This window comes from Clupea harengus, chromosome 5 (assembly GCF_900700415.2).
Source record: "Clupea harengus chromosome 5, Ch_v2.0.2, whole genome shotgun sequence".
NCBI classification, from domain to species: domain Eukaryota; kingdom Metazoa; phylum Chordata; class Actinopteri; order Clupeiformes; family Clupeidae; genus Clupea; species Clupea harengus.
This window is the reverse complement of record NC_045156.1, coordinates 1,117,295-1,260,507: the sequence shown is the minus strand read 5'-3', so window position 1 is coordinate 1,260,507 and position 143,213 is coordinate 1,117,295. Positions and strand designations below refer to the sequence as shown.

The 143,213-nt window shown below is 46.3% G+C and overlaps 5 protein-coding genes and 1 long non-coding RNA gene across 9 annotated transcripts in view; 4 read left to right on the top strand and 2 right to left on the bottom strand.

Moving 5' to 3' along the window:
• pdzrn3b (PDZ domain containing RING finger 3b) overlaps nucleotides 1-5,849 on the top strand; it is a 94,274-nt gene extending 88,425 nt beyond the window's left edge. For all 3 annotated transcript variants that reach the window (XM_031567243.2, XM_012838632.3, XM_031567244.2), the window contains 5 exons: nucleotides 1,765-1,863; nucleotides 2,336-2,398; nucleotides 2,526-2,627; nucleotides 3,111-3,227; nucleotides 3,603-5,849. In XM_031567243.2, coding sequence (XP_031423103.1) covers nucleotides 1,765-1,863; nucleotides 2,336-2,398; nucleotides 2,526-2,627; nucleotides 3,111-3,227; nucleotides 3,603-5,240 — 2,019 coding nt within the window. In that variant the 3' untranslated portion in view covers nucleotides 5,241-5,849. The remainder of the gene's footprint in view (nucleotides 1-1,764; nucleotides 1,864-2,335; nucleotides 2,399-2,525; nucleotides 2,628-3,110; nucleotides 3,228-3,602) is intronic.
• A 16,214-nt stretch (nucleotides 5,850-22,063) lies between these two features.
• ppp4r2b (protein phosphatase 4, regulatory subunit 2b) lies at nucleotides 22,064-29,196 on the bottom strand. The gene is made up of 9 exons (XM_031567241.2): nucleotides 29,037-29,196; nucleotides 27,653-27,734; nucleotides 27,195-27,365; nucleotides 26,779-26,872; nucleotides 25,781-25,818; nucleotides 25,607-25,681; nucleotides 25,357-25,497; nucleotides 24,891-25,240; nucleotides 22,064-24,122 (listed from the first exon to the last, which is right to left on the bottom strand). Exons 1-9 carry the CDS (start codon nucleotides 29,068-29,070, stop codon nucleotides 23,752-23,754), a joined length of 1,356 nt encoding a protein of 451 aa, XP_031423101.1. The 5' UTR covers nucleotides 29,071-29,196; the 3' UTR covers nucleotides 22,064-23,751.
• A 1,769-nt stretch (nucleotides 29,197-30,965) lies between these two features.
• Nucleotides 30,966-41,532, bottom strand: gxylt2 (glucoside xylosyltransferase 2). Its single transcript, XM_012838647.2, has 7 exons — nucleotides 41,105-41,532; nucleotides 36,253-36,457; nucleotides 34,249-34,380; nucleotides 33,881-34,132; nucleotides 32,763-32,886; nucleotides 31,686-31,858; nucleotides 30,966-31,166 (listed from the first exon to the last, which is right to left on the bottom strand). Exons 1-7 carry the CDS (start codon nucleotides 41,377-41,379, stop codon nucleotides 30,987-30,989), a joined length of 1,341 nt encoding a protein of 446 aa, XP_012694101.1. The 5' UTR covers nucleotides 41,380-41,532; the 3' UTR covers nucleotides 30,966-30,986.
• A 9,126-nt stretch (nucleotides 41,533-50,658) lies between these two features.
• On the top strand, nucleotides 50,659-89,627 carry shq1 (SHQ1, H/ACA ribonucleoprotein assembly factor). Of its 2 annotated transcripts, none has more exons than XM_031567240.2 (12): nucleotides 50,659-50,839; nucleotides 51,513-51,685; nucleotides 52,419-52,483; nucleotides 54,333-54,455; nucleotides 54,636-54,823; nucleotides 55,754-55,866; nucleotides 56,047-56,135; nucleotides 66,757-66,908; nucleotides 68,135-68,188; nucleotides 70,609-70,732; nucleotides 73,755-73,875; nucleotides 88,695-89,627. In XM_031567240.2, the coding sequence occupies exons 2-12, from the start codon at nucleotides 51,543-51,545 to the stop codon at nucleotides 89,395-89,397; spliced, it is 1,875 nt and encodes a 624-aa protein (XP_031423100.1). In that variant the 5' UTR covers nucleotides 50,659-50,839; nucleotides 51,513-51,542; the 3' UTR covers nucleotides 89,398-89,627. The 2 variants fall into 2 exon arrangements, with proteins under 2 accessions (XP_031423100.1, XP_031423099.1); XM_031567239.2 differs by having other exon boundaries at nucleotides 50,660-50,839; nucleotides 66,751-66,908.
• A 15,687-nt stretch (nucleotides 89,628-105,314) lies between these two features.
• On the top strand, nucleotides 105,315-131,947 carry rybpb (RING1 and YY1 binding protein b). Its single transcript, XM_012838602.3, has 5 exons — nucleotides 105,315-105,514; nucleotides 106,143-106,268; nucleotides 127,787-128,146; nucleotides 128,314-128,409; nucleotides 129,135-131,947. The coding sequence occupies exons 1-5, from the start codon at nucleotides 105,489-105,491 to the stop codon at nucleotides 129,382-129,384; spliced, it is 858 nt and encodes a 285-aa protein (XP_012694056.2). The 5' UTR covers nucleotides 105,315-105,488; the 3' UTR covers nucleotides 129,385-131,947.
• Nucleotides 131,948-135,115: 3,168 nt separating this feature from the next.
• On the top strand, nucleotides 135,116-142,607 carry LOC116220424. Its single transcript, XR_004163651.2, has 3 exons — nucleotides 135,116-135,246; nucleotides 137,365-137,563; nucleotides 141,897-142,607. It is a non-coding gene; the product is annotated as an uncharacterized LOC116220424 (long non-coding RNA).
• Nucleotides 142,608-143,213: the final 606 nt, after the last annotated feature.

Sequence of the window (143,213 nt, the reverse complement as noted above, 5' to 3'; positions counted from 1 at the left end):
TTCAGGCCTCGTGTACCCGAGACGCCAGAACAAGACGCCCCCAGTCCAGAGCTCTCTGCTCGCTTCAACGCTCCCCCGGTCCACTCAGAACAGGGCTAGCCAGGCCCAGAACAGAACACGTAATAACGTTATGCAATGCTCTTAAGGAGCTTTCAGCATAGTTCCAAAACAGAGGCGTGAATTAGCCAGGATGGAGAAGGTCAGCCTTTGTGTTGCAGGACTTTTTTTTTTTTTATCTGAGCGAGGGTTGGGGGTGTAGCGTGAGAGCAGGTGTGGTCGGTTACAGATTAACCAGGCGTGTGTGTGTGTGTGTGTGTGTGTGTGTGTGTGTATATGCGTGAATCAGACTAGGCTGTGAGTACGTACGTAATGATTTGGCGGTGGCTTTGGGTGCATTCCTGGGAAGCTCATCAGGCCTGGAGTGCGTGTTTGGGGTTTGGGGAGATTACGGGAGATTTCAGCACTCAGCTGCAGAAGAGAGCAGGGCTCAGGAGTCTTAACTCTCCTTGCTCAGTCAGCCTACCCCTGTTCTCCCTCCCCCATACACCTGCACACACACACACACACACACACACACACACACGCATGCACAGAGAGAGAGAGAGAGATACAGAGCATTGTATTACTTGTACACACACACACACACAGATAGAAAGGGATATACACAGCATTGTATTCATTGTACACACACACACACACGCATCCACAGAGAGAGAGATATACACAGCATTGTATTCATTGTACACACACACATGGACGCACAGAGAAAGAGATATACACAACATTCTATTTCTTGTACACACACAGAGAGAGAGAGAGAGAGAGAGAGATAGAGGGATATACACAGCATTGTATTCATTGTACACACACACATGGACGCACAGAGAAAGAGATATACACAACATTCTATTTCTTGTACACACACAGAGAGAGAGAGAGAGAGAGAGAGATAGAGGGATATACACAGCATTGTATTCATTGTACACACACACATGGACGCACAGAGAAAGAGATATACACAACATTCTATTTCTTGTACACACACAGAGAGAGAGAGAGAGAGAGAGAGAGAGAGAGAGATAGAGGGATATACACAGCATTGTATTCATTGTACACACACACATGGACGCACAGAGAAAGAGATATACACAACATTCTATTTCTTGTACACACACAGAGAGAGAGAGAGAGAGAGAGATAGAGGGATATACACAGCATTGTATTCATTGTACACACATACACACACAAACACGCATGCACAGAGAGAGAGAGATATAAACAGCATTGTATTCATTGTACACACACACACACACACACACACACCACGCATGCAGGGAATTATATGAGTGCACCCTCATATTAATATGCAGTCACACACACAAACACATACACAGAGAGTGAGAGAAGTCCGCTCACACAGACGTACACACACTTTGAGTCCCTTGAGAAAGGGTGTTTGTTTCTGTTTGGCCCAGATTACAGTGGTAATGACAGGACGATGAATGATGCAATTCTTCATCGGAAATGAGCTTGTCTGAATTCTCCCTCACTCAAACGGCAAGCAGGCCACAATGCAAATGAACTCCGGCGCGCATGCCTCAGCCCAGTGCAGCAGCCTCAAGATAAAGTTGTGGATTTTCAGCAGGATTAGCTTTATGTTTAACACTGCTTAGCATAAAGCCGTTTTTAAACAAGTTACACATTGAAAATTCTTTCCCTCTTTTTTTTCCCCCCCTCGATGCTCTTGTTTTATGTTTAATCTAGGAAGTGGATTTATACCGATCGAACATGCAGGAAAAGCTGGGGCTGACCGTGTGCTACAGAACCGACGACGAAGACGAGACCGGGATCTACGTCAGCGAAGTATGTGAAATAAATAGACGTCGTTTTGGCAGTCAGTTGTTTGGTCGATTGAATTTGCCAGAATCTTCACGCTGCATCATACATTTCGTTTCACAGAGTATAACAGGCCAGCCCCTGTGAGTGTGATATTGTTCCTGTGACAGGAATCTGAGCTAATAATAGATTACTGTAGCATATCGTCGTTTGTCACGATAGCATCTCTGTCCCTTCAAGGCATAAAATGTTACTGTGAAGGGTGTGTATATTTTACTGGGATAAGACGTTTTCTTCAACCTCAGTCAGAAATCATTCTACTCTGCTTCAAAATTGTTTGCACTGCTGACTAAATGGATGTTAGATAATGGTCTGATTTAGGAGATCTGGATTAGGAGTATATGTTTATAAAAATGATCTGTGATCTTAAAAAAAAAATAGATATCGGTTGGTGGGTGTCTGGTTGTCAGTGAGTAAACTTGTTTTTTGTTTTTTGTAGATTGATCCAAACAGCATTGCAGCGAGGGATGGACGAATCAGAGAAGGTGATCGGATCATTCAGGTAACGTTCTCCTCAGATGCCAAAACAAAACACACAGACTGGCAGAAAAAGGAGCCTTCTGATGCTGGATGTAGCATCTTGCGTCGCTGCTCACGGTCTCACTTTCTGCCCCGTTCTCTGTGTCCAGATCAATGGCATAGAGATCCAGAACCGGGAGGACGCGGTAGCCCTGCTCACCAGCGAGGAGAACCAGAATGTCTGTCTGCTCGTGGCTCGACCCGAGATCCAGGTAGGGGAACTCAAACTCCCTCAGAGCAGCAGCAGGGAGCCTTGGGCTCTGACTGGGGGGCATCGCTTCAGGCCTCCTCTCAGCTTTGATGTTCACGACAGCGCTGTGGAAATAAACAAGAAGACTCCATGCTGACAATATTGTCATGCGGATGCATGGATAGATAATATGAATAATGTAAAGCTTCTCCAAACATGACTGTGGGTGTCAGTTTGCAGGGTTTCCATAGTCATGGAATTTTAAAATCCCTGGAAAAGTCATGGAAGAGCTTTGAAATGTTGTCAATAACAACTGGTGGGAACCCTGTGTGTGTTCAAAATGTTACAGTGTGAATAATGCTCTCCTGAAAATGCGTGTGCGTGCGTGCGTGCGTGCGTGCGAGACACAGAAGGTTCCTCTTCAGACGAGTGTGTGAGTAATCATGTGAGATTGATAGCCTGTTCCCTCTTTTCCTCCTCTTGCTCTTCCTCCTGTTTCTGGCAGCTGGATGAGGGCTGGATGGATGACGACAGGAACGACTTCCTGGACGACCTGCACCTCGACATGCTGGAGCAGCAGCACCACCAGGCCATGCAGTTCACTGCCAGCATGCTCCAGCAGGTAATGTCAGTCAGCCAGCCAGTCAGCCAGTCAGTCAGTCAGTCAGTCACAGTCAGTCAGTCAGTCAGTCAGTCAGTCAGTCAGTCAGTCAGTCAGTCAGTCAGTCAGTCAGTCAGTCAGTCAGTCAGTCAGTCAGTCAGTCAGACTGACGCATTTGACACTCAGAGACGGTTCACCACAAGCAGTCACAGAGGGCTCAGCCAAACACAACAAGAACAGGAACATAAGGTTACTAGTCCTTTTAAATTGAGTTGACATTTTTGTATAGTGCCTGGATTAAACAAATCCCCTTTTCCCTTGCTCTGTCGCTCTCTGTTTTCCTCTCTATTTGCTTCTTTCTTCCTCTCTCACTTTCTTTCTCTCTCTCTTTTTCAGAAAAAGCATGAGGAGGACGGCGGCACGACCGACACGGCCACGCTGCTCTCACAGCGGCACGAGAAGGACAGCGGTGTGGGCCGCACGGACGAGAGCACACGCAACGACGAGAGCTCGGAGCAGGAGAACCTGGGCGACGAGCAGGCCACCGGCACCTTCCTGGGCACCACGCTGGGCAGCCGGCGGCGGCTGGCCTACAGCCAGGACACGCTGGGCAGCGGCGACCTGCCCTTCAGCAGCGAGTCGCTCATCAGCGAGTCCGACTTCCTGGGCATCCCTGCGGACGAATGTGAGCGCTTCCGTGAACTCCTGGAGCTCAAGTGCCAGGTGCGCAGCGCGGCCGGCAGTGGCGCCCTCTACTGCCCTGGAATGGCAGCGGCGGCGGCGGCGGCAGCAGGTGGAGGAGGTTTAGGAGGAGGTGGAGAGGAGGGAGTGGACAAGGAGCTGGAGCTGCTGAACGAGGAGCTGCGCACCATCGAGCTGGAGTGCCTGAGCATCGTGCGGGCGCACAAGATGCAGCAGCTGCGGGAGCAGTACCGCGAGTCCTGGATGCTGCACAACAGCGGCTTCCGCAACTACAACACCAGTGTGGACGCGCCGCACCGCCACGAGCTGGCCGACATCACCGAGCTGCCCGAGAAGTCAGACAAAGACAGCTCGAGCGCCTACAACACGGGCGAGAGCTGCCGCAGCACGCCGCTCACGCTCGAGCTCTCCCCGGACAACTCGCTCCGCCGTGCCAACGAGAGCCTGCCCGAGGGCGTCACGGCGAACCCCAGCGGGAGGGTCCTCAAGCCCCTGCTGTCACCCGTCCAGGAGGTCTGTGGAGGTCCCAGCCGAGGGCGAGCCACGTCCTCCTCGTCCTCGTCGTCCTCCAAGGAGCCGGAGAACGGGACTCAAGCCGAGGGTCAGCAGCAGCAGCAGCAGCAGCGAAAGGGGGACGCCCCCGCCGGGGGCAAGGGGGGCCGCTCGCCCTACAAGCACGCCCACATCCCAGCCCACGCACAGCACTACCAGAGCTACATGCAGCTCATCCAGCAGAAGTCGGCCGTGGAGTACGCCCAGAGCCAAATGAGCCTCGTCAGCATGTGCCCGCTCGCCCCGTCTTCAGGCAGGGCCGCGACCGGCGACGGCCCCAACGGCAGCTCGGAGCTGGGTCCCAAGATGGAGTGGAAGGTGAAGATCCGCAGCGACGGCACGCGCTACATCACCAAGCGCCCGGTGCGCGACCGCCTGCTGAAGGAGCGCGCGCTGCGCATCCGCGAGGAGCGCAGCGGCATGACCACGGACGACGACGCCGCCAGCGAGCTCAAGATGGGCCGCTACTGGAGCAAGGAGGAGCGCAAGCAGCACGCCGTGCGGTCCCGCGAGCAGCGGCAGCGCCGCGAGTTCATGAAGCAGAGCCGCATGGACAGCCTCAAGGAGCAGGGCGGCGAAACCGGCGCCGGCGGGACGGGCGCCGACGAGCCGCGCAAAGAGCTCAACATCATCGAACTGAGCCACAAGAAGATGACGAAGAAGCGCAACAAGAAAATCTTCGACAACTGGATGACCATCCAGGAGCTGCTGACACACGGCACGCGTGAGCCCGACGGCTCGCGCGTCTACAACTCCCTGCTCTCGGTCACTACCGTCTAGACCAGGAGCAGGTAGGGCCCTCACCGGCCCAATGAGCTGTACATAAGACACTACCGATTGGGGTAGAGATTCCTGCCTCGTTCAATGTGGCAACATTTGTAAATATGACACTAAAAAGAGAGAGAGAGAAGGAGAGAACGTGAGAGAGAAATGGAGAGAAAGAGAGAGATGGCAAAGTCATGTCTGATAGGAACTGTACTGAGAGTGTGTATCTGTGTGTGAGTGTGTGTGTCTGAGAGTGTGTCTGAGTGTGTGTGTGTGTGTCTGAGTGTGTGTGTCTGAGAGTGTGTGTCTGAGAGTGTGTGTCTGAGTGTGTGTGTCTGAGTGCGTGTGTCTGAGAGTGTGTGTCAATAGGTGCCCCAGAGGTGGACTTGGGATGGGGGAATTTATTAAAAGTAAAAAAAAAAAAAAAACACTTTTCTCAAACGCTCTCTATAACTTTCTTCCTTTTTGTGCTTGCTGTTTTACACAATGAAAATGCATTTTCATAAATTGAACTTTGTGATGATATTTGGGTTTTAAAGGCTTTGGAACTCTTAAAAGACTGTGTGCCGTAAGAAAAGAACTGCCAACATTTAGCATTTGTTGTCTGTTTTTTTTTTTTTTTTTAAAGCAAGTAACAATTATCAGTATTTTACTGTTTATGCATATGTTTTGCATATTAAAAGGAAATACAAAAATATTTAGCTTCATGGTGAACACAGAATTGTTTTTTTATGTAAAATTCCTAAAGTGTGGTTTTTAGTTGAAAGCGAACACTTTCACTGAAAAGCAAATCGTCCACACAAGGTGCTGATATTTGACTCTGAGTTTCACACAATGCTGTTCACTCTCCTTCAAAACCAATGTGAGACCGTAATGTGTCTGTGGCTAGAGGAGATGATGTCGCCTTTTTGTTGACTAAATCAAAACCTCTCTGTTGTTGTTTAAGTCCATTGTAGTCGGCAAGCCTTTGTAGGAATCCATGTATCAGGCAAAGAATAACACAAAGCTTAATAACTCTTTAGTTAGAAACACAATTTGATGTCTTGTACAATGAGAGAAATAATAAATTATTGTTTTATATTTGATGAGCTTTCAAAAAAATAATGTTGTGGAAGTTTTTCATTGGCTCTTCGGTTTTAAACAGACTTGGGGTCTTGACTCACCTAAACGTATCTGTAGTTTGTAAAAGAGAAGAAACTTGAAATGAACTTGTATTAACCTCCCAGGATTTGGTGAAAATCTTAATCCCTCCTTTGTGACAGCTCCAGCATTCTCAGTTTTGGCCATTGTGCTCCACCTCACCCAGTTAGTTTTATGCAAGAGGAATTGCATAGTACCCTGGTCCTCTGAAGAAGAAAAAAAACCCAATGAAAGCCTTGTTTTCCTTCACTATGTTTCAATCTGTGTCAAAGGTAAGAAAGGTTTCTAGGATTTCAGAGTTGGTTTCAGAAAACTCTAACCCATTTGCGCACAGAAACCCATGCCGTCTCTGTGGGCCATTTATATAATTGTACAATTCTGCTAAATACTGACTAATCCCAGCTGAGGGGGTTCAGAAAGCTCCCCTAACCCCTCACATCCCCTCTCAAAAAAGCACTGTTTTGGAATCGCACAGAAAATGGTTGCTCAGTCGTTCGGCTGCTCATTGTGTATTCTTCATGAGAGTTGTTCCAGTTTTTCTCCTCTCTGAAGTCACTCTACTTTGCTAACTTTGATGAAGCTGTGCTTACGACACAATACATACAGAGGAGTGTGTAAGCAGATTAGCTTTGGCCTAAAGTACTGCAGTGACAGAAACAGGCCTCCCATTTTCTCTGCTATTCCGCAGTTTCGGATTTCACCTACAGCTCTGCAGCCAGTTGCGCTGAAAGTACTTGCCTGTCGGGCTGTCACCAGATCACTAATGACCACGTCAATGTTTAGGCTTATTGCCAATCTAGTTGTGGACCTCATGAAAAATCAGAGCCCCAATTGGCTAATTGTCACTCCCCAGGAAGCATTTGGATCTGGTGCACCTGTGCCAGGCGTGGTTCAGACCCATTCCAAAGTTAGGAGCTATTTGGGTCAGAAACCAATACCAGAGTTAGATGTACCTGAGGCACAATATCTTTCACAATTTATGTTCTCCTAATGCAGCCGCATTACCTAACCGTGAGATGGATTTGCATAATAACAAGGCTTCTGAGTTTTTTTTTATTAAACTCGGGTAAAAAAAGCAGGCAAAGCCTCCAAAAGAGCCGTGTCTTTGTGTGTGTGAAGTTTAAGTAAATTTTGCCGTCCCTCAGGCAGAAAACACAAAAATGACTCCACTGCAGTCCCAGAAATGAGCTGTTGATTAGTGTACCGAGTGCACATAAGAGAGTCTTTGCCCGAATCGCAAACGATTCCTTGCCAAATCTGGGCCACATCCATTCCAGACTCTAGTGCTATCTGGTTGCTGTTTGTCTGTGTGAAGATGAGAGCTGCAGGGGGGAGGTTGACTGCTGTCCACACACTCCACTGACCACTCGACCCTGAGGTCACTCGCTCAAACCCCCTGCAACTCTCCCCCCTCCCCCACCCGCTCAGCCTCCCAAAGTCGAGCGAGACTGCAGGGAAGGTCATGGAGGTCAGCTCTGCGCCTTCCACCCCAGCGCGCTCCATCTCATAAGCGAATCACACAGCGCCAAGCCCAATCATGCCACCGCAGGCTTCCTCATCTGCCACCCGTCACCCCGGCCAGCCACGATGGGATGACTGCCTTTTGATGTGCAGCACTCAATTAGTTGCTGGAGGTAGAAGAAGAGGAAAACTCATTGCTATACGGAGATACTCAGACTTGGGCGACGAAAGGAAAAAAAAAAAGGGAGTCTGGGAGAAGCAGCAACTGCACCAGCATCTCTGGTTTGTTACCATAGAGACACTGAAAGGGTTAATGCTGGTATGGTGCCCGCCTGGCCGCTGTCTTCTCCCCAGGCTGCCGTGTTCATTGCCTCCTAGGCTCTGTTAACACAGCTCTTGCCTGGCAGTTTTAATCAGTGCTACTTAGTGGGAATAATTATGAGGAGAGGGTAGGGACAAGAGCACTCACTTTCACTTTCTTTCATTCTCTCTCTCTCTCTCTCTCTCTCTCTCTCTCTCTCTCACTCTGTCCATTAGGAGGTAATTGATTGCCTCTTGCAGGGCTGACTGGGCTCGGTGCTGTGTGATTTATGTCTGTGCTGAGGGCTTCCTACACTCCCTTAGTGCTAGATAACGCAGAGGCATGCAAGTCAAACCAGAGAAAAACCTCCTGCAATCCATCCTGGGATGTCCCTGCTCCTGATGCCGGCAGATTAGGCCGATGGTGGAGTTGGCTCTCGCCCCCCAGTCACCTCTTGTGTCGCCATATACTTTGGGATTTTGCTTCCCCTTCTGTTTGCCTTATCATCAAACTGAATTGAAATGAAGGCTGTCTTTGTGCTCTTAGCTGTCCTGGAGAGCCCATCCAGGAGAGACTATAGAGGTGCTGCCGGAGCTGAAGGAGATGGATGTTGTGGTGGTGGAGGCACGCATTGAGTGATTAAAGCTGCCTCTCCCAGGCTTTATGCTATCCAGTTTATGTGGAGAGGGTTTGCTGGAGTTGTTTACAGCAGACTGACATAGAGGGAGTCGGGGGTGGGGGTTGGGTGGGGGTGACTGGGGGTCATTTCAGGCAAAGGCAGTTGGTTCAGAGCTTTGAGCTGCACTAGGTGCTGTTTTAAAGGAAGAGCCAGTTATGGGTATTTTGAGATGGCACATGTTCGGGCTGCATTCCTTTAAAAACATTTTTTATATATATAATTGTGATATATGTCAGTGTATTTTTCATCTAATAAAAATCTCGACCCCTCCACTGCATCAGCACAATAATCCAAAATAAGAGGTGTTAAAAGTGATTGGGATTATTAACATAGCAACTGTAAGAATAGCAGCTGTGGCCAATCCAGTCCAAACTGGCCTTGTTAATACCAAAGAGAGTTCACTCTCTACATGTACACAAGGTTACATTGACTACTGCTATGGTACAACCCAGGTATTTGAACAAGAGTAGCCCAGATTTCGACTGAAATAATTCTATTGTGTCCCTTGTCCTCATCTTCATCCTCTTCATGGTTGTCTTCCACCACTGCCCTGATGTCCTGCAACTTCTTGTTCAAATCAATTGTTCCAAAGTACATAAGCACGCTAATGACCCTATATAGTCATTAGTGTGCTAATAACGTTGTGGCCTAGTGTTTGAGGGTGTGCTCATTGAATTATATTGATTGCATGTGTTTGCTAAAAGAGCACATTGTGCTTAAAGAATGATTCATTTCACCAGTTTTGTGAAGAAATTTGCAAACAAGGCTTTAAATCTAAGAAACGTGCGAAACAGTAATGGGAAATGTGTGATCTTTTAAGAACTGAGGTAAGGGTTTGAGTTTTCTTGCTGAGGGAACTGCTTCTGGTGCGCTACCAGTGGGGGAAAAACCACTGTACTCGGTTGGAGTAGATATCGGCAACACCTGTAATTTAGAACTTGTGAATGGTTAAGTTCTAAAAAGTTTATCTCTCAAGCATATTAGCATCCAAAGGGGACTTGGGGAGTGTGAAGTTTGGATTTGGCCCAGATATACTGTATAAAAGGGTATATAATAATGACTGGACTGACAGATATACTGTATAAAAAGAGTATATAATAATGACTAGACTGACAGAATAGTAACTCCCTTCCAGAGGAGCCTTCAGCAAGCTGCCAAATATCAAGCTTGGGGATTAAATGAGCCATGACTATAAACACCACTTCACTAATGGAGAAATTACCCTGATTGCTTTGCTGTAAAAGCAGTGACTAATTGCAGTCTACAGTTCAATATCAAAATCTTTGCGGGAGGATCCCACTGGAGACTTCTAAAAGCTGTGCATACAACTCCCATGAAAATAAACTTACATCTTATATTTATTGTTCAAAATCTATTTTCTGATGTCATTAGAAGTACTGATATGAATTAAACATCCAGGTGTTCACTTAAGTGAACACAAAAAAACCCACATGAAGTATTTATTCACAGATGCATTTATGCAGCATCAGTTCATGATTTCTAAACCTTATACGGCTTTTATCACTCCTGCAGCCAAAATGTGACTTTCAACTAAAGGTGTCTTTTTCTCATTGCTCTGTGAGTCTACTGCCTCAGCCCATGTGACATTTTTCACACACCAGCTGTTAATTTGTAAAGTTCTATTAAATAATAGATTTCTCCGAGCAGCAGGGAATGGATGTGTCTTCCAGCGACAAATTGAATTTTGTTTTGCTGGGCGAGTGAACAGAATTAAATTAATTGATTTTTACACCTTTCACAGTCCCCTGAGGTATACACAGGATATAAGGCTGCTGATTGCTGCTTTATTTGTAAATGTAAAGTGGAGCCAGGGGTATGAATATTTTATTGTATTAAAAATGTAAAGATTATAACACACATATTGGCTCTGGGTGTTTCAGAACGCCACCTTGTCCTGATGTGTGGAAGAAAGTGTGAGAGAGAAGTTAACAGCACATCCCCATAGAAAGTCTACCAACTGGATCTGTGGAACCAAACTTAGTTTTTCTCCAGTTCTTCAAATACCCCCAATATGCTAAATCAATGGCTGCTCTCTTTAGCAAACATTTTTCTCCGTTCAGAGTATACACGCAATCATGTAAAACACATCAGGGCCCTACAATCACGTTCCATGGGAAATGAAGCCATCAGCATTTGCCTGCGTTTCCAACTCTAATGTCTAATTTTGCAGAAAGGCAGCTGATAGTCAGAGCTATTCTGGTTGCTATGGCGCAATCAAGAAGACAAACCAACACAAGTCAGTCTGCATATATCAGGGTCTCCTGCAAGTAAACAAGAAGCAAATGAATGATGGAACAATGCGAATGAACATTTTCCCTTTAGAACAAAATGCTGTTTTAACGCAAGGGATGGCCGTCTTCGCTATGTTCTGACACGTAAACCCTGCTTCTTTAGAAGAAAATGTCAAAGTCACAGAAGAGTCACCTTCACCAGCTCATCCAGCTTTCACCAAAGGGTGGAGAGAGCAGTCAACCCTTCAGCAGCACAGCTCAGCGTTTCACTCCAGTTTGGCACCACAGTCCTGCAATCCCTCTGCAGATTTCAAAAACATCACCATCTGTCAGCACTTATTCAGGCGATAAATGTACGATGACAAGACAAGCGAACGGATCCTTTTAAGAAAGCTTTGCTTATTCATAGAAACAGTAAATATAATGTATGTGAATTACACTATAAATCTGTCTCTGTGAGGATAGCTCTCTGTAAATGTGTGCTGTCTCAGGGACTAAAAACAGATGTAATTGCTAGCTGTACTCCCTGGAGGGACTCTATTCTATTTTATGGTCATATTTTACACACAAGAAAAATATCCACTGGAGCGACAGCAGACATCATAAAGTGTCATCAAAACTGATAACCAAAAGCTCTCATACTTGATTAAACATGATTAAAAAAATACATCAAAATATCAGCGGATTATGTGGACAAGATGCAAGGTGGTGTAATTCACTCCAAGACGGCACTGTCCATCACCACACGGCCATAAATAACTGGTAGCTCTGGCATTTCAATACACTTAAATGGCACCGTTTATTAGGGATGCCCACTGCTCCGTTCAGCCTCTCAATCATGTTAAAAGTCGACAAGACTGACAGACTAACCTCGGGCTCATTTGCTGGTGTCTTTCATCAGGATGTGAGAGTGCCAGGGAAAATCAAATGGTTTTCCTCATTTGGGAGGAAGAGCTAAATTAAATGCTAGAGGGCAATACGAGCCTTAATGAGCATTTTATAAATAAACAGGCTTGGTGGTGCTGAGAGAGTGTCTCAGGTTGTTTTCCTGTTGTTTCGTTTGCCTCTGCGCTCGTTTGCGTTTGCTCGCTTGCTGTGTGTTTGTTTGTTTGTTTGTTGGCAGATGATGGAAGTGTAATGTGATGGACAAAAATTGCAACTGCGAAGTAAGACAAATCAGCTTCGAAAACGTTATCCTATTTGTGTTGGCTGTTTTCCCTGCTCCCAGTTGCTTCGCTCCCCCCCGTGCAATTCCACCAGAAATGATTGCACCACAGAGGCAAAGGCAATTGATGAGCTGCTAGTTTGGCACGACTTGTAAAGGCCGTGGTCATTGCAAAGAAAAACAAAATAAGGCCCGTTCACAGTGGCTCAACCCCTTTCTTTCAAATTAACTGTGAGGTCGTGTTGGAGACGTAACTGATGTCAAAGAGAGATGGAGCGTTTCCCTCTTCCAACAACAAGCCAAGATCAACGCTCCATTTTCACTGACCCCTAGCATTCCCAAACAGCTATGCCTCTGGTTACCAGAAGACCTCAACCCCACACCACACCACTCAGCACACTCTGCAGGCAGGCGGAGGGCCGGACGGGGGGAACACAGCTGAAGTGGAACTAGAAGAGGCAGAGAGAGGAGGAGTTGAAGGGAAATCCGAAGGATAGATCATTAGACAGTTGCCACTAAGCCCTGCTGTAGTGTCTCTCTCTCTCTCTCTCTCTCTCTCTCTCTCTCTCTCTCTCTCTCTCTCTCTCTCTCTCTCTCTCTCTTTCTCTCTCTGCCATCAGAAAATGCAGTGGCTACATTAAACTGTGTCAGAGTTTGCTAGGGATGACAGGAGGAGGAGTGGAGTCCTGAGTGACAGTGCATGATAAATACCATCATTAGCCGGAGAGGTGAACTGCAGTTCAAGCCTACATTAAATGAATAAAGAATAAACAACAGCCCACGTACTATCATCATCAGTGTAGATTAGCATTAGGAATCACAGGAGTCCATTTGATTACTGGGAGATGGCTTCTTGGGATCTAATGAGAAATGACATTAAGGGACTAAAGGGAAGCAAGGGGTTCTTCAAAACAAGGTACGAAATATGTTGATTCTTTTGAATGTTTACCTGCACATTAAGCACATATAAACCCAACTATTCTACAGGCAAGCAAGTGTGGTCGAGAAGAGACAGATTGGGTTTTGATACTCACTAAATTAACTTACATTTGCAAACACATAGCAGCCTGCTAAGCTAAAGTATGTATACTGTGTGTTTTTCTCGCATCAGATATTTGTTGCAATTTCAAATTGACTTTCTTAAGCTATGCTTTTAGCCTAGTGTGGTGGTTTCATGGATTGGAATATGGTATTGTTTCTGCTAGTCACAATAGCAGCAACACTCTCATTTAGCATGCTTGTTTCCTGGGCTGTGCTGTATGAGCGTAACACGACATGACTATGGCCTTAAAATGGAGCAGGTAAAAGCCCACAACACATTTGTTCCCTTCATACAAGAGGACATCCAATACCAATCCACTGAACTCTGCCTCAATCAATGTTGTTCTGCAGCAGTTTTAGTATGTGTGGCCTTTCATGTATGAAGTAACAGTATACTTTGCCTTTTTAAAACATTTCCTGAGGAATGGTATTCAATTACATTGACACATCAATCACACGAAATAAAACATGCAGTAATACGCTTCAATTAACACTGAATAGCCTAAAGAAACAGTCCTCCCAAACGGTCCCTCTGAGATTCATCGCTCTCTGCGGTGATCTGACCCTTGAACTTCACATGGACTTGTTAAGTTCAGAGGTCTGCTGTGCTGGCGTGGTTTATGGCCTGGCAGCGCAGTAACTCATGGCAGGGAAGTCCTCCTCTGGTTTCATCTGGAGGAATTTTCCTGTTCCCACCATGGAGGTCGGGCCCTCGCCACTCAACCCATCCCCAGCCCCCTCTCCACGGATCCTCTCCAGGCCCTCCTCATGGGTGTTGTGGGTTTCAGCTCATTTGCTCTCCCTAATATGTTCTGGATAACAGGCACAAGTGCACTTCATAAAAGCCACAGAACCTGACCCAATTGTAGTCATTATTGTACTCTTCAGTGTAATGCAGTGTAGTGCTAGCCTACGACCGAAATGTATATTATTCATTATTCAGTATATTATGCATCTTTAATTGGCACTGATTTTCGTATTACCGAGCTCAGCATCTCAGAGACACAGGGAGCATGTTTGTCCTGCTGTTTTCGCCTAGCAGAGCCCTCAGCATGCTCAGGGGTGCTGGGAACATGGCTCTTCTTGGTGCCATTACAACTCCAATTAGATGGCTCTCATTCAGCCATGCTCTTGTGGAATTTACATGCCTGAAAGGGGACAAGAAAAGTTTTTGTGTTTCCTCAAAAAGATACTATGTCCCTCCGTGTCAGGCCCTGAATGGTCTTTTAACAATGTGACAATGGACGATTTAACATCCTGTAAAATTTATTGCAACCCCTCTTCTCAAGCAAGGCCTCTAGCTGAAAGACATGTAGCTTCCCTTTGACTGCGGCAGCCAAGACAGGATTCAAATGTTAATCTGAGAGTTCAACCAAAGGGTGTTATTCCACCACAGGGTGTCTCGCTCATGCCACTTTTTGCACATTTTTGTTTGCGCCATCTTCCTGTTGTGAGACATACGTACGTGCTACAACAAAGCATGTCTGCACCTAGATGGGAAATCACCGTGAAACTAGATGAACATGTTGTCTTAAAGAACACCTCTGCCTGAAGCGAGATAAGATTATGGCAGGAAATCGCCCCACTCAGTCTGCAAGAGCCTAGAGAGACTCTCACAGCATGGGGCAAAAAAAGCTTGCATTAAATATGCATAAATCGAATCATTTAATCATCACACTTGATTGCACTCCACCAGAACATCATCTCAATGGAAGAAATCACAGCCATGCCGTGTGACGTGTATGTAAACTTTACCACAGTCGATATTTTACCTCATACACATTGCACATTATTTCACTTCAATGGAAAGGCAGTAAACCAGGATTTGTGGGTCTGGAGCCCAGTGTGATTATCATCCAGTCAATCTCCTCACATCCCCCCATGGGAGATGATGGAGAGCCGCGCACTGGCCCCAGTGAGGGAGTGAAACGGTTAAAAAACGCTGAGGGAGAGTATTACAGTGATCTTTAAATCTGGCTACTCTGTCACAATCCATCACAGCCCACTCAATTTAGTCCTAATCGATGGAGCATTTACCTGCCTCCCTCTTAAACACCACTCACACACACACACACACACACACACACACACACACACACACACACCACACACACACACACTACTATGAGTGTCTGGCATCCTCTATCCCTCGTGATTATGAGGATGGTGGATCCGACTGATGATGTGCTGATGAGACACAGTATGGGGCGAGATACTGTGTGGTCATGGCAAACAGCGTGATTACCTCTTCCAGAGACTGGCTGGATTTACACATCTAAGAAAGATCCATAACAAGCTAATTTCTCATTGGCCAGATCTTTATATGTTATTTTTGGTGTCTATATATCTATAGATAGATAGATATATAGATAGATAGAGATAGAGATAGAGATAGAGATATAGATATCCTATTTTCTCCAACCATTTCTGCATTAGGTTGGACTCCACTGGTTCAGCTGCAGAGACTGATAATGAAAAGTCTGGGGATTGCAGATGGACAACTATTACATCATCAGACCATAAATAGTAGCCATATTGTTATTACAAGGGATGTTTTCATTACATTCAAATCAAATAAATGCAACTAAATTATGTTGGTTGTAGTATGTCTGTGTTCTGTCACTCAGCACTGATTTCAGTGATCAGAGCCCCAGGGTGGCATTAACCTGACTTCCTGCATCGTGTGTGACAGTGTGACACTGCCTGTGTGTGTGTGTCTGTGTGTGTGTTTGTGTACTCCTGTTATTATTGCCATTTTCACCCAGCAGGACACAGACACATGGCTCTGATCTTTTTACCCTGTTCGGTCTGCTCCTCTCTCTCTCTCTCTCTCTCTCTCTCTCTCTCTCTCTCTCTCTCTCTCTCTCTGTCTCTCGTCTCGCTCACCTAACAAGCTCCGCTCACAACAGCACTCCCTGCGCCGGTGTTAAATGGACAAAATGGCACAAATTGGGTCTTTATTAGGCCCTCCATTCACACATTTTACAGCCCCATCGCAAAGAGCAGCACGCCTCTGACAAAATGTTCGCTAAAAGCCCTTAGCACTGTAACAAAGCCACCTTCCCCTCAGCCTCTCTCTCTTTCTCACACTCTCTCTATCCCTCTCTCTGTCACTCTCTCTGCTATTAGCCTGAGAGCCCGTAGGAAAAGAGCATAAAGAGCCAGAGTACTCCACTGCCTCCAGCCGAGTCAATTAAGAGCACTTCATCAGGCTGAAATACTCCAATCGGACACCACAACCTTCAGACCCGCAGAATTCCTCCTAATCAATATACACATTACTTAAAACTAGAACCGCCGGTCTCCTCTATGCCAGCCTCGGTTAGCATGTAGAACAACAAAGAGACAGGTGCCTTGGGATGCTAAACGGCATATTATGCACGAGGGCTCAGCCCAACAGAGCAATTTTATAAATAACCCATTTGGGTATTTGGCTGGCTTGGGGCCTGTGGGGAATAGTAATAGGGTATAAAGGGTGGGTAATGTTTTTCAAATCTGTATTGTTTCAGCCACTTTGGATTAACATGTGTTAATTCTTCCATATTGTCTTTTTTTTCTCGTGCTACGATTCAAATTTGTGTTTGGTCTCCTCTCTATTCTCACACAACGGAATGGTGTCCACACGCATCTGTCAGTATATCTGCCAAATATTCTTTGATCAAATCTCCAATGTGTGCTTACTCTCCACACAATCTACAGGTGTGGAACAACAGCTCTCCAGATAACACCACAGGAGACGTTCCAGAGATGTTTACCTTTTGATTTGACAGCCACGTTCCCACCTGTAGATACACACCCAACGATTACATAAGCCCTGCGGGTGATATCTGCCTAATGTGGATGTCTCGTAAAATTCTTGCACGTTTGAAAACAGATGTGTTGCAGACAAGAGCCTAATGCCTAATAACTTCCACCGAGTTCCCCACTTGAAAGATCAAATAGCCCCAAACAAAAACTCATAAAAGGATGACAGGTTGAAGTGCTGCCTGGGAGTCAAAAGCTTTAGTTGTTGTTTAAGCTCTTATCCCGGTTCTTGTTTCAGGCTCTCTGCACAAGTCAATGTCATCTTATCAGATCCAAATAAGATTGTTTTTCCAGTGGCAAAAAATAAATTAGATAAAATGTACTTTTGATAGGGTTAGGGTTAAGACTAGTGATACAGAGTGACACCATCTAAAGCAGTGCTCAATGTATGAACAGATCATACATTCAATATGCTATACTCTAGCCATTACATTTCCACAATGGAGCAAAGAACAACTTGTGTCAGTAATGGCAGAATTATCCCTTTATAGCACAGACTAGATGACCAACTATTGACACTGAGATCAACAATAAACGCCAATTGCTATTTTGCTCAAAACACTTCCATTCCTAGTCAAAAATCTTGCTCTGGATGTCTTGAATGTGACCTGACCTTGAGACTCATGGGTACAGGTCAGTAAACCTGCTACCCTGTGGCTCTGTATGTACACCCCTGTGCTGGGATTCATCTTGCATCTCCATTTAGTCAACAAAGATTATTCCACGCAAAAAATAATTCACCTGTTTTTATAGGCTGAGATTCTTTCAGCGTGTCGGTGGGACCAGCATTGCTGTAGGCATTACTAGAAGTATGCATGTAAAACATCAGACAATCCATGATTTGTGGCTACCACATCCCTGCAGCACGGACTTCACTGTGAAATCAAAGTGTGCGAGGAATGGAGCCAATGAACTAGAGTTCCCTGGCAGCGCTCAACACGCCGTCTACACACCGTCTGTACACAGCACCAGACTGAGAGGCACAGGTGTCATCCATGCATAGGATACGAACACTATAATTTTCCCATCACTCAGTCTGGTACCAAAGCCATTTTCTGTCTCTAAAGTTTGAAAGGGAGTACAAAATGCACAGTGAAAGATTTATAGTGTGAATACCCTCCTTACAACTGTTCTGTCTTGCTGAGCCATCTCGCGTGTGTGATGCAGACACAGTCGAGGCTCAGAGAGCTTTTTTTCATTCCCTCTCATTTGATGCCAGTCTGACAGGTAAGTGGCAGTTTAAACAACAGGTACCTGAGAATGGCATCTTTTCTTGGGTCTTGACCCTGTAGTGATCTGTCCATGCCAAACCTCAGGCCCCTTCCATAGAGCAAGATGTCTACTTCACTCACAGTGTATTAATGAATACTTTTTTATATTTCAGCATGTCTCTCTACTCCCGCTATAATGCGCTGTTGTTGTTAAATCATAAAGGTCTGCTAATTGCTGTCTAGGGTTCAAAGAGCTGTCCCTTTGCAAGGTCCTCCATTAAACGGAAGCTATTTGCCCGCTGTCTGTTCCCTCTTTCTCCTCTCGTTCTGGTTCTCCTGCAAACAGCTTGGACTTGATCCACCCACAAGCGATGCTTGCCATTTGTCAGCCTGGTGCAGAATGTTTGACCCCTCTATATGCCAGACAATGGAACTTGACATTGAACCACAAACACATCAACACATCACTTCAAAATCAAACAGCTCACACACAGACGTCGTGGGACAGTCTGGCACGCCAGTTTGTGGTTTTGGCCATATGATGTCAGCTAGAGCGCTGAACAGAATAAATCAGAATCCCAGTTGTTCTAGCATGCAATATTAAACTTTAAACTACTTTAAAATAGCTGTGGAGTTGACTCTCATTCTCTCTTGTTCTGTGTATGCTCGGAACCACGAATCCACCAGGAATGGGTGCCCATGTGTGGGGGGTTCATGTTGAGGTCCACATTTGACATGCAGCTGAAGACAGCAGGCTGCTGGCAGCACACAGACAGCAGGGAAAGCGAGAGGAGGACACTCGGCAGCTCATATCAACCGCTCCAGGCAGTCAGCCCGCCTCTCTGATTCGGGGCCAGGGTAATCATGTTAGGGCATGGCTTGGGAAACTAAACACTACCCTCTATTGGATGACACAGACATTGCGGACCGGGGAGTCGGGGCTCTTATTCTTTGTTCATCACACGTTGGAAATTGGGAATATTCAAACTCCGACTCGGTCAAAATGATTTGAACGCATGGTCGGGTTGGATCATTTGCTCGGAAACTCGTGCGCAAATTCAATGGGCCCCATTTACCCAACAACTACAATCACGGCGTCCTCTGTCGTGATAGTATTCGACGCTATTTAGGCTTGGCTACTATTTAATGTTATATGTTTGCATTCTTAATGTATTAGCTGCCAGCGTAACAGTTCTTTCAAAGACTTTTGCAACAGCCTAATTGATATTCACCTATAGTCCATTCGAGCTTGGTTGATGTGAACATGATTGGTTATCGTGCTTCAGAGGCCATGCAGGTGAGGCGCTAAGTGTTGCTGTGGGCGTCTATTTTGTTTTTTCAAATGTATCAGGTGAACGCGCGTTTTTCAGAAACTGCGTATCCCGAGTTGGGTTCAACCTGCATCACTACAACAAGTCGCGCTGAGCATACTGTCTCTCTGTGTGCCCTTCTTGTGACCTTCCAATCCTGTAGAAGAGCAGAAACACAGCTGAGGGATAGGGACCATTTTTGATCTGTTTTACTTTTAAGTCCATCACCCTGCCGAACGCCGTGACGTTTCCCATCCGGAACTGATCGGCAATATAGCGATTGCTTACATGTGGTATTTTTAGACGGTAGCATCGCCTGACGGTTAGTGGACTGGTGCCTATGCAGTCATCGGAGCGATGAAAGACAGAAAAGCCTTGGTTTGGATCAAAGTGACAGTACAATTGCATCCAGTTGCACATTGTTAGTAGTCAGTTCCAGAACCAGTAGAACTTCTTAAAACAAAACGCAGAAAAACAATACTTAAAATGTCTTCGCATGACATATTCTGGATTGCTGTGCCACAGTGAAACCAGAACGTTACATTCAGCAGGCCCTGCTGTCATTGATTTAGTAAATTGCGAAGGCGCCAAAATAAGATTTATTCGTCAACAGGTCATTCCACCATAATGTACAATCCGTAAAATGTAATATGAAAATTGGACATGGCGGCCGTTCATGGAGCTTGTCGTAATTAAACTGAGATAAAAGTGAAAATGTAATTAGCTTGATTGGTTATGCACTAAGGCAAGAACGTGTTCTCTTGCTCGCCTTACACGCCAGTTCGGTTTCAGGGGACACTGAGAGGCTCTTTTTCTGCAGATGTTCAATACTATTAATCTCAGAAGCGGTTTTTAAACCCGCACTTCAAAAATCTCTGTTCAATCCACAGCCTGAACATATCCTCAGACAAAATCATCTGAAATGGTCTGGCACCTTTGCTATTGGAAGCCAAGGGCTGGATATATCACTATGGGGTTTATTTCCAAGCGGTCCATTCTGTTTGCCAAAGCTAGCCTCCATTCAGGAAAATAAACCTTTGCGTGGAAGGGGCTAACAATTTTGTATTTTAAGGTCAACAATGGTGGGACCACACTTTTAAACATGACATCTCGAACCGTCTTTCAAGCAGGGAAAACAGATTGCATTACTGAGGATTAGTGATTTGTTTGAAAGACTCGCATGCTCAGAAGACTGATTCATGACGTTGATTTATTTTTCTGTCTGTTTCCACTGGAGCTCAACCAGACCTGTCAAATTAGCCTGGCATTTTACTTATCTGGCAGGCTGCCAGTCAAGGCAGAGAGGTGCACACAAGGTTCTTCACAAAAAGATAAGCAAACACATAACCGCAGTCTGTACCATTTGCCAGTAGCCTATAGCCAGCCAGTCCTGCCATGATCATATTGCTCATAGGGGCTAAATATCATTATACCACAGACCATTCTATTCATGGTTCTGCTTTGCATGTGAAACTGACAATGGGTTGACCTTCTGGCTCTTATCCCCGAGTGATGAAACGGGGGACACTAGACACCAAATAGGCTCCGGCTGATAATAAAGATGCACATGTAGGATTTAAGGGAATAAGGAGGATACCTTATCAGCATACGGTGCCACAGGGAAGAGGGTCCAGTGGTTGGGGTTCACTTGAAATAATTGGATTCCCATTACCTCGACCACTTCTTGATAGCCTACTTCGTGGCTTGATAAAGGGATGCGTAGAGTTAGAAGAACCCAGCAGCCTTGTGACAACCACAATCAAGTTAATGAGAATCACCCTAGTAGTTTATAGCAGTAGTTTTATCACTTGACCAGACACATGGCAAAGAAACTTCAACATCACTTTATACACCTTTTCTGAGTTAGTGCTGTGAAGTCGACTACAGACCATCTTTCCTATAAGCTCCAAAAAACGACAATTCATTCATCATTATTAAGCCTGATAAAAAGCAGCAAAAGCAAAAACTCAAAAGACGCCAGACAGTTCGTCACCAACGCTTGGTTTCTGCAATAACCCCTCCTGTTTGAGTCTGGATCAAATTACGGCTCATTGGAATTAAAGCGTCCCTCTATTCCCTCGACAGGCCGGCTTTTATTTCCCACGAGACAGGTTTTACAAAGACTACAGTAAAGTGCTGCCGCCTGCTGAAGGATTTAGACAATCCCCTTCTTATTTCCTATGAGAGAGCTGGGTAAATTTCAGACACACACAGGTTTCACACGTCACCCCCCACCCCCCCCTTACAGAATCCTGAGCTTAACAGTGGAGTGGGCGCACATGTTGTAATACTGCTCGTGTTTGTGTGTAAAAACAGGGAGTTCAGATGTAAAGTGGCACCTCAAACACTTGCCACTTCCTTTGAATATCATTTTTGGGGGACCAAATCCAAGTGAAATGCCACACATTCCCTGGTAAGCAGGCAAGAAAAACAATGGATGCAAACATAAAAATAAAATGAATCAACAAAGCAAGCATTAAAACCCGTAACATTTATTGCCTCAACTGTATTGAAAATCTTTTATTTATACTGTAAAGCACACGCATTCAGGTATACACACAAAAAATGTACAATTCGTATGGATTCACAGAGGCAGTGAACACATATTTGTAAATCTACAAAAAACCTCTACAGGAATTTAAAAATTCTAAATATCAAAAACAGTACAGCTGTGGAGAGAACTGTGCCTTTTGGGAGCCAGTTATTGCTTCAGCTCGCACAGAGTCAGTGAAAAAAAAAAAAAGACTTTTTGAGTTCAGCGACGGGACGCAGTCATCAGAGCGCCACATACATACACACACACACACACACACACACGCGCACACACATACATACATACATACATACATAGGGATGTTTCAGCAGCTACCTACTCTCAGCTGCACACGTCCAGTCATCAATAACTGGCTGCCAAAAATCAAACAAAACAATAAACGATAAAGACCTTTGTTTTGCTTCTTCAAAAATATATATAGGTTATTTAACTGAGATGTCTTCATAAATTAAAAAAAAAAAGAGTTGTGGTTGTGTTAAACATCAGGTTAAGGTTAAATGAACTTCCTCCTTTGGGAACAGTCAGTGAGATTTCGACATAGCGTGTGAGATGGGGCAGTAGGAAAGGGGGAAATGTTAGGCGTCCCTCCACCTGGGTTCCCTGACGTAGCCCACTCTCCTCACTTCCCTTTCCTTCTGACTGAATTCAACGGGCTGGGTGAGGATAGCAACCTAAACTGGCTTTCACATCGTTTAGTAGCTTTTGCCATGCCGTTCTAATGCAGTCATTTTCAACTAGAGACGAGGAGAGAGTCACAAGGCTACAGTATTTTCTTTTTCTGAGTCACCTACATTTAAACAAGACCTTCCTCTTCTCTTTGAAACCTCGGATAAGAATGTGAAAGAGACAGAAAACAAAAAACTGCAACAGAGGGCAGGGAGCGGTAAAAGCTCCAGATTCAGAACATACTCATAGCGGATCTTTGGAGTGGCTGCATAACTACAGTGCAGGTAGCCTACTCTGGTGACGTGCGTCTGCACTTACAGGGAGGTCAACACCTCTGTGGTTGCTGCACTAAGCAATATAAATTCAAAAGAAAAGTCATTTAAAAAAAAGAAGAGCAACACACGTCACCTTTACAGACCCTCTACTGGTCAGGCCACGGGAAAGAAAAACCAGAAAGGCCGTCTCACTGGATCTAACCTGGAGGGAAGACAGACAGACAGACAGACAGACAGATAGAAACCAACAAACAGAACAGAATGGAGCGCGTGAGGAGCATTTGGCTACTCTTTTATCAAGTATTTTAAAAACTCTCAAATTCTGTGGTAGAAAAACACACGGGCACGCACAGACACCAGTGACAGGTGACCATGTGGGGGCTCAGGGAAGGGCAGCTGGGGCCCAGTGAGCTACTCCTGAGCCGACGTGTGTATGAGACGAGAGAAAGAGTTGGAAAGAGAAGACGAGGAAGAGGGGAGGCCACTGTGGCATACTCCAATCAGTCTCCTGGAGAGAGCTAAGGTGTTCCAAATCACTGCCCTCAGCCCTGGGGGGAGGGGTGTGTGGGCAGGACAGAGTAGGTGGTTGAGAGAAGGTTGGTGTTGAGGGCAGATGGTTATGATTCTGCTGCTGCTGCTGCGGCTGCTGGTGGTGGTCATGATGGCTCTAATCCACCTCCATGGGCTCTTCTGCTGAGGCCGAGTCCTGAGCGTCTGACTTTGGGGCGCCCTCTGTAGGGAGCTCTGTGGTACTGTCAGAAGGGGTCGCGGCAGCGGTGGACTCCTCGATCTCCTCACTGCAACTGTTGCTGCTGCTGCTGACATGTTCGTTGCTCTCGTCTCTCGCCTCCCTGTTCTCGGGGCTGGCAGCCGTACCCGAGGGTGCCCTCTGCTCTGATTGGTCCATGTCGGCAGGCTCCTCTGGGTTGTCGTCAGCACTGCTGGGAACTTCCCGCTCCGAGTTGGCCTCCCTCTCTGCCTCCTTCTCTCCTGCTTTGCTCTCCTCGGGTGAAGGCTCTGTCTGGGTGCTGGAGGGCTCTGAGTGAGAGAGAGAGAGAGAGAGAGAGAGAGAGAGAGAGAGAGAGAGAAAGAGAAAGAGAAGTAATGATTCAGGTGGCTGGCTATATGACAATATGAAATCACCAAGAGCAGAAGGATCTCCTAAGGGCCATTCACCTACACCTATTTTTTTTTTTACAGCTTACGCAGTGAGCCGGGGAATTGTAATAAAGCTATAGATGTGCACGCCTTCACGGCAACAAACCCACGATGTGTTGGTAAGGCTTTGCTTTACCGCTTGATTGCAGCAACAACTGTAATCTATGATACTAAAGTTTATAACCACCTGCTAATCAATCAGTTCTTCTGGTTTCGTCACTTATTTGTTGAGAAACATCAGTGTTTAATACATGATGACAATATTTGGAAAATGATATAGGACGCTTACAAGCCTCATACAACTGCAGGCTGAAAAAGAAAAAAAGTCTGAAGTATTGATGACTTTTGGCAGCAGCTGTCTATCTGAGCTCCAACAGCTGTGTAGCAAATCACAAATCCACTGTTACACAGACTCTAGTGAGAGGGTGCAAATGTGACCAAAAATGCTTTCCACTATGGGAATAAGATTCCTACCGTTTCACACCAGTTACTTGCCCCAACACTAATTCAACCACATTCACTTCCATAGGATTCCACAATCCAATCACAGTATTATTAGGATTCTTTTAGGGCTCTATGAAGAGGAGATTCAGCAATGAAAACATGCCAAGGCAAACACCACCAACGTGACTCAGGTGGCGGCCTTACCTGGGTCTTGGCAGACGGCTACAGAGCTGGCAGGCACAGAGTCCTCCTCTTCCTCCTCTAGTTCTTCTTCATCCCTCTGCTTCTCTGGCGATACAGAGGACTGGGCGTGGGCCTGCTGGGGGTCCGACGAGCTCTCGGCCAGCATGGGCCGGAGGGTCTCCACCGCCGACTCGTCTGCCTCGTCCTCGTCTTCCTCTTCGTCGTCCTCTTCCTCTGCTGCTTCCTCGCCGTCCTTCAGGAACTTCAGCCTCTTCACTTCAGGCTGTTCCTCCTCCAGACCCTCGTCATCCTCTTTCACCGGGTGCTTGTTCCTCAACAAAAATCGGCTGAGACCTGATGCAGACGTTTCACTAGAGAGAAAGAAAGATAACAAAAGAAAGAGAGAGAGAGAGAGAAAATGAATGAATGAATGCAGTATGGTTAATGAAAAGTGCTGAATGGGAGATATCGAGCCTGTGGACATTACCCGTGTAGTTTGCTGTGTCCGCTCGATGTGTTGGGGTCTTTATTCTCTGTGCTGTCGGGAAGGCCATTGGTGGCTAGTGAGCTGGCCAGGGGGACCTTCTGCCTGTTTAGAGGCCTGGGTGTCCCAGGGCCATTGACTTTCCTGGGGGAAGAGACATAAAGAGGACAGATCAGGACAGAAAAGGATGCAAAGCTGCAACGCCTCTTAGACGGCAGAAAAGTTAGGCCAACTTTGATAGCACCGTCCTTACCTCTCTGTAAATGCAGACGCATTTCCAGGTAACATCACACCATTCATTCTGTTGATCCCACTGCATCCATTCTTCCTACAAACAATAAGACATTTACAAACATCAGTGCCCTTTCCTGCCATTTCCAGCGATAATGTTATTCTGCTTTAAATGTCAGACATTTCAGTCACTTACTCTGATGTAGGGTGCACACTACTAACGACCATCACATTCTGAGAATAGTAGGACAAAAATAATTATAATAAATTCAGACAGTTGTGTTTAAGCAAAACGTTTAATACATTTCAAAGCACATTACTGACTATACAGGTGAGGTCAAACATGACACTCCGAGGACTAAGAGGAAGATTAATTCTTGAACTTCTACAAGTGCAACTTCTACTGTTATCTGATACAATATCCTCTATCTCAGTACTTCTCAACTGGTGGGCCGCCAAAAGTGGATCGCTGAATGGCTTTGTTCTTGCAGAACTTTAATGAGTTTTGTAGGAAAAAGCTGAGTATGTGATTGAAGCATGAGCACCGAACAAAGGGAAAGGGGGCTCTCGGAGACAGTCAAACAGTTCTGCGTGAGCAGCAGATGAATAGCCTACTGTAGGTGAGTCCGAAGTGTCGGCTGGAGTAGTGCTGTAACACGTGCGTGGATAGCTTCAACTTACTAGCTGTCTACAGGGATGCTACTGGTGGGTTAGTTGAATCCTTGTGCTAGAATTCATAATTCTGTCAGAAAAGTAAAAGGTTTATACTGTAGTTATATTGCTGGGGAAAACGCATTTCCCTATCATTTGCGGGTAGCATGTGACTTAGACTAGTGATGTTAAATGCAGTTTTATGATTAAATTATTCAAACAAAACTGGGCAAAAGGTATAGCAAGTGTGGCAAATAAAATAATATAAATCTATCTAGGATGACAGACTAATGTGCTATGGACGCAGGGACCCTATGTTTATGTTTACATATTGTGTTTATTTTATGGCTTGAATTCTATAACTTTGAGTCGCAACTTGCCCGTGGGCAATTATGTGTCCCAAGGCCAGACCAGTTGAGAACCACTGCTTTATCTAATTACACTCATTATCATAACTACATAAAACAAGTTTGTTAAAAGTATAGTTACTCAACATCAAGCATCCCTAAACTGCTTATCAAAATCATTCTGGTTCATGCTCACCTTTTCAACCCCTCGTAGAAACTTCTCTGTTCCTGTGTAGTTCCTCTTTGGCTCAGTGAGAAGCTCACACAACCTCTGGATGGTGAACGGGATTCTGGGGGAAGCAATGTCCGAGAGATAAGACTGAAATCTATCAATCATGCAACATCTGACACTATACATTACGGCACATGTGAAAAGAGCATTGGATAAAAACACTGCCAAATGGTATTCAAATGATACTCATAAAAAAAGAAGCTAAAACCACACAAGGTGTACAAAACTACAGACCTTGGCTTTACAGATCAAGTCGATTTTGGTATGCAAAGACTATTCTCAGGCTATGATCGAGGCAGGTTCAAAGAGTCACTCCAGTTTCAAGTTCTACCAGTCGGCAAATGCAACACTAATCACACTGGAAACATCTGACTCCATACCCTGTGTATCCATTGACAATCTTCATTATCCGTGCCTTCATCTCATCAAATGGAATGCACTCCACATTTGGATTTGTAAGGCCCCGTTGGTCCGGTGCAGAGGCCCTAAAATCATCCATCACTTTCTCCAGTTTGAAGATGAAATAGCTCTTAAACTGGGACCATGACACCCTGGAGAAAGTAAATGATCAGAGATGCAGACTCTCCCTTCCATATAAGCACAATACCATAATATTTTAAGATAAAATGTTCAGGTTGACGATAATCCTGTTAGATCTTCAGCTCAGTGCTTAATTAAAAGTTGTCACATCACTAAAAGTCTGAGATTCTTTCAGATCACATTTGTTCACATACCAGCACGTGGGGGTTTTTGACCACCACATTAATACCTGCTAACAGTATTCTCATTACATAATAATGTATTACTGGTTCTGATTTCTTCCATTAGAATGCCTTACAATGTTTCTCCAGTTTTGGCAACGTGGCACAGAAACTGCTCCAATAGAGGAAAAAGTTCTTTTTTTCCTTTCTTCTCAAAGTCTGAAGAAAGAACATAATGAAATTATTGCAAATGTCATTCATGTAACCGTAGCTGCTTGGCTGACTTGTTGACTGTGAGGCTAACTTACACCGACTCAAGTACGGGTAATTTGCGAAAGTTAACTTTAATGGTTTAGTTAGCTATCTAGGTTAAAAACAAGTCATGCAGCGGTTGACCAACATGTGTGCCACTCCAAAGGTGATTATCTAATGTTACCTCTTTCACTAATGTCATGATTACCAGTTAACTTCATGTACCAGATTGTTTCACATCAGAGGAAACGTTGTAGTACGTGTGTTTTATACAGCTATGAAATGAAGGCAGTTGTTCTCATAATGAGGTCAAACTCGCTTTTTTATCTCACTATGGTTTAGTCATATATGTTGGTTATACTAACGTTGGCTGTATGACTGACTGTCAATACCCACAAACAGAGAATGGGTAAAAATTAACTGCATAGCAAGCTAGCTAGCTATAACATGTTACCTACCATTACAACAAGAAAAATCTTATATATGTGTGAAGCTACCACTAATAATATAACAATACTGAGGAAGGGTAGCAGTATTTGACGACGGCAAACTACATTAATGGAAATACATGTATTGCACGATGGTAGTTTAAGTTAGCCAACTCAAAATACACTTAACATTGTGTTAGGCCTACTTACTTGTGACTAGCAAACCAATGATTGCATATAGCTGGCATATCTAACAATCATTAGCCGAGCAACCATACTACTTATCTAACATTAGCACCATGACTGATAGATGACGGCAATGACACACCAGACAACTATGTAGCATGAATATAGAATTTGAAACATAAAATACTACGTACAGCAACGCGCCGGCTATTTGGCAAACTGAAGCTAACTAGCTATCTAGCTAACCAGACAGCTTGCGAAGTTTACCGGCAATATATGATATACAACCTAACTTTGTTTTATATGCATTATATATCAATTACATATATCAGGGAATGATTATACATTACAACAGAGATGATATATATAACCACAGTAACAGTTACATTTTATTCAGTAGCACAATTACAAGCTACCAAGCAAGCCATCTTAGTGAGCTGTAGGTATCAACAGCTAACGCTGGCTGCCCAAGCTAGCCGATGTCACAAATAAATTACCTAGCGAGCTATCACAGCTAGCTACGTTCCTAATACTAATCACTTAGCAAGGTAACTTAGATAGCTAGCATAGCTGGCTAAATTCAAACCCCTAATATTCATATCAAGTCGACTCTTCGCCTTTCGCAGGAATATTAGCGATATTAAAAGTGTATAACCTTTTAGAGCCTCCAGAAGGGTATCGATTTCCATGTTTGAGATTCTCTCTAAAAATCTTCAGAATTCAGCTGGAGATAGACCACTGATGGCCGCCTAGAGACAAGAAAAAAATGGGAAAGGCAAAAGTGTTTCAATATGGCGCTCGTGATGTCACCGCTTGTGGTGGAGTGGACTACAGTGAACCTTGAAATTGTTCAATTACGCAATGGCAAGACTTATCTGCTTTACAGTCAGCGTATCTGCCACCATGGTTCGCCAAAGGAAGAGTAGGCATTAAGCAACGGTTGTATCCATTTAAAAAGTATTTACCTAAACTAGTTTGAGTAGCTGTACTATGTAAGGTTTCTGTGGTAAAATATAAAACGGGTCATTTGGGGGGGGGGGGTCTTTTTGTCTACATCTTATTTAGGCCTAAATTGTGTGCCATTCGGAAAACAACAGTATGCAAGGATTTAGGGTACCACTTTCTGAGGTATGTTTTGTAGGCAACTAGTTTTGATATCATCTTCAAATTCATTTTCATGGTATTTCATGAGACGATAAACACACCGGTTGTTCCCAGGCACATAGGCCCTACGCAGCCTAATTCTGTGATCCAGGCTGGAACCCCCTTCAAAAATGTAAGTGATTTCACATCACCACGTTACCTCACACGACAAAAGACACGAGTTAGCATGCAAGCAAGCTTTTACAGTATCAGTGCTAGTCACTAGTTTTAGAACCCCATACTGCTGCTTTAAACTAAGGTTAAATATAGAAAAGTAAAAAAAAAAAATGAGTACATTTCATCATGGATGACTTCTTTTTATTATAAAACAGAGGGATTTATTGTATGCTAAATACAGCCCCTTTCCATTTAAAAACACAAATGCAACAGTTCATGGTTTGACCTCACAGGCTCCATTGCAGCATATAGAAATTAATTCTCCAGATACCTTGTCTTCTGCCATCTTCCATTCATAATAGTGATACAATGTACATAGTGACACAATGCTTTCAGAGCTCACATGGTAAGAACGTTTTAGACATTTAATATTGACAATTCAATGCTCCATATAAAAAAATTCGCTTCCTCATACCATTGAAAGCCAACTTGGCTGGGCAAAAGTGCACTTGAGAAGACTATATTCCACATAGTATAGTCTATATACTGTAACTGAAATACTGTCTGTATACGGTAACTGAAAATTTGGCAAATGGATTCAAAATCTGTATGTATCAAAATTGTACATTCAGAACAAAAGAGTTACAGAAAATTACATAAAACTTTAATTCACATTATTTTGTATAATTATGTATAGCCATCTTTTCAGATTAACTAACAGGAAAATACTCCATAAGTTTCAGTGATTCCCATTTGTCCATCACTGACCTCTGAATGAAAGGGTAATTGTTTTTTGATTGTAATTTAAAATTCATAACAAAACAGATGAAATACAGCTATGTACTTATAGCTATTCACAATATGATATGTATTTTTAACAGCTCAGTTCATAAAACACATTGTAAACTGAGAAGTACTTTGTTCTTCTGAGATAACTTCTTAATAATAAAAAAAACTTTACACAGTATACACATTCATACACACAGTATACACATTCATACACATCAGTTCACTGATGAGTTAATGTTTAGAGTAATATTCATTAAAGACATGTAAAAGAGTGGAGTGTTGCATCTTCCTCAAATGCATTAGTGGAAATCCTTGTTCAAAGCCAAAAACATCATGTTCTTCAAAAGGTCCAAATGGGAATCCTCATTTTTCATTAAACCTCATCAGTATGGTTGACTTTGAAACTTGACTGATTAGAGTTGACCCCTGTTATGCGACAAGGTCATTTCCTGCCTCTGCACATCTTTCACAGAAAGACATCCTGTTCTGTTCACTGGATAAAGAGGCAGATTTCTGTCTTGGTAGTACTGACCAACACCAATGTGGTTCAAAGCTGTTAAACAGGTGGATGGTTAACATGCCTGACCACTCTCTTCTCATACACAGCCTTCATGGTCTTCTCCACCTGCTTCAGAAATACCTGTGGAATTCGACCACACAGTGTATTCACGGTGTCAAGAAACTTGGTCTGAAGAGGGAAGAAGAGTGACTGGAAAAGATTCTCCTCAAAAGGATACTGAAAGAAAGAAAGACAATAAAAGACAAAAAGTAAGATAAATGCAGTGAGGCAGTTAAGAATGTTGTGAGACAACTAGAAATCGGGTCAACGTGATTTGGCACTATCTTTTTCATCAGATTTGAACAGCAGAGGGGGCTCATGTTGCCAGGAAGGACAGTGCTGAGTAGAGAACGCGATTTTTTTCTATTAGCTATTAGATGTGTTGCCAAAATAAATGGGGAGAATGAAATGAATGCACAATGGGCTACATATCTATGGCCCTTTCATCCAGTTTTTACTGCAACATAGGAACCCAGTGACACAAAAGCGCAGAATTTGATCACAGAAGGTCTTAACCAAAATCCATCTACTTAGGGGTATGTGCACATACAGGTGAATTTAGAGATCTTGAGTAGAAGGTAATCAGAAAGGTGTCTGGGGTCTATTATGTGGTTTTCCTATTTTTGAGAATTGAATTGTCCATAGCAAAGCTTGAAGAATAATGTTTCCTATAATGTTGATGTGATTTGTACTCACATCGTGTATGGCATCATACACTACTTTGAAGGCTGGCTGCTTGTCATCATGGTACACCCCTCGATTTCCATGAAGAATTGACACACCCTCTTCTTCTGCCCCTTTGCAGTTGCTGCCATACATGCAGTGGTCCGGCCTGTAGTTCCACTGGCATGGAAATGTGTACAAACATTCTGGGGGGGGGGGGGACACACACACCATATTGCTGAATCATTGAACCACTGAGACCACACTGAATCTACACATGTGTTTAACCATGCAATACTTTAGGGGAAAAAACATGGGCATGGGCACTGCAAACACAGATGTAGGAGGATCTGCGCTCTGTCCATACAAGAGGCTAACTGTTGACATTTGCTTCTTTCCATACGTTCCTGTTTTTCCATTTGCTTGTGCCTCTGGCAATGCTTGTTAACTGGGAAGGTGGTGTTAATGTTCTCACACAAACACTACACCATGTCCCTCTGTCACTTGGACTGTTTTACACCGGCTCTTTCAGCCTATATATGTGCTTAAAGATGCAGTCTGTGATTTGGTTTTGAGAAAGGTTGTTTATATTTGAGCTCAACAGCCAATCAAATTACACCCCTCCCTTCCATGCTCCTGAAACATTGTGCAGGCCCAGGACTGTGTACTTATTGAGATTTTTCTTAAGCGCAAAAATAGAACACAGCAATTTGCTGTATTTGACAAAAACTGAATGGGATTAGAATCGCTGAGTGCACCTTTTTGGAAGAATGCAAAGATAATTCTCTGTGGTCATAACTAACATTCCCATTAAAAAACAGGGGGAGGGGGCTGTCCTTGGGACTACATTTTCGAAAGACCCTGAAAAATGTGTTTGAGGTTTACACGTAAAACCCAGCTGTTTACCAAAATACATTATGTGCAACATCAAAGCCCTGTGGCGAGATGATGTATAAACATCAAAAACATACAAAAAAAGGTTTTCATTCACAACAACTATGACCTACTGATGTATCAACTCCCTGTATGTAACTCCCAACGCCTCCTTTCCTTCCTCCCTTTCGCTGCCTCTGGCACAAGTCTCAAGAGAGCCAGGTTCTGGTACCTTACCTGGGTTGTAGTGGAAAATAATGTTGAGGAGATCTTGGTCACCCCATGTGATGTGGTTCTTGTACTTCTGGTAAAGGGGATGAAGCATGTCCTCCCATGACAGACCAGTGGCAATCATACTATTCTGTTGGAATCAACAGATTAAATCAGGTAAAGCACGGCATTACTCTTTTCCATTAAAACATAGTATAATCAGAGGACCTCTACCACTGCCTGTTCCAAACAAGCAGTATGTTTTTAAGCAAGTATGTATTAAGAACTCAAGTCAGAGGTTAAGTAGTCTACATCAGTAGTAATTCAGTTCACCATATCAGATGAGCAGCAGGAGAATACAACAGAAAAGAAAAGACACACTAGCTTGCATGACAATGAGAGAAACAATACAAGGAAGAGGTTGAAAGGATTTAAGGATAAAAGGGAAATGGGTGAGTCACCGCACCAGCACTTCCACGTCTTGTAAAATTATCATAAAAAAGCTGAATCACAGCTGCCAGTATTTCTGGGGTAATTTTTGTCTACATGACATCCTCTGCTTTCAAAAACCATTTTGTTTTGCCGAAACAACCAAAATTCCCTCAGAAAAGTGAATGTGTAGCTTATCTGAAACACAATGTATTTAACACATATTGAAACATATTCCACAGTGATGGATGTTGAAATTGTCTACGTTTTCCTATCTGTACATTTGCGTGCTAAGGGTAATGAATTAGATTACATTGATTTGAATGAATTCCATAGTACACTCCATAACATAAACAGGCATGGGCACTGCAAACACAGATGTAGGAGGATCTGCGCTCTGTCCATACAAGGGGCTAACTGTTGACATTTACTTCTTTCCATACGTCCCTGTTTTTCCATTAGCTTGTGCCTCTGGCAATGCCTGTTAACTGGGAAGGTGGTGTTGATATTCTCACACAAACACTACACCATGTCCCTCTGCCACTTGGACTGTTTTACATGATTAGCCTATATATGTGCTTAAAGATGCAGTCTGTGATTTGGTTTTGAGAAAGGTTGTTTGTGGACTGACCCAACAGTCCAAACACAGCACAGTATGTGCAGGCAAAGTGGTGCACTGCTGCCTTGATAAACTTAAGATGGCAGGGTTCCCTCACCTTGAACAGGGTGCTACGGATCCTGGTGAGGTTCATGAGCATCACACCAGAGTTGACGCCCGTCACCCCATAGAACGGATGCCTGGCGAAGCGGCTGTACCAGCCAATTTTTGGGATCTCATGTTCCGGAGCCATGGCAGCCAGCTGGGTGCTGTTGAAGGCTTTGAAAAAGCTCCAGATGTCATCCATTGGCCGCAGGAAGAGCACATCGGTGTCCACATACAACAGAGCATCCACGTCCTTCAGTATGACCTGCCAGCACAAAACAGAAAATCCATCATATTTCATAGGGTGATTAGGCTGCAGAACACATTGCAGACAGATGGCTACTGAGAAGGTGCTTTTGAGTAAAGAAAAGGCAGCCTTACTGGCAGGAAGAGTCTCTGAGCAGCACACGGTTTAAAAAGCTTCTTCCACTCGTCTGCATTCCCCACAGAGAAGGTAATGGGGTAGATGCTGTACTGAAATTTGGCCGAGAAAGGACGGGGCCATTGGCTCAGCTGGAAAAGAGCAAATATTTGGACAATGTCATCATTCAAAGCGGTGGCAATCCAACACTGTTTAGGCAATGATAAAACTCACAACATTTTAATCCAGACAAAGAAAAGGGCATGGTAGAATCTATTGCTTTAGTGTAAAATATCAGCAAAAAATATCAGCACATTTTTAACAAGGTGCCAAATGGAGAGTACAGAGCTCACCCCCACAGCACCTTTCCTGGCCCCACTCAGCAGCAAGCTCACCAGGGGCTGGGATGCAGTTGGAGGCCTGGGCCATAACCCCTCTAAATGCCTGTGCTCTTTAACCCAAGCCAACAATTTTCTGCTCTGTTACAGCCTGAGCCCCTTCGGTGATCGGAAGCATTATCAAACGATTCAGATCAGAGGCACAGGGTCACAACGTGAGGAGCTGGCAGTGACGGCGCTGACATGGTAGAAAAGATCAAAGCAGCCCGACTCCCAACACTCGCTCCCCTCGACAGAGACCAGAAAAGTAAACACATTTGGGGTGTTTGCATTTTTAGGTTCTGCATTACTAAGGTGGACAAACATCTTTTTTTACGGTTTACCTCTAAGCATCTAATGATTAGGGCTAGGACAAAGAAAAATCGATACAGTGCTATATTGCAATATTTCTGCTTGCAATACATTAATTATACGCTGCCACCAAATATCAATAGACTTTCTCAGACTCAGGACGGTTCAAAACTAATGTATTCACCTAACCATTATGGGTTTCCATAGAGTCATGACCCTCCAGCCCCATGTCCGGGGGTTCTTGTTAGAGTGGTAATGGTTAAGAAGTATAACTATAACTGGCAGTAAGAAGACGTTCCATCAAAATATGCCTTTAACAGTTAGCCTACTGGCTGGGATTAGATTGCCTTTTACATTGTTTCTATTTTGTAAAAAGCATGCCTTTTCTTGTGCTGTGATGTATCCATATTGTAGGAAAAATATTGTAATACTATTGAATCGTGCATTAACCTGCGATTCCCAGCCCTTCCTAAAATTGCATTCTACAAGCATCCACCCTGAAGGCTGAGCTTTCTGACCAGCATTCGAAAGAAGTTCACCAGACTGTTCAAATAAAACTTATGACATTAGCAGGGAATTGCTGAGAGTCGAGAACAACGTGACAAAGCAAAACAAATGGCAGATGTTGCCATGAGTCACAGCAGCTCTCCTATGTCTTCTTGCTGGGGGAAAAGTCCTCCAGAAAGCCAAAAAAGGTCAGCCAGTTGAGAAATGATAAATGGTGCAGCGAAACGGCTCTTTCTGAGGTAAAATATGCCCTGATCCGGCTTCAGATTAAAATGGCTGTGGGAGAGGCAGTTCAAAGCAGCCCTAGACCGACCTTTTATTAGTGCTTATGCAAACATTCAGCTTTGGGTCACTTCTTATGCTAGGATTATTGAGATACTGCATCCCAGACTTGCACAAAGTAATACAGCTGCTCCAGGCAAAGTCCTGCCGACCAATATGACTGTCTCCATAAAAATGAGCTCCACTGGGAAATAGAACAACCTCTTGGCCCCGAGTTGAACTAATCATGTAGCCAAAACGGGTCACGGCCTGTGGTACTAGTCCAATTCATGTTCAATTCATGCCTTACTTCAATCATATTGGTTGTTTAAAATATCTTAAAATAAACATACATGCACAGATACATTACAATGTGACACTGCAAGCCAACATGTACATTTGATTTGGGCAGACATTTTTTATATCAACTAGTAAACCAATTAGATACTAAAGGTTATGTTTCACACCATACCAACACCTTAACAATTCCTGAAACAGTGTGCCCTTTCAAACAAAAACACACTTTTGAATGTACACTAAAATCCCACAGCCACTCATCACACGTACCCCTTTTTCAAACTCCGAGGACAGGTCCTCCTCGGCAAAGATGTGAAACTTGATCTTCTTGATGCTGAAGATCAAGGCAGACTTGACCATGGTGAGAGTCTCCTCCAGCCGGTTCCCACAGGCCACCACGGCCAAGTGCATGATGCTGCTGTCTGACACCCGGCCGCCGCTCTTTGCCACAAGGCGCCCCACATCACTCTTCTGCCTGTCAGGAGCAACAGCAGCGTGTGAGATCTCACGTGATGAGACTTGAATACCTTTCATTTAAGACGTCTCTCATGACAAAACATATCTGCTGTTCACTGAATACATGTCCTTGTGCAGCAAAGGAGAAGGATCTTCCTGAAGCATTCTAACCATTGGCTGGGAAGAGAGAGAAAGGAAGGAAATGAGAACATAACGGAGAGAAGGAGAGAGAGAGAGAGAGAGAGAGATGATCGGTCTGGGAAACATTTCACCCTCTGGCTATCATGCTGTTGCGAGTGACAGCCAACGGATACACGGCCCACATGACAAGCCTTCTGTCCCAAGGGCCCCGTATCCATAACATGTTTCTTTTCTAATCCAGCCAAATGGATCCTGTATCCCATACATAAATGCTGCCCGGGGAGTACGGGACACAGCGACAGCCACAGAATTGAAATCAACGCTGTACGGCGTAGCAAAGGCACCGAAAGAGGTCTGTGCAGCCTTGTGCTGAAGACGTATGACTTGACACGTGTTTTTATGGCTTGTGTAAAAGCTGATGTTCTCTTGGCCTGCAGGACTCCTGGTCCCTCACAGATATGAGACACCCCCCCCAAGGAACACAGTCCACCATTTATCCAGGGGTTTTGTAAGGGAAACAAACTACGCTGCCAAAAGAATATGTAGCCTGTGAGAGCAGAGAGAGAGAAAGACGAGTTTAAAAAAAGAAAAGAAAAAAAAAACACATCAAAAGGGGCTTTTGTGGCACAGAAAGAGGAGGATGGGGGCAGGGGGGGTGAAGGTTTTAATGCTTGTGCCTTCATAGAGAGCCAAACGTGGACACCGAGATAAACCCACACGAGGGGCTGACAGATGCCATGGAGGAAAACAGGGCAGACCTCATGCGTGACACTTCGTTTTCTGCTTGACTGAGAGACAATCACTCGGCACAAATTATTATAGATGAGGGTCCCATAGGGAGTGGCTGTGCTGCTCGAGCTTTTGAAGGTGAGCGTGCTCTTTGCAAGCACTATCGTTTGTTTATGCTGGTTTAAAATTCACAAGAGCCGGGAGCCGATAGGCGGATAGGAGAGAGGGGGATCTATAAATGTCCTCTGCATGTTCAGGGCATCACTCACACAGTAAAGGTTTTACGTGCTGGTTACAATGTGTTGACTCAGAATGCGGTGCTGTCTTTTTTGTTAACCAAAACGGCACACACAGCGTTCATATGTAAGCTGTTTCCTCACTTCCTCCTCCACATCTGGATACATTTTCCCCCCCGACTGCATAACGGAACAAAAGAGGACTTGGGTATGTTACAGGCAACAGTGGGGGGAGGCAGAAAGGTACTGCATTTTGTTCACACGGGCCTTAGGCAAAGGCACTGCATGCAAACGCAGGGGAAAAACAAGGGAGATATTCAGCTACTTTTATACTAATTTGTTGGGCTGATTACTAGTGACTATGGTTACGATACTTCTAAACGTAATCGTTGTAAATAGCCTACCACTACAGTTAGGCTAGGCAGCTGCTAGGCTGCCAGGCACACACTAAGACAATGCCAATAGCTACTAGGTTAGTACATATTAATACACTTACGCACATTTAATATATACGCAATATGCATAGTGTGACTGGGGATTTCATTTATACTCAGGTCAAGATGTTTTGGAGTGATTTTGGCCATGAATACTGTGATATTAAATGTTTATATTATCCCCTCCCTGCTGCTGCTGCTGCTAGATGCTCACAGCAACTTCCACAGACAAAGCATTCCATCTGACTGTGCAGAACACACCAGCGACTGTGGTTGACTCACCACTGCCCGTGCCGGAGCCCGAAGCCTGTCCCTGACTGAATGGCTGCACCATATGAATAATATCAAAAGGCTTCCCAAAATCAGAAAAATGCTGCCACTTTCATCTCCCCCTCCTGCCAGCCCCATGAGCCAAAGCAAATCCAGCCCTTTTTAATAGACCCCTGAAGAGTGCACTATCTCAAACACCAGGCTGATTAACACATTTTTCCAGATCGAGTCTATGCTTTCATCTGGCAGAGGGTGCTTTTTTGGGCCATTACTAGCTTTACTTCTTGCAGTTACAGTGAGGTAGTCTGAATGGCCTCCCAAACCCCATCAGCAATACAAGTAAATGGGGAGTTGTATGTGTGCCTGGAGGTAAGGGGGGTCTTAAGTCATTCCTGATGACACTTTCACAGCTTTCCAGAACACCTCTGAACCCACGCGCTACATTCACCCCCACATTTTATGACCCCTCCACGTGTCAGTGGCAGATACTCACACAGAACTATCTGCAAAACTCTGTGTGACAGACACAGAGGGAACGCTATATTATTGCCATATATGATTTCCTCTGGACTGGAGGAGGCATTGCAGCGGTGCACTGCATAGCATGTATGTACACGTAGGCCAGCGTGTGCTTCGTGCTCTGCTGTTGGGAGTGATTAATTGAGAGCAGCAGACTCTGAACAGCTTTGCTACTTCCACGTCATTCTGGCACATACACGCACACACTTACACACACACACACACACACACACACACACACACACACACACACACACACACACACACACACACACACACACACACACACACACACACACACACACACACACACACACACACACACACACACACACACACACACACACACACACCAGCCATGGAAAACACAGGGCCAAGTAAGACACTGCTACACCCTGAACTGGATGAAACTAGATCCAGCTGCACTGACGAGTGTGTGCGAGAGCTGGGGCACAGGACGCTCTGGTTCTGGTTATTTCTTCTCTTCCTTTCATGCGTCTCATCATTTTATGTGTTTTTATGTTTCAGTTGGGAGTGATCAAAACTCTGGAAAGTATTAGTGGTAATCACATATTTTTTTCTAGTGATGCACAGTTTTTGGGCTGTTTGAGGTAGCCTGTTGTTAAACTTCTGTACTACCTGTTTTAGCCATGGGCTCCACAAACACGACCTGAAAAAAAGGGTTAATCCGCACAGATGAGACAGGAAATCTCCCCGCAGTGAGTGCGACGCCAGACTATGTCCACAGGAAGTGATGCGGTCCAGACAGGAGAGCCTTGTTTGTATATTTGGGATGAGCAGGGCAGGAAACACACTGCCAAATGACGTGCTGACCAGGAGAGAGGATGAGAGTGTGAGAGATGGGGGGATATAAGGGAGTGGACAGGAAAGAGTTAATCAAGGCATCGTTTAAAAAGGGGGGGGGGGGGGGGTCAAATAGATGGCTCCCCTGAGCTTTCCCCTCTGTGGCAGAGACGGAGGTGTCACGGACTGTGTGTGTGTGTGTATGTATGTATGTGTGTCCACTCCAGTGTGTTTTCATCGTCAGAGCCCTCCTTTCCTCTGGTTAAGTCATTATCATAATGTAGCCACATAGGCCCTTTGGCTCCAGATTTTCAATATCATCACAGTATATGCATAGGTGGAGATGCAGCCTTGTGATGCAAGTAATGACTAGAAAAAAAATGATTTGGACACAGATGAGTAATCCTACATTATAACCAATTATGGCCAATAAGATTTCCTAAACTCGTTGATGAGATCCTGTTGCCTTGGGCATTGATCCGAGTGAAGGATACAAATGATACTTAAGCGATAAATCAGTAAATGCTTCACACCAACTCTGGTGACTAAGGCTTTCCCTTTCAAACTCATTGTAGCCTAATCTCATTCCGAGATCACAGCTTCAGTATTGATTTGCTATTGACCCAGGCAGTGGCCAGAACGTGCGACATCTCTTTCAAGAGGGTCTTGGGGGAGCATGCTAAATTCATTTGGAAAAACATTGATTGATTTTTGTACCATGTTCCTTTGAACTGGTGTGGTTTTAATAAGGATAATCCTCTTCAAGGTGACCTTTGACCAGGTATTTTCCAAATGTGCCACTGTCTTGTTCCCACTTGGCAGATCAAAATGAGCGCATATGAAATGTGCCCTTTTTCAACACTGAGAGAGAAGCAACGAGAGGCTACCTTTTCCCTTTCATGCCATGCTCTGATTTTGCATGGTGACATACATATATTTTATGCTTTTACTTTTTCGTTTCTGGCCATTAATTCTCTAATAGCTTATTTGCAGTCTGGGTATCCACAAGGGGCTCATTTTTGCATGTCTGTTTTTTATGTCCACAAAGTGAACTTCAAATACGTGTTGTGGCTTACTGTCAGTTTCATTGGGCGTTTATGTCAAGGCTATAGGTAAACGTTCGCCTGAAGTGGGAAGGACAGACTGTTTTTTTTTCCAAACACATAGACTGTTCTGTCTAATATTATATCTATCCGACGTATAGGGGGGCACAAAGCTCCATTCTGGAAGATACAAACGTCCATCTCGCTGGTGTTGGTCGTGGAAAACACTGTGACTACAACTTGCAATCGTGCAGCAGAAGGCTATTGCTACGGTTGCATGCAACTTAAAAGAGACGAGTGAAAATGTCTCAATGCTCTACCGCACCGAACTATTCAGATACAACCCACTGCACTGCATCAACAGAACTTGATACCTAAGTTTATTTTAGTTTATTGAGCATAACCATTCCTAAATGTTGAACGCGGATACAAACCCTTTAGCTAAAGGAATGCAATCACGAAAAACATTGCAAAGAGTCACATTTCTTACCTAAGCTTTGCGTTGACATCGCTTCCTCTGATGGATATTTTCACGTCTTTTCGGTTCAGACGTGGGTGTTTGGGGGCTATATGAGGTTCTTCATGTGACTTTTTTGGCAATTTCACTGAAACTATGTTTCCAGGTCCAGAGGAGGATTGAAAGTAGCTGTCTTTCTCAACTTCTTTCAAAGGCGGCTCGTCTGCGGCATTCCCCCCTAAAAAGTACAAAAGTAGAAAAACTCCGAAACATACTGCAATCACCACAATTTTGCAATGAATTCTCATCGTGAAAGAATGTCCCGTCTGATCGGAAATGCATCGGTTTCTTCCTTCATGACTGTAAGTGATAAATAACACCCCGGACTGACATACTGCTAGTAGTTTCCAAGTCGTTTTCTGCTACCAGGATGATGATACACAACTAAGCGCCTAGATCATCCACTGCGAGTAGGAGGGCCTTTATTGGGTTACCGTAACGGACTATGCAGAAGAGCTGTGGAAATTGAATCATTTTGGTAGTTTGATTTGATAAAGCCACAGAAATGTCCTATGAAAAAAGTGGGCCTAAGGCCCACGTTAGTGTTGTTGCTGACATAAAGTTAATGATAACTTAATGAATAGGCAGTCTCGAGGTTTCTGCTGCTGCTGATTCAATTACATTTCTATAGCGCCAATAACAATTGAATGTTTACAAAGTCTGATCCCCCCTAGAGCAACCATTCAGGTGACAGTGGCAATGAAAAAACTCCCTTATGAGTTGGGTTCTACTCAAGGTTTCTTGCTGTCACGGGTGGGAACCCATCTGCTTGGTAGGTAGAAGGGGGGAGGGCAGGGATGTGGAGAAGAGAGAATCAAAAGCAAACAGAGAAATTCATTCGTGCTTCAGGATAAAACATTTTAGCATACATGTGGCATATACAAGACTGAAAGTGGATACAAATGGAAAGAGCCAGAATGTAAAGTATTAGTTGTAGAACAGATCAGTGGGTATACAGTATTCTCGCCACAAGGTTACTATTACAAGGAGAAGCAGAGCTATGAACCTGAAAACGATGTCAATGATAGCATTTGTTTATATTACGAGTAAATAGGCTGGCACACAATGTTGTAGCAACGGAGCAGGCTGAAGGCTTCTATTTGGCATCTTGCCATTCATTAAAGCAACCACAAAACATTCAGGGAACTGGCAGGGAAGGCAGAGAGTCTTAAATGCGGACACAGTGGGTAATGGTAGACAGAGACTCTAATACACAAGGAATCTGCACGGGGGCAGGGGGCACAGGGGGACACATAACATTAACACACACACACATTACCTAACAGGGGACATGCTCACACTCAAGGAGGTTACTGCCCCTACCGCTCAGGTGCGTAACGGACGCGTAGCGTTCAGTTATGAGGGCGTGCACAAATGACGCCCCAAATAGATGCAGGATTTGCAAGGCAGCCATCATGTGCATGCAGACACAGAATTAAGCATTAATCACTCACACTAACATACACGCAAGGCATTATTGGGCGAACTGTTTACACACAGCTTTTATGCACGAAAGTGCGCATCACGTAGCTGTTCCCTTGGTCGGTGGTGGGAAAAGGGGCCCAAGATGTCCACAACCACACACTCCATAGGCGCCCCCACCTGCCCCCATACTGCAGTGGAGCGTGGGAACACGGGGTCAGCCAGTTTTTGGGCATGCAGGAGTCACACTCCTGGTGAAAGCCTTGCCAGTAGAAATGGGATCAGAGCCGAAGAAGCAGCTTGGCGGTTTCGAAGTGGCCCGATCCCACTGAGTCATGGACCAGCTGGAGAACTCTGGAACACAGATGGCGAGGCACCAACAGCTGCAGGATGTCGTGCTGGCTCTCAGGACTCTGACAGCGCCGATACAGGAGCCCTTTCTGGATGGTGAAAAAGGGCCACTGGTGAACCAGGGCCTTGGTCTCAGGATCCAGTGTTGAGATGGCGGGCCAAGGCGGTTGCTGACCCGCCCCCACCCAAGCCTGGACCTGGAAAAGGAACAGGATCCTGGGTCTGTTCTCACTGGAGCTGCTGGGGATCGATTCATTCCCATCCATGGCCAGGTTGCCTGACGCTGCAGTCTGGGGGTTGCTGCTCGCTACTGCTCGCTGCTGCCTGCTGCTGAAGTCTGGTGACTGCTGTCGCCATCGCTCGGGGTGGCAGCCCATAGAGCAGCTACTACGGGAACCGCTGCATATCGAGCCTCGCAGCGCTGACAATGGCGACACCACTCTTCTTCACACGGCCGCCTGGACAGAGCATGTGCACCGGCATGGAGACAACCAGCTCGGAGATTAGTCTCAAAGTCGTAGTCTTGCAGAGTCGAGCCACCGTGCCAGCTGCCCCTACGGCTCTTTGAAGTTCAGCAGCCAGAGAGGTAGGCTCTGAAGTGGCAAATTCCCAGGACCACAGCCAGCAGCTCTCGGGTGGGTGACACAGTAGTTTCTCTCTGGTCGGCTGAGTGAGTTCCTGAAGTAGGTGATCACCTGCTCACCATGCTCCCTGTCCTGGGACAGCACTGGACCAAGACCCATATCCCTGCCAGAACAGGTGACATTTCTTTGGGTGCAGACGCAGGCCTGCTCGGCGGATGGCTCAGAACACTTCAATTCAATTCAATTCAATTCAATTCAATTTTATTTATATAGCGCCATAACAATACAATTGTCTCTAGGCGCTTTACAGAGCCCAGAGCCTGAAACCCCCTTAGTGCAAGCACAATGGCAACACGGGCAAGAAAAAACTCCCTGTTAGTCAGGAAGGAACCTTAAGCAGAACCACGGCACATAAGGGGGAACCCATCTGCTTGAGGTCGGCCGGGTGGAGATAGGAAGGGGGGAAGGGGGGAGGGTTGTGTGGTAGAAGGGGAAGGGAAACAACAGGTGTTGTACATAGCCTGCATTTGGTAGATGTACATAATATATATACAGACATCCAGTGGTAAATACATGATACAGACAAGACCAGTTTAGTGGATATACACTGTGCTGATAGGGTTACTATTACAGGGGTAAGGGGAGTAGGAACAGAGAAACATGTCGATGGTGGCAATAATATATATTGTATATAAATTAGTGCGGTCAAACGATTAAAATATTTAATCGTGATTAATCGCATTTATGTCATAGTTAACTCAAAATGAATCGCGATTAATCGCAAATTTGTATCTATTCTAGTTTATTTATTTTTTCCATCATTTTATTTTTATTTTAATGCCCCTATCAACATGGAAACGTGGATTGGCTTGCTTTAAGCAAATGTTTTATTTTATTGAAAACCAACATTGCCAAACAGGGCGGTACAAAATAAAATTATAAAGTGCACATTTCAGGTAAACAAGGACTCAGCCTATAGTGCAGTTAAACCATGGCTTAATATTTTCTTTTTTTCAAGTTTGCTGGGAACATAGCAGTCAGGCCTCTTATTTCAGAAACAATGAACCGTAATAGTTAAGTTACCAATAAAAGGTAAGCCTACTACTTTTTTTGCTTTCAGCCAGCTGCCTGTTGACATTTTCAGACAACAGTGAAGCTCGCTTCTTTTGCACAACACAACTTTTAAAAGTAAACTTTCCATTCAGAAGCTTTTTATCATCCATTTCGCCGTATCGCGCTCACCATTCACTCAAACCGTAACGTTAGCCTACTACACAGTTTGCGAGGCCAAAAAGAACGTTAATCTAAAAAAAAAAAATAATAATAATAATAATAATAAAAAAAAAAATCGCGTTAATCTCGCGATAAAAAAATTAACGGCGTTAAAATGGGTTTGCGTTAACGCCGTTAATAACGCGTTAAACTGACAGCACTAATATAAATGCTAGCATAGGGTATGAGGTAGAGTAAGTGTACGGCAGTGCGGTGGCGGTGGGTGCAATTGGTCGAGGGTTTCTGCAGGTAGACCGGGTGGAGAGACTACAGCAGCGTCCCATGGCGAAGATAGTCTAGATTAGGAGAGAAAGAAAAAGAACAGAGTGAGTGGGTTATTATAGGCATTAGCAATGTGATAAGAAAGGAGAGGGAGAGGGAGAGAGAGAGAAAGAGGCTGCCTGGCTGGGTGTATAGGGATTTTATTTAGTATTTAGTTGGCTGGTGACAGTCGCAATACGCGCCGTGTGCTGTACCCGGGATCTTCCGCACTCCTTCACGGTACAACATACGCTGTCTGTAGCCCAGTTATGTTGATTGCATGTGTTTTAGATGTGTTTAGCTATGCTGGCATTTAACATTTAGTTTGGTTTGGCATTTAGTTTGGTTTAGCATTAGTTATGTTTAGTTATGCTGCCATTTAGCAATTAGTTTGGTTTGGTACATATGGAGATTTTAGTCGTAAGCTTTGTTAGGGTTGCAGGGTACAACATACGCTGTCTGTAGCCCAGTGATATACGTTGTTTTTTTTTCTTATGTGTTCAGTTATGTCTAGTTATGCTTGCTGACTGGCTGGCCCAGCAGGTGATGGGTTTGTTGACGCAATTACTTGTGGCTATAGGATGCACTAAAGAGGAATGTCTTTAGTCTTGATTTGAATATAGGTAGGGTGTCTGCATCTCGGATGGAGGCAGGGAGATTGTTCCAGAGCAGGGGGGCTCGGTAGCTAAAGGCTCTGCCTCCTACTGTGGTTTTTGATATTCTTGGAATTACAAGGAGGCCTGCACTCTGGGAACGCAGCGGTCTTGGAGGGCAGTAGGGGACAACTAGTTCCTTAAGGTAGTTTGGAGCCAGGTCATTTAGGGCTTTGTATGTTAGCAGGAGTACTTTGAAATCAATTCTACTTTTGACAGGGAGCCAATGCAGAGAGGCAAGTACAGGTGAGATGTGCTCATATTTTTTTGTTCTGGTGAGTGTACGGGCAGCAGCGTTCTGTATAAGTTGGAGGCTCTTTATTGAGTTGATGCTGCATCCGGACAGGAGAGCATTGCAGTAATCTAGTCGGGAAGTAATAAATGCGTGGATTAGTTTTTCTGCATCTTGGAGGGATAGGACTTTTCTAATTTTGGCAATATTGCGTAAATGAAAAAATGATGTCTTTGAGATCTGTTTTATGTGTGAGTCAAATAGGAGGTCTTGGTTGATAGTTACACCAAGGTTTTTGATGCTAGTATTGGGTGTTGGGATGCCATCGAGTGTGGATAGATGGCTAGATAGTGTCATTCTCAATTGATCGGGGCCTACAAGCATAACCTCAGTTTTATCAGAGTTGAGGAGCAGGAAGTTGTTAGCCATCCAAGATTTTACATCTTGCAGGCAAGTTTCTATCTTGGGTAAATGTACAATTTCATCAGGTTTCATGGATAGGTAGAGTTGGGTGTCATCAGCATAGCAGTGGAAGTTAATGCCATGGTTCCTTATGACAGCACCTAAGGGTAGCATGTAAAGGGAAAAGAGCAGTGGTCCGAGGACAGAGCCTTGGGGAACACCGTAGCTTACTCTAGTGTGATTGGATGACTTCTCATGGACATGAACGAATTGATGGCGATCAGAGAGGTAAGATCTAAACCAGGATAAGGCACAGCCTTTGATGCCAACATGATGTTCAAGTCTCTGTAATAGGATATGGTGATCTATAGTGTCGAAGGCGGCACTAAGGTCTAGGAGAACTAGTATTGAGGTGCACCCATGATCGGATGCGATTAGTAGGTCATTCAGGACTTTGACTAAGGCCGTTTCAGTGCTGTGGTGGGCTCTAAAGCCAGATTGGAGGGTTTCTTCGATTTTGTTTTGGTGTAGAAAGGAAGTAAGTTGCTTAGCTACTATTTTTTCAAGTATTTTTGACAAGAAGGGGAGGTTAGATATGGGTCTATAGTTAGCTAGATTATCAGGATCAAGGTTAGGTTTTTTGAGAGATGGTTTGATCACTGCTATTTTAAATGATTTGGGGACGTATCCGGAAATTAGTGAATTATTCATTACATTAAGTAATGTCTCACTTAATAACGGTAGTGCATGTTTAAGAAGTTTTGTGGGGATAGGGTCTAGTAGGCACGTCGATGATTTAGATGAGAGGATCAGGGAGTTTAGTTCAGGGAGGACAATGGGTGCGAAGGATTCAAGGAGAGCACCAGGTTTAGGGGGTGTTGCCATAGCCATAGGGCATTTTGGAAGAGGTGTAAGGTCATAGAGGGGGAGGAGACTATGAATTTGTTCTCTTATTGTTAGAATTTTGTTATTGAAAAAGGTCATGAAATCATTACCACTAAAGCTTATGGGAACAGAATGTTCGATTGTATTGTGGTTTCACACTTCACTCAGGTTTTGCCAGGGCACTCTCAAAGTCTGCAGCGTGCACAAGGAAGTCATCTAGGTGGCTTCGGGGAACACCAGCTGGCACTCTCTCCATCAGGTGCTCGAAGGTGGCTGGTCCAAAGCCCTTTGAACTGCCAAAACCCCCTGGCTGATGGAGACAGTGGTCTTTGGGTATGCCACCTGCCAGTAGACACTGCGGAGGTCAAAGGAACTGAACCTGTTGGATCCAGTGATGTAGTCGAGGTCTATCGTCGATATGCTGCAGCGGGTAAGAGTCGCTGATGTCATTGAGGCAGCGATAGTCGACACTGATCAGATATGAACCCAGGTTAGGGTAAAGGAAGGGGTTGGGAGTGGGAGAGCCCCCTGGAATTACAAACTTGGATTAGGAAAGAAATTGGGTTACAAACCCTAGTTACCTTAGGCCCCCAAAAAGAATGACAATTAATGTGTATCAACAATGAATCAGTATCAACAACATAGCACAATATGATAGAGAAGAAGAGGTAGAAGGAGAAGTTGTATATGGGAAGTATATTGTGACAGGTGTCGGGTCTTGATGCAGTATTAATTCATTGGCCTTTCACTTTGTGAATAGAACAAAACGATTCATACTTTGTTAAGGCATTTCATTTTCTTATATGTAGTTTAAGATCTTGATTTTAGGTTCACAGCATTTGTTTTATTCACTTCCATTTAGGGATGAGAATTGATAAGATTTTATCGATTCGATTCCTTATCGATTCTTTTATCGATTCTTATTGGGCAAGGGGTGAAAAAAAGAGCACAAACGGGTTTATTTACATTAATTTTCTTTTATATAATTTTCTATAATGCTGCACACACCATATACAGTATGTATATACACATTAAAAAAAATTTAAATAACCAAAAACATTTATACATATTCCTCTTGAACTTAAAATAAAACTTACATAACTTAAATAAAATGTATTCTGTTTAATTTAAACATGTTCCTAGAAATTAACATAACGAAAATCTGGGGCATCTACCGTAGTAAAAGGGTGCAAACCTTTCACCACAAACTTAGTCACTGCTTGGTGACATTCGTTGATCCTCTCCTCGGTAATTTTATTTTTCCCTGCCTCGAAGAAAGGATGGGCTAGAGGTGTACATGACGTGCTAGCTGTAGCCTGTGACCCAGACAGACTACCAGCCTCTGAACCGGTCTGACTCTGAACGTCATCAGCTAAATTGGATGGAAATGGAGATTATCTATATAGTGAAAGCTGGTTTACACAACGAAACAAATGGCACTAACAAAATCGCTGAATTTGCTGAGCTGACATAAAGCCACATTAAGAGGGGAGGCAAACACTACCTCTGCCTCAATGTAGGGGGCTGAAAATGGAAGATTCTATAGCCAAGCTAGCGTAGCTATATGCTAAGTTTAATAATGGATTAAAAGACGATATGCTCAGTTTAATAATGGGTTGACACGAAAACGCGAACGTTTGCTATTATAAAACAATTGGGTTCTATTGAATTATTTGGCTGTTTCTGATTGGACGAGAGACGTTATTTGATGCTAATTTGCATATGTATGAATTAAATTCAGCATCCTCTAAAACCTATAAAAAGACTCCAATATTGTAGGAATTGGCCATACAGGGCAAAATATGTGGTCAAATTGGTGATTAAGCTAATGATGCTAATTATGCAAATTATGCAAATTGCTCAACATATGCAAATTAGCATCCGGCTGGGGACCCATACTTCACATTCTGCAAAAAAACTTTGGTGTACTCAACATTTCCGGGTTCACCTAGTTGGCTACTAGACTATGAGCTGCTGCATGCATCGAAGACATGACATTCCTGTAATTTAATTCCATGCTGTGTTTTCAAATGCTTATTCATATTTGTTGTATTTCCTCCCTTCGACGAAATAGACTTTTTACACAGGTTACAAGTGGCGTAGGTGTCATTTTTGTCGTGTGAAATAGAGCCAAACTTTAGAACGCTTCTGCCTAGTTGCCATGTTTGCTGCAGTCTGAAGAAGAAACTTAAAAAAGTTTGCGCATGCGCAACGCCACAAAGGACCGATAGCAGAACCGTTAAAGAATTTGGCTGACGATTCCAAACAATCGGTTCACTAGGAACCGGTTCTAAAAAAGAACCGGTTCTCGATTCTCATCCCTACTTCCATTACAACTCATTTCATTACATTCATCCTGTAACAGGTTATTACATAACCACACTGGCCTCTTACCCTAGTTGATGGTGATTATTATGATGATTGGTTTAGGTTGGTGTTGTATTGACTGCCAAACGATATGGAAGAATCATCTCTGTATAGGTATTCTGTTAAACTCAACTGGTTTCCAATAACTCTAAAGTCAAAGGTTTGGTTTTAAGGGATCACACGTACTGACAAACATGTATATATTATACCTTTCTTGTGTGTCCGGTGAATACAGGCTTGTGACACTAAAATTGCCTTGCCGAATAACCCAAAAATCATGAGAAACAGGTCAGGTACAGGTCAGACAGGGTATCAAGTCAAGACGAAAAGATGTTGTATTGAAAGAAATGTGAACATAAAACATGTAAGTTCATTACACAATCAGTATATTTTTCTCGCGGTGGTTTACGGACAGATTACTGTTTCGAAAAGGAATATCCATGTATCTAGCATATCTGAAAGGTATTGAGGCCAGGGCAACATGCCAGTCATGCTGAAACCACTTGCAGTGTGCAGCCCTTTTCATTGCATCACATGCATCTGTTCCACTGTAAGCTCTCTGACCATGAAAGCCTCAAGATTGCATGAACCTTTTTAAATACAACATTTAGACAGGTTCTCAGTATTTACAAGATTTTTTATAATTTGTAAATCATCGCTGTTGCTATAGGTTGAAATAATGGCGGCATCAAAACCTTTTCAATCCAAAGGAGGCCATTCGCTTTCAAAGGTACAGTGCATAGCCAGAGATGTTCTAAAAGAGGAGATTTCAATCTTCGGAGGAAGGCGCAATTTCCCCCTTTAAGAACATCTCTGACATGACATCATCTGGCTACAGTTACAGACTTTTTGTTCATCAAACTCTCAAAGGCTGATGTCACTGACAGGGTCAAGGTTAGATCATTTTAAAAGTTAAATTAAACAAAACATTTTTTTAGTCCACTGCTCCGTCAAAGAAACACAGAGAATGACAGGACTAACCTACTCCGAGATGGGGAGGGCAATGGCTCAAGCGTGTGTATGTTCTTCCACCAATACACTAGGTGGCGCGTGCCACAATCCAAATGTTGGAAAATAAATGTAAATGGTATATTACGGTAACGCCTGGTCATATCTGGGAAATGTGCTCAGCAGAGAGCTGGAACCACGTTGTACATGTTTTGCTGTTTTATGTGCCTGTTTTTGGAAGTTTGAGAGTAAGATGACAGAATTTAATGGGACTACGGGCATTGAAATAGACAATTTGACTCGGCAATCCCTTTCCAACATTGTCCTTTAGGTATGGACTTCAAATACTGTTTACGATAGCGATTAGCTTGTGTTAACCATAGCCAGTTTAATGTTAACTTTGACTAAAATAATCCTTTCATGATGAATGCTATTGCTATGAAATGACCGATAACTAATCTATTGGGATTTCAGTGATTTAGTACATTGGTGTTTGTAGATAAACCACAACGCGTTGCTACCTGTAACATTAAGTTAGTTTGTCTGAGAGGATAATTGTAAGTTAGACTAGTAATGCCTGTTTAAGTCAAACTACTGTAAAACCAGGTTAGATCAAACAAAGTGTCTTCCAAACAACAAGTCTTTTTTGGAAGATATGGAACTGTACTGTTCTGCTTGTAATGTCAATAAGTTAGCTGGCTAGCTAAATGTGTCATGTTGACAATATGCACACTGCAGTGTAGAAAATATCCATCTTACCACAAGGTGGAGTTGTTGGCACAAGTCATATAAGACATGTCTGGAATGATAGTTTTAGGCTTTCGTTTATGTTTGGGACATTTTATTGCTGTGCACATTTGTTCAATTTTGCTAAACAAATGTTGAGCAAGTTAAATAAATGCATTAAACACAAGTGCAAATGGATTACAATCAAAATATGTGGGACGGGGGGGGGGGGGTCTGGAACCCACAAAACAATTTATTTGTATTTATTTCATTGACAGATTTGCTCCTCTAAGTGATCCAACAGCATCATGCTAACCCCAGCGTTTGAGCTGAGTCAGGATTCAGACTTCCTTACTCTAATGATCCGCGTCCCCTACACCAGGACGTCAGAATTTGACCTCTACATTGATGGAGAGGACTTCAAGATCTACGCTAAGCCGTACTTCCTTAGGTATGGGAGTGTGGCCTTTTAACTCTGATTGCACCTTTAATGTCGACAAGTTTCATGTGTATTTAAAACACGTTGGAGGGTCATCGGTAGTTGATTATTTAGGTGTCCAGCCAGTGTATTTGTTTATTATGTATATTTCAGGCCTGTCACACCCAAAAGACCGTTTTAGCTCCTGAAGTTAGTGACATTTGGATTTTTGTCAACTTTGGTCGTGTCCTGAGGAGACCGTAAAAGAGATGGATTTGCTCCTCCTGCTGTCCCTCCAGGAGGGTCGTAAAGATTGGCCATCACATGACCGCCATGACAGATGGCAGGTGTCTGATGGATGACACTGTAAATAACCTGGACTGCTTGCATGACATAAATTAGGCTTGTATCTCCAGTGGTTACTGAGATAACAGTCTGAAGTTGTCAAAACGGCGCACAACCCCTTTTCTAAAAATAGGCGGTAGGTTACTCCGAGGCAACATTTTCATAGAAATACTTGAAATATGGAGGTATAATTTTGCAGACCTTCCTTTCAGATGTTTGGGCACATAATAGTGAATAATAATAGTGACACATAATAGTGAACAAAGGGAAATCTGAGAGGGTCAAGCGGAAGGCACTGGTTGATTTCACATGGAATGACCCAGTTACTCTGTGATGTGCTAACTGTATTCTGTTGTTTTATTTGAAGATATTGACAGTTACACACATTTATATATGTATATTTGCATCTAACCCTCTAAAGGTTGACCTTACCTGGAAGAATAGTAGAGGATGGAAGAGAAAAAGCATCATTCGATATTGAGAAAGGTAATAACATCTTATCAGCCTCCATTGTGTGATGTTTTTGCTGCTGCTGATCATGTCATCATACTACAGTGATGTTTGCCTCAAGGGGGGGTTTCCCTGAAAGCCTACCACAGCTTGACAAGTGCATTTAACGTTGCTTTTCTTTGCAAATCAACACTGCTTCTTAGAGCTCCACCTTCACGTGCTGTTGGATTTGTTCAAACACTTCTAACTTAACTGTCTCGTTCCCTGTCACACATATATAAAGGCATAGGCCTATATATAGTGCATATCGCATGCATACTGGTATGTAACCGGGCCAGTCCATGTCAAATCACCTAGAGCCATGAAGTTAATGTTATTGTACAACAAAAAACTTAAAAATCACTTGTAAGCTTATAACCCCACAATCAAAGTCATTTTGTGTATGTGATTGTTTTGTATGAGGCTCTGAGGAAAATCACACCGTCTCCGGCCTTGGGCCCCACTTTAAACATTTTTAACGGGTGGGCAGTTTTAAGTTTTTGCACATTTACCGTGAATAAATCAAATTGTCTGCCTCTAGGTGATTTGGCATGGAATGACCCAACTTGCGTTGTTAGAAGCACAGTCCCGCTCTGGACTCAATTCTGCGTGCTAGCTAGTAAAGAAGCTTAAATCCAAGGCGTTGATTCCCTGCACTGATCTGGAAGCGCTGGATATGTTACAGTCCGCACGCAGCAGCAGGTCCTTGAGACGTGCTGGCCGTGTTGCACACGAGGCCCAATTGATTGATCCCCGGTGTCTCCTTCACACCCGCTGAAACACAGGCAGGCGGCTCAATTACAGACAGTGCCTCCAGATTTATTGCCCATTTGGCTCATCAGTGTTTTTACAAGCCCTCTCCTCCAAGCCTTGTTTATGCTTTTTGACACTCATACCCTTTTCGTTTCCATAGGAATGATGTTGTCCGCTGCTGTTGTTTTCCTCCTTCTCTTACCGCCTACGTCGTTACCACTGCTATGTGTTGCTCTCATCTTCGCACGACACTTACGAATCGCTAAATAAAAGTGTCGAATGCAAATGGGTCCGTTACTCTAATCTCCTTGCCATCTGATGTGGCAGCTCTTTTAATGAGTTGTCAATTACCGGTCTTAATTATAAGACGTGTGGCATATTTAACCTGACACCATTGCCCCTATGTCTGCCACTTCCTTCTGTGGCACGCGTGCGTGGCCTGTAAGTGATTCACTAGCAGCTGGTAATGACACCCCCCTAATCACTGAGTGAGTTTACACTTGTAATTACAAATCATTGAGATGTCTTTCCAGGGCAGTCGGCCAACGTAATTAACGACATAATGCATTTTTAAGGTGAATACTCAGGCAGAGTGTTGAAATTTTTATTAGGTGTTTAAAATGCATGAGAATATGAAATGGTTTTTCCCTGGCAGACTTAAGCAAAGAATGTTCTTTTGTGTCGTGTTTTGTTTTTGTGCTCATTTTTCAACAGCTATTTTGGCAAACGCATAAATACAAGCAGTCTCACCACAAGCATTAGTGTTGGCCCGCGGATTGATTAATTAAACGTAATTGTGCATGCATCAAGCCATAATTACATCTTTCATTTCACACATGTGCTAGCATGCCTGGCTACTGGGGACATAACTGTTTACTTTCAATGACAAAAAACACCCTCCGAGGCACTAGCTGATCAACGTGACGGGGAAGTAACCTGCGTGCATGCTGGGAAACTGAAACAGAGACCGCAAACAGGACGAGTCAAGACCCTGTTGAGATGAGCCTCTAATGAAATGGCACCTCAGTGTATGCTTTAAGTCTCCAAACAGCATCTCAAAGAGCAGGGCCCGCTGTGGCCCTGTCTGTTCCAGGTGTGTTCACGCTGCGGGTGCCCAAGGAGACGCCAGGCCAACACTTTGAGGGACTGCAGATGCTGACCAGCCTCCTGGCACCCAAGGGCTCCCGCTCTGCCAAGCCCCTGGTGGAGGATATGGGTACGTGAACGGCCAGATATGCACTCATACTGGCATCCAAAACGCAGTGCATTTAGGTGTGTGTGTGTGTGTGTGTGTGTGTGTGTGTGTCACTCAAACACTCCTTTTCTGTGGCATATGTTTTCTGATCCTCCTCCTTTTCTCCTCACCCTTTCCTCCTTGCCTTTGCTCTGAAAACAGAGCCGTGCGCAGGGAGCGCAGGTGCTGACCTGGAAGAGGAGGAGCAGGAGGGAGAGGAGGAGGAGGAGGAAGAGTTTGATTGGCAGGTGGAGCAGACAATGTACACTGAGAGCTCTGAGGAGGAGCTGAAGCAGCTGCAGAAGTACGGCTTTGGCAGCCTGAGGTCCGGAGTGTTCTCCAGGCTACAGGTACGCCCTCACTCGGGCTGGCTAAGGGGCGCTGCTCATGGAGCACACATTCTCTGTCTTTTTCCCACAGTTGTTTTCAATCAAGGACTTTTTTTTTCTGCCCATAGAAAGTGCTTGTTATTGATGCCAGATGACACAAATTGCAAAAAAGGGGAGGATTATGGCTTTTGGTTAATTAATACCATCTGATGTGCTGCTAAGCATGCCTTGATCTACGCCGAGCAGTTTATTATCTGGAAAAAAGTTTGGATTGGTGGAAACCTGATGTAATACGACGAAATAATTACGTCTCTTCATTAGTCTTCTTACTGTAGGGAGCTCAAATCTACGCTCACATCTATGCTTAAAGCAGCTCAGAGCCCCTGGGAGGCAGAGGTCATAGTTCAGGTTATTGTATGCATTTATGTGTGCGATCCCCTCCAGGGGTTCAAGAGACCCTATGGAGGCGTTGTTAAAGCATTATACTGAATGACCCCTTCCAGCGGGTGTCATACATTTTTGATGCGCACTGATAAACTGGAACCAGAATGCTCCAGAACTGTACTGTGCTGAGAGAGTCTTAAAACGTCTCAATTGTCTGCTCCGTTCTGTGTGCGTCCAGGAACAGAATGGCTCACGGCAAACTGGTGTCACTTGCAGTATTAGTGACACAACGCAGACACTGAGCACTATCAGGGCCCAGACAGCCCCAGTGGAAGGCTGTCTTGTTTGCTACGTACTGCCTTTGTACTCTCGAACACTGATGTGGCTGAAACGCCATAGCTGGGTTATTTATGATGCCATTGTGGTAAGCCAAGGCTGGCTTTATTATCCCAGTATTAAAGTTTGAAGTAGACCGATCCGCAGTCTGCTTCGAACTGCTTTGAAACCCTTAGACAAGGTCGCAGAGATTAGGAACGGCGGAGAATATTTATTCAGTCTTTCACTCAGGAGGAGCTGAGCGACGTCATTGATGTGAAAGACCCAGACAGCGCACTGCCAGCGGCGAGGAGAAGCGGCCGACAAGCAGCGGAACACAACAAGTTCGACCCAGACCATTACCTGTGAGTCTTAAGTAGAAATTGAATTAAATGATTTAATTGGTCTGCATGAGAGATGGGAGACGAGGAGTAGAGTTTAAGCATGTAGCCTCCTGGAGGTGAGTGGGTTTCTTATTGCTGTTGCCTCAACCCCCCCCCCCCCCCCACACACACACACACACACACACACACACGACCCTCCAGGGCCGACCTGTTTGAGGACGAGGTGATCCAGAGCCTTCTGAGGTTCCGGCCGTGGTGGAGTCCGGAGCAGTCCCAGAACAGCCCTGCACGTGAGCACATTTCTTCCTTCCTTTCTGTTGCCATTGTGTTGCCATGGACACAGTGGTCTCATTTGCTAATTATGCCGCTCCCCCACCACCACCACCACTACTACCAACCCCACCCTTCATTTGGCTCTGGCCTCACTCACTCCCATCAAAGCAGCTCTTCGAGCCAGCAGCCCACTGTCCCTGTGCTGGCAGCTCTGTGTGTCTGTGTCTGTCTCTGTCTCTGTCTCTGTCTCTGTCTCTGTCTCTGTGTCTGTCTGTGTCTGTGTCTGTGTCTGTGTATGTGTCTGTGTCTGTGTGAGAGAGAGAGTAGGAGAGACAGACAGACAGACAGACAGAGAGAGTGAGGTGGGGTCTGGACGTGTATGTGTTTAAAAAGCCTTAAAATAAGCCTGTACCAAAGTTATGTTTCATCCAAACCTACTGACAGAGCTCATCTGCCCAGTCTCCACAGAAGTTGTGCATTTACTCTACATGTAGTGGGGCTGTTCATGAACTGGGATAGGGGCTTGCTGCCTTTCCAAGACTTCCAAGACTGAAATATTGATCTGAAATGTAAGGTGGGACTAATGGCCATCTACATGCTCAGCTCTAAGCCACCTCTCTGTCTCTTTCAGCCTCTTCCATACAAAAACTAAAGCAAATATCTCCATTGTTCCGTAACCTAAGCGGAAATGGGTCTGTTTATCTGTATAGGTTTTGAATGCCCTCCCATCAGCTCTACCAGTCAAATTTCATTCAAACCTGAACAATTTAGAGCTCTGGACTTCACAGCCTCACATGTCGAACGTCAGCCGGAAGCCCAAACCTGAACAATTTAAACCTATGTGCTAACATTACAATATGCTAACAGTAAACATTTAATTTACCATTATTGGGCAAAATTGTGATAATTATGGCTGAGATGATGGTTTTTATAGAAAATAGTTTAACATTCAGCCACTGGTGGTTGAAAACAACCGTATTGAAAATAAGCTTCTACAAATATATCAAAATGAGAAAACCCCTCATTCCTGAGCGAAAGGATCAGTGACTTATGGAAGCATAGAAGTGGACTATAATTATGCAATTCAAGGAGCTAAGCAGACCCTGTCATGCCACCAACCTCTTTCAACACTTGGCTGCCATCCTAATACCTCACTGGGTGGAGTTTGGGTGGGTTTGAATTTGGAGAATAACGTGTCCGTCATCTCACACCAGTTTGGGCCTGAGGAGCCAGAGACATGCTCAGAATGTGGCTAATGCATTTTCTGATCGAAGCATAAATCAGCTTTCAGAAAGAGAGGGAGCAGGGGAGAGAGGGAGAAGGCCAGGGAGGGAGATAGGATGTGTGTGTAAGAGAGAGGGAGCCAGAGAGAGAGGGTGTGTGTGTGTGTGTGGGGGTGTTTGATTGTGTGTGAGGGAGAGGGAAAAGGGTGGAGATGAATAATGTGTGTGTGCGCTTTGGCACAGAGAGAAACTGAGTGTGTGTGTGCATGCGTGTGTGTGTGTGTGTGTGTGTGTGTGTGTGTGAAAGACAGAGATATCACTAAGGACTTTTTAAATGTGGTCATGGACTAACATCCCTCAACAAAATAAGGTCTAACCTCTAATTTGTATAACTGAATTAGTGTACACTTACAGAGATAAACCACATATGTTTTCATTAACAAGATAATTTGTATGTTTTCCCCGATTGCTTCAGTGGCTAAGCGGTTCTCACTCCCCGTCCCCCCATCTGTGGGATTGTCATTCAACTTGACTTCTGGCAATTTTGGATTGATAATTCTTTTTTTTTTTTTTTCAATCATGCTTAGAAAAAATAGACACTGTGAAACGTTGGGATTCACTGGTGGGTCCATGACTGGTTTTTCCATGTCTGGGTATTGTGGAGGCATGCTGCGCTACCAGCATTTACCAGCAGGTGGTGGAAATATTTAAAGAGACTTGCAAGCACAAAAAAAAAAGAAAAACTTTTGTCTCGACTCGATTACCAAAAATGTGAAGTCTTGCAAGGGATCTCTGGGAGCTCGGGCCGGTGTTGAGGCAAGTCGGCATGTTTGAATCCCACTCATCCCCGTCCAGCAACAGCCCTTAACTCTAGGGAGAGATTACTCCATTTCGCAACCGCTGACCGGCGAATGTCGGAACACTCCATAGTCAGGGATAGTCAGTCATCTCCACACCCCCGTGTCTCTCCTCGAGCCATGGTCCGCGATCGCCTCCAAGTCCCCCAGCCCAGCCCAGCCCACCCCTCCCCCAATCCCCCCCCCCCCCACCTGCCAGTCGTCGGGAGGGCATCTGAAATCAATGTGGCGATCTGACGCACTTACAAAACACGGTCGCACAGTTCGTTGGCTGAAGGGCCCCTCAGGCTGTCTGTCGCTCCCACAGAGACGAGACGAGATGAGACGAGATGAGATGAGCGTGATAAAGGCTTAACGCCGCACTGCTGCTGCTGAGAGCCAATTCAATTGCACCGACCCTTCTCTCTTTAACACTCTAGCTAATTCCCCTGCGCCCTGGTGACGGAGAGAGTGAGCGTGAGAGAGCGTGTAAGAGGAAGCCAAAACACCAGAAACACGCTGCCCAGGCTTGTGTGTGTTTGTGTGTGGTAGAGGAAGGTAGGGGAGAGGCGGGTGTAGATTAAACAGATAGGGTGATTATCACAGGAGGGGTTCCATGCTGATGATCTCCAGGAACCTGTCTCGCTGCTGAGCCGAGCTCTTAGCTTCTGACAACCAGCTGTCAGTCAAACACACACACTTTCTCACACACGCACACACACACATCTCTTTCACACATTTTGACATGTCCTTCCTTCCTCTTTCTCTCTCCCTTTCTCACGGCCTCTTACTTTGGTTGTCTCTCTGCCTTTCTCTGTCCATCTCTCTCTTTCTCTCTCTCTTGCTCTCTCTCCCTTTCTTATGGTCTCATATACACAAAAAAAGGACCACTTTTGAATACGTAATTCACACATTCAGTGACACACACACACACACACACAAACACACACTAAAGTAGCTCCTTGTCATAGCTGCACATATCCAGCTCTCTCTTTGTCTCTCCCTCTCCCTGTCATTCACGCGCACACATCTGTCGTTTGCATACTCATGCAGTCACTCAGTGTGTTTACATGATGGTATAATTCGAATCTTTGCTTAGTCGGACTATGCTTTCTTTCGAGGGTAGGTGCTATTATCCCAATATACATGGCAGTGAATAAATCGAATCATTGGCCGAAAGCATGTCATATCCGATACGATAGGTGGCGCTGTTTTTATTACAACTAGTGGTGATACAGCCCTTTCCGCTTGACCTCTTCACCACTACCAATAACAACAACAGTTGATTGAGCATGAATCGCGTCTGTTCATCGGTCCAGAAATGCGTGTTGCCTCTTGGGTTGTTTGTTTGTTTGTTTGTTTGTTTCTGCCAGGCCGATGTGTTTATAAGTTACATTATTCAAAGGTGAAAGATAAAAGACGAGAGAAACGCACGCACATTCACACACGCGCGCAAATAATGGGTTACAGCCTAAACGCATTGCCCTTCTGCCAGTTGCATCAAATTGTTTTAGTACTTCTTCGCTGTCGATTTCCAAATCTGTGTGAATATTCATGAGAGCAAGTCCAGTCAGTCTTTTTGTAGATAGATACAAGACCTTCAGGACGCAATGAATGTTTGGCTAGAAATTTGCCGAACTTTCCAGGGCTTGATAAAGTTCACTGCGTAACTCATTTAGCTGTTTCCAGCTCTGTATCTGCATCTGCATCGTCAACGCTGGGCAATAGTTGTCTGTACTCCGATTTTATAGTTTCCCCATTTTAATACATTTATTATCCGATTTTATAGTTTCCCCATTTTAATACATTTATTAAAATGGGGAAACTATAAAATCGGAGTGCAGACAACTAATGCCCAGCGTTGACGATGCAGATACATATATGCGTTCATGATATATTTTTCTTCTTCTCGCGTAGCAGAAGGTACGCACAGTGCGTACGGCTGCATGCGCCACTGGAACTCTGTGCAATTAATACAATACATAATAGGCTAATTGATACAATATCTCCTCGTTTGAGTGTGGTTGTTTGAGTGCAATGGGAGTGTATGATCGATGTTGTCTATAAAGGTATTTAGGTAAAGGTATTTACGGGAAAATATCTCGATCCACCTGTCACGTCTCTGTCTTTAGAGGGCAGCGCCAAATAACTGAACACAACTAAAGTCACGCGTGCCTCGCGGCCACAATACCAAATTTTATCATATTTGATAGAATGAAGGACATATTAGTTGTGAATAGTATCACCGAGTTTGATAGGTATTGGTCAGGTAATAGCCGAGTGACAGCTGATTTGCTTTCTGATTTGACAGTACTAATTCGTGTTTTTTTTCAGCGCCAGATAACTGAACACAACTAAAGTCACGCGTGCCTCGCGGCCACAATACCAAATTTCATCATATTTGATAGAATGAAGGACATATTAGTTGTGAATAGTATCACCGAGTTTGATAGGTATTGGTCAGGTAATAGCCGAGTGACAGCTGATTTGCTTTCTGATTTGACAGTACTAATTCGTGTTTTTTTCAGCGCCAGATAACTGAACACAACTAAAGTCACGCGTGCCTCGCGGGCACAATACCAAATTTCATCATATTTGATAGAATGAAGGACATATTAGTTGTGAATAGTATCACCGAGTTTGATAGGTATTGGTCAGGTAATAGCCGAGTGACAGCTGATTTGCTTTCTGATTTAACAGTACTTATTCGTGTGTTTTTTCAGCGCCAGATAACTGAACACAACTAAACTCACGCGTGCCTCGCGGGCACAATACCAAATTTAATCATATTTGATAAAATGAAGGACAAATTAGTTGTGAATAGTATCACCAAGTTTGACAGGTATTGGTCAGGGGAGACGGCCCAGTGTTCCGAAAGCCCGATATTCCGAAATCTCAATATTCCGAAAAATAGTCCCCCTGGCAAAATTTTGAAATATTTTAAGTGGCACAAAACACTCAAAGCATTTCGTTTGCACAGCAGAGCGGAGACGCTCACCGGGCTATCACGCATATAACTTTTCCTAGGCAATATTTGTTAACTTAGCCTACTCTGGTTTTGAATATGGGGTAGGCTACCACTCATGCGAAGGAAATCACCGGCAGATTGTCGCAGGACATTACGCAGATCTTGTCAAGCACTGACAAAGCATGCATGCGTTGGCAATCATACAAACATTTTTGTATCATCGCGATGCAAATGCATGTGTATAATAATATTCTGAATTCAAGTTAATGCTTGTGAAATAAAGGCATTTTTATGTTTATGATTGTGTGATTCATTGGGATGTGCATGTGGGCAATAGTGGTTCACGTTGCTGTACTCACAATTTCGGAACAGCGGGCTGTCGGAAAAATGGGCTTTGGAACATTGCCATGGAACCTTGGTCAGGTAATAGCCGAGTGACAGCTGATTTGACAGTACTGCTGTTGTTTTAAGCAAATAAAATGTGGAACGTCCTTATACGTGTTTAAGGAGGGGTTGTAAAGGTGCTCATATCTTCGGACCTCTTCTGTTATGTTTGTTCATAATCAACAAGAATAAGCTTGTGAGACAGTCTGCAGGATATTCATAAAAAACCGTGTCATTAGTATGAACAGTTGAGACAACTTATCCCTCTTTCGTCTTCCGGGTCACGACCTGGCAGGGAGAGAGGGAGCATGCGCAAAGACGCAAAGTCCAGTTCCTTATCCAATTCACCGTTACATGCCGCAATAGTCGAACTATCAACTGGATCGGATCGAGTTATCCAGGGGTGTTAGTCCGACTATGTGCGGTCCGACTACGATCCGACTAAGGTGCTTACATGAAACGGATAATGCGATTTCAGTCCGACTAAGGCAGTTATTCGAATCCATGTAACCACGGTCACTGACACAGCTCTCCCTTAATCCTGTGAACTGCAGCTCCTTAGTATTCCTGTCAGCCTATGCTCTAGATATTGGACACAGACATAGACTGAGCTATTTAATGACACTTAAAGCACTGGGATACTAACCCACGCAATATTTTGAAGACTCGCTTGTCAGTTTCTGTCTCTTTTTCTCCCTTTCCTTCTCTCTTTCTTTCTCTTCCGCCCTCTCACTCTATTTCTCCCTCTCCCTCTCCACCTGCCTTCATCCGTCTTGTTCATACTCAGGGCTTTTCTTAGGCTTCAGTCTAAGTCTCAGTCTGGGTGATGTTTGGATCTCTGTGCTGTGCGTATCGGCCTCTATTCTTGTCCACTTCTCAGTCGCTCTCAACCTCCATACAATGAGCTTAGTACACACTCGAACTCTCGTACCTTAGTAGACTGAGCTTAACCTTGATCACAATCTTACCTTATTACACTGAGCTTATCCCTGATCACTCTCATACCTTAGTACACTGAGCTTTGCCCTAATGCAGCGGCCATGCTCTTAACCTTAAACCACCCATAAAGCTTTGACATTGTTAATACTTTAAGGTGGAAGTGTTGCCCCTGAAGGAGTTGAAAAATCTGAATTAAGGATCAGAGTTAATAATGATAGGCAATAATCAATAATCCAATGAATCTTATATTCATTTGTATTTGTTGCTTTTTAATTTGACTAAAATGTAAGAGTTTCTGGTTAAATGTCCTTTTATATCCAATGACCTGAGAGAGGTGTGATTGACTGTTTTCACCACCTCTCCTCTCTTGGTCATATCAAAGTGTCTTTGTATTCTTTATGAATACAGGCTTCTGAGACATTTGTATTAGAGAGGTAGTAGACTGATACATATTTAAGGAGGGATGGGGCTATGGGGTGACACCCCTTATGCTATGTAGGATATTTAAACTGAAACGTTACAATGGCTGACCAGATGAGACATAGGTGAAGCTTTTGAGTGAAACCTCTGTCTATCTCCCTTGATGCGCATCACTGCCAGATTAAAGCCTGTTTTTTGACTGATCATACACTAAAACCATTGCAATCACCCCTTTCCCAAGTATTCCGTCTTGGCCCCAGTTACATTGTACTTCAATTTGGTATTATGTACATACTAATAGTAAGAACACGTACAGTATATACTCAGTGTGTTGCAGGAATTGATGTGCATTGTACTATAATATTGTGTATAGTCTGAGTCGGGGATGAGTTACCACTGAAACTTGCTAGAAGTTGTTCTGCCTCGAAATGTGTGTTGCTCTCTGCTGCCTCTTTCTGACCCGGTCTTTACTTCCAAAGCTTGAATATGACGACTGTTACTGCAGCTTTCCCCAGAAGTGGTAGCATGGCACTAAGCTGTAGGCTCGACCGCTAAAATGCTATGCAGGTTGGTGTTATAAATTGTTTTTGCAGGCTGAATTTGAACACAATAAGTGGTACTTATTGTTAATAGGTGGCGTGTCGCAGTTGAGAAATGACAATGTGAAGACAGATTTTCAGAATCTTCTGTCAGACGTAGTTTTACAACAAATCTGATCTTTGTAAACATTCTGGAAAGCTGAGGGATTAGTGCAGATTCATAATAAGTGAGTCATCAGAGGCCTTCTGTTTAACCACGGAATAACCCAGTCTCATCGTTCGCTCGCTCGACTTAAAACACGCTGACGTAATCTTCGCCTCCACATGGCTGTGTTGCGTCGACTCATTTCCCAGCCATCACCGATCTGACTAGCGGCCATTGTCAGAGCTGGCTGGGGGCTCTAGTTGGCCACGTTCAAACGCATTGCACATGATTGTTTCCAGATTAGGCAGCCTTTCTCCATTTTTCAGTTTGGTTTGTAATTAACCGCTGAGTGGACAGATGTCATCTCTTCCATGAGCCATGTGTGGAGGCCAGTGTGCAGCAGAGGTCCAGCCCCGGATGTGGACGTTCAGGGAGGACTAGAGCTGAAGGATGGAGCCTTAAGCGTATGCTGCTTTCAGTGCTGCTGCTGCTGCTGCTGCTGCTGCTGCTGCTGGCAGGGTTATCCGGGGGCAACACACACACACACCCCGAGATGCCTCACGCTGAATAAGTTATAAAAGTGGTTTCACTGGTGCCCGGATCCGAGCGTGCCTGCAGCATTCTCAAACTGTCAAGTCCTTCAGTAAACTTCAGCGCCGTGATGGATGGGGAGATGACTCAATCTCACTGGTTCTCTTGCCTGCTCTCTTCTCCTTTCTTCAGTCTTTCCCCTCTCCTCTCCTCCCCTCTCCTCCCCTCTCCTCCGCTCCTCCCCTCTCCTCTCCTCCCCTTCCCCCCTCTCCTCTCCTCTCCTCTCCTCTCCTCCTCCCCTCTCCTCTCCTCTCCTCTCCTCTCCTCCTCTCCTCTCCTCTCCTCTCCTCTCCTCTCCTCTCCTCCCTCTCCTCTCCTCTCCTCTCCTCCCCTCTCCTCCCCTCTCCTCTCCTCCCCTCTCCTCCCCTCTCCTCCCCTCCCCGGGCACAGACTCTGTCTCTGTCTCTGTCTTGGCAGTTTCTCTTGCTCTGTTGGGATTTGTATTCGTATATGTTTATCTATAGACTCATGTTTGTTTCTCTCACTCGCTCCCTATTAATACATACGTAGTTTGTGTGTATTTATAAATGCATACGTATATGTTCATCTACAGAGTCATGTTTCCCTCTGGCTCTTTCTGTACATATGAAGTCTGTGTGTATGTATGTGTATATATACATACACACACACACACACACACACACACACACACACACACACACACACACACACACCACACACACACACACACACACACACATATATATATATACACACAGAGTGTGTGTGTGTGTGTGTGTATATACATACATATATATATGAGCGAGAGAGAGATACGTGTGCACTTATATGTATATCTACATAGTGGTGTTTCTGTGCCTCTTTCTGCACATATGAAGTCTGTGTGTCTCTCTCTGTCATTACTCTGCGCAGCGGGGACTGAGAGGCCAGCCTAGACGCTGAGCCTGATTTACGGCGTTTGTCCGTTTCACCTCACAGCTGTGCCAGCAATACGTCCGAGCCATCCAACCCAACCCCACACAGCCGCCCTCACTGTTCAGTGAGAGAGAAAGCGAGAGGGAGAGAGCGAGAGGGAGAGGGAGAGAGCGAGAGGGAGAGAGGGGGGGTCTGTGGCCTCCCCCCCCCCCCTCCCCACTAAAATGGACTCAGTCTGTTTTCATGCTCTGTGTTGAAGAGCTGGATATGGGCCAGTGGGGCGCAGGCTCTCCCCAGACTCATGGCTGCCTTCTCCTGGGAGGTGTGTGTGTGTGTGGGGGGGGTGCAGTGCAGTATGGAGGAGCTTTGTGTGTGTGCGTGTGTGTGTGTGTGTGTGTGTGCGTGTGTGTGTTGCTCCGCTGGGCTCCATCTCGTGCAGCTGTGGCAGTGAGGGACCCAGGTAAAGAGCAGAGGGATCTGGAGCTTGCCGTCATGCGGCAGGAATCCACTTCTCAGCACAGCCAAGGCTCTCACTGTTGGCCAAGACTATCATTGGAAACTGCTGCTGCTGTTGTGTGTGTGTGTGTGTGTGTGTGTGTGTGTGTGTGTGTGTGTGTGTGTGTGTGTGTGTGTGTGTGTGTGTGTGTGTGAGTGTGAGAGAGAGAAAGAGAGCGAGTGTATTCTAGCCCCCAGAACAGCGCCCCATGCACATCGGGGGCTCTGTATCGGGGCTTGCAGGCTGCAGAGGAGCAGGATCACTTTCAGCTGCTCTGCTCTGCTCCAAGACCCACCGAGGAGATCTGCTGACTCCAGCGCTCTCCAGCACAGGCCCTTGCCTGTTTTGGGTTTTCTTTTCTTTTTTCTTTTTTTTCTCAAACGGGTCTGGGTCCGAGCTTTGCGGCTGTCACAGTTGGCATTCCGCTCCGCTGCACTCCCCTCGACTGGCACCGTCTTCTTCTGGATTAGTTGGCTGGGTTGAGTCGACCCCGTTTGTGAAAGTCGCTCTAGTCTTTGTGCGTGTTTAAATATGTTTGGTAAATATCTGTCACAGCACAAGCCAGCGTCCTTTGTCCTCTCTGCCTGTGCTTCATTGGTCAGTCTCAAGCTTGGCATGCACTATCTAATGATAGTGTTTTCTCTCTCTCTCTCTCTCTCTCTCTCTCTCTCTCTCTCTCTCTCTCTCTCTCTCTCTCTCTCTCTGTAACTGTTGTGAAATTGTCAGTGATAGAAAGAGAAGATATCAGCGTGTAACAACAGACCTCTCACCTCTCTTAAGGTGAAGCTGCTGTTGTTGCTGGTATTGACATGTGTCCTACCCCATCATGAGTATGGAGGGGGACGCCAGACACCACTGTTGAGCCTTCTGGAAGTGTCACTGGCCTAATTCAATGAAACACTGACGAAGGAGGGTGCTCACTTGACAAGCCCTGTAAAATGATCACGAAGGCATCTTGTTCTTGTTCATCTGTTGTTTTGTTGTTGTTATTGTTTTTGTTATTGGGTATGAGCACTTGCATATGACAGTAAGAAGTTTGGCTGCTGCAGGAAGTCCCCAACCAATAATTTTCCTGTGTATAACTAAAAAAATAAAAAAGCAGTTAGGAGGATGACAAATGGGCTGGCTGGCTCCACTCGCACTGTTTCTGTCCCATGAGGCATCTGTGAGGACTGAACGTCACCCCCCTGCCACTCTCTCTCTCTCTCCCCCCAGCAATAGAGTTCTCGGACGAGGACAAGGAGCAGATGAGGAAGTTCACCAACCGCTCGTACCTGCTGGACAAGTCGACCCGCTACCACGTGTGGCTCAGCCTGGTGGACATCATCCTGGCCTACGCCTACGAGATCCGCGTCACGGAGGGAGAGCACAGCGTGAGTCCCTTCACACTCCTCTCAAATGGCTTACACTGGACTACAGTGTATATTGTCTTACAGTGGGCTCATAAGACTGGACTTTGAGCGTGACATTGAACTCTCACAGTACCTATATATATATATATCAAAATGTACGGGAGAATAATTGTTTGTTATTGTAGGGTGTAAAAATAGCATTGTCTGTGTGTAGAGCTTGAGCCAGGACTGTAAAGAGCTGTTGAAGGCATGAAATAGTGTTAAGACTTTGAACAGGTATCCATGATGTTGATGTTTGTATAAGGTCAGTTAGCTTACAGTCACAAAGGAATGCTGCACACTGGGAGAGTGGATTTTCACCCTCACCTCAAGATCACCTAGTATGTGAGCTTGAATGGGGGCAACTTTGTGTCAACAACCCAAGTAGGGAAGGCAATGCAAGAAACAGAAGTTCGTCTAGGAAAATGTCAAAATGGCTGGATCTAAATAGAAAAGGGAGCTATAATTCTTAAGCGCCCCAGAAACCGCATAGGAAACATAACATTTGCACTGTCACCTGACTGAAGTGTGTGTACTTTTTTGGCAAGTATGTGCGTGCAGTATTCAGCAATTACTCAAGAATAGCCCCGGCTGGAATGCTCTCCTCAGTGCTTCCCTCTCTGGCCAGGCTCCGGGGCGAATGTTTGAAATCACAGAGGGAGGCAGCTGCCTTGTGGTCAGACTGTGACCCCACACGCGCTGAGCGACGCATTCCTCCCCATTACACACGGGCTCAGGGGCCCGGCCTCCACCCAGAGCGCTGATAAAGGCATTAGCTCCAGCCCTGCCTGCCTGCCTGCCTGCCTGCCTGCCTGCCTGCCTGCCTGCCTGCATAGCTCTGGCCTTATGCTGTCATGAGCTCCATACTGAAGCTTGATAATGTAATGGCTTTACAGTGTGGATGCCAGTCAGTCAACAAGCCAGTCAGTCAGTAAGTCAACCAGTCAGTAAGTCAACCAGCCAGTCAGTCAACCAGCCAGTCAGCCAGCCAGCCAGTCAGACAGCCAGCCAGCCAGACAGTCTATATTGCCCCCACCAATCTATATTTACTGTTGAAAGTGGATGCCCCCAGGGGAAGCTTGTGTGTCTTATCTGGGGGGGGTGTGGGGGGGTGAAGACAAGGTGTAGAGTTTGACACTTGCAGAGAATGACAGCCCAGATGGCCTGACCCTCCTTCTCTCTCGGCCACCCCTGGCCCCTACATGCAGGTGGAGTCTCCCTGGAATATCCGCAAGCTCAGCGGGACCCTGTGCTGGCTGGAGGTATGTGAGAGTTGACCACACACACACACACACACTTACATACGTGATCAATACATTATTGCATAGTGAGTTCTTCACTGCTCTTGCACAATCCTGTCCCGTCCCCCCCCCCCCCCCCCCACACACACACACACACACTTGAACTCCCCGACCGCAGTTCAAACGTCTGCAAATATTGACCTGTGCTCACTGTGTCTCAGCCAGTCACCGTGAGCTTGTAAGACGCTATCGACCCGGTCGCGTCTGACTTGGCAGTTGATGCTTTACCTCTCCATCTCTGGGGCAGATCAGATCCTATATTTAGTGGGGGTTTCTAGATCTCATGGTCTCCTGGACGTGGCCCTGCTGGTTAGAGAGTGTCTGTTTCCCCCTGCTGCCTTAACTTGTGGTGTCGGTTCTGTGTTGCTCAGGGCTGGAGTAATGAAGCAGAGGCCAGGGGCTATGAGTTGGAGCAGGTGCACCACTCCACCACAACCCCCCCACCAGACACACGCACACACGCACACACGCACACACGCGCACACACACACACACACACACACACACACACACACACACATACGCATGCACACACACACACACACGCACACACACACACACACACACACACACACACACACACGCATGCACACACACACACATACACACACACACATACACACATACGCATGCACACACACACACATACGCATGCACACACACATACACACATACACACACACACACACACACACACACACACACACACACATACGCATGCACACACACACACACACACACATACGCATGCACACACACACACACACACACACACACACACACACACACACACACACACCCGACAGGAAGGTAGAGGTGGAGGTTGGGGGGTTGGGGGCTGGGGAAGAAACAACTGTTAGCCAGCCTCTCAGCTTGTTCTTTTTTTTTTCAATTCTGTAGACATTGTTCCTCTATGTGTGTGTCTGAGTCAGAGAGAAAGCTGCATAGATTGCAGTCTCTGTGTGTGTGTGTGTGTGTGTGTGTGTGTGTGTCTGTGTCTGTGTCTGTGTCTGTGTGTGTGTGTGTGTGTGTGTGTGTGTGTGTGTCTGTGTGTGTGTGTGTGTCTGTGCGTGTGTCTTGGCTTACACGGCGGGGCAGCACAAGCCCTTAATCCCTGGCATTTTCGCAGCAGATCGCACAATGAGGGCCAGTAATCGGACGCCGCTGTTCAGGCATGAGAGCTGGCACTTTACTGTAATGGTGATAATGGGGGAGGTGGTAATGACATCCTCCAGCTGCCTGCAAGGCGCTCACCCACCCGTCCTCCCCTCATCACTCCCACACACACACACACTCCCACACTCCCACACACACACACACACACACACACACACACACCTCATCTCTGACTGACAGGATGGGCTCTTCCCTCCCTCCTTCTCCATCTCCTCTGCTCTTTGTCTATGTCTGTCAGTGTCCCTGTCTATAGACGCTTTTGGACCAGAGGAACTTTTTCACAGTTCTGCTGGAGGAAGTTCCCCCTTTTTGTCTTTTGTGTGTTTGCTTTGTGCCCTTCTTCCTCTCTCTCTCCCTCTCTCTCTCTCTCTCTCTCTCTCTCCCTCTCTCCCTCTCTCTGCTCTGCTCTTCTGTGTCTCTACTATCCCAGAGCCTCCCACTCACTCTAACCTTTCATGCTCTCATCTTTCATTCACAAAAAAAAACCTGCACTCTCTTTTTCCCCTCAGAACTAGCCCCCCGTCTGTTTTCTCTCTCTCTCTCTCGCTCGCTCTCACACACGCTTTCTTTCCTCCATTGTCTTTCTCTTCCGTTGCCAGCTGTTTACTCCCAGGCACAGATCACCCTTTTTTTTTTCCCCAGAGCCTCTTCACACCACGCTTTAATAGCCCACAGGGAGCTCATGAACCATGATGCCATGCTTGGATGACTCTGCACACACTATTAACAAGCAACACACAACGACCAGGAAGACGGAGAGAAAAAGAGAGAGGGGGGGGGGGGGGGGGGTGAGACAGAAAAACTAATTTTCTTAAAGGTCTTTTTTATTTGTTTTGTATCCTTCTTTCTTTTCCTCCCTCTCTGCCCACTGGCTGGGAGAGACTCTGGACTGGAGGGGGCGATTAAGGACTGCCAGCAGTTAAGACTGCCATTCCAGAGGTGTTTAAAAGTTCCTCTCCTATTTACCCTCCATAAAAGGGAAGTCGTTAGAAGCAATTAGAGCGCAAATCGCTGCAATTAAAGGAGCGCGGCAGCTCTCTCGGCTGAAGGAGAAGCCAGCAGCACACAGGCTAGAAAGTTGAGGGTTGCTGTCTGGCTTTGTTTACAGTCGCCCCAACCCCCCCCCCCCCCCCCATCCATTTAGTCCGTTGTGAAGTGCCTTGTTGTTTGTTTGTGACGTCCTGTCTCCGTGTGTGATTTCCCAGACTTACCACTCGCTGCAAGACGTCTTGGTGTCGTTCGGCAGGAGGGCAGTGTCGTACCCCCTGTACCGCCACTTCTCTCTAGTCACCTCGGCGATACGAGACGCAGCGCGGATCTTCCAGACTGGTGAGTTGACACCTGAGCTCCCCCTCCTCCACTGCACACACACACACACACACACACCCCCGAGGCTTCGCTCACAGGGCTCAGTCCGGTAAGCAAGACTACATTCAGCGCTTGGCCTCTGGCCACCAAGCCACAGCCAAGGAGCTCGTTTTGTGGTTTCCTCAGCCAAGCTTTGGAAACCTCTCTCTTTTAAAGCGGGTGTTTATTCCACTGCACGGGCCTGCACACTGTGAACCCCGCTTTGTTTGACTGTTTTTCTGTGCATTCTCTCGTTTATCATGGCCGCATTCTATTTTATGAGACAATTTCATCGCGAACAGTCAATAATCTGATGCGTATGTTATGCGCATAATAAGCCTTTCCTCAAGGACAGGATGCAGCTTGTCTTCCTGAACATGCTGCTTGGTAGTCTTAGGCAGGCGCGTGTGTGTGTGTGTGTGTGTGTGTGTGTGTGTGTGTGTGTGTGTGCGTGTGCGTGTGCGCTCGCGCACGCGCTAAGTGAGTTAGTCTCCTTCGGTGAGCGACTGAGCTGCCTCTCAGGACGAGCGAGAGTGAGATGTGCCCAGCGTGAACCATCTCGCCCTCCCCCCCCTAATCCTCTCCCGCTCTGCAGGCAGCAGTAGAGGCGGCGGCAGCACGGGCTGCCAGGAGCCCCAGCGCGTGCCGTATTTGAGAGATTTCAACCGCACGGGCTGTTGACTTTCATATCGGTGGGTGGGTGGGTGGGGGGGATCCCGGTCCAGCCGAGAAGCGGTGCTCCGTGCTGCTTGACTAGGGCTACACATAAGTGTTGATTTTTGTTTTAATGCGCTGGAGAAGAGTCCAATTTAGAGGGCATTTAAATTCCTGGATTTGCATCTACAAGCCTCATTTAGTAAGCAGGGGGAGTTGGTGGTGGTGGTGGTGGTGGTTGTGATGACCGTGGGGGGGGGGGGAGAGGGGGAGATGGTGAGAATGAGGAAGAGAGTGAGCGCTAGAAACATGTTGAATGTGAGTGCATGCATGCGTCCGTCCGCGCTTGAGCATCCATCTCCATTACCCTCATTATCAATCAGCCCGCTCCGCGCTGCACACGTGCCACGATTAACCCTTCTCCAAGCAATTACCCTGTCAGCTGCTCCACTCTGGAGTATTATGGATATTTAAGAGGTGCACCAAGAGATGCATTGGCGGTGCATTTGCCATCCTCCTCCTCTGTAGTCCATGTTGTGCGGGTGGTGGTGCTGGATCACAGCTCGTTACGTGCCGAGACCAGTGCGCTCACCGCAGGAGGGGGGGGGGGTCACATTAGAGAGCCACTCATCTGTGGACGTGTGTGTGTGCGGTAACGGTTTGCGGTCGTGTCATGTGAGCCGGTGGGAGAGATGTGTTTCGCTCTCCGCCCCAGTGCAGCGTGGTTATTAGGCCCTGATTGATGTGGGCAGGGTGTGTGTGCGCCTGTGTGGCCGCGGCCGAGGAGCGGGCGACTGAGTGAGCACGATCTGCTCTTGCACAACAGTGGCTACAGCCCAGTCTCCATCGCCCCTGCTGCCACCAGTGCCTCTCCTCCTCCTCCTCCTCCTCCTCCTCCTCCTTCTGCTCGTTCCAGCTCTTCCCCCCTGAGCGCTCCAGTGCATGATTAACTGGCTCATCTTGTCATCAAAGCACAAAAAAGGGGAAGGAAGAAGGGAAGAGTGCAGAGAGAGAGAGAGAGAGAGAGAGGATGAGAGACAGCTCCGCTCCGCTCTGCTCTGTGGACTGCAGGCGCTGTAGGCTCGTTTGGGCCTGTGATGAAACAAAAGCAGCTCCCAGGGACTGGTCAGAAGAAAAGAGAGAGAGAGGGATGGATGGCTGCACTGCACAGCAGGGGGAAGGAGAGAGAAGGGGGGGGGGGATTCTTGCTGCAGGCCCTTTAGTTGAAGGCTTTCTCACTCTCTCTTTTTTCCCCCTCCCTTTCTCTCTCCCTTTCTCTCTCCCTTTCTCTCTGTCTCGAAACAACCCCTGCTTAAATGGGAACCAAATGTTTGTGTAAGGCTTTCCTCAGCGCGAGTGCCGTGTTTGTTTTGAATAGGCTGGAATGTCTCTGCGCGCTGCCAGCCAGCGCTGTGGCTGGAGGAGAGGCTGGGAGGGGGGGCGGGGGGGCTGGGGGGGGAGGACTCCTGAGTACTGCTGCTCTGCTCTGGGGCCTCTGGGCTCACAGCTCGGCCCTGGAGGCCCACCGCCCGCCCTCACCGGGGGCCAAGTTTCTGACACCTTATTTGGGAGAGGTGGCATGTGTCAACAAACATCATGGCCTCGCGACCGGTCGCCTGAGGCCTGCCTGCTCGCACACACACACACACACACACACACACACACACACACACACACACACACACACACACACACACTCGCTCTCCCACCCCAGTTCCTTCCTCCCCTGCAGCGGCTTCGCCCCTTGCCACTGGAGCGTGGGTGCAAGCCTTCGCAGACTGCGTCTGTCGCTTGTGGCAGTGCCGGTGTGCACCGGCGTAGCCACAGCACCAACTCGTTGAGAGCGTCTGTGTTTGCAGGGGTGTCTGTCTGTGGTTCCATACCACACATGCCAGTGCACAGCACCACGCTTGCGGTCGTCGATATAGGGATGTAGGCTTCTTCAGTTCTCCGTTCCTCTATCTGTTGCCCAGCCAGCCATGACTGCGTTACATATGTGTAGCTCTCCAGCCTCCGTCTGAGGAGGGGGGCCTGAGGATGGGGGGGGGGGGGGGGGTGGGTGGGGGGATCAAGTGAGATTACAGCACAGGCGTTTCCTCTGGGCCAGCTGGCCAGAGGCTCTCGGTGCCTTCTGGCCATTTACTGCCAGAACGAGTTCCTCTCCAGATGACTCCCCCCGCCTGTGGTCAGCTTTAAGCTCATTTGCTCTCATGCCGTAAGGGGAGAAATGGTCTCGCATGACCTGTGCTTACTGCAGCCAGAACAACGCTAAGCTTTCTGTTGAAATGAATGTGCGGTGAAAGACACAAGCATTGTTTTTCTTTTCCTCTTGTTTTTTTTTTTCTTTTAGGCAAGGCCTGTGTCCTGAAATGCCTGCTGGATATCCACAAGATCTTCAGACAGAACGACCCCGCTTACATCCTCAATGACCTTTACGTCACAGACTACTGCGTGTGGATTCAGAAAGTCAAGTAAGTTCAGAATATTCCCACTCGCTTGGATCACATCAGTTTGCTCTGAATCAGAACAAGCTTGGCATAGCTAGGGTAGGGTGTTTTTTTTATGTATTATATATATATATATGTATATATATTTAGAATATCATTTGGATGGCTTTTCAGGCCATAGATGTCAGTGGCCATTGCATTACATAGTGTGTGAAAGGAACAGGGGGATTGTGACATCTTACATGATTCGTGAACTCGCACACACGTCACTGTTCACTGTTCACATTTGAGTTGCCACTTTATCAGCCGCCAAAACAAGGCTCATCCTTCGACCCTTGCCAGTAACATGCGTGATCCAACACAGCATAGAAGGAACACAACTTCTTCTGCTCCATGTTCCCCATACCCCTCTATACTGTGACACTACAATGGCTAATCTCAGTATGTTCTGTATGAATGATAGTTGGATCTCGTTCTCCAACAGGGTGTATGTTTTATAATTACCTGCACGTTTCACGACGCAAGTGTAGCGAGCACATCATTAAGTACTGAGCTGGGATTCTACTGGGATTCTGCCAAGTTATGTGTTCATCTGTGAGAAGTTTAGTAGAAAAACGTACCCCTGATGTTGCAGACCTTACTGTTGTAGTGCCCAGATAAAGGATCTGCAGGGATTTCATGGGTTTTTTTTTTTCCCCTTCTTTTTCTTCGGTTTTGTCTCTGATTCACAATTCCTTTTTTCTTTTGGCAAAAGAAAAAGCCTCGACAGCCAATTAATAATAGATGTGTAAAAATCAATGGCCAAGCTCTGAGTTAGAGTGTGTCCATTTGCCTGTGGCAGAGAAAGGGAGCAAGAGGAGAGAGGGATAAGGGGTGGAGAACAACAGAGGGAAGGAAAGGCAGAGAAAAGAAGGAGAGAGAGCAGACAGAGAGAGAGACGGAGAGAGGTAGAGACGGAGAGAGAGGTAGAGAGAGATTAGACAGAGAGATCAGACAGATGGAGAGAGAGAGAGAGCAGACAGAGAGCAGACAGACAGAGAGACGGAGAGCGGTAGAGACGGAGAGCGGTAGGGACGGAGAGAGAGAGAGACGGTGAGAGAGGTAGAGAGAGAGAGATTAGACAGAGAGATCAGACAGATGGAGAGAGAGAGAGAGAAAGAGAGAGCGCAGACAGAGAGCAGACAGACAGAGAGACGGAGAGCTGGAGAGACGGAGAGCGGTAGAGACGGAGAGAGAGAGAGAGAGACGGTGAGAGAGGTAGAGAGAGAGATTAGACAGAGAGATCAGACAGATGGAGAGAGAGAGAGAGAGAGAGAGAGAGAGAGAGAGAGAGAGAGAGCAGACAGAGAGCAGACAGACAGAGAGACGGAGAGCGGTAGAGACGGAGAGCGGTAGAGACGGAGAGCGGTAGAGACGGAGAGAGAGGTAGAGAGAGAGCGATTAGACAGAGAGATCAGACAGATGGAGAGAGAGAGAGAGAGCAGACAGAGAGCAGACAGACAGACAGACAGACAGAGAGACGGAGACGGAGAGAGAGAGAGAGACGGAGAGAGAGAGAGAGAGACGGTGAGAGAGGTAGAGAGAGAGAGATTAGACAGGGAGATCAGACAGATGGAGAGAGAAAGAGAGAAAGAGAGAGAGCAGACAGAGAGCAGACTTGTCTTCCACTGCACAGTGCACGCCAGAGCTCCACTGTCAATGCACTGGAAAACTCAATCAGTCACACCCTGGGCACGGCCAAGGAGATGAAACGCTGGAAGGGCGTTTGGGGTCGAGTGGCCCACGTCCACCTCCCGCCGGGCCTCAGAGCTAAATGTCAGCTTCACCTGACCTGACACGCCCGCTCCAACCTCTCTCCCCAGCTCTCTCTCTACCTCTCTCTCTCCCCACCTCTCTCTCTCCACCAGCTCTCAATTCAAATTCAAATTCAAAAGAAGCTTTATTGGCATGACCATAACGATGTACAGTATTGCCAAAGCATTTGGGTTTGATACATAAAAGCGATTACATAAACAATACATAAATCTTTACACAGGGTACATCAGAAGGGTAAAGGGAGAAGTGGGAACAATAATACAAATACATAATAATTATCAGGGGATTAACAACAACAACAACAGACATGAACATATATGAATTTAATTATTGTATGGGCTCTCCCTCCGTTTATGGCAGGAAGATACATATTGTGCAGCAAGTACAAGGCATTCCTCTATTTCTCCGGTGAGGTATGAAAGCCTCTCCTCACTGCTCGCAAGCAGGAACTCAGGGAGGGCCTCACTAATCTTTTTAAAATAATTTAGTCTTATGTCCTCATATTTTGTGCAGTGTGTCAGGAAGTGCAGCTCTGTCTCTACTGTTCCTTGTTCGCAATGGGGGCACAGTCTGTTTTCCTTGGGCAGCCAGGTTTGTCTGTGCCTACCCACCTCTATGGCCAGGCTGTGTTCACTGAGTCTGTACTTTGTCAACGTGGTTCTCAGATTTTTGTCTGTGATCAGGGTCAAATATGGTGCTAAATCATAATTTCTGTTTAGGGCCAAATAGAATTGCATCTTACTTTGTGTTTTTGTTTGTGTTTTCCAATGGCTTATGTCATTTTGCTTAATTGTTTTTCCAATTTGGTTTATCCTAATTTCAGGTGCCTTTCTGTACTGGTCCTGAGGTGTTAGTAGGGTGTTAGTGTGTGTGTGGGGATCTGGAGAGCTCAGGCTCAGGACCAGCTGAGTGAGGGGACATGTATCTTTGCTCAACTCTTGGTATTGCAGGGCTTTATAATGATGGGAGTGGGGGTCACTGCTTTTTAAGTGTTTCCAGAATTTGATTGCCCTTTTCTGTATTTTTGTAATCAATGGATATTGGCCTAATTCTGCCCTGCATGCATTGTGTATGGCACATCTGTGGACTTTTAAAATGCTTTTGCAGAACTCTGCATGCAAGGTCTCAATTGGATGTTTTTCCCATTTGTTGAATTCCTGATTTGTAAGTGCACCCCACACCTCACTGCCATAAAGGGCAATTGGCTCAATTACTGATTCGAATAGTTTGAGCCAGATTCGGATTGGAATTTCTACAGGGATTTGTCGTTTTATGGCATAGAAAGCCCTGCGTGCTTTTTCTCTCAAATCATTCACTGCAAGACTGAACTTTCCATTTGAATTTATTATTAAGCCTAAATATCTGTAGTTATTTGTGTGTTCAATTGAGTGTGGCCCTATTGTAAAATTGTGTTTTTGTACCTGAGATCTGGATCTTTTTTCGAATATCATTATTTTAGTTTTGTTTAGGTTTACTGCCAGGGCCCAGGTCTGGCAGTACTGCTCTAGCAGATCCAGATTTTGCTGTAATCCCTGTTCAGTGGGTGACAGCAGAACCAGGTCATCGGCATAGAGCAGGAGTTTGGTCTCCGAGTCGTGTAGGGTGACACCAGGTGCTGTTGATTTTTCTATGGTTTTTGCCAATTCGTTTATATAAATGTTAAATATAAATTCTCTATAAATATAAATGTTAAATATAAATTCTCTCGCCACCTCTCTCTCTCCCCAGCTCTCTCCCCATCTCTCTCTCTCTCCACCTCTTTTTCCCCACCTCTCTCTTTCCCAACCTCTCTCTCTCCCCAGCTCTCTCTCTCCACCTCTCTCTCTCCCCAGCTCTCTCTCTCCCCAGCTATCTCTCTCCCCACCTCTCTCTCCCCAGCTCTCTCTCCCCACCTCTCTCTCCCCACCTCTCTCTCCCCAGCTCTCTCTCTTCACCTCTCTCTCTCCCCAGCTCTCTCTCTCCCCAGCTCTCTCTACCTCTCTCCAGCTCTCTCTCTCCCCAGCTCTCTCTACCTCTCTCCTACCTCTCTCTCTCTCCCCAGCTCTCTCTCTCTACCTCTCTCCCACCTCTCTCTCTCTCCACCTCTCTCTCTCTCTCTCCACCTCCGCTGCCCTATGTGCCGACTGCATTGACCTGCACCTGAATGGTTGCGGTCCTTCTCTGCTCTCTGTGTTCCATCAGTCCACCCCGCCCCCCACACTACCTCTTCACATCTCTCCAGACTCTTATCTGTGTAGAAAATCAGCGGAGATCTCAAAGAGATCTGGATCAGCGGTGGCCCCCCGCTGCCCCGAGGCAAGGAGTCGCTGGCGGCGTTTGCGTCATCTCTCGTCGCCTTTCCACACACGCGCTCCTTTCTTTGGTGGCTTGCTGCGAATTGATTTCCAGTCTCTCAAGGTGGAAATTCTTCACACTGACAGAGAAAAAGAACAGTGGATGAGCCTCCTCTCCAGTGAGGGGAGTTTTATTTATTTATATATATATATATTTATTTATTTTTCCTTTAAGATCCAGCCCCACTTATCATGCAAAGTGGCAGATGGAAAGTGTTCTTTCATGTGGAAGCCCTTTGATCAAATCCCTCTGGCTCTGCTTTGTCAAGACAAGGCGCTGTTATCACATGTGGTTTGTTGTGACGGGGGCCTCTGCTTCTGACGGATCTGATGACAGTCCGTTTTAGCGTTGTTTTGGTCTCCGCTAGATATTCCCCCATGAACTATCTGTCTCTCTCTCTCTCTCTCTCTCTCTCTCTCTCTCTCTCTCTCTCTCTCTCTCCTGCCCGATCTCTGTCTCTGTCTCTGTCCTGCTCTGCCAAAGCGTGCCAGCGTCTCAGTGCAGCTCCTTTCCCGGGATGAGATTTTAATCTGTTCTCAAGTTCGAAACCCGCGAAAGTCTCTTGAGTCAGCAGGGGAGCACACAATCGAAAGACGCGGAGAGCGACAAGGAAATGAACGCATGCGGGCCCCTCCGCAGTGATTTACACTATCCGAGCGCTTTGCTGTTTCTTGAAGTCCTCCTGACTGGCGGGGGGATGCTGGACTCAAATTTACAGCGCAGTAAAGATGTCAGGCGTGATTTAAACCTCTGCATGGTCAAACTCCCTGGCTCCTTTACCTTTAGTGCCGAGGCGGGCCGCCAGATCTCTCTCTCTCTCTCTTTCTTTCTTTCTTTCTTTCTTTTTTTTTACCGTCAAGAGTGAGCAAGGGGCCAACGAACTCTGGATAGGAGTTGAGCACTCAGCTCTTCTGCCTCCCACACCACACACACCTGGGGCACTCCTCAGCACTCCTGTCTTGGCATGGGAGCAGTCACGGGGTTTACCAGCCAGTAACTTCCAGAGTAGAGTAACAGGGGCTCGCCAAGCAACCCTGGCGGTGCAGGCAGCGTCTGGTTTCTGTGTCAGTAGGCTGTTGCGGTGAATATTAACTGACTGACTGTCCGTTAACGATGAATTTTGAGGGAAAAATGTCTCCCTACGTCTCGTCAGTGTTTTTCATGACGAGTCAAGTGCCACACCTGGGGGTGGAACCTTCTGGCCCTTTGGGAAAACAAATGAGAACATCAAATGAGAACATCCAAGCATAGAACCATGACATTGCACAGGTGAGCAGTTTTTGCTCACAACGCAGGAGCAGGAGCTGGACATGTGGGCGCTGTGAAGCTTCCAGTTCTGGTGACGCATGTTATTGATGCCCCTTACCAAAAGAGGAAGTGGGGGGAAAAAAGGGAGAAATTCATCCTTATAAATGACATGATTTATTGGCGGGTGTTCTTCCATTGTTTCTCTCAGCATTGTCTGTCACTGAAGAAGACTGAAGAACATGTTTGTGTTTTGTGTGCGTTCAAGTTGGAAAGCTCCCCTCTCTGTTTGAAGTCCTTTCACAGGGCCGAAATCTGTTAGCCATTATGGACTGGCGTGGACGGTCCAGATGAACTGTCACTGTGTTATTTATTGCAGTGTGAGGCCTCTTTTGTTGTTGTTTGTTGGGGGAACACTGCAGAAGCCAAGCTTAAGTAGCATTCGCCAGGAAAAAAAAAAAAAACACGGTGTGAGTCGACTCGCACATCGTTTCTTTGCTCAACCCCATCTCCCCTGTCAAAAGGCTTGGAGGGGCTCCAGTGTACAATCCTCCTCAGTCGGCACAACAAATCAGATAAGATGGGTTTGCTGTCATGGGGGGGGGGGCCCTCGTCTAAAAGGAGCGCAGGCAGAAACATTGCCCCGACCCCACACCCCTCCGTCCCTCCTCTCTCGCTGCCTCTCCAGCCGTCCGCCGTTGTCCACAGACAATCACTAATTGGGTCAATTGGATTCCTGGACAGCGCTATGGCAACCTGTGTGAGCTGCGCCCAGAGCAAGTGGGGGGGTGGACAGACAGACGTACATACGGAAGGACGGAATTAGTCTGGGGGGGAGGAGGAGGAGGAGGAGGAGGAGGAGGAGGAGGAGAGCTCTGCTCAGCCCTGGTCCTCAGAGGCAGCGCATTGTCTGCTTCTCCCTTCAGAAAAGCTCAGTGAGGCATTGGCCTCTGGGGACCTTGGCTCTCCGTGGGGGGTCGGCCGGTAGGAACGGGGGAGGAGGTTGGGCGGAGGAGAGGGGGAGGAGAGAGGGAGGGGGGGTTCAGACAAGTGTGCTGAGGGGCCGGCCGGGGTCAGAGGTTCCACAAAGCCCTGTGGCCAGCAGTCTTGGGAGTGGACTTGAGTGTTGTCACGTAGCGTTAAATCACAGGGCTGGCCCATCGGTGGGACGGGGCAGAGCCGCGCCGGGGAGCATTTTTAAGAGGCTCTTGCCGGCCACGATGGGAAAGCCAGCCAGCCAGCCAGCCGCGAAAGTGTGCAGGTGTATCGTTAGATGAGCCCTCTTTCTATAAACATGCCTCAGATGTCGCTCTGAAATGATGCTTTAAGTTAAATCACCTGTTGAGTCTCTCTGCTATGGTTTGGCTGGGTCGCTAGGCTTTACCACATTTCCTCAGACATCTGGTCTCCTCCTTTCCTCTCCCTCGTTCGTTCTTTTCTTCTTCATGCTCACAAGAGATTCTTTTTTTTATTCCCCCAAAAATAGGGAAAAGGGGATTCCCACTACTGTATAACTTCCCTTTAAGGAAGAGCTCACCCGTTGATTTAGTTTTAACATTGTGTTCATTGTGTTTTATCAAGGACAAGAGGAAATACTATTAATATTTTACCAAAAGTAGTAGATTGTCTACTGATGTCATTAATTTGAAACAGATTGGAAAAATCTGTGTGGTGGGTGCTGTTGCCTTGTAATCCATCCTGCTTCATGGCATACACATTCCAGAAGTTCTGAAGTCTTGTTTGAGTTTGAGTGTGTCTGACTATGTGTACAAATTCTTATCCATCATATTAAAACTATTATGGATTTAAGTAATTTACGTATTTTGGTGTAACCTTACCACTCTGGTGTGATAGTTGAGGGTAGTTAGTTGTCAGTGTCGTGTCCACTTGTTGGATTCAAAAGAATGGGAATGTGTGTGAAAATGGTTGCTACAGCTGGTTTGTTTCAGGAGGTTTTGCGCTGTATCTGACGATTCTCCGGCTGAGGATACTTTGAGCTGTTTGTTTACGTTAATTGTGAGCTGGCCTACTTCTCTTTTATCCGTACCTGCAGCCAGTGTCACTGTAGGCGGTAGTTTAACGCTGCCGTGGTTGGCTGTCAGACACCGTTAGTGCTGCTCTCTCCGTACTTGTTGCCGCTCCTCTGAGCTTAGGGGCTGTTTCGGCAGTTGTTGATTCCGTCTGCCTGATCTGTAGCCGTGCCGACAGGAGATTTGAAGTGTCCCGCTGCTCAGTGGAAAGCGATACTCGACTTTCAGCTCTCCAGGATTGGTAGTACATATTTACTCTCAGCATGAGGTCCCTGCTCTCACTTCCCAGAGACACACAAACACGCATGCATTAGCCTCCTTCCCTCTGTCTTATGTTCACACACACACACACAGAGACACACACCGCACACACACACGCACACACACACGCACACACACACACACACCGCACACACACACGCACACACACACGCACACACACTCGCACACAAACTCTCACCATTATCTCATGATCACTCATACACCTACACGCTTTTCGATAAGTCCTCCATGCCACTGCTTTAGATTAACATCCGAGAGATTAGAAAGATACATATTCGTGGCACGAAGAACACATCCATCCGCATCAGACTGACGTGCGAGATAAATGAAGAGGCTGTACGTTTAGTTTGTTTACCCTCCGCCTCTCCCCCAGCCCGTCTCCAACTCCTCTTTCATCCCAGAGCGATTTGGGATGAGTCATTAGCCCGAGCGAACGTGGCCCGCTCTCCAGACATCCAAGGTTTCTAGCGTGCATTGAACACTGCCGCCGTCTCCAGTGCCTCTTTGTCACCACAGACGGTTTTCTTCTCCTTTTTTCTTTTTTTCTCTCTCTCTCTCTCTTCCACGCAAAAAATCTTGAAAGCTGCCCCTCCTCACTTAATTAAGTCAAGCCACAACAGTGGCGCGGTAATGACTGGATTGTGTACGACATTATCCCTGGCCCCCTGAAGGAGCCTTTGTTTTCACCACAAGCCCCTACTCTCCCACCGCAGGGCTGAGAGAGAGAGAGAGAGAGAGAGAGAGAGAGAGAGAGAGAGAGAGAGAGAGAGAGAGAGAGAGAGAGAGAGAGAGAGAGAGAGAGAGAGAGAGAGAGAGAGAGAAAGAGAAAGAGAAAGAGAAAGGTTGAGAGAGGTTGAGAGAGAGAGAGAGAGAGAGAGAGAGAGAGAGAGAGAGAGAGAGAGAGAGAGAACAAGACGTAGGAAGGGAGGCAGAGAGTGAGGGAGAGAGAGAGAGAGAGAGAGAGAGAGAGAGAGAGAGAGAGAGAGAGAGAGAGAGAGAGAGAGAGAGAGAGAGAGAGAGAGAGAAAGAGAAAGAGAAAGGTTGAGAGAGGTTGAGAGAGAGAGAGAGAGAGAGAGAGAGAGAGAGAGGAGAGAGAGAGAGAGAGAGAACAAGACGTAGGAAGGGAGGCAGAGAGTGAGGGAGAGAGAGAGAGAGAGAGAGAGAGAGAGAGAGAGAGAGAGAGACTGTGCGTGTGCGTGCGCTTGTGTGTGAATACAACACAGAGGGAGGCTGAGGGACTGTGTGTGTGTGTGTGTGTGAACATAAGACCGAGGGAAGGAGGCTAAGGGAGACAGTATGGGGGGGAGAGAGAGAGAGAAGTAGAGAGGGAAACAAGTACGCCTCTGCAATGCCAACTCAATAATGACTTCCCACGAGGGGGAGGGGGTAGGAGAGGCTTTTGAAGTGGCTCTGCTGCCACCGCTGCAGGAGAGCCCAGGAGCGCCGCGCCACAGGAAGTAGGGAAGCCTGGAAGCACTGTGCCACAGGAAGTCAGCAGGAGACGGGTCTCTCTCTCTCCGCTGGACCCCTCCACTGGCCCAGTTCCATGGCCTGCCTGCGAGGGACAGACAGACCGACACAACCACACTTTTTCTCTTTTTTTTCCCCCTTTTCTGCTGAGTCACGGAAAATTAAAGCGGGATGAAACGGCGTGTCAGGTCAGAGGCGTATAGGTTTCTGTTTTTCCATGTTGCTCCTGTCGACAGGTGACACATTTAGTCATTGGACAGGCTTACGCAGGGAACCTGAAAATGTAAAGCCCTTTATTTCACAAGTTGTCAGCTCACAATACATTTCTATAGATGCCTCATACTTGCAGTAAATCTCTCTCTGTTTGCCACTGCACTCAAGTGTGACCATTCATCTCATGCACTCTTGGACTGAGCTCCTTACCTCCGCGTCCTCTGCCTTAGCCGTATTCACATGTGCTCTTATTCTACAAGGACGGGAGTGGGGGAGAGGTGCCGGTTCAGGCAGACCCCCGGGGCCACCTCATGTGTGTAATTGGCCGGCTGGAGAGCCGCTGTTCCGAGAGGAGCCGGCCAGCTCCATGCTGTGTGGACAAGGAGCTTATTAAGAGCACTGCAGTGCAAATACTGAGGCCTCCCCCCTGGCAGCACTGCTTGGATTGATTGAGGCCCGTGACAGATTGCCCATTCCCACTTACATTGAAAGCCATCATTTTGACATTAGTATGCCATATTGGCTTCACGTGGGAAGAGGAGCCGATGTAGTTAATCCGGCAAAGTCGGCCCGTCATTCATTTACCTAGTAACAATGACGGCAATATCCTACCCCACAGCATAAGCGGGAATGCCAGCCACAAGATTCCCGTCTTCGGGAAGGGCAAGGGGAAGGGGGGACTTCTCCTCCATTCATTCACTACATTGAAATCAGGGTAAGCCCTTTCCCCATTGATGTCCCATTATGGCTCTCAAATGTGTTTAATGGCTATGTGGAGCCATTTAACATCATCTGCAGGTGGTTGGGATCACTTTGAGCCCAAGACTGCCTTTTATTGGTGAGCTGAGCTCCATTCGGATGAAATGATGACTAGTTGTCTAGATGAGCTCCATTTGTATGAAATGATGACTAGTTATCTAGATGAGCTCCATTCGGATGCAATGATGACTAGTAATCTACATGACGTTATTGCAGCTTTCCTGCTTGGCCCCCAAATACATTAAGTTTAACTTAGCAGCAAATTAGTTCATAATAACACACCCTAACAACCACCAACGGCTAAGTGGAAATTGCCATTCTTTGTCGATGATGGATTGTTTTAATCTGGCATTGTTACGGATTTCATATGTGAAAGAGACTTGAGAGAAAAGGAGTGTGGAGGAGTTTGGGGGGTGAGGGATGGACACCGACCAGAGCACATGTAGAGAGGGAAAAGACCAGAAATAAAAACAACCAAGTAGTGTGTAGCGAAGGGAGAGTGTGGTCACCCCACCCGGACTCGAACCCAGGTCTACAGGGTGCCAAACATGCACTCTGACCGCAACACCAAAGAGCCCGGCTCGATGGCATGGCAGTCAGAGCACATACTCATCTGTAGTGACGATCACATCGTCACACTGCCCTCACCTTTGGGAATCGCACCCTTGCGCTTCACGCACACAGGCATTCCTCCCGCATCCACCAACTGTACTTCTCCCATCCAGAGTGCCCCACACACAAGTGCTTCACCCATCTATGGGGTCCGTCACACAGGGGTCAACCTACCTGGGGGTCCCTCACACAGTTTTACGGCCACGCCTCCGATGACCTCACAGCGAGCCATCCCACTTCTGACACCATTTGTAGCGAAGAGAGAGTGTGGTCACCCTACCCGGACTCGAACCCGGGTCTACAGGGTGCCAAACATGCACTCTGACCGCAACACCAAAGAGCCCGGCTCGATGGCATGGCAGTCAGAGCACATACTCATCTGTAGTGACGATCACATCGTCACATAGTGACACCTGGTTAAATTCAAGTCAGCCCATAACCATGAATAGTTATAAGCAGCTAAATTGTAAAGGGGTATGGCTTAACACTATATTAAATGTGCTTTTTTAAGCTGTTTTAATTAAGTGCTGTGAAAATCCTCTTTGGGCCCTCAGCAATGAGCCTAAATGCTGCTCCTGCCACACCTAACCAGAACTTTACAGGAGGAGCCAGCTGGTGGCCACCAGAGTGACCTGAGCAGAAAGAGAAAGCGCTTAGTGGGGTATGGCCGTAAGGCCCGATGCACACTGCCTGCGTTGCATATGCATGACTGCTGCGTTGCGGAACTGCTGCGGCTCAGTTGCGCGCGTGTGTATTGTGTATACGCTGCCGACGTGTCTGATGCGGTGCTGCTACTGCCAGCCTGTCTGTATATTTCTCTCTTTTACTGTCTGTTTTTGCTGAGAACTGCTTACCTCTCGAGTGAAAAATATGCTCCATGCCGGAACATTAGATCGTTCGTGGTTGCAGCGCGGTTCGAGACGCACCTGAGATGTGCGTCTCACACAGGCAGTGTGCATTGAAGGGGCCGACATTTGATAATCAGTTTAATAGATATATCCCATAGGCAATAATTCAATATATCTGACCTACTGGTCATTGTAGTATTATTATTCTAAGTTTCTCATGTGTATTCTGTTCCCGGCCTACATGAGGTGTGAGAGAGCCTTCACAGCTCCCCCCCCCTGACTAGAAACAGATACTAATTAGCATTTAGGTATCCACCCATCCTTTGCTTTCCCAGAAGTTTAAAAGACTGTGATTTTCAAGAGACAGTCAGTGAAAGAGATTTAGGTGGAACACACTCAGTGAAATCTGGTTCTCTATTACTCCTCTGGTGCGCGCCATTGAAAGAATAAACCTGGACTTGGTTTTTCATCACAATCTGACTGAGTCTCCGATACATTTGGGATATAGAAATAATTCCTTTCAGCATGTACTGACCTGTTAGAAGTGAAAATCAACAGGTTAGGCAGCCGCCACGCACACGCAATGCAGGCGGTGTGCAAGAGGCGTAAGGCTTACACAACTAAGACAAGTGTTGAAGTAAATAGTCATGACCACAGATGGCTAGTATTTTGGATTGTAATGCCCTGTAAGTGTAGCGGTAGCCAGGGGGTACAGTGCCGTGCAGTGGGTAAACCTTACTTCCTGACACTTTAAGAGGCGTACTACGACAGACGTTGGCACTCGTGGGTTTTTGCCTCCTTGTAAGCGCGCCCACCTCCCATGCCCGAGGTTGGAATCTGGTGTGGAACTGTGCTTGTCTACACAACGCAGGTTACATATGCACTGTCTGTGGAAGCTTTCCATTTTGGGCAGTGGAGATCATATTATGTTTTTGTGAGATGTCAAAGAGTCAGTGGTAAGCTTTCCTGCAGATGACACTGATATTGTTCTTGAAACTGTGATCGGTGTCAGAAATGACTTGAAGGTTCTCCCCCTCTGCAGAGAGCTTAAATGCGTGTGATTTTTCCAGCGTTTGACATATTAACACAAACCTCTATCTTGTCTTTGCTTTAGCTGACATCCTTAGGCTGATGTTATCGGATATGTGTGGTTCAGAAAGGAGCTGTGAGGAACACAAAAAAACCCAGAAAAAGCATTTAAAAAAGGGAAGACATCTGTGTGTAGTGTATAGTGAATCCTAACTGAGGCTAGAGCATCTGTTCCCTCATTTCCTGTGCATGCTGGTTGGATCTGGTTGTTGCAGCAGACTCCTCTACATAATGCCCTCGAATGTGTGTTGGGGTGCTTGCATGTTGTGTTACGCAAAACAACAAGTGTTCTCCGACACAGACAGGCAGGAAGGCAGGCAGACAGGCAGGCAGGCAGGCAGGCAGACAGGCAGGCAGACAGGCAGACAGGCAGACAGACAGACAGACAGGCAGACAGACAGACAGGCAGACAGACAGACAGACAGACAGGCAGGCAGGCAGACAGACAGGCAGACAGGCAGGCAGGCAGACAGACAGACAGACAGACAGACAGGCAGACAGACAGACAGACAGACAGAGCTTCTGGGGCCACTGGTGGGGCCACAGTCAGCTTGTGCTCTCAGTCGTTTGGCAATAGCTGTTTTGCACATGTCGTTTTTATGGTACTTGGTTACGCGAATGCTTGCAGAAAATTGCACCCGCCACACCCCCACAAGTTTGGTCTGGCCCCGAGCCAAGTCTCCTCGCTGCTCACCATGACAATGAGGCTTCTTCCCTTGTTCGCCCACTTTCACAGCAGCACCGCAAGCTGAATGGCAGCCACTCCAGTTTTGATTATGTCAATTAGCTCTATATTTTGCTCCTCTCTGTCTGTCTCCCTCACTCCATCTCCCCCTCCCCCTCCCTCTTCCCCTCTCTCTCTCTCTCTTCCCCTCTCTCTCTTCCCTCCCTCTATCTCTCTCTCTCTCTCTCACTCTCTGTATGAATAATGGATGTGCCAGGCACACACACACCACCACCACCTACCCCCATAGTCTTAAGCCTTTACATTGAAGCCTTTGAGAGGGAGATTCATCGAGCATTGTAGCTTTCTATTCTCTCTCTCCTTCCCTTGAAGAAAAAGCTTTCTGAAGTGTTCATTGTTGCCGGTGCTGTGCAGCACTGAAGGAACATCATGGGAACACTCTGGCATAACCATGCTTGAATTTATAAGCATTTACTCCCTAATTGTGTTGCATCTGGTTCCTCCTGATGCGCTTGTATTGTAATGCTGGGAGGTGTTTTGGGAAGGGACGACAGTTGAGGACATTTCTAATACAAACTGCCACACGGCCCAAGGTTTGTTTTCTTTTGCACTTTGTGTGTGTGTCTGTGTGTGTGTCTGTGTGTGTCTGTGTGTGTGTGTGTGTGTGTGTGTGTGTGTGTGTGTGTGTGTGTGTGTGTGTGTGTGTGTACATGCTCTTGTGTGCACTGGTGTGTGTCGGAGTCTATGTGTGTTTGTGTATAGTGCCAGGTCCTGAAATAATGGTCCCAAAAGTTGCAAAGTCCGATAATGACACAGACCTGTTATGTGGGGCATCAGAGAGGTCCCTGGACCAGTGGAGTTGAATCCTTTCCCATAGAGCTTCTCCAGGTCCTCCACAGTATTTCATGTAATGATGCACCATACACCCCTTATTGCTGCCTTTAGCAAGTAGCTGTTGGAGAGGGCAGCCCTGCACTTGATTTCCACATCTGCCGTGGCATTGGCTGCTTGACTGACACTTTCATGAAAGAGTGAACAGTCCTTGAGAGAACTAGTCTGTTCCCTTCCTAATTTGGTCCTTCCTAACTCTTATCATGAAAAGCTATATTCCACTTTCACCATCATTTTGTCAGGTACTACTTCCCCTCCCTATTTTGAGTGCAGTAGCTTAACCTTTGCAGGCATAATGACATGGCTCTGTGGAACACTCCATTCTGACTGGTCAGTCGACGGTTCAGTGGTCAATTATTTCTGAATAATGTGCGCTGGGCTGTGAAATTGACAGTTGTCACTGGCAACTAGTGTGTCAAGGTACTGGTCCACCAAGGTGTATTTTGAGCTAATGACCAACTTGCTGTTCTTTATTCCTTCCTTATTGCCTGAAATCAGTCCGTGCGTAAGGACTGTGCTTTTGCTGTTTTAAATCCCGTTCTTTATGTCTGCCTTTTTCATCCTCTGCAGGTCCAGGCATGTGACTGCTCTGGCTGAGCCCCTGCAGAAAGCCACTCTGACGAAGAGCGACCTGGGGCTGGAACTGGAGGAGCTGGAGGCGGCCGGAGCACTGGTGGAGCAGGAGCAAGAAGAGGAGGAGGAAGAGGATGAGGAGGAAGAGGATGGGTCATCGAGCGGAGAGGAGTCCGACAGTAGTAGCAGCAGTAGCAGCAGCAGTAGCAGCAGCAGCAGCAGCTCCTCTGAGGACGGCAATGATTGTCAGACTGAGGAGCAGAGCGCTGATTGTGTGATAGTGAATACAGGTGACATGGCAAGGAAAAACCTCCTCCAACCTCAGCCCGCCCCTGCCCCGGCCCAAGGCCCCTCACGCTTCCCCCGTGGAGGAACAGACACCGGCCGCCAGGTGCAGCTGATCCAGGAGCTGGGAGACCGGCTGGAGGAGGGGCTGAAAATCTCGCTGGCACAGCCAGAGGGAACGCCTTCCACCGGCAGGAGCGCAGAGCCAGAGTGCCAGAGAGGGGTGGAGCTGGAGAAAGGGAGCGAACCAGCACATACACACTCGTCGTCCACGGAGCAGACCCCAGCGCCGTCGGCTGCGACTGCCAAAGCCGAGAGGACGCTCCTGAATGCCCGTGCGCGGAGAAACCCACTGCTCATCGTCAAAGCTGAGGACCTGGACAGCGACGATGACGACTGTTTACCTGATCTCTGATGAACTGACAAGCGGAGGTTTGTGGGGCCTCACACAGCCTGTCATCTGTTCATGGACTGTACAGCCATGCATCCTCAGGATCTCGTTAGGCAGAGCCTAATTGACCTGGCTCTCATTTGTAGTTGTAACATGCTCTCTTTAATCAAGGTTCACCAGTGCATCATGTATGGGTTGTTTTTTTTCCCCTCTTCTTTTCTCGTTTTTTTTTTATATTAAACTTACTTAAAAGACTCAAAGCTCCTTCTTTTCCACGGGTGGGGTTTTCACTCCAGTCATTCATCTGTGCTTGTGGTCTATTTTCAGCCGAAGTGTCAGTTAACCAAACGATCAAAGCCGCTCTTCCTCTGAAGGGACTCATCAAAGTCTCATAGCCTCACAGCCCCATCGAGTCTCAAAGCCGCAAACCTCATTGGAATTATTATTTTTTCTCCGCCTCCCCTTAATCTGGGAAAGCAGATCTCAACGCTCCTTTGGGTCGGCCAATCAGCTGTGTGCCTTGGGCTTTTCCTCTCTGAGCGGGCTTAGCGGTCGGTGCCTCTGAGGCTGCTAACTCTCGTCACCAGGTCAGCACTTTCGAGCCGTGCGGGCGGGCGACCCGTTTCCGAATCAGTTCAACTGAGAGCTAAGGGGGGGGAGGTAGCGGTGATGGCGGCTGTGAGATAAACAGGAAACACTTGCCACAAGCTGCCCATCTCTGAGAGAGAGAAAGAGAGAGAGAGAGAGAGAGAGAGAGAGAGAGAGAGAGAGAGAGATAGAGAGAGAGCGAGAGAGAGAGAAAGCGAGAGAGAGAGAGCGCTCTAATGTTCCCCCTCTGTTCTCTCCTACACCACAGACAGACTGGCTAGTTCACACAGCGGTTAGACCAGACCTTCAAAAGGACTTTACATTCCTCCAACATAGGTTTACCATAGCCTCCTTCTCCGTCTTAAAATAACATCCTTTTGTTACTGACTTCTTCAGATATCAGGACGTTTGGGAGTACAGGTTTCAGCTCAGTGTTTGAAGTGTTACTATAGTTCTCATGGTGTGTGTATGTGTGTGTGTGTCTTTCCTTTTCTACCTCTGTGTCTTTCCTTTTCTTTTTCTCTTATTGTCAGTATGTTGATAATCTATACCCGTGACTATAACAGGTCCACTCAGTGTGTGTGTGTGTGTGTGTGCCTCTGCGTGCCTGTGTGTGTGTGTGTGTGTGTGTGTGTGTGTGTGTGCCTCTGTGTGCCTGTGTGTGTGTGCCTCTGCGTGCCTGTGTGTGTGTGTGTGTGTGTGTGTGTGTGTGCCCCTGTGTGTGTGTGCCTCTGCGTGCCTGTGTGTGTGGGTGCCTGTGTGTGTGCGCTAGAGTGATGGATGCATGAGGCGTGAACGGAGGGGGGAACGCCCGTCGACACGGCTCAATACTGTCAGCGGCGTCTCGGAGGCGAGAGCAAACAAACATAGGGGCGTGTGTCAGCCAGACAAATGGAGGCTTTCCCAGCAGTTTGGTGTGAGACACACTTATCTGGTGGGGAGAAAACAGAGACAGACAGAGAGAGAAAAAAATTAAGAAAGACAGAAACAGCGAGACAGAAAGCAAGGGTGAGATTTAATGAGCGAGGAAAAAGATTGGCAAAGCCAAAGACAGATTGAGCCAGGAAAAGATGGAGAACTTCCAGCCTGAGCCGAACCGTCTCCGGGCGTCCCTTTTGAAGGTGAAATGGTGCGAGCGCTTAAACACCCACAGGAGTCTCGGCACCACCCAACGGACACCGCCTCCTTTGACGGCGCATCTAGAAACAGGCACGATTGGGAGGAGGAGGAGGAGGAGGAGGAGGAGGAGAGTAGAAAACTGCAGGATGTAAGGCAGAGCTCGGCTGTGGGTAGTTAGATTGCCTGGACCGTGTTGGCTGTCTGGAGCTTGCCTGCCTCAGACTGTGAAGCGTGGAGGCCATTTTTTTTTTCTCTCGCATTATTCACATGTCTTTAGTTAAGAGGTCTGACTCGGCACAACTAGGGCGCAGTGTGTGGGAAGGTGGCTACACACACACACACACACACACACGCAAACACAACGAGATAATTAATAAGTCATTTAACTCCCCGCCATTGTAGTCTATAGGAGGTGTATTAAAGACCTCTGATAAAATGCTCTGTGAAGGGAGAGTATTTTAGAGGTGTGTTGTAGAGTCCTGCATTACTGTTTGTAATACCTGGGGACATTTTTCCAGGCAGTAATTTCCCTGGTGAGAACGAGCTTTGGCTAGAAGCCATCGTCCCCCCCGCATCAATGCCTCGCGCTGCCTTATCCCCCAGCACGACAGCACTGGAGGAGATGGATGGTGTCATTAACGGCAGGGTGTCCCAAGAAGAGGCAGCCCAGCCAGGCACCCTCGGGGGCCCACGTCCCTGGCACTCACCCTGGGCTCAGCTCAGGCACTCGCCAAAACCCTCCACCCACCCCACCCCCTCCCCTCCATTTAAGAGGCTCCTCTTCATGTTGCCCACATTTGTCAGGAACCAGAGAAGCTGGAGGCAGTGATGGCCAGTGATTCCATCCCCACTGAGGCTTTTCTGATTGATTCATTGATTCCACGTTACAACGTCATTTTTCTCATGTCTCCTCATTTTATGGCTTGGCAGACGTGATTATCATTACCCGCAAATTGGCCCTTAAAGAGGAGGATGGGAATGAAAATGACAGTTATAAACTCGTTAAGAAATGTCTGTGGAACTTCCCAAGTTCCTGGAGGTTAAGTTTTGAATGCCCCTTTAAATATTTTCATCTAGAGATGTGAGGTTGATTGAGCTGCCGCTATAAACTGAACAAATTGCATTAATTCTCCCTCTAAAACTCAACTAAGTTAGACCACCTTAGAAAGCCCCCCAGAAATCCTTGAAGGAAATAGTCAATGACCTGCAGTAGATGCTCTGTCTAGAGGACAAGGACAGTGCAGTCACAGCCACACACACACACACACACACACACACACACACACCACACTGGCTGCGGCTGTTGCTTGTGATACTAATAGAAAGCTCAATCTCTTCTTTCCTTCCTGAGAGGCAAAGTGATTCGGGTGCTTGAAAAGATTAATAGCCCTCGAGAAGAAATGAATCAGTGGCTCTCCAGGGCTTGACTCTTTCAATGGGCGTGCAAATAGAATTTCTTTCTCTATGTCCGCATCTTTTTTTGTCTTTTTTTACTCATCTCTTTCTCTCTTTCACTCTCTCTCTCTCTCTATATATATATATATATATATCTATCTCTCTCTCTCTCTCTCTATCACACACACATTGCACCTTGCCTCCCCTTCGTAAAAAGCTCACATTCTTCTGTCTCTTCTGCTATGGGAAATGGTAACATTTCTGAGGACTTGTTCGCCCGCCGTCTCTCAGAATATCCATGGGAGGGCTATTGTGACAGGTGCACAGACAGAGAACTGCTCTCCATGTGTTAATGGAGCTGAAGAGGAGCTCTCTCACTGAATCAGCACTAACACAGCAAGTCGCTGAGGATCAGAAAATGACTCGTCTGTTTGCTGTTTGTGTTGCAAGACTGACTTTGAACAAAATTAAAAAACAAGACCCCTGACAGTATGTTGTCAGTTGAAATCATGACCAGCACACTGGCAGTGTTTGAAGTGCCGATTGACCGGAATTGAGCTTTTTCTTCTTCTTCTTCTTTCTCAAACTTCATGGGGGAAAAAAACGATGATTTCTGGAATCAGTCTGCAGGGGAGAAATCATCTTCGCCCCCGGGTGCTGCCTTTAAAGCGCCGTGTTGCCAGGTTCAAGTCAACCGTGCGTGTCTCTGAAATCACAGAGTCTTGGAGAACCCACAGCCCTTGTATTTGTTTTTGTATTTTAAACAACTGTCAAAGAAAAGATTAATATTTCAACACGCGTCACTGCTGGAGGGAAGTAGCAACTGTTCAGGGAGTTCGAAAGCAACAAAGCTGCCACACTCTCTCTTTCCTTCTGCCTTCCACCCCACCCCCCTCTCCTTCTCCCCCTCCCTCCCTCTCAGTCTCACCAGCACTCCCTCCCGTTTTGCTTGGCTGAAGGCTTTTTTTTTTTCTTCCTCATTCACAAGACCTGAAATGAAATAAATAAAGTTCTCAGAAGCACACCATAGAGACACTGCGCATGACATCGATGAACTGTGTGCTTGATCTCTGTGTTTGATTCAAAGCTGATAGCAGGGGTTTGCTTTCAGAACATCACAGACACACACACACACACACACACACACACACACGCACACTCAGTCTCTCCTCATCCCACACCTTACTAGTTCAGTGTGTTCCCCTTGGCATGTTGTGTTTTCTCTCTCTCTCTCTCACTCTCTGCACTGTGTCCACAGGACACGTGACCCACGACCCCGCGCTGTAGCACGCACTGGCTGCCAGCCTTCCAGCTTCTCCACTAATGATGCCTCTTGGTCGCAACACCAGGCCTGCAGTAGCCCAGAAACAAAGCCTCTTTCCCCACAGGCAATCCCCCCCCCCCCTCCAAACACACACACACACACACAACCACCCCTCTGAATCTGTATTTCCTCCCCCTCACCCTACACGGGGAGCTCATCGCCCCTCTTAATAGCCTCCACTCCACTCCCCTGCTCCTGCTCCTGCTCCTGCTCCTGCTCCTGCTCCTGCTCCTGCTCCTGCTCCTGCTCCTGCTCCTGCTCCTGCTCTCCCCAGTGCTGCGGAGGAGTCTGCCTGCGTGCGCTCCCGGTGTCAAGGACGTGCGGCGGCAAACGAGGCTGCCGTCTCCTCCGTCTGCTCCTCTCCCGGCTCGCGGGCAACGGGCGACGTGACGTGACGTGACGATGAACCGGTGTCAGCCTGCTGTCTGTCAGCCGGCGTGTGAGATGTGTCACGCCTGCGGAGCGATTCCTTTCGTCGACGTGTCTTTCTTTTCGCTCCCTGTCTCTTTCATTTTCGCTCGTTCTCTCGATCTCACTGTCCCTCTCTCTCTCTCGATCTCACTGTCCCTCTCTCTCTCTCTCGCTCACACACACACACTCACAGACATCAGCCAAGCGAGTCTTCAGAGCTGGTCTGTGTGTGTGTGTGTGTGTGTGTGTGTGTGTGTGTGTGTGTGTGTGTGTGTGTGTGTGGGAGCAGATCACCTTACATGTGGCTGGCAGAGCCTGCGGGGCTGCAGCTGAAGCCGCCCTCTGTGACTCCAGCTCGCCTCCCCCGCTCCCCACACTCAGGGAGGTGTGGATTACATCTGCATGGCACACACTGCTGTCAGCCTGGCCAAGGCAGCCACACACACACTTCTGCACAAACACACACACACACACACACACTTCTGCATGCTCACACACACACACACACACACACAGGAATGTATGGGTGTCCTAGCTTATACACAGCTTCTCCAAGGTGGTAACTTAGCCCTAACAACTACACACAAACGTGTATAAACAGAAGGGGTAAGGATATTCCAGCCAGGGCAGTTTAACACACAGACACTGGGATGGAGTAACACAGACACCACAACTGAACACACACACACACAAACAAACACACAGACACTCACACATACACATGAGTGGTCGAGAGGTCACCAAGCCAACACTACCCCACACACACGCTCACCGGGCCGGGACTGGGACAACATATTGGCCCTGGCATTTTTTGGCCCGGGCGGCCCATCACAATCAGTCAGACACCACCCACTAGTACGCCATTCTTGCCGTTCCCCTTAAATAAGCATACTATTGTCCATTCCCCCGAACGACTACAAAGCTGAGCTGTGAGTGCTGTGGACAAGTGGGCCGCTGAGCTCACTCGCTCTTGACTGACTCCCTGGTGATCAGATGTATATTACACAGCCTTTTAGCACATCTTTACCAAGGGAGCCCTTAGCCTAATCATTCTAATAATATTATGATGGTACCATATGGACCTAGTTAACAGGCATCCCAAGTTGCGACTACATTAGGGAACTAGCTCCAAAAAAACCTCCAAAAAAACGTATGCTGCGCTATTTGTCATTGACTGAGTGACCACAGGCAGTAGATGATGGTCTCACTTTAAGATAGCGTTATGATTATGTTATCTTATTATCACTGACAATAATCGATCATCCTCATTCATCATCATGGCATGGCACTGGCATTAATGTTACCTCCCTACGGGTCCCTGTTAATCATGAAGCTACTCCATGCTCACTGCTTCAGCTACACTCTCCTGCTCCTGCTCAGTCTGTCCCTCCGCCCGGTCATGTCCTCTCTGTCACCCGCCTGCTCCTCTGCCTGGCAGTGGCCATGGCCAGCCACCTCTCCTCCTTCAAGGTCCACCTGTTGGGTGCTGTAGATGTTAAAGCTACTGCAGCAAACGTGACGAGTCTGCGACGTCTGACACGAAAAAAGAGAGGACAGAGGGGGAGGGTCGGGGCCTGGGAAGAGATGTGATTGGGCCAGCCTAGTGTCAGTATAGAAAATGAACCAGTGGGCTGCTGTTCTTGCTCTATGGGAGTTGGCCAAAAATCAATTTTTTAATTAAATATGATAAATTCACTAATATCTGCCCCAAGGTGGGTCACCCCCGGGGGGGGGGATGCCCGATATGCCAGATTACCAGTCCAACCCTGACGCCCACAGATACAAACAGGGCTATCTGTCTTACCCAGCCGGTGTGCCCTTCCCCCATACACACAGGAAGGACATTTCAGCCAGCATAACCACACACCCTCTCACACAAACACAGGGGGGTGTGACCTAGCCAACACACACACACACACACACACACACACAGACACATACATACAAGAGGCATCCAGGCCAGTAATACCGCAAAGGCACACTCTCTCTTCGCATTACACTGGAACCGTATCCAACATAAACACTCCTCCAGGGGGGGGAGGGGGGAAGGGGTAGGTTCTCATCAGTGTGGCACGCTGTTAAAATGTGTCACCCTGCTGAACCAACCTCACACTTACTCTCAGTTTCTCCACAGACTCCTGGGGCCCCTGACAAGCTACCAAGACCCAGAGCGAGTGAACACTGCACTGTCTGTCTGTTTTTTTTTGTTGTTGTTTAAAATGGAGGGCTTTTCCCTGTTATCTTAAACAAGAGGAGGCTGAATAGTGTAGATAACGGTTTCCCTCACCACATGCTGTTTGAGCGTCTACATGGTGACAGACTGGCAGCTCGTAAAATCCCTCCAGTGTCCCCTACTACTCCTGAAGAAGGCCGCTGGCGCCTGGACCTATGCACTTTGGGTCAAACTCTGGAAAGTATGTACGACTGAGATAAGAGACATTGCTGGATAGAGTAACGAGTCTGTAAATGGGGAAGCTTCACCAACGGGAGTTGGCCAATGGTCTCTTACGTAAGCTGTGATTAAGGTGGCAGGGTCCATTACTTAACCGAGGCCACTGCCTTTTGAACCTTGTTAGCCAGAAGCATCTGACCTGGTAGTTGAATTCCACAATGCCTGTTGATCATTGCCTGTGGCCCTGCCTTCTGTCGTGCTTTTATAGGGCGCTCTCTAACCCTCTGTGAAAGTTTTTCATTGACTGTTTACTGCCCTGTGAATTTTGGATGACGTTGCCATCATTCCCCCCCCCCCCCTTTGTGTTCCATTCCTTATGGCCTGTGGTGTCATTAGGTTGATCAAGTAAAGCTGTGGCGACCTCTCCCTAACAGCTCGTCACAATGAGGCTGTGAGGGAAAGAACGAGACTTTCATTAGAAGCACCTCATCAGTGGAGACTGTGATAGACAAACAGTGGACACGGGAGTAGTGTTCAGTCACACAATGTAGGACAGAGGTTTTTCTCTCCAGCATTTTCACATAGTCTGCGGCCGTGGAGCAGTACCCAGTCTGCCGCCTCCACCCGTACCCAGCTAGAGGGCCTGCCAGCAGAGCCTGCTGCCGCCTGTTGCGTGCCAGTGCGGCGCCACCGACAAACCCATCGGTCCCGCCCGCCTTTGAGCCAAGGTGGCACCGCTTGCTCTCCGGCTTAAAGGGTATGTTCCACTTTAATGTATCCCATTCCGTGGTGCGTAACCCTAACGTGCACTAATCTCAGCCTGACACAAAATCAATGAGACGCCCACCCACACGCTCTCCATCTCATGTGGTTGAGCATGGGCTCTCAGTCAAACCCAGAGGAAAGAGAGAGAAAAAAAAGCCCTACCTCCACACATCTGTACGGAGTTAGCGTTGCTCCGAGATTTATTACGTATTAGAATACTAGCCCCGCACACCTTTCACCACAGCTGCACAAGCAGGGTCAAGGCGGTCTCCGGCGGCGTGAAGTTTTGTCTTTTTTACTCGTTTCAGTTTGAGTCTCGTGCTGATAGGTCTTTCTTTTGCTCTGACTTCTTCTGTGGGGATGCGTTTTTAAAAAACCCATTCATTATATACATTTTTTTCACATGCTGACTAACGTCTGTGAAGCAGATGATCTGTCTTTTTCTTGTTCTCCAGCCATTGTCAATGCGCTTAAATCACAACTCTGTCATGCCTCTTTCTCTGGCTCTGGTTCCTCCATTCCAAAACAGCTGGATGCCAACATTCCAGCACTTGGGTGGTAGTACTGGAGCAGAGAATAATTCTTTGTGTGTGTGTGTGTGTGTGTGTGTGTGTGTGTGTGTGTGTGGGGGTGTGTGTGTGTGTGTGTGTGTGTGTGGGTGTGGTTGTGTGTGTGTGTGTGTGTGTGTGTGTGTGTGTGGGTGTGTGGGTGTGTGTGTGTGTATGTGTGTGTGTGGGTTCAACACAGAGAAAGAGGGAGAGCAGAGCACAGACCTAAACCCAGAACATGAGGCAGGCCTGGCCAACACAGAGAGCTTCATTCTTGGAGATGTGCTTCTTCGTAGCTCTCTTCGTGAGAAAGTGAGAGGGCATGTGAAATATTTACAGCGTGGCCTAACTCAGCAGAGCTGCTCTGATAAACACGCTGGTTCGTGTGCGGCAAGGCAAAGCCCAGAGACAGGTGCAACTAAAGAGTAAGGGTCTCACTAACCAGTTGAGGCGGAACAATTGTGAAAATGGATTGGGTTAGTAACTTGATTTCCATTCGGGACATTTTTCAAAGATTCAAGGAAAACACTGACTTGAAAGAGAACATGAGGAGCAGTTCATGAAAGTGGAGTCCCTTCGTGTAGTAAATAAAATTGAACAGTGCTTTTTTTTGGGGGGGGGGGGTTGCTTCTCTGTTCCCAAGGTTTGTTTTCACCCTTTTTAAAAGAACATAGTTGCTGGAACGTGAGATGGTCCTGTGAGATTTTCCTGTCGTAGTTACATGGATCAATGCATAACACATGACCTGCCCCGGGCTGCCTGGGTTTTTAATGTGAGAAGGGTTGCCCTAAGCACTTCTCACTTCTCTCTCTTTCTTTCTTTCTCTCTCCCTCTTCCTCTCCCTCTATCTGAGTGTGCATTACAATCTCCATCCTCTTGTCCTTATCCTATTGTTCCCTAAAAATGTCTTTTTTGAAACACTCAAATCAGAAGACATTATCAATTCCCATTTGCCCGCCTCTTGGTTCCCTGGGCAATGCATTATAGATGTTAAACAAGTACGGAGGGATGTTTTAATAACATTAAATAATAATAAGACTTGGAAATCAAGAGATCTACCCCGTGTGCTACACGACCCCTGGTAATTTCCGACATTGCCTTGCAGTTCTCCACATAGCATGCATGATCCTGGTGAGCCTTGGTAACTGACTGAGTGATTGCCGGATTATGTATGAAGCTCTGAACGAGCACAATCCCAAAAGTTCCCTCACTGGCAGAAAAAAAGGGTGAATCTCAGAAAAGAAGTCCAGGTGTATTAGCAAGTCAGTGTTAACATCACGCATGGCTGATTTCACAGTGTGCACGTCTGACCTTAGTTAATGATGCCCCTCAAAGCTGCAGGTGGTGGTGGTTCAGTTACTGCCAAATGATCCCACAGAGGACCAAAGCACACCTCAACACACTAATCTTCCTCCTTCCAAACACTTTAAGATTAGGCATTGCAGATTATGTTGTTGAGTTAGTGTCTTCCCAACTTAAGATATTTGGCTTTTTCTGTATTTTGTATTATCTGTGTGATGTTCTTGTCTCTTGTAAAAACTGACTGATGGAACCGTGCAAGAGTTCCGATACATTTAAACATGTACAAATGGAAAATAAAGAACTTGACTTGACCTGAAATATTCTATCCTCAGTAAGGTCGCACAGTAAAACAGAATCACAGCTCTCCTTTTTTCTTTAAAGTTATCAATAGTATCTTTATTTTCTTTTTAAAAAAAATTCCAACAGCTATACAGCACCCTCATGTCTCTCAGTCAGGCACAAAGCCCGATGTTACCATGTGAGAGACGATGGTTTTTAATGTTTAATTATTTCTTTGAATTTCACAGCAGTCTGCCTGCTTTAGAGCACTTTGCATTCCGTCCGCCTTTGTGAGCAGTCGTCGGTGCATTGCAAAGCGGAGTTTAACATAAGCTACTGGAGGATCCTCTGTTCTGCCTCTGCGGGAGCCTCCATAGATTGTGCACAGGCACTTCAACTCGCTTTTGTGGTGATCCTCCCCATAAATTTCTTTTAAGGCTTTTTTTTTTGTATCCCCGAGCATCAGGTTCGTCAAAGCATCGCCCGTTCACACAGACCTCAACGAAATAGAGACACCGTTGAGGCTTCAACGCAATTGGAAGAGTCCTCTCAGCTACCACGCAGATCTAGGGAACAAAATTCTTTCTCATTCTTAATTATCTATCAGACCACTTCTGGCTTGATACACTTTAATCTGGTGAGTGTGTGCCTGTTTTGGTGTGTGCGTGCCTCTGTGTGTTCAGAGAAAGGAGTTAGCCTTCCATATGCTCACCTCGTCTGGTTTTGACGTGTCTGTGTTTTGTGTTCTTGAGATATCACAGTGCTGAGATGCTCATTAGGCAGAGAGCTGGTGCCGACATGCATGTGTGGTGCTCCCCACTAGTGATGGGAAGTGATGTAGAGTGATGTCTCACTGCTGTTCTCTATTCTCCTCTGCAGCGCTCAGCGTTCTCCTAGCCCTCGCGAGCTTTCCCTGTGACTACACCACCTCTGTGACCTCTCTGTCTCTCTATTTCCCTTTGCTGTTTAAGTCACAACTTCCCTCTCTCTCTCTCTCTCTCTCTCCTCTTGCCCTTTGCTGTTTAAGTCACAACCTCTCTATATATTTCTCTATCTCTCTTTGCTGTTTAAATCACAATCTCTCTCTCTCACTCTTTCTCCCTTCGCTGTTTAAGTTGCTACCCTTTCTGTCTCTATTTCTCTGCAGCTCTCTGCCTTGCTGTCTTCTCTATCTCCCTTTGCTGTTTAAGTCGCAACCTCACACTCTCTCTCGCTCTCTCTCTCTCTATTTCACTGCAGCTTTGTCTTGCTGCACTCTTCTGTCTCAATTACTCTCACACTCTGTTCCCTCTTTTTTTCTCTAATCTTCCCTCATGCTTTCAAACTCCCTTATTCTCTGTGTCTCTCACTCATGACACCCCCATATCAGATTCATCTAATTTGAAGGAAGCCTCTCTCAAACCCCTTCATAATGCAGCCTAAGGATATCTGAAATGGAGTGTGAAGACTGCATCAAGGTCCTTCTCTCCCACCGCAGCCCTCAGTGATGGATGCCTGGACCCATACCCCAACTTGGCCATCCTTGTCGGATGAGGCATATCACATAACCCCCTGTGTGGGGGAGAGAGGGCAGAGTGCCTCCACTGTGTAGTGGGGAAGGGGGGAAGCATTTCTCAAACACCACCGAGTAGCCAGCTGAGTCACTGGGGAAAGACCAGCAACCTAATGAAAGTTGGGGGGGGGGGGGGGGGGGGGGGGGGGGGCAAAATGGCCTCTGAGGCACGAGACTGATGCACTGCTCCCCCTCCACACACTGTTTCTCTGGCCCATCAGGGCGATTTCGCTCACACCCATAAACATTTGTTTTGATCACTGGAGTTGTTATGCCCACTTCATTATTGATGAACTAATCTGCAAAACTGACTGGAACTTGGCAGCCTTGAGCACGCTCAAACAGCTGGGTCCTGTCTAAAGGCATCATAAACATTATCCATACTTGGCTGAAAGCTCCCCTCGGAAAAGGCCTGATTTATAATGCAGTGGATTGTCCACACGGGGAGGAATTACTATATAAGAGCATTGCCGAGCTGTGAGGCCTCCAGGCCAAACCCTATGCTTCAGAAGGGGAAGAAGGGTAAAACGATGGAGAAGAACCACTCCTCACATTTATTCAACGGCTTTTGTTTTTCACACTACACTATTGTTTTTGGATTCCTTGCCTTACTCTTTCAACATAGCCCTGTACTCATTGCACTCACAGCCAGAGTTTTGTTAAAGGGTATCAACAATAGAAAAGCATACCTTTGGAATGTATGGCAGAGTAAATAGAGTGGGTGTAGTTCTATCCATGTTCTAGTTTAGGCTTACAGTGTGACTCACTGCATAAGGGAACAGACCATTGGATTGTGCTTAACACTATTGCATGGCTTTGTTCTGCAACCTTTTGGGGAGTCTGTACTGAATTCACTAAAGCACCCTACTGCTGAGTCTCTCTCTTCTCCCTCTCCCTCTGTCTGTCTGTCTGTCTGTCTCCCTCTCCCTATGTCTGTCTGTCTGTCTGTCTGCCTGTCTCCCTCTCCCTCTGTCTGTCTGTCTGTCTGTCTCCCTCTCCTTTTCTCTTGCTGTCTGTTTTTTTCCTGCCATCTAATAGATTCTGAAATGATGCCAGCGTTTTGTGGGATAATCTACCTTCCTGAAGATTTGGCAAAGCCTCCCTCTGCTCCTCCTTATCAGCGCTCCTTCATCAGAGCATAAGCAGCACTTGGTTTCCTGCCAGCTCACTGGACCGCAGGCAGCCTTTCCAAACAGGAACGAGCACGGAGACATTCCTCCGCGGGAAGAGGAAACTGTGTCCTTTCTCCCATCCCCCCTTCTCTCTGGACACCCACAACACACCACACACACACACACACACACAAACACACACACACACACACACACACACACACACACACACACACACACACACACCACACACACACACACACACACACACACACACACACAACACACACACACACACACACACGTCCTCTCTCACAACATTCAACTCCTCAGGGTCCTGACCACAGCACAATCCTTCCACACCCATTTTCCCAAGCCATTCAAGAGACCAAGTGCAGGCTTAGTGATGCAAATGGGGGGAAAAACTGGGTGACTTTGTGGGAAGGAGATGGGGGTTGGGCAGGGGCGGGGGACTCTGTGAAGCTTGGGACGTGTGTTTGAGCGGCAGGCAATCAACAGAGGTTCCGTTTGTAGAGGTGACAGCTCCAGGCTCCCCTCAGCAGCGCTCGATTTGTATCGACATCAATCAATGCAGCTCTCAAATCAGGGCGACCAAGGGGCGCCCGCAGTCGCAGCGGTGGTTGTGTGACCCCCCCCCACCCCCTCCAAACCCAAGTGCTGGGTTGGTAAGAGGGCCTGCCAAGTACCTAAGTAAGCATGGCACCGCTCTCTGTTTACTGATCAATGAAAACATCTGTTTAAGTCAAACACTTACACACGGCAGCAGCAGCCAACAACAGAAAAAAAAGCCTCACAGGCAAACAGCCGACTGAAGCCTTATCTGTGAGGGGAGAGGTCAAGTAGAACAAATCACACAGTCATTACAGGTCGCAGAGCAGAACATGTTACAGTTTTATTTCCATCCAAGACAAGGTGGAAGTATCATACACAGATCTTTGTTTATGCTTGGTCCAGACTGACTAAATGAATCTGTCACAACAAGGAAGGAAGCGTACTGATGAGAAGGATTCCACCTCAAGGGCTATGACTTGAGGGCATCTTTACCTTGTAATACATTATTGACCTACACTTCTGTCAAAGCATGTCTTTAAAGGGGCCTCAATTAAACAAGGATGGCTTCAATTTCATTAGTGGACTGACTGGTCCACTGTTGAGGAATGCCCTCATTTGCTGCCTTGACTAACTATATCCTCCAGTGAGGCTCATAACAGGCTGTCATCTACAGCCTCATAGGCATGTCTCCCCCAAAGACTTTACCAGACTTATTAGACAAGTGTCTCAGTGAAATGTAATGACGTTCGAACTGAGCGGACAATGGGCTACACGTTTTGACACTTAACAGAATGAACATTTATTCATCACTATGGAAGCTTTGTGCGTGTCAGGTGTACTATGCATTAAGGGAGATTTGTTTTTTATAGAATGCAATAGCAATTTCAAGCTGTGCCGGTTCATACTGTGGTGTCGTGTGATCAAGACAGTGTTTCAACCTGCAATGAGATTTGCAATGTGGGAAGGGTGGCATTTTATTCCATAAGCATTTTGCTAATGATTCCTGCATTTATGCTTTCACTTATCAGAACTCGTTTGAGATTAAATATTTGTCCTCACTCAAATTCAATACAAATGTATCCAAACAGATACAATCATCTTTAAGTGAGTGTAACAATTAATTTAGAGCCTGACAGCTTGGCAGCATGCCAGTTTAAGAGCCCCCCTTTTTCCTCAGCTACTCTCATATTCAGGGCGGTAATTAAGTATTTGGTTTAGTCAGACTGGTTAGAAATACTGTTTTTCCAGAGCTTGGCTCTGCCTAGTCCAACAGCTTTCTGGTTGCTGTTTTTTAACAGCTCCTACAAGGTATTTCTACACTCGTAATTACATATACTATAAAAAATAGGACTGTTATAGAAAGGCAACCTGTTAACAATGCCTGAGTGACCTTTCCACATTGTTTCCACATTATTATGTGTTCTTTGGTTCACTCGTGGAATCTATGATTGCTGCACTTTTGAAACTGTAAATCCACAACATTCACAAATTTAAACTTATGGATCAAAAGACTGGGCCGAGTGAATTCTGATGAGATGCCACAATGACAAAAGACACAATCCCCATCAGTGCGATAAACTTAAAGGAGGTAATCACTGTGAGGAGGGGGGGGGGGGGGGGGGGGGCGTGACAGCCAGGACCTGCTGACAGTGACCCAGCGGCACGTATCCTCTCTGACTGAAAGGACAGCGGAGACCACAATGGGCCCTGGAGCTGTGGAGAGGGGCTAATGAGCCTCCATGATTCACGCTCCATGTCCCCCACTGAGCCGGCCTTGTCTCGAGCAGAGGGGGGGCCACCGAAGGGTTCAGCGTTTGCCCCCCATGCTCCACGACAAATGAGACCTGTTGATGGGGCCTGATAGACTTGCACACGCCGAATGAACATCTGATAAGAATCTGATAAGAATCTGATAAGAATATGCCACCAAATTGTCAGGAAGGAACAGTGATATGGTTCTTCCTGAACAGGCTCCTTTGAAGACCCTGCTTGAAGGCTTTATCTGAAACTCATTATTTCAAGCATGTTAATGTGTAATATGATGACAGTAACATACTTCAGCTGACATAACTCAAGTGTCTTCATAGCTTGAACACAATAGCATAAAGAACGCTTGGCTGTGTGTGAAAATGAACTCAAAAACTTGTCTGTCTCAGTCTTTACAGACAACTTCAAACCAGATGCTATCTGCCCTGAACCAGCAGAGGTAGACCTGTGGAATGTGAGTTGACTGAGATGAGGGCTTGGTAAAATGGTCTGAAACTGAAAATATTTTCGTTAATTGAAATGAAAGGTAAGCTTGTGTGAACAAACGCAGTTAAGCGAACTTATCAGCACTGCCAAATGGAATCGTGTCCCAAGATGAACTTGTTCCATCCTCAAGCAGCCTCCCCTAACTGTACGAGAGCAGGCACAACCTGCATTCGGTTTATCCGTGTGTACATGATGACTTTTCACTGACCTAACGATTAAGTTGCTATTTATGTTAATTAAATGTATGAATACAAGTGTTATACGACACATGCTACCTATTTCTAAAATTTCTAGCGAGACTTTTAAACCGAGGACAGCGGTGATTGGGCGGTCTTGAGTCACGGGGTGTTCAGTCGTTTTGCCCTGCCTCGAGTCGGTCGCTGAATGTGAGCTTGCCTGCCAGCGTTAACAGCGCGTCTATCTGGATCTTCTACATTCAACCTACAACAATTATTGTTAATTGCTGAAACCTTTTCTCTCTTTACGAAAACATATTCTCAGCATGGGCGACAAGAAAAGCCCGTCCAGGTAATAGAACGCGATTGTGATGTTGATATTTGTCGATTCAGATGTGTTTTTGTAAATTTCGATGCCGTTCGGGTTGATATTCGGATGCTTTCTCAAGGAGTGTTTCTCCCTTTTCAGTTTGTGTGCCAGTGGTAGACTAGTGCAGCTATGGCGGCTTCGCTTTCCCTACTCTGACTCTAACAGCTAGTCACTTTCAGACAAAGGGAGATTTACAGCGGGCACGCCTGGCCTCGTTGTAATTTTGTATTTAAATTATACAGTTCATTCGAAGTTAAGTGTCGAATGAACATTTTTGACATTCAAATCCGGTTAGGTTAGCTTCCAGCTAATACGTTTAGCTTGTTGGCTAGCCAGTAAAGGTCTATACAATCGGACGATGTGTCTATGGGTCGCTGGCTAAGCCGAGGGTTACTGTGAAAACCTGGCTAGCAGGCTAGCCAAAGCTCGTTTAGGCAACATCGTATGGCGAGGTTACTGTTAGTCCTATTAAGCACGTAATTAATATTCTATGTCTCTTTAATGCAAAGGTTATGCAGCAAACACTGAAGAGAGGACATTATGTGGATTATCAAATGTTACATGACGAACGTTAAGTTGACCTTATTATTATTTTGGTAAATTTCTTAAGGCCAAAAAGACAAGCCAAACCAACGGCAGACGACGGCTTTTGGGACTGTAGCGTCTGCACCTTCAAGAACAGCGCCGAAGCTTTCAAATGCAGCATCTGCGACGTGAGGAAGGGCACATCTACAAGGTATGGCACTATAGATTTTCAGTCTGCGAACGGGTTTCTGTGAGCTTCCTATCCTACCCCCATATCGCCCGTTTTTCTCCTGCAGCAAACCTCCCTGCACACGCGATTGAAAACGTAGCCGACCAGCTACCAGAAACGCTGAGCGGATTGAGAGGTTTTACTTGTTGATTTAGCCACGGCATTAGAAGGACCCGTTTAACAACTCTGAATATGGTTACGAAGTTCAGCAGTTGTGCACACTGAGTGGCAGAAAGCGATTTGAATGCCGTGAGTTTCAATGCTTGCGAGGTAACCCAACTGGACCATTGGTGCCACTGAGGGGAGAGTAAGAAAGAGAGCCACGGTAATGTAGGAAGGAAAGCTGATCTGCGCTTGCGAGTATGTGTCCCGAGTTCTTTGTGTTGTGCTGTTGCATTGTTATATGCACCAACTGGCGTGCATATTCTCTGGATAAGGTGGAATGGGCTACAAACATTATAGAAGTGTTAGAGCATTATCGTGGCACAGACATTATATTGGGTCGAAGGGTGAGACCATACTCACTTGACATAATCAGACGCAGCGTCTGTTGCCATTATCTGTCAAGCCACATTGAGTTGTAGGATTTTTATACTTCAGTTTGGGTTTTCTAGGAGAATGGGTTTAATGGATATGGACAAGCAGCAACTGTATTGCATTTTGCCAACATCTTTGTATGACAACACTGGAAAGCTTTGGCTGCTGATGTTTTTTTTTTTTTAATCTTGTCATTGTTTGACAATGGCCATGGTTTGAAATCACTGTGTTTGACATCACTGTGTTAATGGATACAAGCAGTATCTGAGAACATATCAGCATTCAGTTGCACTTGCACCCCCCCAACTCAACAGAGGATATGATGTATAGGATACCAAGAGCATACATATGAGGCCACGCTTAGAAATCAGGGTCATCCATCCTGTTGTCAGATATTATTGTCAGTTGTCCTGCTTACAGCTTTGAAATTTGTTAGAGCTTTGGTGTCGTGATTCAGCTCTGAACAGCCTGGTTTTTAGGTATGTCTTTGCCCGGTGGCAATGCAAATACACAAATCAACCAGGAACTTAGAAATGTGATGTAGCAAGCACCTTAATGCCGGTGTTTTTACTGTGAAAAGGCCCATGTCTTAAACTTTTTATTTTGAGCATGTTGGTTTAGCTGACGATGATGCATTTTGCATAACCGCACACTGAAAGTTGTTGGTGTTTGAAGTGCCTGATATGAATTTGTCATTTAGAATAGAAGGGGTAATATGCATGATGCATCACTATGAATTGAATAATCCTAAATTAATCTCCAGGCAGGTTTTGGCCAAGTAGCTCCTGTTTGTTAGTACATTAATCCTTTCCGTCAATGTGGTGTGCCTCCTCCTATTCATGAGCCTGCCTGCTTTCGATTTCATGTTAACCGCCTGCCTCCCCTCCCCTCCTCTCCTCCCCTCCCCTCCCCTTTTCACTCTCTCATTCCTGTTTTGTGCTCATGGCTGCGCAAAGTGATGGTGTGAAGTAAATATGCCAGTATTTCTCAGCAGCCGGCCTGCTTGATGTGGCTGTCTGCTTCCAGATATGAGTCACAGTGTGACCCTCGCACAGGAATCCCCATAGGCCAGCAGAGTGGTAGGTTTCAGTGAACCTCGCACATCCTCTTTTTCTGAAACGTGGAGCAGGGGAACTACAGACGCCGTCACTGTCTTTTTCTAAGAAGTTCACTAATACCGGTAACATGGGGATAACTGTTGTAAACAAAAGAGAGGCAGGCCGCAGGCAAGCAGACAGAGGGACATTTAAAAAAAAATGCAGTGACAGGAAACGATGGCAAGCACAATCGGGAGCCCCTAACCGGCAGGCTTTGGCAGTCTCCCAACTTTGAGTCGGGTCTTATAAGTGGAATCGCATGATATCTGTCACTGGCATGGCTCGCTTTGCCGTCCCCAGTCTGATCTCAATGGTTAACCTTTGATTGACGCTTTTGTCTGCTGATGTAAGAATCACGGCTGTTGTAACGAGCGCTAATTAGCCTGCTCGTCTCTGTTTGATGTATGGCAGTAGCACGAGAGCTTGCGTGTGGATGCACGGTGCTCCCAGCTAAATGAGCACTGCTCTTTCGACGTGTGTGTGTGTCTGTCTTGTCTTGGGGTTTCTCTCCAGCTCAGTTGCTCTGTTGAATAGGCTTTTGTGCTTAATTACTTTATCTGTGGTTGAATTTGGGACTTCAAAGAATCCAGCCTGGCATCCTTGGGATCCTCAGTTGCACGTCCCCATTTGGAAGCGCTAAGCAAATAATTAGTGGAAAGTGGTTGAATTTGGGTTTTGGTATGAGGGGGGCTTCTGCCAGCCAACAGGCTTTTAGTGGGGTTTAAATGCTGAGGAGTACCTCAGTGAAATGCACTCCTGTGAGAGTGACTGCACTATCAATATGAGATGGTTTTGTGGTACTGTTTTGTTGGATGTAACTTACAGGTCGTACTGTTGATGAAACTGGTTGATTGTGTTTATTTTATTTTCTACTGATAATGAGCTTCTGGTAAAGTAACAGGTTCCTGGACGCATGGTGTGGAGCTTTTCTTGTTTTGGTAGCCGTAAAAATAGTCTGTTATTGACTGGCTCCTCTGTAGGGGAGTGAATCACACTGCCACAAAGTGACGTGTCATTTTCTTATTCCCTGTGCGAGTTTGTACGTTGAATCCGATAACGAAAGCGCATAGTGGGAAACCTCAGTGACGAATCATTTCCCACACCTCAGAGGGGAGCTCAGACGTGTCTGCAGGCGGCTCGCGAGCATGTTGCGTGTGTGTGTGTGTGTCTGAGGAAGTGGAAGTGAAAACGGTTTCCGAAAACTATCTCAAAACCAAAGCGTCTCTCGCTTTCGTGTGCCTTTCACTAATACGAGAGACTGAGTGATGAGTCTCAAAGGGCTAGTAATCCTGCCTTAGGTAGTGCCGTGCCTCTGCCCCTCAGGCCAAACAGCTTTCCCCTGAGGCACAGGAACGGCATATGCCTACCTGTTGATGTTGGCGTTTGATCTTTTATTTACAACAGATATAATCCTAATTACATGTTATTAATATACTGTTTTAAATCAGTTAAGTGAAGAAAGAATTCTTCACCACAGATGAAGGAGTCAGGAAACATAGGCTCTGAGTATGCACATGTTCAATATCTGTATATTCAAATTGGCTGATTCCACAATCCCACAGCAGTGCTAATGCATGAGGCCAAATGTAAATGGACACAGCCCACAGCTTTCTTTCACCCCACTCTCACACGCAGTGTTTTCCTGTAAATGTTGGCTGTGTGCAAGCCAGAAGGGGACTGCCAAGAAAGTCTAATATGTCAGAGACTTGCAGTATGACCTGTAATCTTGCAGGCATACCTTGGTGTGAACGCAAGCAGGGATCTTGATGGGAAGGGGTATGATATTTTTAGGCACAACTTGATATTAACGGCCTCCCCAAAAATGCTACCCCTCATTAACAACACCATCTTCATAGTGCCATAACAACAAAGATAGATGTATCCACATCCCCATGTTGATATATTCTACCCCTCCATGATCTTTAGTAGGACGTATGTGCAGTCCTAGTGTACTGTTATTGGATTGCAGGGCTCCAGACTGCAAACAAATTTGATCAACCAACCAGCCACGGGAGCAGGTAAACAAAGATGGCATTTAACAAACATAATTGACACGATTGAATCATTCCGTGAAAAAGTCAACTCAGTTGTCAGGCAGCCTGACTAATTAGTATTGTTACTTAGTAGCTTCCAGATAAAAGTTAACTATGTATCCTCCTGCCTCTCGACCAGAGTAAGGTTTGGGACGCTAACCGCCAATTAGCGGCTGATTTCGCTAGGCAAGAGGAGACCACAAATTGAAAGGCAAGTTTTCAATGAGAAGTGGAGTTACTTGACTGGCTAGTTTTTGATGAGAGAAGGCTAGTCAGTCAATGTTTTGCTCCCACTGTCAGCAACATGCTTCGGACAACAGCTTTATTGTGGGCACCAAAAATGAAGAATTGAAGGCTTATCAAGGACCAAATCAAGGGCTGAATGCCATCTGCATTGTGTAAGGAAAGTCGGCTCTGGAGAAAACATAATAGAATCTGATTTTGAAGCGAGAGAGATACTCTGTGTGTGTTAGAGAGTTTTTGGATAGTTTGATGTCAAAAGTGTTTATGTGGATTTTAAGTGTGTATGTGGTGTTAGGAAGAGATAATTAAAAATGGATAACCATAAGTAAAGATTTAAGAACAAATATTAAATTAATACTTTTTATGGGGAAAATGTGTGTTGGTAGTTTTTTTTTTTCTAAAGCAAGACAAATGTTGCACAAAACTTTAGTGAAAGAAAGATGTAACTTTCATCAAATTTTTTAGGAGTGCATGATGATCATTAGGCTGGTTTTGGTGCCCCTGCGGCTCTGGAACTGCGTTAGCCATTGTGGTAGAAAGTAGTACTTTTTCTGCTTCACTGGCTCAGTCGGTCTCTCCCTGCATCTGCACTCTCCCTGCCTGCACTTTCATTAGCCTATCAACTACCTACACGCGCACCGATGATGAAACGCATGAAACAATCCATTTAGCTTTTCCCTCATTCCAAAGATGAAGCGGCCTATAGCTGATGATTTAAAAGAAAGGGGAAAAAAAACAGTAGGAGGAGGCTGGCGGAGAGGGAGAGCCAATGAGAGGTCAGAACTCCGACCCCACTGATGATGAAGGTGCAGGCTGCAGGGAGAGACAACTGAGCCAGTGAAGAAGAAAGAGTAGGCTTGTGGTACAAGGGGAATGCTATGCTGTGTGTGTGTATGGTAGGCAATGTGGCCGGTCCATTGCAGGCAACTCAACTTGTTACCAGGTCAACACAGTTTAAGCTTGAAACTTTTGAGGTTGCTTCATGAAAGTAAGAAACACAAAACCTGCGGGGACCGATGCATCGCCCTCCCCACTTTTTCCCAGCGGTTAGCCTAGATGAGGGTCATCGCTCAACAGAGGTTAAGTTAAGTTGAACTTCATTTGTCTCCAGATGGGGCAATTGGTTGTGCAGCAGTAAAAACAGTAATCAAACACCCAAGGCAGTTAAATACAATATATAATGAAAAGTTAAAAACATAGGGTACATGTAAAAACATGCATGCCGTTGTTATGCTGTGTTATTATTTGATAACATAGCAACATTATGTTTTCTTTTTAATTTATAATAGAAGATGTCCTATTTTGTCAGCCACTTCTCATGGCAGAGAAACTGCAGAGAAATGTATTCATCAGCATGCAAGGTTATTGATTAATACCATGCCGTACCAAAAAAAAGGATGCGACCAAATCATGTGCTGGAGCAACCAATTGAGAAAGTTTGCATCACCAGTGCTACCAGTGGAAAAGTTAGTCTGGAGCCCCGGATTGATTTTGTGGTGTTACTGGAAAAGTTTATCCAGCAATATGTTGGAATGCATGTTTAAACCCAGCTTGTGAAACTCAGGCGACCTGCCAGTGTCAGGCGGATATGAAACATGCACACACACACACACACACACACACACACACACTTGCAGACTTGCCCTCCCAGGAGCAGTCATCATTATCGTGCGATCAGGCACACGGGCTCTCCTGAGTGTGGCTGCAGAATGCGACACCTCTGTGGCGTATTGTGTTTCCCCCAGCAGGCGTGTTTCTTGGGCCCGCCCCGTGGTCACTTGCAGGTTACAGAGCGGAAGCCATAAAGGCCTCAGCTCTATGGTGATTGATCGAGCAGGGATCCGAGTGTGTGTGTGTGTGTCTGAAAGGAGGAGAGAGACGGGAGTGTAGTCGGCCATTGTTGGTTGTCGCCTTGATCTCCGGCGGCGTGGTGTGTGTTACATCCTCTGGAGGTCAAACACACTCATGTGCTTACATATACAGACAACCCCCACTGCTCCACTCGGGTTAAAGTACTGTCTGGGTCTCAGGGAGAAGAGAGGGGCAAAGTCGCTCTCTCTTGCGCTCTCTCTCTCTCTCTTGCCGCTGTCTCTCTCTCGCACTAGCTCTCTCTCCTGCTCTCTCTCTCTCCTGCTCTCTCTCTCTCTCTCTCTCTCTCTTGCTCTCTCTCTTTCTTGCGCTCTCTCTCTCTCTCTCTCTAGCACTGTGTCTCTCTCTGACTGTGCCACAAAACGAGTTTAAAGGTCCTTTTCCCGTTGTCTCTTTCTCTCTCCATGCACTTTTATTCCTTCAGTAAATGCTTAAATTAAAATTAGAAAGCTAATGTAATGTGAAAAAAAATAAAAGAGCCACCTGATGCTGATAAAGGACTCCAGCGAAGAACCTATTATGTATACACAATGGTCACTGTTTTGTGGTGCAGAGAATGAAATGCTGCATAGCGGTGGTTTGTTGGTCAGTCTGAGTGCCTTTGGCTCAGTGAAATTGTCTGTTTGTGTTCTGCCTTGACTTGGCCAGATCACCCACGTCCAGCTTGTTTAAAAGCAGGGCAGCATTGATCTGCGGTCTTCCGAAGCCTTACGAGGAGGGAAACTGGGCCTTTGTCTGATCTGCGCTGAAAAGCTATCCAAACATTGAGAAAAGCACTTCCGTTATTGAAGGAATTAATTTACGATGTGGCCTACTTCAAAACCATCAGTGTCTCTGGTTTGTTCATCTAATAGGGTTCTCACTGTTGACTGAGATCACACTTTGATTTTTCTTGTCAACACATTGTTGAGGTAGTTTAAAGCGGTTTAAAAAAAATGGGTACTGGATTTGTGTGTGTGTGTGTGTGTGTGTGTGTGTGAAAGAGAGTGTGATGGGGAGTGGGAAGCTCACATGCGCGCGCACACCCAGTCATCTGAAATGATGGAGTGGAGTAATTGTAATCCTGGGATTTTCAGTCACATTAACTCAAATTGTGAAGGATAATGGAATGACAAGAGTGACATGCTGGCATTCATTCCATTTTTTGGATGCCCACCCTTCCTGCCTGCCCTCTTGCCTATAAACACACACGCACACACACACGCACGCACAGAAAATACATTGGCTTATCTGATATTATCGGCAGCATCTACACTAAACCTTAAGTGTGCTTGCTACTAATCCTAACCCAGTGTGTTAATTGGCTGATTACGGGTCCTTAATGACTTACTATGGGATTTGTGAGGGGCTGGAAAAAGAAAAAAAAAGGAAATTATGAATACAGTTGCTAATTCTGCATGTTAACAAGCGGGGACCAGCACCACTGCCGGGCTTCACGGTTCATAATCCAGTCCTTAAGACAGTCCAGCGACGCCTCACTCACTCACTCTCTCGTTTACTTTCTCATAGCTCTGAGAGGAAAGGGAGGAGGCAGGGGCGGAATATATTACCCCAGCTATGGGCATTTTTCCAGTGCCACATTTTGGCTAATCCGCACCGGACTGTGCCGAGCTAATTTGCGTTCTATTATAAGTTGAACTGTGCCAAACTGTGCCGCGCTCATTTTTGGACCCTCTCCAGAGCAGGGCCAGACTGCACCAGGTCAGCCTCCAAACAGCCGAAAGACATAGAAGTATTTTTGTATCTGAAGACATGTATGAAGCAGATCTGGTTAAAACAGTGAGTGTGTTTAGGCAGACATTGAATTAAAAAAATAAACGTATTCCCTCATTGGTCTTTTTAGACTAAACCGATACATAAATACTAGGGCTGTCAGCGTTAACGCGTTAATCTATGCGATTAATGCTGCCGCGATTAACGCGATAAAATATATATATTTTTTAATGCCTTTATTTGGATAGTTATGAAGTTATGACAGGAAGCGATGTGGAGAAGAGGTGGGGAGAGGATTGGGAAATTACATCAGGCCAGACTTGAACCTGTGTCCCCTCGGGCAATGTAAGTAGGGGGCTTGGCCTACCAATAGCCCCCCTTGTTCAAAGTGGGGAATGACAGAAAAAGTTTGACAACCACTGCGGTAGTTGAAGATGGAGAGAGCTGAGGGATTGTTGGGCGGAAAGTTTCTGTTTAATAGGCAAAATTACGGAACAATCGACAAAACTAAAGTTGTATGTAGCATTTGTCAAATTGAATTTAGCTATCACCTTAATGCAAAGCACCCGACAGAAAGCAGTCCCAGGTTAGATGGTCGTCAACCCACACTCTACGACTTCTCTAGTAAAATAACTAGACCAGTCCGTGAAAAGGTTACCAACGCTTTAGCAGTTTGGGTTGCCGGTGATTGTCGGACCATCAACATAGTTAAGGACGTTGGGCTGACTGAGGTGATTCGAATTGCTTCAGGAGACAACTCTTACGATTTACCGTCGAGGGGCACCATTGTGTCTCGCATACATTCCTTTTATGAAGGAGAGAGAGCACGAAAAATTCAGCTCCTCAAGCAAGCTGCCACCGTCACCCTTACTGGTGACCACTGGACATCAGTCAGCAATGACAATTACCTGGGTGTCACAGCTCATTTGATTGACAATGTATGGAAATTGAGATATTTTTCATTGGAAGTAAAAAAAAAAAAACCAGACAAACAAACTTTTAATCGCGATTAATCTAGATTAATGAATTTCAAAATGTGAGATTAATTAGTAAATTTTTTTTTATCTATTGACAGCCCTAATAAATACATGTATGGCAACTGGGATATAAATGGAGAAATCTAACATTGCACTTTGTGTCTCGGAGTTCTTTGCCTCCACTTTTGTCTGTTGGGACACCTTTGCGACCTTTATCCCTATACTTAGACACACCCTCAAGCGAGTAGATCCTGATGTATGGGAATGCAAATCCAGGCTGTGCTTGGTGGTCGGGCTAAACTGAGTGAAGCCGTACGGAGCGACGGCATTCAAATGGAAAAACAGCACTAGAGTGAGAGCGAGCGAGCGAGGGATGGTGTGGTGGTCAGAGAGGAGTGGGTTGGGGAGGAGGGGAGTGAGCAGGCCTGTGCTGCTACAGGAGAGTTGTGGAGAAGAGGAGAGGTGGAGGAGAGAGCGGGTTCAGGGTTTGACAGACAGCAGCGCTGGGACGTGCTCAGCGGAGCGAGTGGCTCCCGCACAGGGCAGCAGAACTGAGCACATCATTACCCAACAGAGAGGAGCCTCACACAGACACACATACACTCTAACATTACTCTCTCTCTCTCACACACACACACTCCATTCTTTACACACACACAAACACACACTCACACTTTTCCATTCCTTACACACACACACACACACACATACACACTCCATTCTTTACGGCCACACACAACACACACACTAACCCTTTTCCATTCCTTACACACACACACTCCATTCTTTACGGCCACACAACCACACACACACACACACACACACACTTTTCCATTCCTTACACACACACACACACACACTCACTCAGACAGGCACACTCCCACTGCCATCCTACCCAGCACAACACTCAGCCTCTCTGTCGCTCACCAGGAAGAGTTGCAGAGAGTGACTTGATGAAAGGAAAGGGAGTGGGGGGTGAAGAAGGCACAGGGGGAGAGACAGACTCATGGAGATGAGTGCCACTGTTCTCACTCAAGTGAAGCTCAACCCGTCTCCTAACTTTCAAATTCAGATTCAAGCTCGTCTCTGAGTTCCAAGTCAAGGCAGTCTTGTCGATCTGCATGCCGATATGTTAAGTTGACGACTTGAGATGCAGGCTTCTTCGGGGTAAGGTGTGTGTGGTATGCCACGGTGAAGGCTGACGTCATGATTAGAAGAGAGGATAAGGGTGTGTGTTTCTCAGGCACTTGTGGATTAAAAATAATCCTCTGCTACTTTTCCTGGTAAGACTACTGAGAATGTTTTACATGTAATTGTCACCATCTGCCCTGTTGTTGGTGCCTCTCATGTTGCAGTTGTTTGTAGTGTTTGCAGCGTTCGTGTGGACTGGCTTGCAACTAATTGTGTTGGTCAAGGTGGTCAGAGGAGCGGTCTTTCTGCCACAAAAAAAATGTGTTGCTTTGAACATTTGCTTTGAACTGGGGTAAAAAAAAATACTAATTTTGTCCATTCATTTGTCACTGTTTGGCTTGGACCACACACACACACACACACACCTAGCACTTGGTGCGTGTTGGTAATGTTGGGATGTTGTCTGTTAGTCGGCTGACCCGATGTGCTGCCGTGTGTTTTGGTAAAAAAGAAGCACAGGAGTGGGCTGTAATAGTGGACCGCTGGCAGATATTTATTTGTTGATGTTTTCGCGAGTGCCTCCCGGGAGAGATCACGCTGTGCTGTGCTGTGTGCTGAGCTGAGTTGCTCTGTGCCGGCTCTCTTTATTGCAGTGCAGGCCGGTCTAGACGCTAAGCCTGCCGTGAAAATGTTGTCTCTCCTAAGCTGCGTGTTGTGCTAGCCAGAGCCTGGTCGGACTAATTTGAAACAGAGCGTGTTTACACGGGGAGGCGGAGAGTTTGCGGGGTTATCCAGGACAGCCGCTGCTCGCACGTTGACTGAAGATGGGGCGAGAGAGAGAGGGTGGAGAAAAAGGAGTGATGTAAGACGCTTCATGCATGTTTAGCACAGAGAGCTTGTCATTCTCCCTGACGGAAGGGGACGAGGTGTCTCCTGAAGGTCAGACAGCAAAGGAATTGAGCGGAGAGGGAGAGGGAGAGGGAGAGGCAGACAGTAGTGAGGCTTACTCCACACTCCTGGAGAGGGCTTCATGGCAGACAGGAGCCAGAAAAACAAATATGTGATGAGACAATGCCTCAAGATCATGCAAGAACTGACGTTTTTATTTATGTAATGCGCATGTGTTTGAGTTCTCTAATACCTCATGAAGTAGCGTGTATGTGTCACAGTGACGCGTTGTATAAAAATGCAGCGAGGCCTGGTGATCTCCAGTTTATTAGTATGCAGAGCAGATGAGGAAGCCTCTGCAAGCAGAGGGCTGGGAGGTGTTTAGTGTGTGAAGTGGGCTAGAGATGGATGTGTTTGTGTGTGAAAACAGCTTTAGAGCTTGGTAGTTTCTCTCCTCGTACTTTTGGATAGCCCTCTCCATTTTTCTCTCTGGCACTCAGACACACACACCACACACACACACACACACACACACACACACACACACACACACATACACATATGGTGGCAGCAGTCTGGTGCAACAGGCAGCACATCACTAATCACCCATTTTTTTCTGGATACCCTGCAGTAAGCTCTATTACTGCATATAATTATAATTATTTTTCTCATTGTCAAACGGGGTCCTGCCACAAAAAGTTTGGGAACCAATGCTTTAACGTAATTGTTTCACTAGATATGTGTGATGTTAATGACTGATTTGCACAGGATAAGAAATCTCTGTATAACCTAGATTACAGATGAGTGGCTAGCACATTCTAACATGGTTTGTGTCCCTGATGACGGGGTTTACTTCAGGTTAGTTCTGTTCACCTCTTTTGTTATAAGCCTCATCCATTTATCTCTATCATAGGTTTCGTCACATCGTCATATTAGTTAGTGTTGGCAGCACAGTCTTTACCTGCTAAAATGATAGTCAGGGTTCCCACGGTACCTGGAAACCATGGAAAACATGGAATTTATTTTTTCATTTTCCAGGTTTGGAAAAGTCATGGAAACTGAGCAAAAGTGAACACTTACATGGAAATTGAAACAGTTGTCCTGGAAAATTTTATTGGATGATGTGTAAAAATAGTAATAAAATGAAACTATTGAGCACAGAATTAAGATGAGTTTATAAAAACCCTTTACATGTGAACAGCTTTTACTGTAGATAGAAATGGATGATCCCATGTTGTTGACATGACCAGTCTAGTCTTTGATCCAATTTTGTAACATTATTACTTTAGCTATGTTCGTGATTTTTCGTTTTCTTTCTTTAAAAAAAAATTATACTACTAAATTCGTAGGAAACCATATTGGGGTCAGACAATTTTTGAAAAATCATTGATTATGACCAGACTGAATGCTATACATCTGATACTCTTAAGCTAAGCTTACTAGTGAGGTTTGCGTGTTACTGAGGAACCCACAGGGTAAACGCAGCCTGTATGTTCTTCCCTTTTTAGGTTCATTAGTTTGAATTTACAAAAGCTTTTTACAGACGAGTAAAGAGTAGGCATACCTACCCGCTTGCTACGTAAAAGACTCATAGTGCTCTAAATGTGTGATGCACTTACAGGAGTGAGTGCGACAATGACACGCTGCAGATTCAAGTCCTATTGGAAAGATGATCTGCCCATACAAGGACCTGGAATTGCCTAGTAGGGCACAGAGGAAAGAGGCCAGGAGGAAGAGAAGAGGGGAGAAGATGAAAGAGGAGGAGAAGAGAGTAGAGGATAACAGAGGAAAAGGGAGAAGAGTGAAGAGGAGTTGAGAAGAGTAGGAAGAGAAGACAGGAGCGTGAGGGGAGGGGGGCGCGGATGGGGGCGGAACGCTTCAGGGGCCTATATATCATCACTTAATATGGTACCTGGAAAATCAGGAGGTAGCATGGAATTTTTGTTCAAGGCAAGCGTGGGAACCCTGATAGTGTTTGTGCAGTTTGATGACTGTACATTATAGCCCCATTGCTCTGTAATGGTTCAGCTAAGCAACCTCTTTCTTTCGCTGTCGAATTCCCCAATTGAAGCACAGTCAAATGGTTCAGTTGGGCTATTTGATTGTGTTGCCAGTCTTTAAAGCGATTAACCTTTTACACCTACACTGCAATTAAGTGTTATTGACAACCGATCGGGTGGAATAAAGCCATTGTTTAGATCTCGCCTGTGACTGTGTCTATGCTACATGGGAGCCCTTCTCCAAACTGTCCCTTGTCACTGTACCTGTTTGCTTCCAATGCGTCATTTACATAACCACCATTGTAGATTTTCAAATACGCATATTCATTTGCTTATATATATGCGGGGGAGATTAATCACTTGCGTAATGGAACTTGGTTTTTAAACTGTCAAAACAATAAAAGTATAGAATATCTAGATCCATGTGTCCGTAGCCATGGTGGCCAACACTAGGGCCACCCCAGTGATCTCCAGGGTGACAGCCGTTCAAAGTATTACAAAGCCAGAGATATGCCCAGGAAGAGGAGTTTTGTAATAATGTGACCGCGGAGGGAGTGGTCTGAGAAATTCAGACGCGCTCTGTCTCCACAGCAGAGGCTCTCGTTGTGTTTTTTTGAACAGGGCGATGATTGAGTTTTCACAGCATGTCGGAGTGTGAGTTGATGTGTGACAGGTAGGAGTCCCTGCGGCGGTGTCCCTCTGGCAGTGCTTAGCCCCTGGCCATCACACACACACACACACAGCCAGCCAACCGCATCCCCCACCCCTCCACCCCCCTGAGAGGCCCTCCAGACAAAAGAGTGCTGTTCATCGAGGTCCTCTTTTTCACTCTCTCACTTTCTCTCTCTCGCTCACAGACAGTCACACTCTCCATTCCCGTAATTGTCTTTCGTTCCCAGTCTCCCTCTCTCCCTGCGCCTCTCTCGACTCAAGTGCTCTCTCGTTGCACTAACTTCACTTTGGGGAGGGGAGGGGGAATAAAGAATAGCTTTGTCTCGGTGGGGATTTATTTGCTCCTTAGTCCCTTTATTTGGATTAAACAGCTCCCCTATCTCCCTGAAGCTGATTTACACGCCTTCCCTGCGGCGTTCCGTCTTCCGCCCGGCTCCTGCTCCCCGCACTGCCCCTGGCTGGGGTTGTTATCGCTCAGCGTTGATGACAGTCATTTCCCTGCTTCCTGCCGTCAGTCTCTCTCTCTCTCTCTCTCTTTTTTCTCTCTCCTCTCTCTCTTTTTTTTTTTCTCTCTCTCTCTCTCTCTCTCTCTCTCACACACACACAGCTGTCAGACGGCACGGGGAGGGAGTGCTGGCGAGAGGCTGTCAGTCACAGCTTAATAGGACTGAATGACTGGGCCATGCATGGAGCCTTGCCCAGGGAGGAGGAGGAGGAGGAGGAGGAGGGGGAGGGGTGCAGGTCGTGACACTGATTACACATGACTCAACCTCCTGAGCCCTCTGAACACCCACACCCCTCCCCTCCCCTCTCCTCCCCTCTCACCCTCCCCTCTCACCCTCCTACCCCACATCCAGCCAAGCTCTGGAAGCCCAAGAAGCGTTCAGGTGTGGCCGGGGGATTTGGAGCGTCTCGGCCAGTGCTGGGGTCAGCGCTCCATGCTGCATTTGCTGGACATAAGGCAGTGTATTGTGCGCTGGGTGTAGCACAGCAGTAGCAGCAGCAGAAGCAGCTCTGGTGTTAACGTGCCAGGGAACGCTCCTGCTCCTGCCTGGTGAGTTACAGCTGGCACTGTGAAGCAGCGTTAAACACTGTGCCCCGTGACCATGCTTGCTCCGCTTATCCCCAGCAGCTCGCACAAATCTCCTCTGTGTGTGTGTGTGTGTGTGTATCTCTCTCTCTGTGTGTGTGTGTGTGTGTGTGTGTGTGTGTGTGTGTGTGTTGGGGGGGTGTATCAAATCAATCACTCCTCTGTCCACTCCTGCTGGCAGGGCTCCAGCTTAACCCCAGGGTGCAGAGGATTTGGGATCCTGCTGGAAGTAGCCTTAACTGAGTACCTGCTTACAAGTGGCTTAGCACCTTGCACCACTGGCAAATCTCCCACTCTGGATCCAAGCAAATACCCGGGGGTTAGAGTGGGTGGAAATAGCATGGATGGAAAGATAAGCTATTTTTGGTGACTGGAGGACATAGCATAACTATTTACATGCCAGGGATATGAATTCGCACATTTAAATGCGACTTCCCGAGGGCAGATTAGAACACGCTTGTGTGTGTGTGTGTGTTTGTGTGTGTGGGCCCTGTGTGCAGTTGAGCACTTAACTGCTGCGTGCTCGGTCTGAATCGCTGACACGGAAAACAAGATCATGTATGTGACGGTGATTTATAGCGAACTTGAGGCAGCACACTTTAAGTGTCTGTGTGTCGACTCTATATACTGGGTCAGTATCAACACTAATCAGTTTGCATTTTAAGTGTCTCTGTCAACTCTCTATACTGGGTCAGTATCAACACCCTAATCAGTTTGCATTTTAGCATCAAGGGCTTACGCTCAGAATGTTTTGATCCTAGAAAGCGGTGCTGAGGTCCTGAACTTTCAGTTATCTGATGAGTTGTTTTCCTCTCCTTCTTTGACTATATGGCTGCCATTGTGCTTCATCTTCCTTAACCTAAAAGCCCCCCACCCAGGCAGGGTCACGGCCCCTTCTCGAACATCAGCCCCCGAGATGAAGGAGCTGGGAGGCCGGGCGGGCGGTCGCTCACAGCCCATCAGCATTCCCAACAACAGCCGTATTGATCGCAGCAGCACACGCACGCACGCCTTCCCTCCCTCCCTCCCTCCCTCCCTCCCTCCCTCCCTCTTCACGCTGCCCCGTTCCCACGCGACATGATGCCCCATTATGAAGCCATTGATTGCCCTTTGATTGCCAGCCCTCTGGAGGGATGGGCCCGCCGCTGGAAGCCATCAGTCAGCGGGAGCGGGAGAGACATCAGCCGGCCTCAGCGCCCAGCCTCATCACAGCGGGATCGCCCGTGCCGCCGCCTCTTCCACCTGCTCTCAGACTGTCTGCTTTTCAAGCAGAGTTTTTCGCCGTGTGTGTGTGTGTAGGTCGTTTAGAAGCTGCATGGTTGTTATGAGTAAACAGTTTGTAGTTGCTGGGGAGGTTTTCTGTTTCTTTTTTCTGTTTTCTTTTTTTTTTGAATGGTCATGCTCATTTCATCTTGGATTCCCCTGCTATCCTGCGTGTCTCCAACAATGCTTGCCTGCCAGACAAACAAACAAGACCAAATAAGCCCTGGCTTATCTCAAGCCGCGTGTGTGCGTGTGTGCGTGTGTGCGTGTGTGCGCGTGTGCGCGTGTGTGTGTGTGTGTGCGCGCGCGCTGTGTTAGTGATTTTCTTCTGTTCTGGCTCACTTGTGATGTGTAAACACACACCAGGGGGTCCTGTGAGGGAGGGCAGGAGAGGGATCTGCATTCGAGTGGAGAGGACACCCCTCGGAAGACGTGCTGTTAATGTGGCGGCTCAGGTACTCAGACAGCAGGGAAATCCCTGTGCACTCGTCTTCGGTCAGGTCTACACGCGCGGCAATGCGCTACGGCTGAGACGCTGGGGGAACGCAACAAGCCATCCAGACCTTCCACAGCTGCTCAGGGTCTAGTTAACACTTCTTTTCGAAGAGCAGTGAGTAGAATGCCATTTGGCGTAGTGTGTGTTTGAACTTGAACGTGTGTGTGTGTGTGTGTGTGTCGTGTTGTGTGTGTGTGTGTGTGTGTTGTGTGTGTGTGTGTGTGTGTGTGTGTGTGTGTGTGTGTGTGTGTGTGTGTGTGTTGGGGTAGGGGTTATAGTACTCCAGTGATTTTTGCAGGCTTTGGCCCAGCTTCTTGGATCAACTCCGTCTCCTTTCCCTCTTCAATTCCAGCTGCTGTTTTCTCTTCCCCCTCCACCCCTCCCCCGAATCCCTTGCAGTCTTTCCTTCCTTCCTTTCATTCTCTTCATTTCTTTTCTAGTCCTCTCGTTGACTTGTTGGCCAGCCCTCCTGTTCCCTCTTTAACATCTCCCCTCAGAACAGCTCTACACCCCTCTGTATCCTCTTCACTCTGGGGGCCACTACCTCTGTCTCCTCTTCACCCTGGGGGGCCACTACCTCTGTCTCCTCTTCACCCTGGGGCCACTACCTCTGTCTCCTCTTCACCCTGGGGGCCACTACCTCTGTCTCCTCTTCACCCTGGGGCCACTACCTCTGTCTCCTCTTCACCCTGGGGCCACTACCTCTGTCTCCTCTTCACCCTGGGGCCACTACCTCTGTCTCCTCTTCACCCTGGGGCCACTACCTCTGTCTCCTCTTCACCCTGGGGCCACTACCTCTGCTCTTCCAGTCACTCCCTCTACTGTCCTCTCTCTGCTACCTGTTCCCCTCCCTGCTGTGTCTCCTCTCAGTGATCCCCCCCCCCCCACTCTGCCCTCCTCTCCCTCTCATCTCTCTTATGAGCTCAGCCCCTTCTCCACGGAATCCTCCCTCATCTCCAGCTGCTGCCAGATGTTGGCCATTATACTGCAGGAACGTGAGCTGGCTCAGGATGCAGTTTCTCTCTCTGCACCTCTCTCTCTCCACCTCTCTCTCTCTACCTCTTTCTCTCTCTCTCTCACACTGTTTTTCTCGGGGCGCCTCATATCACTAGTCTGGTTGCTTTTTAATCAACTGTACTCTGAGCCCAGACCTGAGGCTGCAGCACAACATACAGGTCCTGTTCCCCAACTCTCTGTGTGTGTGTGTGTGCGTGCGCGTGCGTTTTGTGTGTAGTTGTGCAGAGCAAAGCATGAACCCAATTTCCATATTTGCAGGCCATGATGATGTCTCCACGGGCGGGGTGTTGAACACAGCCCCTGACACAGGCGCGTTTGTTCTGGCAGCCTCGGGAGGCTTGAATGAAGGGGGGGATGCGCCGCACTGCGCCGCGTGAATGACCGCAGTTGTCCTCGCTAATGACGCTCAGGCCACGGAGGTCAGGCCACAAACACACAAGTGTACATGCCTTCACCCGCTGCGTCTGTCTCACAGCGCAGTAGCCTAGGCGCTGTGTAGCTCCTCCTGGTTATAAGTTCTAAGCTGCAACCTGCCCTTCGCCTCCCTGTCACTGCGTTGCCAGGGATTGGACAGAGTTACGCCTCCATCATGCAGTCAGCTGAAAGGCTGAAAGTGATTTTAAGGCCTGATCTCAAGATGACAGGTGTGGGAAGTGGTGGTTGTTTTTTCTCAAAATGAGACTGTCAGTCATTTGTGTGTGTGTGTGTGTGTGTGTGTGTGTGTGTGTGTAAGTGATATATTGGTGCGTAAAAACTGGCGATGTTTTGAAGTTGAGAATGCCTGCCTTCTCAGAGCATGTAATTCAGATCTGTATCGGAGTGCCCTCTGTATCCCCCCCTCAGGTTTTATGAATATAAGCTCTGGCGGGTCGAGAGGGGGAGAGAGAGGGACAGAGATTGTGCCATGTTCTTGATCCCATTTCTGACGAATGGGGTCAAGCTCTCTGTAATCAGATTAGCGGAGGTGAATGACATGCTGCAAACGTTTCACCCACTGACCCCCACCCCTCTCCCTATATTCATTTATTAAAGGAGTCAAGTAATGAGATTAGCCTGCAAACAGGCGCTGTCCTGTTACCAGCACTGAGTGAGGGTCCTGCCAACACAGAGCACCCCCCACCCCCACCCCCACCCCCTCTCTCCGTAAGCTTGCCAGGGAGCTCTTACTGTCCGTCACTCACAATCCCCTCTTCCTGTTTGGCTCTCTCTCTCTCTCTCTCTCTCTTGCTCTCTGTCTCTCTCTGTCTTGCTCTCTGTGTGTCTCTCTCTCTCTCTCTCTCTCTCTCTCTCTCTCTCTGTCTTGCTCTCTGTGTGTCTCTCTCTCTCTCTCTCTCTCTCTCTCTGTCTTGCTCTCTTTCTCTATCTCGCTCTCTCTCTGTGTCTCTCTCTCTGTCTTGTTCTCTGTCTCTCCCCCCCACATAGCTACACGCACCATCATCTGCTCACCATCTCGCCATGTCTGTTTTGCTCTCTTTGCCTTTTTTTTTGTTTTTGTCAAGAAATCTTTGCATCCCTTTGAAGAGCTGGCCAAATTGTCACCATTAAACCAAGTCACGGCACATGAGAGGCAGTGGTGTATCTAAAATGTATTGAGTGGTGTCTGCCTGACGCCATACTGGGTATCTAAAGGGCCCTGGGCCTGGGCCATTTGCGTTGAGTGTACTAGGCACTACTGCTTTTAGAATGTGGCTGCTTGAAGCTTATGGGTTTTACCTGCATTTTGGAAGGTTGTTCAGATGGCAGTTTCATCAGGCAGCAATATCTCCTTAGCTACTACAGTTACATAGAAAGATCTTGGGCTTAGGATTGAAAAGGTTTTCTGTTGCCTGACTGGAAGAGGAAAATGTCATCTGTAGGGGAAAAAGGGGATTTTTGTAGACTCCTTTTGACCCACAGGTGGTAAAGCAGTTGGCCGTTAGTCAGTAATCAAAGCTATCCCTTGAAATCCTACTTGTCAATTAACAACCATTGTGATGTGAATGGGTACTTCTGCCATCCTTGCTGTGGGGAATGGTCCGAGTTGGATGTATGTCTGTGTGCACTTCCTCTTCAGTTGGGTGAATCCATCATGGCTGCCGTTACAAATTGGAGGGTCTTGTGACCAGTGTTATTGTACAGCTGTTGTGGTATTATTAAGTTTCAGATTTTATGGCTAGCTAAACTTGGCCCTGACTTGACGTGGAAAAATGTCTTTGTCTTTGGGCTGTGGTGGAAGTTCGGAGCGTGACTGATGTTACAAAAAACGGACATGCGAACTATTGTAAGAACAAAATTGCATCTAGCACAATTTAAAGACTGCATCTCAGTAATAAACACAGAAGAGAAATAAAGAAAATGGTTGTTTATTTTCCAGTAATTCCACTATTATAGTGTGGCTGACATTACCGTTACTGATGTTACGACTTATGAACTGTTTATTGTAAGTTGACAAGCCAACACTGTGCCAACCCAAGCTGCAAGCAGAGATATGCAGAGTTAAGTGTAAGAGTTCTAGATGATTCTAATATTGATGAGAGTGCTAGTATTTATGTAATCACAGGAAAAATACGGTCTTGTCCACATGTGATATCAGTCACAAAAAACTACATTTTTATTTGATTCCCTATGATCATGATTTTTTGTGCCTTTCACAATTGTCATACTAGAGGTTATGAGTAATTGGGCTGGTGTTGAAATATATGCAAGGTCATCCGTCACATTATGCAACGTCAGTTATGCAATTTAATTCAGGAAGAATACATAAAGACAAATGTTTAATGATCTTAAGCAATAGATGGTAGCACATACTAGTACTGGAAAAATGATTCAAAGTTCTTGACAGTTGCAATTATGGTAAAGTAATCTATTTACTGTAATCTCAAAAGAATTCATACTGAAGCCCAGTTTGTGCGTTGCCAAGGAGCTTTCAGATATAGGGAAATTCCATTGTTTGTGATGACATTTAAGTGGCCCTTATTTGTGGGAGCTCCATGAAAAATATCAGGCCTCTTGGATCAAATCTATCATTTCCAGTAACTCTCAGGTCTTTTAATGTTGGTACACCGGTGAAATCTTTTCTACAGTGTCATTTATTTTATTTGGTCCAAGTCCACCTATCGATGGATTTGCCCAATATTATTATTATTTTTTTAAAGGAGAACAGACAAAACTCAGCCTGATCTGTTCAAACATAAGAGTTTAAGAGAGTTTACTGTTTGGTTTGGTTATTGTCTGTGCTTAACTTTTGACTTTGTTGGGAGGATTGAACTGCCTCATTATGAGTGAACAGTGGTCAGCTGTTTCCTACTTTAAGCCAGGCTTTTCTGTGAGAAACTAACTCCTCTAAATAAAATGCTTACTACACAGGACTCACAATATCCTACATTGACCTAAATTCAAATCCATCTTCTGATGGAGCATGGCACAATAAAACTAATAAAGGCTACATCTTTGAGTCGGAGTAGCCTTGTGAGGCTAATATTTCAGGGGTTGTATTTGGTTTTTGCTTTTTTGGAATGGTCACATCTGCTGTGGTTTGAACCCCTGTCATTTAATGAAGATTTACTGACGGTCAGTTAAGTTCAAAGATTTACCCTGCATGTTAGGAGCAGATAGTGTGATGGAAAGCGAATGTGGTGGCGGGGAGATTAGCTGCTGGCCTTGCCAAATTTACTAGCATGGCTGCCATTTGGACTGACCAGAAGGACTGAACAGTTATTGTTTTCTGGTGGGTGAATAATTTGGTTGTGACCAGCACCATTGTGACACATAGTTATGGTGCTATTATGAGTGCTGTAAGCTTGTCCACTTTGTTGGCTCAATGGGGGCATATGTGTGTGTTTGAAGAAAACAATCCAGGTGACCGAGAGGGCAAGGGGGACGACACACAAAGGCAGAGGGCAGAAAGCTAAACTGGAGAGATAATCCGAAAGGGATCATAGTAATTCCCTTGCTGTCGCAAAACAGCTCCTCAAAGCTTCAAAACTCAGACAGCAGATCAGCAGAAGCAGCCAGGGAGGACTTCTCAAGTCAAGTGGAGAGCTTAACTCTACAAGGGACTATGCCTTGGTGTTTAAATCAGTGCAAATACGCAGTTAGTTTTGAGGATTCCCTAGTTGTAGACAATGAGAAGGTAAAATAAAAGAGATACACATCCTGTATAGAGTGTAAGCAACGATGTCTTGGGAAAGGTCAACTAAACTGCCGAAGATTGCACTAGAAAATGACAAAGTTGAGAAAGAAAGTGCAAGAAAGAGAGAGGATAATTGTGTCGGGCAGTTGGTACATTGTGAGAAGCAGTAGTTGGGAGTGGACGCCTGCTGGGGTTTTCCTCTGTGCTATTTAAGAGCCCGACTCTGCCCTCACGGGGGAGAGAATCAACAGTGACCTGTGCTGATTGAGGTGCTGATTGCATGTGCTCTCTCTCTCTCTCTCTCTCTTTTTCTCACTCTCTGTTTCTCTCTCGCTCTCTCGCTCTGTCTCTCTCCCTCCTCAGGAAACCGCGGATAAACTCGCAGCTGGTGGCGCAGCAGGTGGCCCAGCAGTACGCCACGCCGCCGCCACCCAAGAAGGAGAAGCGCGAGAAGCCTGACCGGCCGGAGAAGGAGCCGGCCGATGGCGAGCGTGAGCGGCCTGAGGGCGAACCGGCCGAAGGCGACCGTGACCAGCCTGACGGCGAGCGCGAGCGTGAGCGGGCAGAGAGCCGGCAGCCCGACGCTGAGCCCCTGGACAAGGGTGACAAGGGTGACAAGGGTGACAAGGAGCTTGTGCACAAGGAGAAGAAGGACCGTGAGAAGGGCCGCGAGAAGGACATCACCCTGGCTATCACCAAGAAGCCCAACAGCAAAAAAAACAGGTAAGAGAGCCAAGCCAGGGTTTTATTCTGAAGCGCAGTCACTGTCTTTTTGCCCCCTCCTGCCCCTCTGGCCACAGTAGCACAGCTGTTTGAAGGAACCCTTTTGTTTGTCTCTCTCTGTGAGATTTCTCTGTGTGATCTCACATTTCCCCTCCCTCCTCTCCCAGACCAAAGGCAGACAGTCGCCAGAGTCCACCGTGTGATCGGAGCAGCATACAGTCCGCAAAGTCCATGACCAAGACCAACAGCTCCCACAATTCAAGGTGAGCCCTCCGTCCGCCCTCTCTTTTGTGATCTATCCGTGTGCGACACACTCCAGCTAGCGCCTTTTCTTAGGTTAAAAGAGAGGCCATTTGAGTATTGAAATCTGTTCTGTTCTGTTAAATGAAACCTTTATAATTGTGAATGGTTTGATTAACTTGCTGGTGGACCCATTTCTGAATGCGCAGCGCCTCAGAAGTAAAGACAGTTTAGCGTCGGCAGAAAGAGGAATTTCTCTCTGTCGCCCCTTGACACATCAATTGAAAAGATGAGCCATGGGCTTCTGTCGCTCACAATAGCAATGAATTACATGGGAGCGGCACTGTCAGTCCCTGCCCGTAATGAACAAGACTTGCACAAGGCTGCTTTGAAAAATGAATGGAGAGGCACGCTGATTCATAAATGCTCCTCACCCACTCTCTGCTTTCTCTCTCTCTCTCTCTCTCTCTCTCTCTCTCTCTCTCTTTCCCTCTGAGACTGTCTGGTTGAATGAGTGGAGCGTGGCCCGTGCTGAAAATGAGCAGCGCAGTCTCTCACTCCCACACGGGCTGGCTGCCCTCCCATCCTTGAGCCTGCACAAACAAAAGCTCACTGTCATTGTCAGCAAGATAGTAGCTGTTTTCTTTCTAAAGAACCCTTTCCTTCTCTCTCTCGTGTGTGTGTGTGTGTGTGTGTGTGTGTGTGTGTGTGTGTGTGTGTGTGTGTGTGTGTGTGTGTGGACCCGCAGGCCCAAGCTGAAGAACATTGACCGCAGCACGGCCCAACAGCTGGCCATCACGGTGGGCAACGTAACGGTGATCATCACAGACTTTAAGGAGAAGACGCGCTCGTGCTCAACCTCCTCCTCCACGGTCACCTCCAGCGCGGGCTCCGAGCAGCAGCACCAGAGCTCCGGCTCCGAGAGCATGGACAAGGGCTCGTCGCGCGCCTCCACCCCCAAAGGAGAGCTCTCAGTGGGGCACGACGAGTCGTTCTGAGCCCATCCCTTTCTCGGCCCCCAGAAGTTGGTCACCCTCCCCAGTCCCACCCCCCTCCCCAATTTCCTGTGTGACCAACATCCTCCTGGACCGCTATGAAGAGACTGAGGATTTTTCTCCAAGCCCCCACCTCCCCTCGCCAAGCTTACCCAAGATGGAGAAACGACCCCCCCACCCCTGTCCTCCCACTCCCCTAACACCCATCATGTTATGATTCACTTTATATTCCCTCGACTTCTGCAAACTGAGAGTTTGGTTTGTCGTCGGGTTCCCTGAGCGAAGCTACGAGCAGAATCTGTGGAGATCGGCCAGGAGGAGTTCAGCCATGGAGGCAGAGGTGTGAGACCCCCCTCCCCCACACACACATATTTTCTCACACACTCTCCACTCCACAGTGGTAGATGGGACAGTGGGAGCTGTGGGTTACCGGCGAGCCTGAAGGTATCTTTCAAGAAAACCTGTATGTATTGTTTTATATATTGTAAGTGGATGTTTGGCTCAGAGTCTTACATTTTGTTTGTTTGTTTGTTTGTTTGTTCGTTCCTTTTTTTTGTACAAAATTGTATCTGCTGTGCACAACAACCACCGGTGTTTTAACAACTATGACTGCTCCCCAGTTATAACCCTATTTATTATCTGTCGACACTTTCCCGTGTTCCTCTCCCTACCCCATTTGCTTTAAACTGTGCTCTGTAGTGCAGCTGGCTAGCTGTGTCCCCCTTGTGTCTTCTGGGGAAAAGGAAAAAAAAAACCTCCCCCTGTTCCCCATGGACACTGGTGCTAGATAACACTGTGAAACAGTTTCAGACCCGGGACTGCCATTCACACCTGATAATGGGAGTTTAGCAGAAAAGAAAAAAAACAGACCCGAGATGTCATTTTCCATGGGCACCCAGTTTCTCCAGCCTTCTCCACTTTATTCCCCTGATGTGTTTTTCAGTCAGAAGCTGTCGGCATTGTTGTGGGAACTGATTGAGCTGGCGAAGTCCAAGCTGGTGGTGAGGTACATGCCGGATCTGTGGATGTACATCAACTTGTGCTTGCTGAGTGGAAGCTTGTAGAGCGTATTTGCCAAACCATCCCATGTTACCTCCATGGCCTTTATTGTTTTTGTTTTAAAAGTAGGCTGTAGCGTCATGGCAGAGACCCCCAAGGAAAAAAAAAACACTAAAGTTGACTTGAGACTTGCACATCAGCTGCCACGTGTGTCTGCTTGTCTCACCTAGCCGGAGTGACTGAAAATGTTACGTGCAGTTCCCAGTTCAACAAGCTTTACACGAGAGGCAGACGTATCTCCTATTTGCGCTGAGGGACATCGGAAAGGCCCGTCAGATTTGAAGATTCTGATGAGGCCGTTAGTCCTCTGTGTCGTCAAGTTTAGTGCAAAGGTTTCCTTTTTGCACTCTCTGCGAGACTAGTTGCAGTTTTAGTCGGAAATGAAGAATTTTAGTTCGTTTTAATTGAATTCAAGACATTGAAGATGTCCACTGAAAGCAACTTATCTCTACGGCAAGTAGTTTCACTGTAAATAAACAGTTAATCATGGTTTTTTTCTTTTCTTACGTCACAGTATCTTGAACTGAGAGATGTTTATACAGTTCATGTCTCATGAAGGGTTTTGTATTTCATCACCTGACTACGGTTGCGAAATGGGCGTAGTCAGGCTAACCAAACGAATCCAGCGCAAGAGACGAAATAAGCAGACTCCCTTTCAACTTGTATGAAACCTGTACAAAGTATAAATGTGTATATGATATCTGAGTTTTATTTATTGAAGGACCAAAGGAATTTGATAATGATATGACTCGTTAGGCAAATAACAATTTGAAAAGGAAAAAAAAAGCGTACTTATCAAATGTGTGATATTAAATACGATTTAAATAAAGACATTAATATAATCCATTTAAAAATGTGTAATGCTTGTCCAGTTTATGTTGAGGATTATGTGTTTTAAAAAAAACCTGGTTTAAAAATGAACACACAAAAGACAACAAAAAGGATCAGCTTCAACAAAGGTCATCGCTGTACAGTAAGCAGCTGTGTCATCACGGCTTCCTGCGCTGGCTATGCTTTGCTCTGTTCTCCCTGACTCTGTGTTTGAGGACGTTCAGTGGTGCTAGAGACCCAGTCAGATGGCGGTGCACTGGGCAGATTCTGAGCCCCTTTGACCCCCCCCCCACCCCCACCCCAGTGTCTTGCTTTTGTACAATACGCAATGAAACTTAGGCAGAGGCCCCCTCAGATTGAGATGTGCAACCTCCGACCTTAGAGGAAAAGACACCAAGGGGCCCAGTTCAGTGAGTCGTAGGGCTTGCTTGCGTTGTCGTCGCCCCCCCCCCTGCTTTGTTTTGGTCACATAATTCAGAAAGCAATCGGGCTGGAGAGATGTTATGGCTGTTGTGACGGTAGAGAAGACGAAAGCCATCACCCTGAGTGAGTTGAACTAATCGAGGGATCCACAGCTTTTGCTTCTGTTGAGTGATCGTGTTTTGGGCGTCAGGGGTGGAGCTAGGGAAGACCAAGTCGAGGGACTGTGAGATTTGGGCTTTTTATTTTATTTTATTTTATAAAAAATAATACGTTTTCTTGCAAGAATCCCCTTAATTCTATTCTTATATGACTCTTGAGATGATGTAGCCTAGACCGAGCTCATTGACGAAGTGATGTTTCTGATTTGAGACAGGGCCGGCTAGAAATGTATTCAAGGAAGCATATTGCCCCCCCCCCCCCCTCCAAACACCACCACTACCAAGAGAATATGCAATATGAGCAGGAATAAGATGAGACTCACTTGAGACAGCAGATCATTCTTTTCTGACCAATCAGAAGGGGCTGAGGGAAGAACACTGATCAAAGAGACTGCGTTTGGTGGGAGATTTTCACGCCTCCCTCCTCCTTGAATTTATGATGTATTCCATTTACATTTTCTATGACTTCTATATATAGCCATCTTTCCACCTGCCTTACCCCGCTAACACCTGGCTTTTTTTTTTTTTTTTTTGTAAAATTGTAAAGAAAAATGAAAACAGAAAAAAAAGATAAAATAATTGTATCTTAATTTATTTGAAAAATGGACAATTTGCTGGATGTGTAAACATTGCTTGTATGTGTAACTGAAAGAGATGGTGCGGAGAGCCAGTATACAGAGAATGGCAACGGAGCTGAGCAATTTAGTTTTCCTTTCTTTTCTTTCTCTTGTAACGCGCAAGCAGTTCTGTTCTTGTGTGCGACCAGTAACCTTATTTTACTGTGTAAAGATGGTTACAATTTTTTAGCTTCATTATCTTTATTTTGTCAGACTCAAATATAGAATGCTTGTTTACTTAATGGTATAACATTAATCTCGTGGAAATCTCCAATGTAAGTGTAATATACAGGCTCTTTTAATTTTCTCCTAATACGAGGTCTTGTCGTACAGTACTTTTAATGTTTATGTTAAATGAAATGTTCTGTAGGGTCCGATAGCATATTAATCAATACTTTTTCATTTTACGAGTTACAAGTCATTTTACGAGTTTTTCGGTTTCTGTCGTTTCACTTTTTTTGTTCTTCTCGCAGAGTGTTCTTGGTAATTTAGTGAAATGGTCCCATTCATTTCTTGATTGTGTAAATGTATTTGGGGAATATTAAAATGATCAGCGCTCCTTCGTCTTAGCTAATCCAATGTTGAGGTAATACATGTTTCTTGGCATGTGCACGACTTTGCTCTTAGATGCTACCTTTTTATCATTTTTTTTTTTCCTCCGCTTCAAATAGAAATGTCTATTTATGAATTTTGCTTGTAGTTTTTCACAAATAAAAAATGTTAAATTTATCTAACTCATTGGAGCTGTGTTTTTTCTTTCAATCATTTGGGCATTTGATCACACCTAAAGACATTTTGAAGTAATTGTGATCCGAAACTGATTGTTTCCCAAACTGAAATAGAGTTGCAATTACTGTTTGTTGTTTTCTATTTTGTAACTTTATTGAGTGGCATCACCGATCAACAGAATTGGCTTATTTGTATTCAGTGTTGAAAGCCAAATCATTAACTCGAATGAAGCTAATTAGCAAGATTTTGAAAAGTAGCCAAGAACGTGAGCTCTTAGATGGAGCACAGAAGCAGCGGGGAGGACTCTATGAAAATATCCTCTCGCTATCAAAATGTTTACTTCACACTCTCTCACTCCTTTCCTCTGAGACGTTCTCCCTCTCCCTCTCTCTCTCTCTCTTTACCCCCTCCTCTCTCTCTCTCTCTCTCTCTCCCTCTCATCCGCGGTCCCTGCCTGAGGAGAGCACACACTCTGATGCTCTGTGTGCTGCCCCTGGGGCCTCAGATTGAGAGATCTGAAGCAGTGCTCTTGTCTGCCCCTCTCAGACAGATGGAGATCCTCTTCTCTCTACCACCCCCCCTCAACCCAACCTGCTGCCTCTCTCTCTCTCTCTCTCCCTGTTTAGATCTCTTCAGTCTCTCAAAGTCAAAGCTCTCTCTCTCTCATAATCTCACTGTCACTCACTCTTCCTTACTCCTCTGCTTTCTCTCTCTCCCCCCTCTTCTTGTCACTCACTCCCCCAAGCTGTCTCTGTTGTGGTACTGAGCAGAGCGTTCAGGTGATGAGGTCTGTAAGGGGTGGGGGCGGCTGATGATGCACTCAGCGCGACTCTCCGCTAATGTCGGATGGCAGGCACTCACAAACATGAAAGCCATCCTGAAGAGGGATCATCTTGATGCACTTACCATCCAGGGAATGGCTCTAATGGCAGACTTCGGCAGAACTCCTAGAAGGAGACAGGAACTACAATGGCACATGCCTGTCCTCAACGCTCTCTCTTTGTCACGGGGGACTCTTGTGTCCAGTAGTCAGTTTCACCACAGAACACTTTTTTTTTTTGGGGGGGGGGGGGGTCTCCTTTTTGGGCCAAATGAGGTTTTCTTCATCTCCTCTGTCCAATGACAGGGTTTGGCGTTCCCCGCTGTTCTTTCCCCTCTGATTCCCATCCAAACGCCCCCGGGGGCCCATGTGCACCGCCCCGCCCCCCACCCCCTCCACAGACGGCGAGACGGTCCTTATAACGGCCCCCGTTCCTCTCGGCTCCCTTCCAGATGGGACTCTTCCGCTGTGGTCTTTCTTTCTTTCTCTCTCTCTCTCTATCCCTCTCTTTCTCTCCCCCCCTTTCTCTCTCTGACTCTCTCCGCAGACTGTGGTGTGAATAAATCCATGTGGAAGATGGAAGACAGAAACATCTGCAGATAAGAGAGCAGCTTTTGTATGGCGGAGGAAATCAAGAGGCCCCGTGCCAAACACACATCAGACAATGTGTTTAACAGAGGCGCGATGGACCTGGAGATGGACCTGGAACAACAGCAGCCCTGCGGCAGAGCTTGTTCCGCATGCTGCAAGGGGAAGGGGGAAAAAAAAGTGAGAATTTCTCCTTTTCCTTTCCCCCCCCCCCCCCCTCCCCCCCTTCTCTTGCACTGCTCGTAGTCACTCCTTTACACTCCTCTCATACTTGTGCCATCTCTTGCGTCATGCTTCCTTCTCTTCCCTTCTCTCTCTCTCTCTCTCTGGTTCCTTTACCCACACTTTGAGCTTATGTGTGCCTCAGAGGACAGTGTCAAAGAAACCAGCCAGATCTCTGTAATCGGTGAACGCCACTGAGCCAGTGATTGAGCTGTGGTTTCTCAGGACGGACGGACGGACCCAGAGCTCCCCCCCCCCCCCCAGCAGCGGCTCGTCCTCCGGAGCCGGCGCGTGCTTGTTAACCATTCCGAAGCTGTCTGGACGGGTGCGTTCCTGCGCCTCTGGAGGACTCGCAAAGGCAGCTCGCTACTCCAGTCGGCAAGATGGCTACGTGTGCAGCATGAGACCAGCACCGTGGGTATGAAACAATAATCCTGTTGGTTCAATCGAGCATGTCTGTGTGGTTATTGTGCCGTCATGCCTCACACAGACGAGCTCTCGCGTCTACATAATGGCTAAGACTCCTCCAGCGCTAATGGTGTATTTTGGATGGAGATTTTGTCATTTCTGAAGTAGATGAGTGCTTTGCAAGATGACAGGAGATGGATGATCATGCTTTATCCAGGACAGCATCAGCAGTAGGCAGGGGGGGGGTATGCTTTGGCGGAGTGAAATAGAACTAGGCTGGGAGGACATTTTTCTCTGTCAATGTGCTGTGTGTGTGTGTGTGTGTGTGTGTGTGTGAGAGAGAGAGAGAAACAGTTTAGAGGTCCAACAGTAAGATATTTAGAGAGTCTATTTATGTTTGTGATGGATTTCTCAAGGTTTCAGCTACTAGTACACACACATATTGGATTTGACAGTACATCCATCCCAAGATGCTTGTTAACACACACACGAACACACACACACACACGAACACACACACACACACACACACACACACACACACACACACACACACACACACACACACACACACACACACACACACACACACAAACTTAATTACTGTGTACATGCACTTGGGACACAGCTTGCCGTGCCCGTTCCCTTTAGCGCTTCGGGCCGTTTAGAATGCAGAACCATGTCCAAGTGAGGCAGGTGTCAGCTAATCAGCCATCCTTTGCCAAGGGAATATGCCAGGCTCACCTTTCTATTCGCCCAGCTATGATGAGACCCTTGCCAACATATGTGTTATGTTATGTTTCTTTGTAACTTTTACCACAATGACTGAAGGCCATGCAGAGTGCCTGATAAGCAAAGTGTCTGAAGCCTGCACCATTAGACAGATATCAGATGTGCGGTCCTCTACTGTGCCGCTCGATCACCAGGATCACCTTCACACTTCAGGCCACGTGGAGAGCGGCGATGACGACACCAGGCGCTGCCTTGACGACAGTTTCAGAGATTTTCAGCTAGAAGCGTTTCGGAGCAGCAAAAAAAAAGCTCAAAAACAAAACTCAGCCATTCTTCCCTCCTTTTTGTGCCTCTCTCTCTCATCCTCAGCTCTCGTATCAAAGATCTTACACCAGAAAAGTGACTGACTGGGGTGACCAGTTGCTGTGATGGCCTTGGAGAATTCCAGCTGTCACACATGGCCATGTTTAAACTGAAAACCCTCCTGATTTGAACAGGTGGAGTTGTGCCCGCAGGTCAGTTTAGCAACCGTCAATCACTTTTGTCAGTGGCATACCAGGGCAATGAGCACTCTAAGAACGAAGGTGTACGTTTGTGTTCTTCATATGAGGCATAACTCTCTGGGTTCACCACTAGCGTGTTTGGTAGACAAGAGAAAGCCGAAAATAGCTCAGGACTTACAGGTTACATATCGACTAGACTGAAAACCCGGCTCAGGTAAACACAAACATCTGGAACGGAGAAGCTGTTAATGTAGGGCTCAGAAAAACCGCGCACCTCCAGCTCTAAACATAAACAACAGCTAAAGGCCCAGCCCTCTCATCTCAGTCCTCCGGCGTGATCGATCAGGGGAGCCATTTAGTTTGATGGCTCCCAGTCAATACCAGATTGATCTCCATCTTGCGGGAAGGAATTCCTCGGGCTGAATTATTCTGCCGACTCATTGCGAACTGAGGCGCTGAATAGATTGTTTTTGCTCCGGGCCCCTATTCTCTGAGAATAAAAAAAGAGCACCGAGCAATTACTTTATTCAAAGCATATTAACCTAATTCAGCGGCGGGTAAAGTGGTGATTTATATCAGTTTGTCCGTGCTGTCAGAGGAGAGAAAACTTGTTATTCATGGAGCCTTTTCTTCATTTAAGTTGGAGATGAAGAATTACATTAACAGATGAAAAAGTAAAGTGAAAAGTGAAGGCAAAGTGAAAGAATAGAAGAAGAAAAAAAAAAAAAAGAATAAACATGCCTTTATGTTAGGCCTATATTTCTTTACTAGACTCTTCTCCGTGCCGAGGCTTGGTTGGCAGGTCTCTCAGTCCTCCCACTGCATGTGCTGTCAGTGGATGTCATCAGCTCATATGTTTGGCATGTTTGCACCTTTGCCCTCTCTTTCCCCAGCACGGGGGTGGGACATCCTCCTGTGAACCCAGCATTCATTGAGAAAGGATTTACCGACCAGCGGCCGGCCGAGCACAAACCCCCGCAGTAAATCTCTCTCTGGGTGCAGCGGCCAGCCCCCTCCTCCTGCGCGACCGCAGCCAACCGCCAGCCTCCATCCTGTGGTGCCAGAATATTCTTTGCTGATCTCTGGCATAAGGTATGGAAGTGGTATGTAGTTATTATAGCATTATTTTTCATTTAGGCAAATGTATTTTTTATAAGTATCTGGGTGAGTATGTGGGTGTGAGGGAAAGATGGATAGTATACTGTGTGTGTGTGTGTGTGTGTGTGTGTGTGTGTGTGTGTGTGTGTGTGTGTGTGTGAGAGAGAAAGAGAGAGAAAGAGAACTGTATGGTATGAAGGGTTGCCACTGCATAACTATACACCCCCTTAAAGACAGTAGCTGGGCTTCTATCCAACTCTGACAATGCTGCCAAACGAAATGAGAGTTTGTGCACATTTCCATCCGTTGTGTTACACAAATTAAAAATAGACACTCTCATAAGTAGTGGAGGAGCAGCCATGGGTTCAAAACCTAAGCTTAACAGGGCAACTTTAACACAGGAAACATAATAAAATCTAAACAAATGCAATTGAATGCGAATAAACCCGTTTCCACCAAACTCAGTCGCATCACACCCTATGCAAAGTGGGAGTTCCCCTCTAGCAAATTAATTTAGAATTTGTATTTGCGTTTCCACTCAGGATTCCCTGTTCGAATGGTCGAAATTTGCATGAAAAAGTTGGACGGAAACTCGGCTGGTGTGAACATAATGAGGCAGCCGGCTCTGATGCTGCGTGAATTATGAATGACCTGTGGCGCCCGAGTGGTGCGTAAGAGAAGATGTACCCGCGGGTCAGAGGCTCCATCCCTTATATCTGTCACATCTTCATCAATCACCACCCCGCCAGAGGGCTGGACTCCCACTCATTTCATTCCCTTGCTCTCTCTCTCTCTCTCTCTCTCTCTCTCTCTCTCTCTCTCTCTCTCTCTATATATATATATCTTTATTTCCCTCTTTCTCTCTCTCAGTCCTCACATGGATATACAGACATACTGTCTTTTCTGTCTCCCCTCTCATTCTCTCCCAGGATATCTTGTTATCACTGTTTCTGTTGCATTTGTGCATGAGGCTGGGTTATTCCTCCCTATGACTCTCAATCTCAGTCATGGTCTTCGACTGGAAAGATTCTTAATTATTTTGTGTACAAGCAAGCCATCGTGAGGCCATAGAAGAAGAAAAAAAAAGAACCTTCTCGCTGGTGTACATGAAAGATGAGATGGTAATATAGCCTCAGTTCTCACTGACCAACTCACATATCTGATTGGCAGGACTAATGACTGTAAAAAAGCACGGACTGCGTGGCTCCATGCCCGTCAATTCTGTAGAGAATTCCTCCGCCATGTTGTCAAATTTGTAGCCAGAGTCTGTGCAGTAGGGACTTTCTGCCGCTCTCTGGAGCTGGTCTGTGCTGTTAAGAGTCGGACGGTGTTTAAGTCAGGTACACCTACTCATTTGGCTGGCTCGCCCCCTTCCCCTGATACCAAAGTCCAGCGCATCGCAGACTGTCTTCACTGAACTTACACATTGATTATTTGATCTTTGGTCCTTAGAAGTTGTATTAGTAATCTTGTATAGTTTTACAGTTGAGTTTTGCGTCTTTTGCAGGCTGCGTGTTTCTTTAAAGTTATCAGGTAACTTTGGTGGCCATTTGTTTAGTGAAAAAGTTGGAGTTGGCTTGTTGGGTATAAAAATCATTTTACAGTAGGCTAGCACAATTTTGTTTTTATTGAGCTTAGCTAGGTAAATCTTCCAGCATGGATAGGTGGCTCATTAAAAACAGACCCGCTCAACCCCAGTGCATGCTGCCTCCACTGTTCGAGCCCAGCACATCTACCAATGCTGAGCAAGGCATTTCTGCCTCAGTGTCAGGGACAGCAAACTTCCATCCTCCACAAATCGTGGATACACCATCCACCAGCTCTGTGGTGTCCACTACTGACCTAAATATGGATAGCCCATCCCAGCCAATTTGAAGGAGTTATCCCAGGCGGACAAATTGTGAGAAGCTTTAGTGCAGGTGATCGGGTCATTTACTTTACTCAAAAAAAGCCTTGCCTGTGAGATTGAAAGGTGAAATCTGCGATTCTAATCCCACACTTTTTCTCAAATACAAAGAATTGCTCCTCACGGTCCTCTTGCTGTCTGTTCAGTGTTAAAAGTCAAAAAGACCTCTGCTGTTCATAGGCTACACAGTCCTGGCTCTGTGAATGGGAAACAAACATTGTGGCTCAGACCGAGCCAAAAACAATCCCAGCCAATCAACACGCGTGCTTCAGGAGCACAGAAGGGGGTGGGGGGCATTTGATAGGCTGTTGAGCTCAAATATCAGCCTTTTGTGAAAAGGAATTGCAAATTGCATCTTTAATTCCACTCAGTAGGCAAACAAAACATTTCTTTATACTGTCTCCATTGTAGCTTACTCACCTCTGTCTTCTTTTACCTTTACCGATGTTCACCCTAGCTAGCTTGCCTTTCAATTGTATATATATATTCCTGTACACACACAAACAACAGAAAAACATATTTAAAAATATATAAAAATGAAAAAGAAAGTTTCAATGCATCTGCTAATCATATTGGGCCTAGACATTGTTCTATCCTAGACAGAACTATCCTAGTTCATCATACAAATGTTCATCATGCAGACAATGCTGCCTGACCCCGTGCATTCTAAATCATCAAATCAAACTTTATTTATACGGCGCATTTCATACCAGGAGGTAACACACAGATTTTCCAGAGGGATGAAAAACCATATCATGTAAGTGCAAACATATTACAAGGCACGCACACATGTACAACAGACCCACTACAGACCACTGAGAACAGATAAATATTACAGAGTGATAGACGAGATTAAAGAGGTATGTCTTAAATGCACGTTTAAAGGTTTCCATCGTTTCAGCCATTCGAAGGTATTCTGGCAGAGTATTCCAAAGGCTGGGAGCATAGAAACTAAAAGCTGCTTCTCCATGTCTCTTTGTCCTCGCCTTTGGAACTGTTAAGAGTTTAGTGCCAGAAGACCTCAGGGATCTACTGGGTGTGTACCTTGAGAGCATGTCTGACATATATTCAGGTGCATGACTATGGAGTGATTTATAGACTAGTAAAATAATCTTGAAATCTTTTCTGAAACTAACAGGTAACCAGTGCAGTGATTTTAAGACTGGTGTGATGTGCGCCCCTCCGTCTTGTTTTAGTGAGGACTCGTGCTGCTGCATTCTGTATTATTTGTAATTGACTAATGGCTTTTTTTGGTAGACAAGACAAAAGTGAGTTACAGTAGTCTAGCCTGCTCGTGATAAAAGCGTGCATCAGTCTTTCAGTCTCAGCCTGAGAGAGAAACGGTTGCACCTTAGCAATGTTCCTTAAGTGATACAAAGATGTTTTAATTAAATTTTTGATATGGGTTTCAAAATTTCAAATATGTGAAATATGATACATAGGTTTGTAGTTGTTGGGTGTTACATAAATATAGGGCTGGGTGTCATCTGCATAGCTATGATAATTTATGTTGTGCCTCCTAATGACACTACCAAGGGGTAACATGTATAGACTGAAAAGTAAGGGCCCTAAAATGGATCCTTGAGGCACCCCACAGGTCATACAAATGTTTTTTTAGCTGTGGTCTCCAAGGGCGAGAAAGTATTCCCGGCCAGTTAGATAGGTCCTAAACCAGTTTAGGACTGGACCACCCAAATCATTCAAATTACCACCCAAAGATGACATTCTAATAAGGTCCCTGCTTCCAGGTACCATATGGGAGCGAGTTAATGGTAAGTGGCATGTTATGAAAACAAAGAAGTCAAAGTCAAAGTCAAAGTAGCTTTATTGTCAATTACTTTGCATGTTAAGACATACAAAGGAATCGAAAAAAACGTTTCCCACTCTCCCACGGTGAAACATATAAGTGCACACGCACAACAACAGATAAGACAAGACATATAGATATACATATACATATAGTTATAAACATTCAGATACTTGTACAGCAGCATAAGTTTACTTTAAAGTGAGGTTATGGTAGTGCAAAAAAAGGCAGCAAAAAGACATCCTGTGAGATGTATTTGTTACATTGGCAGTGCAAGTATAACAGTAAGTGGTAAAGTGATAAAAGTGCAAGGGACAGTTTTGTTGCAGAGTCCTGAGTTATTGTAGGGGGGGGGGGGATTTCAGACTGACGCTTGAGCTTGTGGAGGAAGTAGAGGCGCAATCTAGAGTCATGGTGAAATATAATAAATACATACTTTAATTACCATGACACAATCATTACAGTGACATTACTTATGGTTTTAATTAGACATGAAGTGTTGCTGTATTGTTGTTTTGTATTGTAGTTGTGTTATTGTGTGCGGTACTCTACTATATTGTAGCATATATTGCTATGATTGTAATAAAATGCGATTTACCATTTTCTTTTCGCAGGTCCCTCAATATGGATATTGGGGGACAGCTACATTTATCGTGTGGAGGAAAGAGCAAGGAGGTCCCAGGGAACGGACCTAGGAGTGGGTGCCCTCCTCCCTTTCTCCAGCCTTTCACCAGTCCTCGAGAGGAAGAGCAGTCCCTGACATCTTGTTCATCCACTCTGTCAGGAATGACCTTGGACGAACGAAGGGGCGTCCATCTCGCAGCAGAGATAAAGCAGGACCTGCCTGATCCCCATCGGTGTTACCCACAGATGAGGATCATGTTGTCAGCAATCACCTGGCGCCGGGTGTTGTTATTTTGTTATTGCTTAAAGATGTGGGTATTGCAAGTGTGGCGAGCACTGTAGCTTTATTGTTTAAAGATGTGAGTATTGGTATGTTCTGGCCCACACTGTAGCTTTATTGTTTAAAGATGTGAGTATTGGTACGGTATGGCCCACACTGTAGCTTTGCTTGCGTTCCTGTGGCTCCATTGGTAGAGCAAGGAGCCAGCAAAACTATGGTCATGGATTTGAGAGGGAGAGGGAAGCACACATAATGATGAAAATGCATATCTGCACTGTACTGTACGTTGCTTTGGATAAAAGCGTCAGCTAAATGAAAAATGTGATGTAGCTTGGCCAAAACAGTTTTATTGATGTTACGTACCTTGCACTTGCGCTGTTAATGTTACTGGAATTGCACTTGACTGTTAATCTTGCCTTACATACAGAGTATAAGGGGAGGGGCTGCAAAATGAACTAGAGATGCAAATATCCGCAAATGTAAATGTGCTGCAGCAGCAGTCTGCCTTTGCATACCATAGCCTATGCAATGACCTGGATGCTCACATTTCGCCTTACAAAAGAAAGGTTTTGCTGGACAATTAGTACAGAAATGCCACCCAGGTTTACCCAGGGCAGGTTCAGTCCTGGGGTCGGGCATCCGTCTGTCCATCCGGGCCAGGTCCATTAGGATATTAAGGTCTGTGGGAAGCTCACAAGAAACTAGCTGATCTTTAACATTCTCTGACAGGCCATTTAAAAAAATGCATCGAGCACAACATTGTCACATGAGGCGGCCACAGTGCGTCACTGAATGGCATACTCACGCACAGAGTGGCACACTCACGCACAGAGTGGCATACTCACGCACAGAGTGGCACACTCACGCATTGAATGGCATACTCACGCACAGAGTGGTTACCTTGCCTGAGTCTGAGAGGTTCTCTTGCAGCATCCCTCCCAGATCATGAGCGATCAAACGCTCTCCTCATTTTTAGCAGTGAACTCATTGTAGCTGGAAAAGAAACCGAGCATTGGTGTCCCAGAGA

Excerpts from the sequence above, each read along its gene's own strand:
- gxylt2 (XM_012838647.2), bottom strand. The coding sequence starts at position 41,379 with ATGAGAATTCATTGCAAAATTGTGGTGATTGCAGTATGTTTCGGAGTT. Across the intron at positions 34,133-34,248 it reads CTCAGAGACTCTTCCTGCCA|GTCATACTGAAGGACGTGGA; the intron begins GTAAGGCTGCCT and ends TTGTGCTGGCAG. Across the intron at positions 31,167-31,685 it reads TGTATGATGCCATACACGAT|TATCCTTTTGAGGAGAATCT; the intron begins GTGAGTACAAAT and ends TCTTTCTTTCAG.
- shq1 (XM_031567239.2), top strand. The coding sequence starts at position 51,543 with ATGCTAACCCCAGCGTTTGAGCTGAGTCAGGATTCAGACTTCCTTACT. Across the intron at positions 55,867-56,046 it reads TTCGACCCAGACCATTACCT|GGCCGACCTGTTTGAGGACG; the intron begins GTGAGTCTTAAG and ends ACGACCCTCCAG. Across the intron at positions 68,189-70,608 it reads GGACCCTGTGCTGGCTGGAG|ACTTACCACTCGCTGCAAGA; the intron begins GTATGTGAGAGT and ends GTGATTTCCCAG.
- rybpb (XM_012838602.3), top strand. The coding sequence starts at position 105,489 with ATGGGCGACAAGAAAAGCCCGTCCAG. Across the intron at positions 105,515-106,142 it reads GACAAGAAAAGCCCGTCCAG|GCCAAAAAGACAAGCCAAAC; the intron begins GTAATAGAACGC and ends AAATTTCTTAAG. Across the intron at positions 128,147-128,313 it reads CCCAACAGCAAAAAAAACAG|ACCAAAGGCAGACAGTCGCC; the intron begins GTAAGAGAGCCA and ends CTCCTCTCCCAG.
- ppp4r2b (XM_031567241.2), bottom strand. The coding sequence starts at position 29,070 with ATGGAAATCGATACCCTTCTGGAGGCTCTAAAAG. Across the intron at positions 27,735-29,036 it reads CCTTCTGGAGGCTCTAAAAG|ACTTTGAGAAGAAAGGAAAA; the intron begins GTTATACACTTT and ends TTCTTTCTTCAG. Across the intron at positions 25,819-26,778 it reads TTCTACGAGGGGTTGAAAAG|AATGTGATGGTCGTTAGTAG; the intron begins GTGAGCATGAAC and ends TACTATTCTCAG.